Source organism: Canis aureus, chromosome 31 (genome assembly GCF_053574225.1).
Source record: "Canis aureus isolate CA01 chromosome 31, VMU_Caureus_v.1.0, whole genome shotgun sequence".
In the NCBI taxonomy this organism is placed as follows: Eukaryota; Metazoa; Chordata; class Mammalia; order Carnivora; family Canidae; genus Canis; species Canis aureus.
In genome coordinates, this window is record NC_135641.1 from 36083356 (window position 1) to 36193417 (window position 110062).

Genomic DNA, 110062 nt, shown 5'->3' on the forward strand with positions numbered 1-110062 from the left:
CTATATTATAATTTTTAAGTTGAGTATATTTCCTGGCATATAGAAACATTAGTAAGTGCCTGCTGAGTTAATAGCTGTCAAAATGACAGGCGGAATAACAGCAGCAGAAAGAGGAGGAGGAAGAAGAGAGGGAAATGGACAAAGAGGAAGCAGAGGAGTGGAGGAAAAACAAGGAGAGGAAGAAGGAGAAAAAGAAGAATTTTCATTTTTTTCAACATCATCACCTTCTCATTCTCACTCTACACCATGTAGCTCTGAGATATTTTACAGTTTTTAACCATAGTTTGATCGATATTCCTGTGAGAATTGATCTCTCAGGAATTTGCCATTCCCTTAGCTTCTTCAGATGGTCAAAGTGGAATAATATTTGTACATGCTCATCTTTGTTACAAATATTTAAGTCATAGAAGAATTGCAGACAGGCTTTATAAACCAGAACAATAAAAATGCCTTTGTAATGGGACTCTGTAATTAGCCTAAAAAAATGATCATTTGAGAAATGAGTCATCAGTCAGGATATTAAAAGATGAATGTTCATTAATGTCAACAGAAATAAAATATATCCTAAGAAAATGCCCCTGACTCAACTCTCTAATAATCTGTTAAATATATTCTGCTCACAACTGTTTTCCTTAGGTAGGTCCAGGAAGAAGTGCTTATTTTTGCTTTAGGGACTTAGCACTATTACTCCCTCTCTGGAGTGCTTTGTCTCCTTAACTTCTCATTCTCTTACATAAGGCTGGCCTCTTCTTGCCCTTTGGTTAAGAGCTCCAATATGGCTTCCCCACTTTCCGTCACATAATCATTCTCAGCACTCACCTATCATCTTGATCACTGATTGTTTTCCTGCTCATTGACGATTTTTTTTTTCTGTTTGCTCCCTGAGGACAAAAAATTATCTGTTTGGTTCACTAAACTACTGGAATTATAAAGGATGAGGAAGCAGGGGATATGGATGTACTTAAGGCATTTTTATGCCTTTGAAGAGTACAAGTTGATGAACGTTTGCAATCTAAACATAATGTTCTCCAACCTGGACTAAATAGTTTAGATTATATGTGTGTACTTGTTTGTATATACTTTCAAAAAAAAAAAAAGCACAGAGTATTACCATTAGTGTGGGTCCCTGTGTTGTAATACAATAAGTAGAGTTTATTTTTAAAGGTTTAATTTTTTCCTGTCTCATTTAATGTTTCATCATATGACATTCTATGTCACTATTTCAGTTACCAAATGTGTGTGTGTAGGTGCTTTATTTCTCTCCTACAGCAAAACAAGGATAGCACTTGTTACAGAATTTTTTTTTTAATTTTTATTTATTTATGATAGTCACAGAGAGAGAGAGAGGCAGAGACACAGGCAGAGGGAGAAGCAGGCTCCATGCACCGGGAGCCCGACGTGGGATTCGATCCCGGGTCTCCAGGATCGCGCCCTGGGCCAAAGGCAGGCGCCAAACCGCTGCGCCACCCAGGGATCCCTTGTTACAGAATTTTTGACATTGATTTATACTTGGCTCAGAGTGAGGGATGGAGAATGAGGAAAAAAGTTTGTGTTAATTACTTAATTAAACAAATACTTATTAAGCATCTGGGCCAGATCCTAATGTAGACATTTATGTTATAATAGTGAATAAAATAGACAAAAATTTTAGAACTGATGGAGCTTAATTATATTCTCATATGGGGAGACAATTAATGGCAATAAATATGAAAATAAGTAAATTGTATAACATGTTAGAGTTAAATAAATAATGTAGTAAAATAAATAGAAAATCACTCTAGATAATAGTAATACCAGTGGATTTGGAAATACTGATGGCAGAGTGTTATAATTTCAATGAGTGATCAGGGGAAGTCTCATTGAAAAGGAGATATTTGAGCAATGATTTCAAGATAGAGAGGCAGTGAGTTTTGTAGATATTGAGACTAAGGCATTAAAGACAGCATAGCACAAACCACTCTTAGATACCTGCTATGATTGAGCAAAAGTAAGAAATCTAGTAAGACCATAAAAGAATGAGCTAAAACCAGAGATATCAAAGAAATAAGTAAGAGCCAAGTTGTGTAAAGCCTTGTCAGGTAAAAATAAACCAATGATGAGTAAGCCAACACATGACATTAAGTATTCTTCCAACAAATGGGCTTGTTACAGTATGTGATAAGCAAGAGAACTGGAGAGAAAAGGCTGGAATGGTCCCTTACAACAGAAGTTGTCAATGGTGAGAGACTGTCTTTGCACCCTGGCGATATTTGGTAGTATCTAGAGACCTTTTTAATTGTCGTAAGTTGGGGAAGGGAAACAATAATACATCTGAAATCTAGTGAGGAGAGACCAGGGATACAGTTAGGGATTGTCGTAACTAGTGCAGAAATGGCAAAAAGAAAATTTTTAAAAAGCAGAATTAAGCACAGAAGAGCATTATCCCAGTAATAGTAACATTTGAAGGAATATGAAGAGTAAAAAGTAATTCCATGAGGACTTATCATTTCATATTATTGCTGCTCCAGGCCATATCTTATGTAATGAATGAAACTAGGCCAAAGAAAAACAGTTGTCTTGAGAAAGGAAGCTAAAATTCAAAAGCAGAAAGCATATACTCAGACAAAAAATAATTTCAAGGTCTATCTCCTATGGCAGACATAAGAAGACAATCATAAGTTGAAAGAGACATTTGCTCAGGTCAATATAAAAATGTGCCATTATGTGGTCATGCTTCTTCCATAACTGAATGAAGCTAATGGGCATTCTTAGGTTTATGTATGGCATGAAAGAAACCAGAATTTATCTTTATGTCATGTCAATCTTTCAGAATCACAGAGTCAAAAAGTCATATTAGACTATGTTAAACCCTAGGAAAATAGGTCATTCCAATATTTAAGATTGATTATTTTCTATCAGTCCTTCTCCAATATTGCCTGTTTTCTCACTTGCACAGTTTCTGTCTCAAAGACGTGTTTATTCTGCTTCCTCCTAACAAAGCAAATATGCTAAGCTACCTTAAAAATAATACATAAATATATACAATATATAAGTGACGTTAAATATATATATATATATATATATATATATATATATATATATATGCTGTTATATATGTGATTAGAAAAGCAACCATGAACTTAAGAATAGGTTTAGACTCAAAAATGATACTGTGACAGCATGTCTTTGTTTGCCTTTTGAAAATAGTTATCTGTAAATTACCAACCTTACATATAAATGCTATATTTCTGATTCTACCTAAAAATGCTTCCTCTGAGGAAAAAGGGTAGTGTGGCTCATGGAAGAAAAATAACATGAAGGAAATGTCAGGTCTCAGAGTGGTAATTTGGGCTTTCTCTGCTGCCTGGCTTCCACATGACCTTGAGCAATGCCTGGCTTCTCTGGCCCTTAATTTATCCATTTCTAAGTGAGCATAACACCACTAGCTCATAAGATTGTTGTGAGGAGACTTTAATAAAAATGCACTTTTCAAAAATGCTGCATAAATGCTAAATACGAGTAAAATATGTCTCGTTTCCATTACATTTATGGGAACTTTACGCGTGGGTTCTTCTTTAATGAAGAGCACCTCACCAAGCTTCAGCAACCTTTTCAAATGCCATAGAGGCAATCTTTTTATTTATATGAATGCAAGAGGTGTCTCTTATTCACACAGAGAAGCAAGTTGATCATTCAATATATATTCCTTTATAAGGGGAGCATTGTGGATTCACTATATTCTAATTTATTTGATTTTCAGGGAGATTTTAGAGCATAATTAACTCTATCTTAGGGGACTTGAGGAGAAGTAGGTATATATTTGGAGACTATGCTCTAGGTTAGATTAATTACATGCTTTCTAATTTTGTTTTTATATATGTAGTTACATATAAATGGATTAAAAAAAGTAAATAATCTCATAATTAGAATTTGTTAATTAGGCTAGGCTTGTTGAAGTGTTATATCCACTCATTCAAATGTGAAATATTTTTAATAATTATTTAATATTATCCACTTTGAAATGAAATCAAACTAATGCGGAGTGCCGGGGTGGCTCAGTCAGTTAAGCGTCTGCCTTCCACTAAGGGCATGATCCTGGGATCTTGGCAGGGAGCCCCACATCTGGCTCCATGCTCAGTGGAAAGTCTACTTTTCTCTATGCCCCTCCCCTGCTCATACTCTCTCTCAACTAAATAAAATCTTTTTAAAAAATCAAATCAAATTAATGAAGTAAAGTTATGAAAGTATAATAATTGGAACTTTTCAAAATCCTATTGCCTGATGTATATAAGCAGTGTATATACATATAACTCATATTTTGCACACCCTACATATCCTAGAAGAATTGGTTCTAAATCAGGCTGTAAATATGAAAATTCAGCCTATCTTAATTTTTCATTAAAAAACTAAAAAGAAAAGATTGTGACTCCAATGATACCAACATGTAATTTTAACATTATAGTGACACATATATTTCTATTTCTAGCAGACCTACAGATTCCTAAAGTGTTGAGACCAGAAGAGATAGTAATTTAGTCTAGTGATTCTCAAAATGGACTGCTTATTTCAATTACCTCTGAAATTCAAAATATTAATAATACAACTTACTGGGCACTACTTTATTCTGTAGATCTGAGTTAGGCATTTAAAATATCATTTCCTCAACGGCTGTCATGTAACCCATGACAGAAATAATTAATCCAATCAACATATTTAATAAGGAAGAAAAGTGAGTCCTAGAAAGGTTAAGTAATTTAACAAGAATGCATAGCTAATTGGCAGAGCCAAGTCTAAAGTCTTAGTATCTAGGGCCAAGGCGGTATTATAACATTGTTCCCTGAGAAACAAAATATACTCCTAGGCTGAAAATTCTGTAAGTTTCAATTCTATAAATAAATTACTTAAAAAAATTACCATTCAGCCTTTTTCAATTGAATACATGTGTACATGTGTGCATGTTCATGTGGGTGGTTCCTGTGCTTTGGATTTTATTTTTTCCCTGAAGCATGTTCCTGCATCCATGAGATTGCTTCTTTCAATAAATTGATTGCATCTAAGTTTAACCTTATTTTGTGTAGAGTTAACACTCTTATTCTGAAAATGTTTAAAATAATCCTTGAATAAAAAAGAAGTCTCCTTATTATTTCCTAAGGCACTTATAGGAGCTGAACACCAGAATGGTAGACCAAGAGGCATGATCCATGTGTTGTGAGTGAGGACAGAATGGTGAGATCTGAAAAATATTCAGGTTCCTGAAAGCTACACATCTATGGAAAGGTATTCAGAGGGATACATTAGTATCAGAAATGGCTTAGGGTAGTAGCTGCGGACACTGTGTTGAAATTTTGTTAATAATATATCAATTATGTTATTTATTCTTACCTAGAGCAGGAAGATGGTTGTTAATATCATATAAACATGTTTATATTCCTTATTGTAAATCAGAATCATTTATATGACAAGAAATATATATATATGTAGTTTATCACATGTATGTTCAACCTATATGTATTGTTCACCAACAATATATAACATCGGCATCAACAAAAATGTCTATATTCAACCTAAGCTCTTTTTTTGACCACTGCATTTGTACAATATATTTGTCTATTTTTCATATTCACTCAATGTCTAAAAAGCATTTCAAACTATTTAGAAGAATAAGTTTTTGATATGTTAATCTATGCTTTTTTCCCCCTTTCACCAGGTATTGACCTATTTCCCATCCCTCCTTTCAAGCAAAGATGCACATAACCTGAAGTGAGGGATCAGCAAAGCGAAAAAGACCAAAGATGTTGAGTTCTCTCTGGATTTGTCTTCAGTTTGTAAAACTTGGATATATAGTTAAAATGTGTGAGGAAAGAATAGGCAAAACGCTGAAACTTCCCAGGAAATACTATCCCCCCCAAAAAAAATTGCCCTGGGTTATATATAATTCATATTTGGGTACAAAGAGAAGCACTGTGTATTCAATATCTATATTTTAATTCATCTGAATGAAAGTTGGATCATAGAGAGGCATCTGGCACTCCACTACCACATGCAGAGAAGGTATGAGGACACCATAGAGGAAATGGACATGTGCAGAATCAGGAGGCAGAGCCATCTGAAGTCTAGTAGAGAGTCCTGACTTACCTCTACAAAGACCACTTCTCATCCCTCTTGGATAATTACTCTTACTCATTTTCAGAACTTCGTTACACTGTGACTTCCTCACAAATGCCCTCTGTTATATGCTCTCAAACACTTTACTATTTAGCACTTATATAACATTTAAAATTGGAAATTTAATTGAATGATTTTATGATAATGTGTATTTTTAGGATAATTTCTTCTTCCATACTGTGAAAACACTATATGAGGGCCTTGTTGATTGTTTGTTCAGTGCCTAGTGCATAGTAGGTGCTCAGTCAATAATTTTTCAAAGAATAAATGAATGAAATATGACTATCATCATCATTAACTTTGTGTAGTGTTTCACAGTTGTGTTGTGGTTGAGCCAAAAGATCTAAGAACATACTCATATATCTAGAAAAATATTTGTGTGTGTGTTCATCAATTTTTAAGGCTACTTGAGGATTTTGCAGCTATTGGAGGGCCTTCCTCCTGCTTCATTCTGAGATATGTTGATCTCACAAAGCCAATTTCTTATGTACACCTGAGAAAGAATTAAGAAAACCAAAGACAATAAAGGCCATCCCCAAACTAAATCATGGATAAAGTATATTTCATATGATATTAAAAACTCTTTTAGGAGACACCTGGGTAGCACAGTGGTTGAGCATCTGCCTTTGGCTCGGATGTGGTCTCAAAGTCCTGGGATCGAGTCCCACATCAGGCTTCCCTTGAGGAGCCTATTTCTCTTCTGCCTATGTCTTTGCCTCTCTCTCTGAGTCTCTAATGAATAAATAAATAAAATCTTAAAAAAAAATAAAACTCTTTTTAGAATTAGCAGATTAAATGTCAAAAAATTGACGTTTGCTTGGACTCATGTATCTGTGATTATGCTATTAGCTGTCTCCTTTTTCCTTCTTATATGGGTAGAATTCTTACAATGCTTGGAATTCCCTTCTTGATAAGTAGGTTAAATGCACAATGTGGTACTGCTTTATAGTTTCTAGATGGTTGTATAAAGCAAAAAGTTAATGTGGTTATGTGTTTTTAAGAAAATAAGTGATTGGTTACAAACTCTGTCCTTTTTTCATTTATTACAAGCTCTGTTTTCCAACAGTTTGCTGACTCCTTTGTCATTGGCAAACGGTTTGTGTGATTGAGTGTTTTTCTCTCTGGGTTTCTTGGTTTCCTGGACATGATTCGTCTTAGGACTAATTTGTATGAGTTTAGGGCAAATATACTTCAAGGGTGGAAAATTTGTTAACTTTTTCACTAAATTAAAAAGTAATCTTAAAAAAAAGAGAGAGAAAAGCTTTGGGCTTTTAAAGAAAAGCCATTTCCAAATAACCATTTCCAAATGACCTTCCTACCAATTTAAACATTCCTTGTTTCTTTAGAGTATCACATTCTACCAACCATCTTTTAAGAACTCTCAATTCTTAAAAACAATTCGCCTCTAATAAATTTATTTTAAAAATTTAAAATACAATATCATTCTCACTCTCATAACAGCTCTCTGAATAATGACATCTATTATTACACCCACTGCCATTTCAAAGATAAGGATATTAAAGTTTAATGGAATCAAATCACATGCATAAGGCTATACAAGATGTACATAGTAGAGCTAAAATTTAAATCAGTTTTACAACGTTGGATATAATTTTTCTATTTCATCATACTTCTCTCCCATACAAAGTGATATTAGTAACTTTTAGAGCTAGGCATTGTCAGTAAATAAACCATATCAACAATTGTTCTTTCAGTTATAAGTTATCTGCAATTTTGTCAATAGGGTCCTTTTGACTCTACAAATGTTTAGATATATAAGAGATTTTGGAGCTATAATTTTACATGATCTACATTAAATATTATTTAGTGTGAACTATTTTCTGCATTAGGAAGCTGAGGCCCATAGTGAATATATCTAACCAACCTCCAACCTAGTCCATTGCCACACACCTATTTGGCAACTTAGCAGATACTAGTATTGATTCTTCTAACATGTTTCTATTTTATGTAAACATTCAAGTAATTGTATATCTAGCAAAATTACCTAAGAGAGTGGTTGTCAACGCTGCCTCATCTAGGAGGTTTCTGATAAAAATCAAGGCCCAGGAACAATGAATTAAACCTCTGGAGTGGGGTCTTGGCAACGGTATTTTTATAAAGTTCCTCAAGTTCATCCTAAAGTGTAGCATGGGTGGAGAACCCATAGTTCAAAAACGATCTAGTTGCCAAATATTGTCTTGAGCATTCAAATTGCAGTTTTCTCTATTAACTAAACATTCCATGTTTCATTCTGATTTCCTTCATAAATGTCATTTCCTATTGTTCCTCCAATGAGTTGAGTATTAATATGTGTGTGTGTGTGTGTGTGTGTGTGTGTGTTTAATCTCAACTACCTCTGTGTAAAGGAAAGCAGAGTTTGCCTTTCTAACAGGCTTTGTGGAAGGCATAGAGGTAAAATTCTGCTTTAAGCATTTATATGAATGACTGAATGTGTATGTCTGGGACCTTCTGAAAATGAAACTGAAAACAACTTGAATTAAAATATCTTGTAATTTTTGCTTAAAATTTTTATCTCTAAACTATCAGATATATGTTCATTATAAATTTATAGGTGAAGCAAGTGAATGCTATTTAATTCTGATATGTTTACCCTGCTTACCATTCTCAACCATGTTCTTTAGGGTAAGGCATTATAATTCAGTCACTTGTTTAAAATGTGTATTAACAGTTATAACTATGTATGTTTTTAACTTCTCTTTTTATGCATCATCTCATTTCCATCAGTGAAATTTAGTTTTCTCCTTAATTTAGGAAATGTCTGAAGGGGAAATGATTAACTGAGTGAGTCTTTATGCAAATTGCCCCATAATAAATACATTAATTAGGTGAATAATAATAATAATAACAACTAAGAAAAAGGACACACCAAGGTAAATCATAGTGTGAATATACATGAGCCCATAAGTAATGTGGTTTGATATAATGCATGCATTGGCATTAAAGAAGCACTTATCTTTATATGGCATGTGATTGGTATTTCGATATATTAAGTACATATAACCAGGTATTTTTATTTTCTCCAGGTTTTACTAATGGTCTCATGGTGAACCATTGTATGACTCTGTGATTAAAACTCTAGGTGTACATAAATGCTTACAAAATAAAATCCAGACAATAGATCATAATTATTTTGAGGAGAGGTATCAAAATTAGAAGCTATGTATTTGGTAGCTATACTATTCTTGAATGGGAAATAAAGCTTCCCTTCTTATAGTAAATATTCTAAGGTAGTCTACGCTTCACTAATTTACAAATGAAAAATAAACTGAAGAGTAGTAAATGTGTTCAAGTTCATGGTTATAACTATACATGCCTTCATAAAATAAAGACACATTCATATTTTGGTTCTGATTTCCATATTTAAGTTTCTGTAAAACGTATTCTGAGAAAACATATATACAACCTAGTTTAAAAGATAAGTTTATAATGCTTATAATAAATTCAGAATAAATTTAAATTATGAGTTCCTTTTATCATGAGTTTATAAAAATCTTGAAACATCAACCCAGTGGGTTGGAAATATCGACAAAATATCAAAACTGTCTTCATTTACTACAGAATTCTGTTTTCCAACCTTTCTTGACAATATATGTCATCTTGACAAGCCAGTTAGCATAAATGACTTACAACTCCCTGAACCCTTGTATTTAATATAGTCAGGACCCTGCACTTCAAATTGTCATACACCATTATCATGTTTCAGGATGTCAGTCTCTTATCTGAAGGATATTACCTCCCCAAAGTGTAAATTCTTCTGATATTTTGTCTTTCGATGTCAGCATCAAAATATGTGATCTTTGATCACTAATCTAATCCTTTATGGAGCTGTAAACAGAGAAAAACAAAGCAAGAATTTTGTTTTGATTGATAGATTGTTATTTTGTGATCTTCGGATTCAGGGAATTATTTTTAGTGACTGTTTATATCTTCTATCATTCAGGATCATATCGAAACCTTTATTATTGCAAAATTTAAATGAAAATACTTTAATTTTTTAGCTATTTATGGCCTTCAGCAGCTTTCAATTTTAATTTTCAAAGCAGTTATTCTCCGAAGGCAAACTAAATTACTAAAATTTGATTCTTATATACCTCTTGTGAATAACAATCAGTAGAATTTCACATGCTACATGCAAATAAAGAACGCTTAAAAAAAAAAAAAAAAGAACGCTTAAATAACAGTTTAGACAAATCATAAAAATTTTAGACATTTAAGACCTAGCTGCATCCATCAACTAATGTGAACTTAATAAAATTGGACACCCTGGGTACTGACCTTTTTCTAAATATTGCCCAATAATACCCATGACTGGAAAGGTCTAACACAGCAAATCAACGTAGCTGAACACTTACGTATATAATTAATTAGAATTACTTGTAAGAGCAAACTAATAGGGGGAAAAAAAAAAAACAATGTACTAAACAGTAGGAATTAAGGTCAAATCACAATGCATTACAGTAGATTATGCCATGCCAATATTTTACTTTTGATGAAAGGAGATTAATGCTTTCAGGTTTTTATTGTGCTGTTGAAGGGCTAGAGGTTTATACCTCACCAGCCTACAGTATTCAAAGAATGGAAAGCCTTCTTTGAGCTGAAGATATTTAAACATTTAACTTAACATATGATTTTAAATATTCATGATTAAGAGAAAATACATGAAATCCAGTGGACCTGTATAATAAACAACTCAAAAGCTTTTATAATATTTAAGAGGTATATAAATCACGCAGCTATCTGCAAGAAATGACTAGTGACTGAACACTCATTTCACATTCTGTAAATGTTTGAGGCATCCACACCTGCAAACACTGCTAGAACCCGAAGATCCGAAAGTTAGGTTTACACCCAGATAAAACTCATCATTTATGGAAAACACAGGATATGAATATATACATTAGAAAAGATTACATAAAATATCTGAAGGTTTAATAGGAATCAACAATTCCCCATTTTCACATAGCTAACAAGTAGTTATGACTTGAAGACACCACTAAAGAAACTCTAAAATTTTTCGTATGTCAGAAATTTGAATGGACAAATACCCAAATCATATTTTGTATAAAAGGACCACAGCATTATGCACTAAGAATCTGAATCTAAAATCATTCCAGTGGAAACAAATTAAATTTGCAGCTGAGTAAAACAAGACATGAAAGCAAAAGTCTTACCAGCAAATGAAACTCAAGAATGCAGTCTGACATTAAAATTCTTTTATGATTTTTTTTGAAAACCTAGTAATCATTCTTACAGTACCTTCTTCATAGTGGCTAAGCAGATTTAAAAATCTGAATTGTAGGGATCCCTGGGTGGCGCAGCGGTTTGGTGCCTGCCTTTGGCCCAGGGCGCGATCCTGGAGACCCGGGATCGAATCCCACATCAGGCTCTCGGTGCATGGAGCCTGCTTCCCCCTCTGCCTATGTCTCTGCCTCTCTCTCTCTCTCTGTGACTATCATAAAAAAAAAAAAAAAAAAAAAAAAAAAAAAAATCTGAATTGTATAAGCAAGTATGTCAATGTATACAATGTTTTCTTGGTGATAAAAAAAAAAAAGCCACTGGTAAGAACAGCAAAGAGATTAAGAAAAGATTCCAAATTATCATTTAAACTAATACATATTTCTTTGATAGCCTCTAAAATAACACTTAATACATTTTACTGAAATACATTGTATTATATTTGCCTTCAGCCATGCTAATACATTTGGCTGAATCTCTCATTAAAAAAAAAAGGGACAGTGAGAGTAGGTGATGACAAGTTGAACTTTTCTAATAAGTCTTATTGCAATGCAAATTTACATTCGATTGCTGTATATATAAGGGATAATTTGGACAGATGTTTAACTGACTTCCCCGATTAAAATTCACCATAAATGAACTGTCAAATTTAAATTGCTCTAAGCACAAAAGCCAACAAAGTCAAATTAAAGTAACTAAACAGTAAAAAAAAGATTACTGCATCTTGGTAAAGGAAAAAAATTTAAAATAATTAAATGAAGGGTAGCCTTGTGTGTGACAAAATAAGATGAAATAATTACTTGAATTTGACCTACCCAAGTACTTCTTTTAAGAATGTCTTTCTATGTGAAAGAAAAGACAGAAAAAGTGGATAATGTTTGGTTTGGCTTGGCTTGGGTGGGTTTTTTGTTTTGTTTTGTTTTTTCACCTGAGCTAAGTTAGTATTTTCTCTTTACATATGAAAGAGGATACATGATTTCCCGCTGTGTTTACTATTGAGAAGGGACTTTTCCTACCACTTCAGGAAGAAACAGCAGGAGAAAAACATTCCAGAGATTCTATAAACCACTTTGCTTTTTTCCAGGGGGGAGGAATGATTTACCTGACTACTACAACTGGGAGTGGGAAATAAATATAAAGACTGCCCTTCAGAGCTCCCTCCCTGGGAACTGGCTGCCTGAAAAGAGGATACTTGAGATCTGCTGATGTCCATGTCAGTCAGCTGTCCAACACCGCCTGTGACATCATAGTGCTCTCACCTGTAATATACATTAAGAGGTCCATTTGGCCCAAGTCCATTTCACCTTCCCTACGTTAGATTAATGTGGGGCAGGGAGGGGGTTGATTTTGATTTTGAGTCTAGCTCCAAAATGATTCCAAACTTGGGTTTTAAAGGAGGGTGCTGGCCATGTCTATGTCTTCCTCTGTGAGATTTCAGTTCATGTCTTTTGCCCATTTCATGATTGGATTGTTTGTTTCTTTGCTGTTGAGTTTAATAAGTTCTTTATAGACCTTGGAAACTAGCCCTTTACCTGATACGTCATTTGCAAATATCTTCTCCCATTCTGTAGGTTGTCTTGTAGTTTTGTTGACTGTTTATTTTGCTGTGCAAAAGCTTCTTATCGTGATGAAGTCCCAATAGTTCATTTTTGCTTTTGTTTCTTTTGCCTTCGTGGATGTATCTTGCAAGAAGTTACTGTGGCTGAGTTAAAAAGGGTGTTGCCTGTGTTCTCCTCTAGGATTTTGATGGAATCTTGTCTCACATTTAGATCTTTCATCCATTTTGAGTTTATCTTTGTGTATGGTGCAAGAGAGTGGTCTAGTTTCATTCTTCTGCATGTGGATGTCCAATTTTCCCAGCACCATTTATTGAAGAGACTGTCTTTCTTCCAATGGATAGTCTTTCCTCCTTTATTGAATATTAGTTGACCATAAAGTTCAGGGTCCACTTCTGGGTTCTCTATTCTGTTCCATTGATCTATTTGTCTGTTTTTGTGCCAGTACCACACTGTCTTGATGACCACAGCTTTGTAGTACAACCTGAAATCTGGCATTGTGATGCCCCAGATATGGTTTTCTTTTTTAAAATTCCCCTGGCTATTCGGGGACTTTTCTGATTCCACACAAATCTTAAAATAATTTGTTCTAACTCTCTGAAGAAAGTCCATGGTATTTTGATAGGGATTGCATTAAACGTGTACATTGCCCTGGGTAACATTGACATTTTCACAATATTAATTCTGCCAATCCATGAGCATGGAATATTTTTCCATCTCTTTGTGTCTTCCTCAATTTCTTTCAGAAGTGTTCTATAGTTTTTAGGGTATAGATCCTTTACCTCTTTGGTTAGGTTTATTCCTAAGTATCTTATGCTTTTTGGGTGCAATTGTAAATGGGATTGACTCCTTAATTTCTTTCTTCAGTCTCATTGTTAGTGTATAGAAATGCCACTGATTTCTGGGCATTGATTTTGTATCCTGCCACGCTACCAAATTGCTGTATGAGTTCTGGCAATCTTGGGGTGGAGGCTTTTGGGTTTTCTATGTAGAGTATCATGTCATCGGCGAAGAGGGAGAGTTTGACTTCTTCTTTGCCAATTTGAATGCCTTTAATGTCTTTTTGTTGTCTGATTGCTGTGGCTAGGACTTCCAGTACTATGTTGAATAGCAGTGGTGAGAGTGCACATCCCTGTCTTGTTCCTGATCTTAGGGAAAAGGCTCCCAGTGCTTCCCCACTGAGAATGATATTTGCTGTGGGCTGTTCGTAGATGGCTTTTAAGATGTTGAGGAATGTTCCCTCTATCCCTACACTCTGAAGAGTTTTGATCAGGAATGGATGCATAACTTGCCATCAGGGAAATACAAATCAAAACCACAATGAGATACCACCTCACACCAGTGAGAATGGGGAAAATTAACAAGGCAGGAAACAACAAATGTTGGAGAGGATGCGGAGAAAAGGGAACCCTCTTGCACTGTTGGTGGGAATGTGAACTGGTGCAGCCACTCTGGAAAACTGTGTGGAGGTTCCTCAAACAGTTAAAAATAGACCTGCCCTACGACCCAGCAATTGCACTGTTAGGGATTTACCCCAAAGATACAGATGCAATGAAATGCCGGGACACTTGCACCCCTATGTTTATAGCAGCAATGTCCACAATAGCTAAACTGTGGAAGGAGCCTCGGTGTCCATCGAAAGATGAATGGATAAAGAAGATGTGGTTTATGTATACAATGGAATATTACTCAGCCATTAGAAACGACAAATACCCACCATTTGCTTCAACGTGGATGGAACTGGAGGGTATTATGCTGAGTGAAGGAAGTCAATCGGAGAAGGACAAACATATGTTCTCATTCATTTGGGGAATATAAATAATAGTGAAAGGGAATATAAGGGAAGGGAGAAGAAATGTGTGGGAATTATCAGAAAGGGAGACAGAACATAAAGACTCCTAACTCTGGGAAACAAACTAGGGGTGGTGGAAGGGGAGGAGAGTGGGGGGTGGGGGTGATTGGGTGACGGGCACTGAGGGGGGCACTTGACAGGATGAGCACTGGGTGTTATTCCGTATGTTGGTAAATTGAACACCAATAAATAATAAATTTATTAAAAATAAAAAATAAAAAATAAAAAAAATAAAAAATAAATAGAGGGTGCTATTTGTCATCTATCTACAATCTACATATACACGATACCAACACATGATAGCAATTGTACCAATTAAATCATTTTCTTTGATCAGTTAAGTTCTCCTTTAGAATTTTTTTTTATTTTTTAAAAAATGTTTTAAGATTTATTTATTCATGATAGACATAGAGAGAGAGAGAGAGGGAGAGGGAGAGGCAGAGACACAGGAGGAGGGAGAAGCAGGCTCCATGCCGGGAGCCCAATGTGGGACTCGATTCCGGGACTCCAGGATCGCGCTCTCGGCCAAAGGCAGGCACTAAACCGCTGAGCCACCTGGGGATCCCCTCTCCTTTAGAATTTAATTAAAATATGAAGCATATCTGCTTCTTCATGGGATTCTTTATTTTTTCACCTCAGATTATACTGTTTCTGTGACCACATTACATTGTTTCATGTATTTTGCCTGTTTTTTTGTTTGGTACTTTTAGTTGTTTCACATGGGAGGGTAAATCTGACTAATGTTAATCCATCTTGATCAGAAGTGGAAGAACTTGGCTTTCCATTTGTACTGTCTCTTTATATCCATCTATAGTTATTCTCAAAGAAGGTATCAAAATATTCAATTATACTTCCCAGTCTAGCATATTAGATCATCTATCCATTCAATTTTATTTCATAGAGAGCTACTGCTAAGAGCCCTTCATCCTTTGATTCAAGATGTCTTTATCATTTTCTTTTCGTTGGCTTTATTTTTTAGAGGAGTTTTAGGTTCACAGAAAAATTGAGAAAAAAGTACAGGGAGCTCATATATACAATCTACCCCCAAAACACAAAAATTATCAACATCCCGACCAAAGATGTAGATTTGTTACAATTGATGAACCTATACTGACACATCATAATCATCCAAAATCCATAGTTTACATTCAGGTTCATTCTTCATACCAAATATTAAGTTTGGATGAATGTATAATAATATGTATCCAACAATATGGTACCATACAGAGTATTTTCACTGTCTTAAAAATCCTCTGTGCTCCATCTACTGATTAATCCTTTACCCCACTCCTGAAAACCACTGATCTTTTTTAGTGTCTCCAAAGTTTTACCTTTTTCATAATGTTATGTCATATAGTTGGAATCATATAGTAGATAGCCTTTTCAGATTGGTTTCTTTCACTTAATTACAGACATTTAAAATTCTACGTATTTTCATGGCTTGATGGTTTATTTCTATTTAGCATTAAATAATACTCCGTTGTCTGGATGTGCTATAGTTTATTGATCCATTCATTTAATGAAGACCATTTAGATTGCTTGCAAGTTTTAGCAATAATGAATGAATTTGCTATAAACAGCTGTGTCTAGGATTTTGTGTGGACAGAAGTTTTCAACTCTATGGCAAAAATATCAAGTGATATAACTGCTGGATTGTATGCTGAGTATGTTTAGTTTCACAAGAAACCACCAAACTGTCTTCCAAATTAACAATGAACAAGAGTTCTTATTTTTCTACATGACCACCAACATTTGATATTGTAAGTGTTCTGGAAGTTGGCTCTTCTCTTATGTGTGTAGTAATTTTAATTTGCATTTCTCTGATACCGTATTATGCAAGCAGCCTTTAATATTCTTACTTGTCAACTGTGTATCTTCTCTGGTAAGGCCTTTTGTTAAGGTCTTTGGATAATTTTATAGGTGGTTTGTTTTCTTATTGTTGAATTATACAATTTTTTGTATATTTTTGCTAATAGTCTTTAATTAGATGCCATCTTTTGCAAATAATTTCTCCCAGTCTGTGGCTTGTTTTCTCATTTTCTTGACATTGTCTTTTGCAGAACAGAAGGGTTTTTGTTTTTTGTTTTAATTTAATGAAGTCCAGCTTATCAGTTACTTCTTTCACAGACTGTGCCTTCAGTGTTCATCTAAAAAAGTCATCACCATACTCAAGAACCTAGAATTTCCCTAATGTTACCTTCAAGAAGTTATAGTTTCATGTTTTACATAAGCATCTACTTTGGCTTAATTTTTCTAAAGAACATAAGGTCTGTGACTAGATTCATTTTTTTGCATGTTTGTCCAGTATCATTTATTTAAAAGACTCTCTTTACTCCATTCTATGGCCTTTATTCTTTACTAAAGATCAACTGACTATTTTTACATAAGTCTATTTTTGGCTTCTCTATTCGGTTTCATTGATCTATTTGTCTATTCTTTCGCCAATACCACACTGTCTTACTGACTACTCTAACTTTATAGAAAGACTTTGGACAATACTCTCAGTCCTCTAATTTTGTCCTCCTTAAATACAAGTTTGGCTATTTTGGCTCTTTTGTCTCTCTATTTAAGTTTTAGAGTCTTTACTGAAAACCACAAAAATATCTTACTGGAACTTTAATTGGAATTGTATTCAACCGATTTGAGAACTGAAACTGACATCTTCACAATTGTGAGTTTTCCTATTCATGGAGATGGGAGTATCTCTCCATTTAGTCCTATATTGATTTTATTCATCATCAGTTTGTGTTCTTTGTATAGTGATATTCTATATATTTTGGTACATGTATATGTATGTATGTAGGTATCTATCTATATATCTATAGTTAGATTTATACCTAAGATTTTCATTTTTAGGGGGCGCTAATATAGATGGCATTGTTTTTTTTAATTTTTTTTAATTCAAATTTCACTTGTTCATTGCTAGTGTTATAGAAAGGCAACTGATTCTGCATATTAGCCTTTATCCTTGCCAAAATCACTTAATAGTTTCAGAGGTTTTTTTGTTGGTTCTTTTAGATTTTGTGTATAGACCATCTTGTCATCTTATGTCAACAAAAAGTTTTATTTCTTCCTTCCCAGTCTGTATATTTTTAATTTCCTTCTCTTGTCTTATTGGCTTAGCTTAAAGTTATAGTTCTATGTATGCAATGTTGCAAGAGTGGTAAGAGGGGACATCTTGCCTCCTCTCTGATCTTGGTGGGAAAGCTTTAAGTTCCAGAACCATTAAGTATGATGTTAGTTATAGAAATTGTGTATATTTTCTTTATCAAGTAGAAAAATACCCCCTCCTGTCTTATTTTACTGAAAATTATTATCATTAGTGGGTGTTGGATTTGAACAAATGCTTTTTCTGCATCTATTGATATGATCATGTGATTTTTCTTTTTTAGCCTGTTGATATGATGGACTACATTGTTTTTTAAATGTTGAGAAAATATTGCCTATCTCGGATAAATACCACCAAGTCATGTTGTATAATTCTTTTTATAACTGTTGGATCTAATATATTTTGTTGAGGATGTTCCATCTATGTTCATGTAGTTCTTATAATATCTTAGTCTAATTTTGGTATTAGGGTAATGTTGCCCTCATCTAATGAATTGGGAAGTATTACCTGTGCTTATAATCCTCTGAAGAGATTGGTATAACTTCTTCCTTAAATGTTTGGAAGAATCCACCAGTGAACCCATCTGGACCTGGTACCTTTATGTTTGGAAGATTCATTCAATTTCTTTAATATAGATAAATCAAATCACCAATTTCTTAATAGTTTTTGGTAGATTATGTCTTTCAAGGAATTTGCCCTTTTCATATAGCTTATCAATGTATGGGCATAGACTTATTATTTCAATGAACATGGTATCTCTCTTTTATTGCTTTTTAAAAAAAAGATTTCATTTATTCATGAGAGACACAGAAAGACAGGGAGAGACACAGGCAGAGGGAGAAGCAGGCTCTTTTTGGGGAGCCTAATGCGGGGTTAGATCCCGGGATCCCAGGACCAGGCCCTGAGCCAAAGGCAGATGCTCAACCACTGAGCCTCTCTCTTTTATTTCTGATAATAACTTGTGCCTTATATCTTTTTTTGTCCTTACCTCTGCCAGTGGCTTATCCATTCTACAATTCCATTTTCTCTCCTTTCTTAACATATACATTATACTTTTTGTAATAACTTTTTTAGATGGTACTAATTCAAGTCCAGTTTCAAATACACTTACACCACTTGATGAGTAGTCTGAGTTCTTAATAATAAAATAATCTTAATTTTCCCCCTGTGTCTTGTTTCACTGCTGTCATTCATTTTACTTACAATAAACATACATAAGTGCATATATACTAAATATACATATTATATATTTATTATATTATTTGTTATATTTATAATAAACATATTTACATATTAAACATATATTTCTGATGTCCATAACATATATAATCACACGCACTGTTGGCATCATTAATTTGAATTATTAAACCAACTAAGTGGAAGAAAAATAACAGTTTTCATTTTACCTTCACTTATTTCTTTGATGGTCTTCCTTTTCTTTATGAAGATTCAAGTTTCGACTCATAACATTTTCTTTATCTCCAAATAATTTTTAACATTTCTTGCCAGACAGGTCTACTGGCAACTAATTTCCTAAGTTTTTGTTTGTTTGAGTAAGTCATTATTTGACCTCCAGTTTTAAAGAATAATTAATCAGGGTACTGAATTCAATGTTGTTGTTGCTTTTTCTTTTTTTTTTTTTAACACATTTAGTTGATCTTTATTTTTTTGTTTTTTTATTTTTTTATTTTTTTAATTTATTTTTTATTGGTGTTCAATTTACTAACATACAGAATAACCCCCAGTGCCCGTCACCCATTCACTCCCACCCCCCACCCTCCTCCCCTTCTACCACCCCTAGTTCGTTTCCCAGAGTTAGCAGTCTTTACGTTCTGTCTCCCTTTCTGATATTTCCCACACATTTCTTCTCCCTTCCCTTATATTCCCTTTCACTATTATTTATATTCCCCAAATGAATGAGAACATATAATGTTTGTCCTTCTCCGACTGACTTACTTCACTCAGCATAATACCCTCCAGTTCCATCCACGTTGAAGCAAATGGTGGGTATTTGTCATTTCTAATAGCTGAGTAATATTCCATTGTATACATAGACCACAGCTTCTTTATCCATTCATCTTTTGTTGGACACCGAGGCTCCTTCCACAGTTTGGCTATCGTGGCCATTGCTGCTATAAACATCAGGGTGCAGGTGTCCTGGCGTTTCATTGCATTTGTATCTTTGGGGTAAATCCCCAACAGTGCAATTGCTGGGTCGTAGGGCAGGTCTATTTTTAACTGTTTGAGGAACCTCCACACAGTTTTCCAGAGTGGCTGCACCAGTTCACATTCCCACCAACAGTGTAAGAGGGTTCCCTTTTCTCCGCAATCCTCTCCAACATTTGTTGTTTCCTGCCTTGTTAATTTTCCCCATTCTCACTGGTGTGAGGTGGTATCTCATTGTGGTTTTGATTTGTATTTCCCTGATGGCAAGTGATGCAGAGCATTTTCTCATATGCATGTTGGCCATGTCTATGTCTTCCTCTGTGAGATTTCTGTTCTTAACAATATGTATTCCACTCTCTTCTTGTTTGCATGGTATGAAAAGAAGTCAAATATAATTTCTATATTTGTTCCTCTACAGACAAGGTATTTTTTCCTCTGGTTTCTTTCAGAATTTATTTTCATTTTTTATTTTTTTAAAGATTTATTTATTTATTCATGAGAGACACAGAGAGAGAGGCAGAGACATAGGCAGAGCGAGAAGCAGGCTCCCTGCAGTAAACGAGATATGGGACTCAATCCTGGACTCCAGGATCACGCCCTGAGTTGAAGGCAGATGCTCAACAGCAGAGCCACCTAGGTATTCTTCAGAATTTTTTTTCTCTTTGTTTTTCTATAGTTTGAAAATAATATACGTAGGTTAGTTTTCTTTTCTTTTTTTCTTTTCTCTTTCTCTCCTTCTTTATTCTTTTTGTCATTTATCTTACCTTACCAGTGCTATATGGATCTGTGCTGTGGTATCTGGAATTAATTTAGGAAAATTTTCCGTTATTGTTTCAGATGTTTCTTCTGTTCCTTTCTCTCTTCTTGTATTCTCATTATGTGGATGTTATAACTTTTGTAATTGTCACTCAGGCCTTGGATATTCAGTGTTTTATTTTGTTGTTTTTTGTTTGTCTTTGTTGTTGTTTTGTTTTTTAGTCTTTTTTCTTTGCTTTTGGGGTTTAAGAATTCTATTGATGTATCCTATAGTTTTTTGGTATCATTGGAGTCACAATCTTTTCTTTTTAGTTTTTTAATGAAAAATTAAGATAAGCTGAATTTTCATATTTACAGCCTGATTTAGAACCAATTCTTCTAGGATATGTAGGGTGTGCAAAATCTAAGAGTTATATGTATATACACTGCTTATATACATCAGCCAATAGGATTTTGAAAAGTTCCAATTATTATACTTTCATAACTTTACTTCATTAATTTGATTTGATTTTTTTAAAAGATTTTATTTAATTGAGAGAGAGTATGAGCAGGGGAGGGGCATAGAGAAAAGTAGACTTTTTTTTTTTTTCCAGCTGTGTCCAGTCTACTAATAAACCTGTTAAAGGCATTCTTCATTTCTGTTACATGAGAGACAATCAATGGAGGGATAAGATAATCTCCTTGCTGAATTCCCCATAACCTTGATATAGAAAAATTTCACTTAGTCACCTGTATTTGGTTGGGTTACCCCAACAAAATGCCGTAAATTGGTGGCTTAAAAAACAGAATTTATTTTCTCACAGTTCTCCAAGCTGAAAGTCCAAGACCAAGGTGCTAGCATGGTTGGTTTCTCCCGAGGCCTTTCTACTTCACTTGCAGACAGTTGCTCTCTTGTTGCCTCTTTTCATGGCTATCGTTCTGTGTGTGTGTGTGTGTGTCTATATATATCCCTAATGTTGCTATGGCCTAACCATCTCTTTTAAGTATACCAGACAGATTAAATAAGAGCTAACCCTTACATCCTCATTTTAACTTAGATTACCTCAATAAATTACCTCAATTTGAAGCCCTGTCTTCAAATATAGTTTCTGAGGTTCTGGAAGTTAGGCTTCCATATATGACTTTTAAAGGGACATAATCCAATCCATAACATCATCTAAATTTTAAACACTTTTTTTCTATTATTGCTATCCATATTAACCAATGCCTCAAAGTCCTTAAAATTTAGTGTTCTACAATTTAAACAAATGTTAACATCTCCTTATAGGTATGTTTCTCCATTGTTGTTCTCATTTGCCATTTACTCTTCCATCTTTTATCTTCCCAAAATTTATGAAAATTTGTCTTCCTCTATTGTTTCCTCTACTTTTATATTAATCCTAGTATATTTCTACCACTTTATTATGATTTATCTAGCTTAGAATTGAGATGTGTTAAAGAGATACTCAAGCTCCATTTTTTTTTAATTTTATTTATTCATGAGAGGCACAGACAGAGAGAGAGGCAGAGACACAGGAAAGGGAGAAGCGGGATTCATGCCAGAAGCCTGATGCGGGACTTGATCCTGAGACTCCAGGATCACACCCTGAGCCAAAGGCAGGCGCTAAACCAGTGAGCCACCTAGGGATCCCTTCAAGCTCCATATTTTATCAGAAATTAAACAAATATTTTTTTTACTGAACTAGTTGCAAGTAAAAACTCTAAAATATACATACATATTTGAATGTTTTCCTCTAAATGGTCTCTTCCACATATATAAAAAGGTCTTCACCCAGAGAGTATAATTAAAATTTGTCATCCTGAGTTGTCATATTGTACCTGGGGTGAGATTTTTGGCTTCCTAATTAGTATAAGTAAGTTTGAGATGAGAGCTGCCAATGAGCTGAATATGATCAACACTAATTCTTTCAGTGTCTATGACCATGTGTATATGATGATTAAAGAAATCCATTTAATTCTCTTATGGACAGAAGCCTGGTTCCACTAATTACTATAGCAACTGAGGCACTTGAAAATGTTAATTTAAAAGATAGTGTGGGAGTTCCACTTGTACCACAACAGTGTAAATGGTTCCATGAATGAATCTGCTCCCCAGTGAAACTGGGGAGAATAATATAATAGAATAGCAAGATTTAAATTTTCTGGCAATTGCCTAGAGGGGAGAAAGAAAATTTTTAAAAAGCTCCACTTATTCAAGAAAATATACTAAGACTTAGGAAGTATTTTAGTTCTATTGTATCCTAACCAAAACCCAGGCCATCCCTCTTCCTCCTAGCTCAGTGAGGTAGAAACTCTACTTTATACTGGTATAGTCAGTAAGACAGGGCTCCCTCCTCTCAAGCTCCCAGAAAGAGGATTATCTACTCAGGAGGGGCTGGACATCACCCTTTTGCATTTTGCCTTCATCTACCTATTGGTGAGGCAAGGTTCCGGGGAATAAAACCAAAAGATGGGGACTCCCTAATTCTTACCAATCCCTATTTGTACAACAGAAATTCCACATAATGTAGGATGCCACTGAGAATATTGGTGTCCTGATTATCCTTGGCGTGGTTCATCATGTGGGAATCTCATGCCAAGACTGACAGACTAAGGAGACCTAAGGCCTGCATTTTCTTATCCACTGAGAACTCAATACCTAAAGCAGGGGTGTCAGAGAGAAGGATATCATTTTTCCTACCCCCAGCAACAATGGTATTGCTCAGAGATTTTGCCTGGGAGAGAAGCATCCATAGAATAAAGAGCTACAATGCCTCTCCAAAAGAACTGACTTCATTTGGCAGAGTATGCAGAAGCTCATGCCTAACGGCACTCTCTAAAACAACAGAAGTTATAACAAAAAGTAATTGATAGGAATTGATGGATTCATTAGAGATATAGGCTAAACTCTAGGCCTCATAGTTTTTCAGAGAGTAATTGGGAAAAGATACAGCTGAGAAGAGCCCTTTTGAGATCAGAACAAATCTCAAACACTGACCTCTGGAGCTTTCCTTTGTAAAGAGACTGAATTTGGTTGGATTAGTTTGTGATCAAAGCATACACAGGATATTGTTGAAAACAATAAAGCAAATAGCCAGAAATAAGTGTGTTCAAAGAAAGTTAGAGTTCTGCCCAAACCACTGGTTTGGTTATAAGCATACTCAAGAGACATCTCTTATGAGCAACATCAGAGGCTTTATCCCCTGGGAGTGGGGATAATTGGAATAAATCTCGCTAGAATAATCAACTCAGTCACTAAACAAATAAATAAGCAAATTACACTAGCAAAGACCATATCAGGCAAAAGAACAGTACCTAGAGTTGCTCTATTATATAAATTGTCCAGTTTCCAACAAAAACTACAAAGTGACATACGTAAAGAAGCAAAAAAGTATGATACATATACCAAAGAAAATAGCAGGCAACAGAAATTGTAAGAGTCACTTAATTTTTAACAGAAACATTTTAAAGTAGCAAGTATAAGTATGCTCATAGAACTAAAGCAAAACACGCCTAAAGAGTTAATGAAAGGTATAATAACAATGTTGCATCAAACAGAGAATATCAACAAAGAGACACAAATTATACTTCAGGAGAATAAAAAGGAAATTATGAAGTTGAAAATATAGGAACAAAAAATTTACCCTGAGTAGCTTAACAATAGATTTGAACTGATAGGAGAATTAATATACTTGATAATAAGTGGATGCAGACTGCAATTTGAAGAACAGATAGATAGAAGAATGAAGAAAAATAAACAGAAATTTTAAAAATTCATGACACCGTTAAGCACATCAACATACCCATAGCAAGAGTATTAGAAAGAGAGAGGAGTGAAAAGCAGCAGAAAAATATTTAAAGAAATAATGGCTAAAAATTTCATAAATTTATTTAAAAACATTAACTTACATATCCAGGAACTTCAATAAACTCTAAGCAGGATGAATACAGATATTCAGTAAGTAGAAACATCATAGTAAAAATGCTAAAAGACAAAGAGAAAATCTTGAAAGTAGCAACAACATAATTGTTCACTTACAAGTGAATCCTCCTAAGATGAACAACCAATTTTTTAACATAAATAATGGAAGATACAAAGCAGTGGAACAAGATATTCAAAGGGCTCAAAGAAAAAACTAAAAACTTGTCAGATATAATTATACACTGAGAAAAGCTATCTTTCAAAAATGAAGGTAAAATGAAGACATCCTTATGTAGACAAAAACTGATAGAATTTTTGCTAGCAGATCTGCCTCATTAAGAACTACTAAAGGATGTTCTTCAGGCAAAAAGCAAGGGACCCCAGACAGAAATATAAACTTACATGAAAAACCAAGAGTAATAGTAAAAGCAATTATATGTTTATTAAAAATTGGTATTACAAAAGATCTTTTATTTTTCTTGTAACTGGATTAATAATTGCATAAAGCTATATGTATATAATATATTGTTGGGGCTATCACATGAAGAAACATAATGTATTTGCTAAGAACAGAATAAAGGAGGGAAGTGGCAAAAAGCCACATTGCATTGTACTTGGAAAAGAGACAAGGTTTATGCATAAATATCAGTTTAAATATCCTGGGTTGCCTGGGGAATTATACACAGGTTTTTAGGGAATAGGCTACAGAGTAGGAAAATTTAGGATGTTATATTAGCAAGAAAGTAACTGTACAGTTTGTACCATTACACATGTTGGAGCATTTATTTCAGGCTTTAGAAGTTTCTCAAACCAACAGAAACATTATTTGATTTGGGGTGATTTTATAAGTGATATATATAAAATTAGCTAAGCCATCTATCTGGGATCTATAAAGAAACTGATGTCAGCAGTTAGAAGAGTAAAGATCTTTTTTATGCAGAGACAGTACAGTTGGCAAAACTGTTATGGCTGATAACTTGGAAAGCAGTCCCTGGTCCTAACAAAACCACAGCTATGTGGGAAGTTTTTGGAAAGAAATGGAATGATAGTGTTGCCATTTATTTTCTGCTTTTACTACAGTACTAAACAAGAGAGATGAGCTTGGGCACAGAGAAGAATTGACAGTTTTCAGGCAGAAATGTAAGAGAAAAAAAATAAAGTCCAGAAATGTGAGGCTTAGCCAGGTTGGAAAGCCCAGCTGCTTTTAGGTCTCAAAATCTAGTAAATGAGAAAAAGTTGTTCAAGCAATAAATGTCCATTAAGTTTCCCATTAAATAAGGTCACTTAGCCTTGTGACAAACTACAAACTAAGGGTCTTTCCCTAACACCCAAGTCTATAATCTCAAATAACTTCATGTTGAAAGAGAATGAATAGATTTGAAGAAGTTGAGAAATAAAGACTACTGAAGACCTATGTCTAGGAAAAAAAAATTGAGTATATTACTGGAACTCAGACATTTCTGGAAGCAAATAGATCAGAAGCCTGCTTATGGTTTTAGGGGTATGGGCAGGGTTCGTTTTACCAAGGACAGAAACAGTCTAATGAATTAGTGGCTTTGTCTATTTCTTTTGCCCACAAACTTTCAATAGCAGAATATAAACTATGAAAGTTGTGCAGACCCCAGTGAGAACCTAATTGCTCAATAATCACTTTAGATGATGACACAGTACATGATAAGCAAGATAGGACTTCACAGAAATGAGGAAGCATACACACATTGGAGAGACTTGACAAGGCTCTTCCTCCCAAAGAGTGGAATATAAGTCTAATTAAGGAACTTTACAAACCTACAGGAAAGGAAGTTTTTACAAAGGTTATCTAGCAGGATTTCACGACCGTAACAAACCAGAGATTGCTGTGAGTGATTTCCTATCTCCATTCTTGTGAAAGGGAGTGTTTGTAGTGGTCATTTTCTCCTTGTTCATGATTTTTTAGTGGATGATTAGGGAAAATAACTTTTCTTTTAGTTGATAGCTTGACAATACAAAATGAACTATACAAATATTGACTTGATACAGAGAACTGCCTAGTTGCTGGATATTTTGAGTCTTTGAGATGAACATAATCAGATTTATAAATTAGCCATTAAAACCTAATATATACATTACATTTCTCCTTTTGGACACATATGTCTCTACAATTTTGGAAGTTAGCACTAAAAGTAGCTTAGTTTAGGGGTGCCTGGATGGCTCAGTTAAGCATCTGACTTAATTTCAGCTGGGGATGTGATCTCAGAATTGTGAGATTGAGCCCTACATCAGGCTCTGCACCTGTTTAAAATTCTCTCTCCCCCTCTGTCTCTGCTGCTCCTGCTAGGCACTCATGCTCAATCTCTCTCTCTCTCTCTCCCTCTCTCTCTCTCAAAAAAAAAAAAAAAAAAAAAAAAAGTTTACTTTAGCCAAGGAAATGTTGGCAGAAATTATTTGAGTTCCATGTTCTCCTACCCTTGCCATGGTGATCATGGAACTATATGACACTATGGTGATTCCATTCTTCTGGCTCTCTAAATGACCACTATATTTAGAGTCCCTCTGCTGGACTGTTCTAGCATTATTGTGACTGAGAAATTTAACTGCTTTAAGTCACTGAGACATTGCCTTTTTAAAGTGAGCATAATCTGGATTATCCTGATTGATTCTAATGGAATCCTTTGAGGATAAAATGACTGTAATCTGTATTGGAAACAGAGTGGCCAGAAAAAGCCAAACAAGCAAACAAGCAGACAAACTGAATAGCTGTACATTCGATTCTTTTCCTCTTCATGTATAGTTGGACTGAAATTTCCAGTTTCCTTTGTATATAGATGTGGTCATAAAACTTAATTCTAGCCATTGAAATATGAGCACATATGATGTGTCTCACTTAGAGCATGACCTACTATTCTACTTTTTAGTATTTAAAAACAGCAAACACTCATTATATCATAGTTTCTCTGGGTCAGACACTCCAGTACAGCTTAGTTGGGACCTTGGGCTCATAGTCTCTTACCAGGGCAGTCATGTCAAAACTTGACTTACAGCAGACATACTTCCCTGGCAATTACTGATTTAGTTTCTGTTTCTATGTTTCTTATTCCAGAATCTCATAAATGAAGTCATAAAGTACATAACACTCTAAGATTCACTCCTTTCACTTAGTTATAGTCATTTAAGATTCATCCATGTCTTCACATGGCTTGAGAGTGAATTCTTTTTATTGGTGAATAGTATTCCACTGTATGGATGTACCACAGTTTGTTTTTCCATTCACCTTTCAAAAGACATAATGATTACTTCCAGTTTTGGGTGATTATGAATAGAATTCCTATGAACATTCAATAAATGGTGCTGGGAAAATTGGAGAGCTATATGTAAAAGAATGAAATTAGGTTGCTTTCTCTTTTTTTTTTTAAAGATTTTATTCATTAATTCATGAAAGACACAGGGAGAGAGAGGCAGAGACACAGGCAGACAGAGAAGCAGGCTCCACACAGGGAGCCCCACATAGGACTCCATCCCGGGTCCAGGATCACGCCCCAGGCCGAAGGTGGCACTAAACAGCCGAGCCACCCAGGCTGCCCCCGCTTTCTAACACCATAAACAAAAATAAAAATAAACTCACAACTGATTAAAGACATAAATATGAGGCCTGAAACTAGAAAAATACTAGAAGAGAGCACAGAAAGTAATTTCTTTGACATCAGCCATAGCAACATTTTTCAAGATACTTCTCCTAAGGCAAGGCAAACAAAACCAAAAATAAACTATTGGGACTACATCAAAATAAAAAGATTTTTCATAGCAGGAGAAACCATCAACAAAACAAAAAGACAACTTACTGAATGAGAGAAGATATTTGCAAATGACATACCTGAAAGGGATTTATATCCAAGATTAACATAAAGAACTTATATAACTCATTACCCCAAAACCAAATAATCCAGTTAAAAAATGGGGAGAAGAAACAAATAGACATTTTTCCAAAGAAGACATACAGATGGCTAGCAGAGCATATAAAAAGATGCTCAAAATCACTCATAATCAGTGAAATGCAAATCAAAACAACAATGAGACATTTATCACCTTATGTTGGTTAACATGAGAGACTCCTAATTCAGGAAAATAAACAAAGGGTTGTGAAAGGGGGAGGAGAGTGAGGGGATGGAGTGACTGGATGACCGGCATTAAGGAGGGCACTTGACAGGATGAGCACTGGTGTTATACTATATGTTGGCAATTGAATTTAAATTAAAAAAAAAAAGGGAAAAAACTTACATGGGTTAAAATGGCTAAAATCAAAATGGCAAGAAGTAACAAGCATTGGCAAGGATGTGAAGAAAAATAATCTTTGTGCACTGTTCATGGAAAAGTAAATTGGTATGGCCACTATGGAAAATAGAATGAAGGTTCTTCAGAAAAGCTAAAAATAGAAATGCCATATAATCCAACAATTCCACTACTGAGTATTTGCCCAAAGAAAACAAAAACACTAATCTGAAAAGATATATGTACCTTGATGTTTACTGTAATATTTTCAATAGTCAAGGTATGGAAACAACCTAAGTGCCCATCAATAATAGATTAATGGATAAGGAAAAAGTAATCTATCATCTATCTATCTATCTATCTATCTATCTATCTATCTATCTATCTATCTAATAGAATGCTACAGAGCCATCAAAAGGATGAGATCATGCATTTGAGACAACATGGATGGACCTAGAGGGTATTATGTTAGTGAAATAAGTCAGACTGAGAAAGAAAAATACCATGTAATTTCACTCATAAAGGGAATATAACACACGCATGCACAAGCACACACACACGCACACACGCATCCCAAATGAATTAACAAAGAGCAGAATCAGACCTATAAATACAAATAACAAACTGATGGATGCCAGAGGAGAGGAGGCTGAGGGGCTGGGTAAAGTGGGTGAAGGGAAGTGGGAGATCCTGCACACCTGCACATTAATGCAGGAGTTCTATTCATACCTTCCAGGTTTGATCACCATAATACTTCCTTTTCTGTCAGCCAGCTGTATGAACAGCAGTATAGAGCTGTGAAGTCATGTATTGGGTGGAGGAGCCAAAGATGCATTAATCCTGAGTATTTTGGATATTGCCTCCCACCAAGTAGGAAGACTGGGATCTTGTTGGAATTTATTGTGCTTTTGTGTGTGTGTGTGTGTGTGTGTGTGTGCGTGTGGAGTTATTTTTCATAGCGGCTGGCATTATTTTTACTCCCTTTCTTCTCTCTTCATCATATGTACACACCATGAAGAATGAAGTCTTAATTGGTAGAATGAATTTTAAAATGATATAAAGAAAGAAAAAATGATATAAAGAACAATTTAAAGGGATAAAATATTGCCCCATTTAGGAAATAAATATTTTTGAAGAGAGGTAATCCCTCCTCCCCTTAAACAACAATGAAAAGTACAGGAGACACCTAATAATCCTTGCTTTCCCTTCCCAAAGTCAAATGATTAAGATACAATACAATGATTTATATGACTCAGAAGGACCAAAAAAGGAGAAATACAGATATTGCTTCCTTGCTTATCTTATGTACTTATATGTGACCTGCATATGATTCCTTAAATGAATGCTGTAATGAGCTTGCAGTAAAATCTGCTGGGGTTATCACTCATTACATAGAAGGCTTGGGATCCATTAATAATGGTCTTTTATTAAGACATTCCATTCTAATTCCTAGCTGCTCTCAGAATAAAATGGTTCTTTTGCAAGTGGCATGGTCACTTACCCTTTTTCTAGCATATGACTTACCTCTTGTACCATGCTGTGGTTTTCACAGGAAAACCAGAAGACCCCAATCTCATGGGACAACTTCTGTACTACTCACATTTCTGCAAATTGTATGTACATGTAGGCTACACATTCAATGCCTTTCATAAACTCTGAGCTTGAATGTGGGGTGTATTTTCTCCTCTATCTGCTTGGATATGTGGTCATATCATTTGTTTAAGTCCTTTCTCACTTCTGTACCACAAGGAATGGTTATAAGCATGGTGACTAAGCAGCCAGTCACTTGAGGATTTAGATGTTAATTTCCCCTTCCATCAAATATAATCTAACTTTTAAAAGATTCTCTCGAATGCTCTTTAGCTTGGTTTGGGGGCTGAAACTATTCAATGATCTGTCCCTCCTCCTAAAATAAAAGAAATAAATGACTACAAGGCACTCAGCTACCTCAGATGACATCCTACCTTTGCATTTTATCTTTCCAATTATTTATACGGGAAGTAGCTTGAAACACCAAATCTGTGGGAAATGAGAAAACTAAGGTAATGAGGGTCTAGGGCAGAGTGGTGACACTCAAGAGCTGGTAAATCCTGAATGCAGTATACATAGTGTCTTTTATTCTCAATTATCACTTTTAGTCTTTGGGATTAAATGTGAAATAACTGGCTTGGCCCCAAATCCAATCATATTATACTATCATTATTAACATAGTTTTGTATGGTTACTGATAGAATTGATTCCAAAATAAGTAGAATCAAGTGGGCATTTGTCAGAAGTAATTAATTTCATCGCTAAAGTCAAACCTCTGTAGTTGCCATATGATTATTAATTCTGATTTTTTTGGCTTTTTATCCCTAAACTTAGTAAATACACACTTTAGAATTTTTTTGCAGCTCATTTCCTCCTTTTTGGCTTCTACTTTCTATGTATCCCTTTCTTGACAAGGTTTTAATTGATTTCAGACTGACAATTAACACTCAAATTTTGCAGTTGTCTTTGCTGTGGTTTCAATATCTACCTTTTCTACCTCTGCAAACCTTCCAATTGAACACACAAACAAAACATAACAAAATAAAAACTTCAAGAATGAGCATCATTGAGAACATATGCTCTTGCATTTGATCTGATGCTGACTGCTGTCCTCATAATTAACTGCTTTGTGAATTTTTCAGGTCCCCACTGTATCACAGGATACATGAGAATCGTGTCTTCACTTTGCATTGCTATGGGAAAATTCATGAGTACATGGACACATCCAAAATTATAAGGTAGTATAGTCACTTATCAATATGAGTTGAGTTTAGGAAAACATGACTTCTTTCCAATCTTATGATGAAGAAAATAGAACAAAATTTTACATTCACTATTCTTTCAGGAAAAATGAGATTTAGTAGCCAGTAATATATAACACACTATAAAGAAAAATTTCAAGAAGAAATTTAAAGAACACTATGGTGAAACTGCTAAAAGTAAACAATTCTCACCGTAGATTAATCATTTCAACATAAATCCATTATTCACTTTCAAGACAGCTGTTATGTACTGAATGTTTATATCCTCCTCAAGTTCCTATGTTGAAGTCCTAAACCCCAGTGTGGCTATATTTAGAGATAGGGCATTGAAGGAAGTAATTAAGGTTAAATGAATCCCAAGGGTAAGGCCGTGCTCTAATAAAACTACTGTCCTCATAAAAAGAGACATCAGAGATCTCACTCTGTGTATGTGTGTTCATGGATGCACATGCACCAAGGAAAGGTGATGTGAGGACACAGGGAGAGGGTGACTGTCTGCAAGCAGGAAGAAAGCTCTAACCACAAACCAAAAACCAAATCACTTAGGGCTTGGATCTTAGACCTCTAGCTCGCAGAACTGGGAGAAAATAAATGTCATTTAAGCCACCCACTCTATGCTATTTTGTTATAGCAGCCTGAGCAGACTAATACAACACATGATCACACATATAATCTTTAGCCCAACATTATTTTATCTGTTCAAATTTAAAAATTAAAGAAAAAAGAATTGTTTTCAACACTCATAATGTATATTCTTATATGTAATGTCTATGTTTTCACAATAACACCATTTGTTTTAATCCTCTTTTCTGCATTAAAATTAAATCAGTTCTGTATTTTAAAAATAGATATGGAAAATGTAAAATAATAGAGTCATTTAGGCTTAAAATATGTACCATAGATAAAAGTTACAATGTTACATCTTAACAATGTAGGCTATTTCTTTATTCTATAAAACTGATGGTACCTGGCTCTGTATTCCCACTTGCAAACTTTAGAAGAGAGTTTATAACAGCTATTTCTGTAGCTTTTTTTCTGAGGCTTATGTAGCATGGAAACATAGGAATGGGGCAAGAAGTGAAGACTCTGATCACTAAGTGGCACTGGTTACTTAATGCTGGATCTCTGACATCCATTAAATATGGCTACTAAATCCAGTCTTGGTCTATTATAGGCAATGAGAACATGGTGGAAGACAGAGTCCTGCCTATGTCTATTACCAAAGCCTGATAAGAGGTCAGGCACTGATGAGGAATTTCATAAATACTGTGTGATGAATGAGTGAATATTTTGAACTGTTTTATTGTCCTCTCTTGAACTGAACTTGTCTTCTCCCCACCCCAACTTTTCTCTTTTACTTCCTGTATCATTTAAAATGTTCTCACTGCAGGGCAACTGGGTGGCTCAGTCAGTTAAATGCCTGCCTTTGGCTAAGGTCATGATTCTAGGGTCTTGGGATTGAGTCCCACATCAGGCTCCCTGCTCAGCAGGGAGTCTGCTTCCCCCTCTTACCCTGCCTGCCACTCCCCTTCCTTGTGCTTTCTGTCAAATAAATAAATAAATAAATAGTCCTAAAAAAATGAAAATAAAAAAAATGTTCTCCCTATTAAAGCAACATCATAGCTAGCTTCAAATATGGGTTCTTTTTCCACCCTACCTCAGTTCAGTCAGACATTCATTCCACATTGTATATTGTTCAAGTATATAATCCTGTTAAATCCTAATTTAGAGCTCAGGATTTTACAACTTAATTGCAGTGATAATTTTCTCTTATTTATTAATTTTATTTACCCCCAAATTCCACTTACCAATGTTTTATAGATTCCAATTTGATAGTTACTTAGGAAAAAAAATTATTTTCTTTTTAAATTCTCAATAACTCTTCATTCTTTATACAAAAAATGTTCATAACCCTTAATAATTCATGTCCTATAAGGACATGCACAGCCATCTCCTAAACAGACACAAACCATACCTCTGAAGCTGTATTGTAGTCCCTCTGTTTTTAGAAAAAAAAAATAATAATAATAACATACTCCGCTATCTTCATTTCTCAGAAAAGGAAACAAAAACTAAGAATTACTCAAGGTCACAGAATTAATAAAACCTGCAATGTAAACTCAATTCTGTGACCTAATAGCCTGCTTAGTTTTTCTTTTATAATACAAGGACCAACATGGGAATATAAAATAAATATGAACAGTGAATTTCAACCAGAAAAGTTGAGCTTCACTTAAAAAATTATGGGTCTTGAAGTTAAAACATTTAAAATCTAAAATTTTGAATATTTAGTATATCCACTTTGAGTATGTTAGTATTAGTATCCATTTGACATGGCAGTTATTTCCTTGTGTGATTAAAATATTTCCTTTACAAGGTTTGGCATGACTCCCCTTAGATATATTTTTTAGGTCATTTTACATAATAAACTTTTTGAAGTTTATTATAAGTGGTTTTGACCTTCAAAAATTATGAAACACAATTATATGAAATAAATATATGTATTATACTATTGAATGTGCCATTGTTTATTCTTAGGGATGACAGCACCTATTTATTCACTGGAATTTAACTAAAAAGAAAATTTATGACTGATTATTCCTATTAAATGTCATGGAGTCTGGCTATTGATGCCATGTTCTACAAAATGTGACAGGGAGTCAATATGTAAGGGATAATTCCACCTTGTTTGAGGACTAGGAAAGAAGCTCCATATATATCTATTTAAACAAATCAAAGTGATACATGGCAACATGCAATGCCAATTTCTGTGTAGATACGGAGAAATACAAACATACAGAAAACATACTGAAAACTCATTAATGCTTACAATTATATACTTAAATAAAAAGGGGAGTTCCTGTTCCCAACTTGTCACAGGTATCCAAAGAAGTTTCTATTGCACTATCAATGACTGCTATCAACATTAGAAAAAACAAAGCACTACTGTTAGGCAAATTATCCACAATCATTTTCAACAATTATAATATTTTTGTAAAAAGTATAAATTAAAATATATGGTGCTCCAGGACAAGAACATAATTACTCTCCTTTAATTCAGCTCACAAATATACAATATACCTTCAGTTTCTTTTATTTTTTTTCCAAGTAGATTTTATATAATAAGGTATGCGCATGGAAGGGCAGACTATGGGAATTGAGGCAGTTGGAGGAAATTGAAGCAACAGTACACACACAACACTTAAAAGAAACCTTAAGAGATACTAAATTCTATAAGATGCAAAGTGCTGAACTTATGACAGCTACCTCATCCCAAGAATGATAGCCCAATGATTCAAATTGAATTAAGCTTTATAGAAAGAACTTACTGATACAAGAATGCAACCAAATTGTACACTCAGATGCAGTTATTACCATTCTTAGATTTTGCTGGGCATGAATGTGAGAAAAACAGGTAACTAAATCTTGAAGCAGCAAATATAAAGACAATAATCTCTATTTTATTTATATTAGGGCCTTAAAAAAGGCAATATGGATAATGTTTTAAATCTGAGATGTGAAAGTGAAGAAAGTTATTAATATATAGAGAGAATTTGTGTGTTTGTATATATATTATATAGAGAGATTTATTTATTCACTTATTTATTTTATAGGTTAAAATTATCACCTGATTTTTTGTATGATTTATTTATTTATTTATTTGTTTAAAGATTTTATTTATTTGTGAGAGACACAGGGAGAGAGGCAGAGACACAGGCAGAGAGAGAAGCCCGATGTGGGACTCGATCCCAGGACTCCAGGATCATGCCCTGGGCCAAAGGCAAATGCTCAACCACTGAGCCAACTAGGAGTCCCTATATGAAATTTTTAATATGGGTTTCTGGGGTTTCTTTTTGGAAACATTACATTGTATTTAGAAGGAATTATGCTTTTTTAAATTAATAATTCACTTATATTAGAATTAAAATATCTTCTATATAAACATTATTGAGGGTTGACATAAGAATATTAGACATTAATCAGATCTATGTTTTATCCACTTCATTACTGACAATGGCACCAACACTCACAGTGTAATCTAAAAATGTTTAATGTTAGAATTAACTTTTAAGTTGCCTTGCTGAAAAAAGGAATGCTTTGATAGAAATGGCAGATTAGATCATTCTGACCAGCTCTCTAACTAATGATAGTTAAAAGAGCTGAATAATATATTTTGAAAATTCATTTGGAGGTACTGGGAAGCTGATAAGTCAGGTTAAGGTTTAAGGACCAAGACCAGAAAGAGAAGGCTGAAACCCAGTCAACTCTCCCTAGCTAATTCCATAAGAGATAGGAATCTTGAGATGATGACTTACTATTACAATAATTCAGGCTGTGTTCTTGGAAAAAAATGAAATTAGCATGTAGAATATTATGGATCAATACATTTGGAAAGAAGAGCAAGTATCATTGAGCACAAAGAAAAATTAGCTATGTTGTAGCCCCTCCTAATGTCTCAGTCAACCTCATGAGAAGCATTAAGCTGAGTGGCCCAACATAATTGTCATGAGTTTGGGAGAAGTCTAGGACTTTATATGTCAGGTTAATCAGTGAATGATGTAAGATGTTAGTTCCTTCCAAATTGATCTATAGACTAATTGAAATTTCAATAAAGATTCTAGCAAGTTATTTTATAGCTATCATAACATAATTCTAAAGTTAATATGGAAAGGCAAAAGACTCTGAATAGCCAACACAATATTGGAGGAGAATGAGACTGGAAGACTGACGCCACTTGATGTTGAAGCACAACATAAAGCTACAGTAATCAAGGCTAATATTATCCTCAATGGGGAAAAACAGAGTTTTTCCTCTAAGGTCAGGAACAAGACAGAGATGTCCACCCTCACCACTGTTATTTAACCTAATACTAGAAGTCCTACCCTCAGCAATCAGACACCAAAAAGAAGTAAAAGACATTCAAATTGTCAAGAAGTTAAACTTCCACTATTTGCAGATTCCGTAATCAAGCTCCTTGGTCTTAACCCAAATGAACTGGAAACTTACATCCACATGAAAATCTGCACACAGATATTTGCACAGCTTTATCATAACTGCCAAAACTTGGAAGCAACCAAGATGTCCTTCAGTAGATGAATAAATAAACAGTGGTACACCCAGACAGAATATTACTCAGCACCAAAAAAAAAAAAAAAAAAAAGTTATAAGGCCGTGAAAATACATGGAGGAAACTTAAATGCACACTATCACTTGAAGAAAGTTAATCGAAAAAGGCTATTTATTGTATGGTATGATTCCAACTATCTGACATCCTAGAAAGGCAAAACTATGGACACAGCAAAACAATCAATAGTTGCTAGAGGTGAGGTGGAAGGAGGGATGAACTGGAAGGACCTAGAGGATTTTTAAGGCAGTAAAAATACTCTGTATGTTATCATAAAAATAGGCACTTGCCATAATTCGTCCAAACCCATAGATTGCATAACACCAAAAATGAACCCCATTGTAAAATATTAACTTTGGGTGATTATGCTATGTCAAAGTATGTATCATCAATAGTAATAAATACACTACTCTGGTGAATGATACTGATAATGAGAGGAGCTATGTATGCGTTGGGGAAAAGCAAATACAGTACTCTGTACCTTCCTATGAATTTTTCTGTGAAACTAAAATTGCTCTAAAAGTTGAAGTCTAAAAGAAAGAAAGAGAAAGGAAGAGAAAGAAGAATAGAAAAGAAAAGAAAAGAAAAGAAAAGAGAAAAGAAAAGAAAGAAGAAAAGAAAAGAGAAAAGAAAAAAGAAAAGAAAAAAGAAAAGAAAAGAAAAGAAAAGGAAAGGAAAGGAAAGGAAAGGAAAGGAAAGGAAAGGAAAGGAAAGGAAAGGAAAGGAAAGGAAAAGAAAGGAAAAGAAAGGAAAAGAAAGGAAAAGAAAGGAAAAGAAAGGAAAAGAAAGGAAAAAAAAGAAAGGAAAAGAAAGGAAAGGAAAAGTAAGGAAAGGAAAAGTAAGGAAAGGAAAGGAAAGGATAAGATCCTAGGGATAGTCATGTAAATATTTAGAGTCAGCATCAATTTCATTTCTCTAAGATAAATACCAAGTGTGTAGTTGCTGGTTATATGGTGGGTGTATATTTAATTTTATTTAAAAAACCTACCAAGCTGTTTTCAGTGTTCTCTTTTTCATTCTCTAGAATGTTATTGCACAACCAGTCGCACAATATGCATACCACCACTTTGTAAAATTTGGTTCCTAGAATTCACATGATTTTTTATTAAAATTTTATTAGGATGATAAAAATATTTTATTTATTTATTTTCTAAAAGATTTTATTTATTTACTCATGAAAGACACAGAGATAGAGGCAGGGACATAGGCAGAGGGAGAAGCTGGCTCCTGGCAGGGAGCCTGATGCAGAACTCAGACTCCATCCCAGGTCCCCAGGATCTCAACCTGTGCCAAAGGTAGATGCTCAATCACTGAATCACCCAGGTACCCCAATATATTTTATTTTTAGACTAACTTATGTTTATTATTTCACCAGTAAGCAAATTAAATAAAATCATAATATCATTATATTATTAACTTCTATTTATCGTCTGAAAATATACTTGAGTCTTTTTTTTTAATTTTGTTTGATAACCTAGAATATGGTCTAGATTGGATTGTGTTACATGTGCAGTTGAGAAGAATGTGCTTTCTGTCCTTATTGCATTGAGTATTTTATAAACATCAGTCAGTGTCTCTGATAGTGTTATTCAGGCCATCTATTTCCCTACTGAATTTCTGCCTAGTAGGTCCTGCCTACTACTAAGACAGAAATGTTTACATCTTCAACTATAATTGTGGAGTTATCTATTTCTCCCTTCAGATCTACCACCTTTTACCTCATGCATTTTTAAAGTCTGTTACTGAATCTATATGTAATGAGGATAGTTCTGTCCTCTTAGAAAATTAATGCTTTTATGATTTTGTAATTCCCTCTTTATCTCTGATAATTCTATATTTGAACCCTACAATGACTGAAAATATTATTTTTTTGGATAGTATTAAGGATGACACTTACTTCTTCATCCTTTTATTTTTAACCTGCCTCTTTTTAGATTTTGTAAACACTCAATTCCCTCACTGTAGCATGAAAGCAGCCATACGCAATATTTAAGTTATTAACTTTTACTGTTTCCTTAACATAGAGTCTGATAGACAGTTGGCTTTAATTCCTACTTCTGTTCCACTGTAGGTAACATAGATATCTTTTGTTAGTAGTCTTCAAATTTTTCCCTTTCTCTTTGGTTTTATGAGGTAAAAATATGGTATGACTAAGTGTTGATTTTTATTTTCATTTTATTTTTCCTTGATGTTTTCTGATCTTCTTATCTGTCACTAATTTTGGAATATTTTGTCCTTAATTTCTTCAGACATTTCTTTTGCTCCATTTTCTTTCTTCTTTAGGGATTCTAAATATGCATACATTAGACTGCTTGATATTGAATTATAGCTCTTAGGTTTTTCTGTTTATTATTGTTGATTCTTTTACTTCCACTTTTTTCTCTCATATCATTTCAGTTTAGGTAATTTCTATTTGCCTCTCTTCAAGCTTTCTAATTTTTTCTCAGTTGCTCTGAGTCAACTGATGATCCCTCAATAATATTCTTTAGTTCTATTACTATGTTATTTCTAACATATAAATTTGGTTCTTTCTTTGAGCATTAATCTGTGTTGAAAATACATGTGGTCTTGAATTTTGTCTACTTTTTTCCATTAGGGTTTTTAACAAATTATTCCTCCCTATCCTATAGTTCCAACAGATGTGTTATGTCTGATTTTTTGTACTACTGATTAAATTGGCTCTTCAGACTTTTTTCTTCCTTTTGCATGCCTCATACTTTTTTGTTCAAGGGGGGACCTGCTGTATAGAACAGGGATTAGCAAACTATGGCCCTCGGGCCAAATCAGGTCTGGGAAATCAGAGCTGTTTTTGTATAGCCCATGACAAAATGATTTTTCATTTTAAATGTTCAAAAAAATTAAAAGGATAATATCACATGACATGTAAAAATTATGAAATAAATTGTAAGTAAACCAAGCCATGATATTAAAGTTATTTCCATTATATATAATGTATGGCTTTAAAAAAACCTCAAATACATTAGTAAATATTTGTCTTGACATTAATCTTCATGTTTATAATGCTCATCACCAGGTACCAGATAATATTTTTCTTCCATCAAATTAACTTTCTCCTTCAGTATACTCATTAGCTATTCTAAAGGTTAAGTCTTAAATAATTACAGAAATCATCTGGAAATTTAATCTCCAGTAATTATTGTCATCTTCTAATATCTACATAATTGCCCTTTATTTATAACCACAGATTATTTTAAGAAATTAAGATATTCAACTAATTCCTAAATTTCAAAAGCTCTCTGTATCTGAAGAGATATTTGAACTCTAACCTCTAAATATTTAGTCAAGATTTTGAATAATTTAAAACCTTTCATTCATTTGCATTCAACCAAACTCATTCAAGAAACTTATTGTATTAATTTACATGGATATTCTTGTATTTTATCCTATAAACCCTTTTAATCACTCAGTGCATATTTAAAAAGTACAGGATGAAACAAAACTAGCATTTTCAAGCTTTCTAATCTCCCTATAGGTCTCAAAATTCTTTAACAAAATGAGAAGATTCAATGTTTTTGACATTGAAATTGAAATGCCTCATTCTACTTCCTTCAACAACCCTTATGTCAATTTCATTTACTAGCAAGAGCAAAGTCATCTCCGTGAGGATAAGCATTTGAACTGTCAGAGTCTGAATGATTATGCTGGACATAAGTAATTTATGTGTCAAAAAACTCTTCTACTCAGTACCATCAACACCTATTACATGCACTATTGAAAAATATGGTTAAACCTTTCTAATGCATAGATTGATATTCAATACCAGTCACATATGAGATAAATGATACCTCTTTAAATCTTGATGGCTGGAAGATTATAATTTCTTAGTCTATCTCCCTCTACTTTAGTGAGAAATGTTTAAATAGTTATAAAATATTATTAGACATGCACACATCCACACACACACATAAACAAAAGTGTGTGTATATATATATTTTTCCTCCCTTATATGCATCCCAGAATCTAGCTGGCTTATACTGCATTATATTACAGAGAGAGAAAAAAAAAAAGAAAAAAAGGAAAGAAACAAAATATCCACATATTCTTTTTTGTAGGAAAAAAATCACCAAAAAATATAATATGCAATTATTACACAGTTATAATTATCTTATAAACATATAATTATAATATACAGTTACATAAATATAATAATATATATAGTTATATATACATATATAGCACCATGAGTTACTTTTGTTTTAAATTTAAATTTGAGATAGGAAGGTCTGTGTCAGGGGTGCCAGGGTGGCTCAGTGGTTTAGCGCTGCCTTCAGCCTGGAATAGCAGGATCCAGTCCCACCTCAGGCTCCCTGCATGGAGCCTGCTTCTCCCTCTGTCTGTGTCTCTGCCTCTGTGTGTGTCTCCAATGAATAAATAATAAAATATTTTTTTTTAAGGAAGGTCTGTATCATATGATACTATGATACTACCTTAGTGGCAAGCCAAAAAAGCTAGTGAAACAATTCGTATGCAAATCACTCAATTTACAAATGAAAGAAGTTCGTTTCTAGAGCAATAATCTGATCATGTAGAAATGCAGAAAATTTTCCCCTTCCCTAATTAACAGCAACTATTAGAAGATAAATATATAAGACTTGTCAACAAAATAATATACATAATGTGAATCAAAGTTTCACTGAAGCAGAAGGGGAAAACATGTTCTCCATCTGAAGAAGGTAAATATAATAAAGATTATGTGCTCTATGTAAAAATATAGGCTTCATTAAAGAATATAAAATTCACTGGACATTTTAATTTAATTAGACAAGATATGATTTTTCCTTCATATCTTACAGTCTTTCTCCTACTTAAAACTTTTTTATTTTAGTTCTTTTCTTTCTTCTCATTTTGGCCTTCCTCTTTTCTATTCTACAGTTTTTCTGCTAATGTGAAAACATATTCTCTTCCGAGAGCTTCATTAAAAGGTACTGAGATATATATAAATATATTATGCTTTTGCTTTTTTTCCAAGTGAATGAAGGTCACATACTATCTGAAAAATAAAATAAGACAATAAGGTGATTAAAGATATCGTAAAGTAAATAATATTCAAATATCCCATTTTAATCTAGGAATACCTAATATTTGCTTACCTATTTTTATCCAGAGTTTTATCCAGAGGGTTTAACCCAGAAGCTGATCCATTCTGATTTTGAGTGGGTTCATTTACTAAATTGTAAGACTTGTCTCGATTTTCTTTTTTATCTCCTTTGAAGAGTAAATATCATCCATTACTAGAAAGTATGATATACGTACTCTCAATAGGCTTTATGTTCCCAAGCTATGCCTAAAAATATTCAGTAACTTACTCTTTGGGATACTCAGTATATGTGGAAAATGAAATGTAATTCTTATTATATAGAGAGCTTTAAATACTTTAGAACATTTTAAATATAGCCTAATTTAAAGATTATTTAGTAGCTACATTTAGTGTTTTATTTTTTCTTTTTAAATTTTATTTAAATTCAATTAAGTAACATACAATGTATTATTAGTTTCAGAGTTAGAAGTTAGTGATTCATCAGTCTTGTATAATATCCAGTGCTCATACATCACATGCCCTCCTTAATGTTCATCACTCAGTTACCCCATCCCCTTACCCATCTCCCCCTCTACAGAGACCCTTTGTTTAATATTGGCTAAGTTTCTCTTATGGCTTGTCTCCCTCTCTGATTTCATCTTGTTTTGTTTTTTTCCTCTCTTCTCCTATGATCCTCTGTTTCATTTCTTAAATTCCACATATGAGTGAGATCATAAGATAACTGTCTTTCTCTGATTGACTTATTTCACCTAGCATAATATCCTCTAGTTCCATCCATGTTGTTACAAATGGTAAGATTCTTTTTTCTTTTCTTTTTATGGCTGAGTAGTAGTCCACTGTATATATATATATATATACCACATCCTCTTTATCCATTCATGTGTTAATGGACATCTGGGCTCTTTCCACAGTTTGGCTATTGTGGACATTGCTGCTATAAACATTGGGATGCAGGTGCCCTTTGGATCACTACATTTGTATCTTTAGAGTAAATACCCAGTAGTGCAATTGCTGGCTCGTAGTCTTATTTTCAACTTTTTTTTTTTTTTTTTAAGATTTTATTTATTTACTCATGAGAGACATAGAGAGAGAGAGGCAGAGACACAGGCAGAGGGAGAAGCGTGCTCCATGAAGGGAACCCGATGTGGGACTCAATCCTGGGACTCCAGGATCATGTCCTGGGCCAAAGGGTGGCACTCAACCACTGAGCCACCCAGGTGCCCCTCTATTTTAATTTTTTTTTTAGAATTTTATTTATTTACTCATGAGAGACACAGAGAGAGAGAGAGAGGCAGAGACACAGGGAAAGGGAGAAGCAGGCTCCGTGCAGAGAGCACAATCTGGGACTCAATCCTGGGACTCCAGGATCATGCCCTGGGCCAAAGGCAGGCGCTAAACCTCTGAGCCACTCAGGGGACCCCCTATTTTAAACTTTTGAGGAACTTCCATATTGCTTTCCAAAATGGTTGCACTAGCTTACATTTCCACCACCAGTGTGAGGGTTCTCCTTTCTCAGCACCTCACCAACATCTGTCATTTCCTGACTTGTTAATTTTAGCCATTTTGCCTGAAGTGAGATGGTATCTTTGTTTTTTTTTTTTCTAAATTTTTTATTTATTTATGATAGTCACAGAGAGAGAGAGAGAGGCAGAGACACAGGCAGAGGGAGCAGCAGGCTCCATGCACCGGGAGCCTGATGTGGGACTCGATCCTGGGTCTCCAGGATCACGCCCTGGGCCAAAGGCAGGCGCCAAACCGCTGCGCCACCCAGGGATCCCAGTGAGATGGTATCTTATTGTGGTTTTAATTAATATTTCCCTGATGCTGAGAGATGTTGAGCATTTAGTGTTCTCAAAAAAAAAAAAAACAAAACAAAACAAAACAAAACAAAAAAAAAAACATAATAAACATAATAAAATGTGCTTTGTTTTTGTTTCTGAGTATTTAAATAGTGATTTTAGACATGAGACCAAAAGGTGTATTTCACATAAACCAAAGAGCCATATGTTGTCTATTACCTATGTGAAGGTAGGGTAAAGGTTGGTTTATATATAGTCTAGGCTGGCCTTTTCATTTTTAAAGAGGTAATACAGGTCCATTACTTTTTCTTTCTCATAACATCAATATGAAAAAGATTCTATGTCTTCAAATAGGTTTTTCTGACTAAAGACCAAATTTAAGCATTAATATATGAAACAAAAGAAGATAGATCAATTGTGTTTTGTTGAATGTATATTCTGAAAGCTGTCTAGGTAAAACTTTTATGCTTTCATTAATATGAATGCATTTTAATCCTTTTCCATGACCCTTCTGGTAGTTAGCTTCAGTAAATACTTTACAATGTTATCAGCTCTAGTAAGATCAGAATTGGTTATCAAAAAAAGATAATCAAATCAAATAGCAATCAAATATGGAAATTAAACAAAATACTACACATATAGTACTAGATATAAAATCAGACACTGAATAGAATTGCAGATAGTTGCTTCATAAATGGAAACTAGATTTCTTGCTGCTTATTATCACACAGTAGAAAGCCCATTTTATTTCACATTAATATAATTATGTGGAGTTAGGGATATTGTCAAAAATTTGCACTGGATCAAATTAGAGAACAAGACTCTACTCAAAACTATTGCAATATGGAGAGAGATTGAATTCAATTCCATTGAAGCAAAAGACAGTATAGTTTTTAAAGCCTGGGGTGAGCTAGTGAGAAAGTATTGAAGAACATTAGAAAGATTAGTCAATGTGATTACACCATATGTGTTTGCTGATTGGTGCTTATAGAACTTAGAATCCTACCATCACACAGATTGGGAGATAAGGAATCTATGTTTGCTGATTACATTTCAACAGGAGGGCTTCCAAGTCCTTGAGAAAGACATTCTTGCATTGTAAAACTGGCAATAGACTGGGAAAAGATTTATCTACATTTCAAAGGAGCAGAGGAAGAATTTGCAATTATAAGTTAGTTTTCTAAAGTAAATGCTCTAAGAAAGGGGTGGCCAGAAGTCTGTAGTCAAGAAGAAACTTGCTTAAAGTTTGTCAAGCTGAGGAGGAAGTTGAGGTCATGTTGATCAATATCACATGAATTATTTTAGTTTATTACAAATAGTATATGCTTGTATATGCTATCTCAATATAAGGGCATAAGATACAATGCTAAATGTTTAATGATAGGCAACATTTGAAAGAAGAAAATATTACATATAAAAAGTTATGGAAAAATGATGTATGACTCAAAATGTGAAACAGACATTCCATATTCTGCTGGCTTTTTAGAGAATCACTAGATACCGAACAGATACAACTTTTATTATGTTGGTGGTTTTGTCTGGTATTGCAAGAAGTAGAGAAAGTATGGATGAGGGGAATAGAATGTATTTGCCAGAAGACTACAGTCAATTGTTACATACAATTCTGAATTGGTAAGTAAACTGCATCTGTCTTGTTCTTTCTTGAATGTGTGGCAGCATGAGTGCTCATCAAAGCACTATTGAAATTCTATTAATCATCAGGTAATGAATAATGGAAATGTAAAAGGATACATCCATGTATACATATACATACACCAGATTTTGCACAGTATTTTGAAAACTGTCTTGTCATTATTGGAGAGTAAATAGCTGGGAAATGTAGGCATGACAAAAAGAATGACATCATCACAGTGACAGTGTGAAATTTTGTGGATGAAATTTCTCCTAAATTGAAGACAGCACAGATCTCCACTCTTTTGTGACCCCAAGTAGCATAATTTTTCCCAGGCTATCATTTTTGAAGTGAATATACAGTTGTAGTTGCTTTTGTAAAATTAGCTTGAAAAAAGGTAAATTTCACTGTAGGGCTGAAAGTGTGCATGCAGGGCAGAGCGTGATTGGCAGAGAAATGATTAGGATTAGAAATGGAATACTAGTCATGTTTGGGGAAAAAAGTAAGAGCATTCTCTTGGGAAATTTAGCTCTTAATGATATAAAAGTAGATAGATGAGGATAAACTAATATCACTATTCAATAAATCCTAGGAAATGGTCAGTTCCTTAGGTGCCAAAAGTTTCCATGAAAAAAGAATACTGGCTCTGAAAGTTTAGGATCAGGAGGGTAAAGCCAAACTGGAATTGATAAGACCCAAAGGCTACATGCTGTTAGCAGTATTTGGAATGGAAGAATAGAGTGAGAGTTTTTTAGAAGTTGGATTAGAGGTTTCTATAGATAAAATATTTCAAGTCAAAATGCAGACATTGCCAATTCATACAGTGGTATATATACCAGATGTTTGTCATCAGGTAGCTACTAACTGTGTGTTTTCTCTTTTGTGCCTGTAGATAGGGCTCTATTTTAAAACCAGTATATTCTGTCTATTTAACCAGTGTTAAACAATTGGAAATCCTGGTCATTTTAGTCATTGGTGGACACATGGACAATGAGTAACTAAATAGGTGACATTTGAAGAAACCCATTGGCTTCAAATCCCTTAAAAGCAGTAGGCATTTTGTCTGCTTGTATCACTCTGTTATAAAAAAAAAAAAAAAAAAAAAAAAAAAAAAAATCATTGTATAGCTTATGCCCACTTCTTTCCAAACCCTTCTGATTATATCCAGGAAAAAAAGAGAGCCACAGAAGTTCATTTAGGTCAGTGGTGCTTAAAAATACAGCACCAACTACTCTGCTTTCACATCTGTCTTTTGTAGTGTAAATATAAGCATCTATTCATGGTGCTCTTTTGCCCATGACAAATTATTTTCAATGGAGATGGACTGGAGAATGGCTGACTCTTAGAAAATGAGAAGATTTAGAATCATAAATCGCCATGAAATAACTATCTGATTCCCCATATGGCAAGCTGTGTCATTTAGAAATAGGGCCTGGAGTCAGGAGGTTTCTTCAGTGAGATTATGTAAATATCTAAAATCAAGGTGATATGACATCAAAGAAGTTAAAACAAAAATCTCGGCATATCATCAAATCAAATGGGCCACCGAAGAAAACATTAAGATTCAGATTAGAATCAAGAATGAAGGCTAAAAATATATTTTAAAAAATGCAGGTTAAAATCAATATTAAGGTCATTGAGGTACAGGTTCAGGGCTCTTTGGATTTAATTGACATGAAGTTCTGGGTGGGTGGATCAGTTGGACTTAAAAAGGAAAAAAGCAGAAGAGACGCTAGTGCCTATATTATATCTCTGGAAATTAATGACTACCTAAGGCCTGGAGCCACATAATTTATGCCTTCTGTATAACTAAAATCCTTCAACAAATCTTCTTGAAGCATTTACTCTGTATCAGACTCTACTACAGGGTGAACAGAATGGCTAAGGCACAATCTGCTCTTGAGGAAGCCAATATCCAGCACTGAAGAATACATTAGCTTTCTATTGCTGTATAACAAATCACCAAACTTTTAACAGCACAGAATCACATATTTATTATCTCACAGTTTCAGCAGTTTAAGATCTGAACATAGTTTAGAAGAGTCCTCTTCTCAGGATCTAAAAAGGAGGAGATGAAGGCATCAACCAGCATGTTTTAATCTTCAGGTCTGACTAGTGAAGAATCTGTTTCCAAGTTTACTCAAGTGGTGGAAAGATTTATTTCCTTGAGATTATGAGACTGAGAGCTCTGACTTACTGTTTGTTCTAATGTACTTGCTAGAAGCTGCTCTCAGTATCTTGAAGCCATCCTCAGCTTCTGGAGGCTGTCTGCTGTTCCTAGTGGACTTCCACATTTTGTTGCCTCATGATGCTTTCTCAATATGGCCACATATTTCATTAATCCAGCAATGAAAATCTCTAAAGCAATCTTACTATCACAAGATGGAGTCTTATATAATACAATCATGAGAGTGATATCCCACCACCTTTGCCAGAGACTATTTTTTAAAGATTTTATTTATTTATTCATGAGAGAGAGAGAGAGAGAGAGAGAGATTAGCAGAGACAGAGGCAGAGGAAGAAGCAGGCTTCCCACAAGGAGCCTGATGCGGGACTTGATCCTGGACCCTAGGACCATGCCCTGAGCTAACGGCAGACACTTAACTGCTGAGCCACCAAGCATCCCTGCCATAGACTATTGATTAGAAGCAAGTCACAAGTTCTGTACATATCCAGGGAAAGAGGATTACACAAAATCATGAACACCAGGGAGTAGTAATAATTGGAGGATACCTTAGAGTTAGTATACCACAAAGACTTATATAAATAGAAATGCAAATCAAAGTTGTAAGAGCTAGACAAATACACAACTTAAATGAAAATTGTAGACAGGAGGGAACTAATTTGCTCTATGGAGAACAAGTGGAAAAAGAAATCATGAATATCAACTTAGAAAAGTTGGTATGTGAAGTAACTACCCCGAACTGAATAGTAATCTGACAAAATAAGAAGAGGGTCAAGAAATTCTAAGAAAGTAAACATTGTGAGTAGTAATACTAAATTTATATATAATGAGATAAGTGGGGTAAGTACCTTTAAAGGGTGAAATATCAGATGCTGAGGAATAGAAAATCAAGCTAGGGAAAAGGATTAGATAATGGAGGCTCCATTACAGATCTGTAAAATTCGAATTTCATTATTTTTAAATGAAAAATAAGAACGACTAAGCGGTCATTCTCAAACAGATTATCAATCCAAGCTTGGGGCAGAATATAAGAATGAAAGGAGGAGGTGAAGAGGTGGAAGCATTTGGAAAAATATCCCAAGTCTACTCTAATATGCCACTTGCTCCACTACCACTAAAAATTATTGCATTATATGACTTATGGTAGAAGTGTGCCATGCTCATTTTTTTTATCTTGATATTTATTCTGGCAGTAATGTAAAGATATGTTGGAATAATAAAAGATGATTGATCGATAAATTACAAGGTATAAAATGAATGACATAGCAATAACAATGAGGATAGATTTAAGAAATACCTAGTAAGTGTGTAGAATGTGCTGAATGATGGTTCAAAACCAGAAGACAGTGAGGAAATAGGGCTTATTCCTCCAATTCTGCCTTTGGTAGCTATGATGATAGCATTACCAACTTAACCGAGAAAAGAAAGGAACAGGATTGAAGGTGAAGATTAACACCACTTTTCAAGATATTGGTTGTAAATTGTGTATGGTAGACCAAATTCTAAGAATGATCCCCAACACCTGCTCTTGGATAACTTCATGCCCTTTGAGTATGGTTGGAATTCCTGAGTATGATGAAATATTCCCATGATTAAGTTATAATCATATGGGAAAAGGAAGATGTATACCCTTTAAAAGAAGACTACTCTGGATGGTGGTAGAAGGGGAAGTCAAAAGACAATGTTAAATATAATGAAGATTTAATGCTAGCTTAAGGATGAAGACAGTGAATAGCAACCTATGCAGAAAATATGAGAAGGTATGATAATGTGAGAGGGAAGAAAAAGGGTGCAGTGTTTTGAGTAAAAACTGGGCAGATGCGATGGCTTTCAATATAATTTTCAAGTTTGACTATATTCGACTATAACATTACAAATGGTTGTGGAAGGATTTCAAGGTCAAGGTATATGCACATAGTCAATAAATTGTAATTGTCAAAAATTCATTAAGTTACAAAATTGAGAGGAAAAAGTCTGAGTTATCAAATCAGAATCAACTCATGACCCTCCATTAGAAAAACAATATTGTCAAGTACACAGTTGAAACAAATAAATGGAAGGATTTGGCCTTTTTAAAGGTCAAAAAATAACAAGCAGCTCTACACTAATTGATATTGGTGTGTTCATTGTAAATGGCAGGGAGTAGGGGAAAGAATCAATGATGAGCAGTCTGGGAGAAACTTCCAAAACAGATATGTCAAAAGAGATGACAAGACTTGATGAGCACTGAAAGATGTATAAAGAGGGAATAAGAATAGGAGAACTTTGGCTGTTTGCTTAATGGGTGTTTTCAGATTAAATGCAAAAGCAGAAGGTGGGAGAAAGAAGTAGAATTTTGTCTAAAAATGAGGAAAGGTCTTGTTTTTTTTATGTTATATTGTCTATCAGCTACCTTTGTAAGAATTAAGTCAAATTACAGTACCAAACCTCAATGAGGACTGGTAAAGAATATCGACAAGGAAGATGAGATAAAAAGATATAGAAAAATTGAGGGCGTTAGAGTCAGTTAACCTAAGCAGGATCTCAGTCATTTCTAAGATTTGTGAAATTTGGCAGTCATATAAAAATGTCTATACTCTAATTTCTTCTATAATGCATGAGTCTCACTTTGTAATTTAAAGGAAGTGTAAAGTAGTTTATTTGGTGATAATAAGCGTCCTCAGTAAATATTTTTATTTTTTTAGAATGATGGAAGGATAACAGAAGGACATTCATATTGAACACTATCGAAGAGTTTGTGGCTGTGTTGCACTGATCATGATTCTTTAATACAATTTTACGGTCAGGAGCTGGTGGTTAACAACTTAAGGGCTTACACTAAGTCCAAATTCCAGTTTTAAAAGAGGACTGCGTACATACATATCCAATAATTCAGTCCATTATTTAGAGATTTCTGTCTTCAACTAAAATTATTCTTACTCTATTTATTGAATAATTACTGATTTATAATTATAGCATATAATTTATAATTATTAACTTACAGGTTTTAGGAACAACATCTTAAGCACTTTACATTAATACAAACACTGCCAAATACCGAATTGTCAGTTTAAGACAAAAATGTATAATGCATATAGCAATTTGCTATCTATTTAGAGATGCCAGATGAAGAATGTTTTTAAGAAGAAAAGTAAGAGAAATCATTTTCATCAAGCTATTCTTGGCTGTACGTCCTAGAGATTTTATGAGAAAAAATACTGTTCTATAAAATAGTGAAATGAAACATAATTTAACTTGTCATATGAGAATGAAAATAATGAGTAATTTTTGCATTGAACATTAAAAATGCAAACCCTGAGAGAAATTTTCAATATAGCATTTTAGCAAATTCTGGAATTCATGTTCCATTTCATTTCTAGTCATTTTCAGGGGTAGATAAAAATACAAACCAAGAAAAACCACACTGTAGTTTTAAAGTCTCAGTCTGTAAATGAAATTTCCAGAATGACCAACAGCCTTCTGCTAAATGCAAAACAAATGCATCATACTGCAGAGAGTATCCATTTTTGGTTTGGGATCATCTATCAATGATATGGAGTAGTTTAGAAAACCTCAATATATATATAATATGTGTATTAAAAGTATTGCTGGTTCTAGAGTATTATTTTCCTTGTTATTTTATTATTAGGGCATAATAGAAAATAGGTAAATACACGATTTTCAAATTTTGGAGTATGCCAGAATTAATAACAGCAACTAGTGAATAATAATGAATAATAACAGTTATAATAACCACAATGAAAGAAATGTAAAGAAAATAATAATAATGAAAGAAAATCCCAGTTTTATTTATTTATTTAAATTTGTATTTATTTATGATAGTCACACACACAGAGAGAGAGAGAGAGGCAGAGACACAGGCAGAGGGAGGAGCAGGCCCCATGTACCAGGAGCCCGACGTGGGATTCAATCCCGGGTCTCCAGGATCGCGCCCTGGGCCAAAGACAGGCGCCAAACCGCTGCACCACCCAGGGATCCCAGAAAATCCCAGTTTTAAAAGAGAACTACACACATACATATCCAACAATACAGCCCATTGTTATTTAGAGATTTCTAAATAGCAGGTGAATTAGTTGCATAATTTGTACAATATTCTTACTAGATAACACTATTATTATCTTCATTTTTATAGACAGAAAGTTTGTGATTCACTTACTTAGGACAGGGGCCCATTCATCTGTATTATCCATTAGATTCCTGATAGCATTGATGCAAAACACATTGTCAGAAGTGGTCTAAATTATATTTTGTACTAAAACATATGTTGTCATTAAAGCCTTATTACTTCACAACCTCCACGTGAATTTTTTTCTTTTTTTAAAAAAAATTTATTTATTTATTTATTTATTTATTTATTTATTTATTTATTCATGAGAGACACAGCGAGAGGCAGAGACATAGAAAGAAAGAGAAGCAGGCTCCTCATAGGGAGCCTGATGTGGGACTTGATCCCCTGACCTGGGATCACAACCTGAGCTGAAGGCAGACGCTCAACCGATGAGCCACTCAGGCATCCCGTGAATTTTCTATACACAAGAAACTTCTCTGATTACCATATAAATTTGGTCAACTCATGATCTAAAAACTTTTTGATTAATTGGGCATTTCAAGGTTCTGGATATATATTCCAGAAATAAGCTGAATTATTTCTAAAGGGTAAAATATTCTAATTAGGAAATTCCAAGAATCTTCTTGCCCCTAATAGATTGATGTTTTTTGGTGATTTGACTGGTCTTACATACCGTACATGTTTGGATATGAAATAAGTTACATAATGCTCCTTTTCTTTACAATGGCACGTAAAATGCTTAACTTTCACTCTGTAATCATATCAGTATGTCAACAAAACACATAAATGTTCACCTACACAAAATATTAAGTAATCAATTAAAATTTAATCAATAAAAAGAAGTAAGTGTGACATAATAAAATAGCCAACTAAAATTCTGTCCCACCAGATTCAGATAATTCAAAAAGATGTCAGTCTTACCCTGTGACTTTAAGTTTAGCAGGTCTACTGGCTTGAATCCTCAGTCCTTGAGGGCATGCACTATTTAAAACCCTTCAATATGCAATACTTTAGTCTGCCTTGCACCTTACATTCTTACTGAGAAACACTCTTCCTGGGATCTTGACCTAGCAATTAAAACAAGAAAAATATGGGGAAAAAAAACATTTTCCTTTTTAGTTTCCAAATCTAGTCTCTCTCTCTGCACATACCTCCTCCACATCGCCATTTCCGACACACACAAAACTACAAGGTAAACGTCATGGATGCTTCAACAACTAGGCATTTAAAACCAAATGGAAAATATAAACAAGTATACTCTAACAATGAACTGTTTACAAAATTCAAGTTGAAGTTGACACATACCTTTATTTTCTATCGTCATGTCTTATTTTACATATGCATGTCATAATTACATACATATGTGTCATTTGAAGGAAATGCAAATAATTTTCAAGTATCTTTTTTTCTACAAACATCACAGCATGCCAAATACAGTACTGAATGGGACATATTCCAGAGAGAATTTTGTAACTGAAATTTTAAAATAAACACACAGTCTCAAGAGATTTTCATCTCGTATTACCATTTTAAAAAGTGCTATAGGAATAAATCATAATATTATAGAAAGTTAAAACTTCATGGAAGCTTCAAGAACATCTGATTGGAAACCGTCAGGAGGGATTAAAAAACTTGAAGTCATTACAAAATTAGTGAGCTGCAGTGGACTCTAACCCTCTAACATTTGGATTTACCCTATTCCATGTGCCATTTTCCCCCCTTTCTCTAAGTTAAAAATAGCAATAAAATACACTCAAATCTATTGCTTGGACAACTGCAGCTGTCTTCTAAGAGTTCTCTCTGATTTGGTTCTTGGTATATAGAAAATGGTTTTGTGGGGACACCCTACATTTCAAATTTCAGAGAGAATATGTGGGTAATCTAGGTTAGATTATGCATCTGTCCCTGATTTTAGACAGTAGCTACTAGACTACATCTATGTAGTATGAGACAATTAGTTAATGTTTAAAACTCTTTGCATTGTATAATATACTCCTTTAATGATTTGTGTCAGGTGGCTTAATTTATTACATAAAACCTATGAAGTTGATAGCATTTTTTATTTCTTTAAAGATAATTGTGATATAGATTTAAATATTAAATTCCTGCTCTCTCTTTTTGAAGAAAATATCTCTGTCAAACGAAGGAAAAGATTTTGAACTTAAGAGGTTGATTTGTATTAAAACCATGTCAATAAGACTACATAATGACACCATAGGACACTTATTCTGAAGGCCTATTCAGCCATCTAGGGGGAAGATATCAATAATGTAGAAATGGTCATTATTTCAGTCCTCAAATACTTAAATAATTTGAATTTGAATAGACTCAGACTTGACCTTTGCTTTAGGTGAGGGATTGACATGAGATCATTTTGAAGTTATATTCTTGCTCAAAGTTATATAGCTAGCTGCAACAGAACGGTTGCAAATGGTTTTTCTTTGTTTTCATGTTACAGAATTTGAGTTTTAAGGAAAGCAAATTATGCGAGTATAACAAAAATAATTTATATCTAAATAGAGAAAAAGTGTGTAATGCAGACACTAGTAATAGTTCAAAGGAGGAGTCAATGTTTCAAAAAATAACTGTGAAGTTTCCAGCGCCTCTTCTGAAAGTGTAATGGTTAGGAGAAAGTAATAATATATATAAATCTACTATGTAACCCCATCTCTAGAGCATGGGGCTGAGGGTAAATGAGTGACAAGCAACTATTCTTCTCTTTTTAAAAATATTTTATTTATATATTTGAGAGAGAGAGGGGAGGAGGAGGAGGAGCAGCAAAGGGGGAGGAAATGAGACTTTCAAGCAGACTTGGTGCTGAATGCTGAGCTTGATGTGGGGCTCAATCCACGAGATTATGACCCAAGCTGAAAACCAAGAGTCCAATGCTCAACTGACTGAACCATCCACGTGCCCCTATTCTTATCATGCTATATGTTTTTTGCTTTGCTAGAGACTGTCATTTTTCACATGAGATTTTGATGGAGACTGCTAGCATCTGACATACCATGGTGGTTTTACCTTTTAATATAAATTAGCAGGTGATGAATATCCAATTTAATTAGTATATTTCCCTTGTCTATGAATACCACAATAAGCAGGTCATATTCCCCTGAACAGATATAAAAGAAATGAGGTTGAGAGGAGGGTATCCTAGTTGATTTTATCACTTATATAGATGAAAAACTTTTATGATAATGAAACTGAATTCAAGAATTCCATCCTAAGTAAGTAAATTATGCCTATGCAACAAACTAAGAAGAGTGAAAAAAACTGTGATTCATTTAGAAGCTGAGAAATTTTCCAACAGCCTGAATTTCATGAACTGGCTCTGTATTATAGATACAACTTCTAACTTTTTTGCTTGCTTTAGTCATACTTTTAATAAAGGAAAATAAGATTTTCAATAATCTCTTTACTATCCAGTGATTAATAAAATATGTTAAGATGTAATATGTGCATTTTTAAAAATTTTTATTTGATTCTATTTAATTTTCACTTATTTGTATATTTAACTGAAGTACAGTTGACTTTTAAATTTTTTATTTATCTTTAATTGAAGTATATTGACTGCATTTTTTGACTTTGCATTTTAAAGTTATCTCTGTTCAGACAGATTTTTGTCATGTTTAAAATGATTCCAAAATTTTTCCTTCTGCTATCAGAAATACCTATTTATTTAAGATTATGTACTTTACGGATGTTATATCTTAATAAAAAATACATAAGGACTTACAAAACCACTTACGAAGAGAAACAGACATATCCACAATTATGACAAGATATGACAAGATATTTTACATACCTCTCTCAGTAAATGATAGGATAAGTAGATTTTAGAGGGATTCTGGGTGGCTCAGCGGTTGAGCATCTGCCTTTGGCTCAGATTGTGATCTTGGGGTCCTGGGATTGAGTCCTGCATCGGGCTCCCTGCAGGGAGCCTGCTTCTCCCTCTGTGTGTGAGAGCCTGTGTCTCTGCCTCTCTCTCATGAATAAATAAATAAAATCCTTAATAAAAAGTAGATTTTAGAAATCAGTGAAGATGTAGAATATCTGAATGACATGATCAGCAAACTTTTTTAAAAAAGATTTTATTATTTGAGAGAGAGAGAGAGAGAATGAGGGAGGGAGGAGGGGCAGAAGGAGAGGGAGAAGCAGACTCCTTGCTGAGCAGGGAGCCCCATATGGAGCTTGATCCCACAACCTTGAGATTGCGAACTGAGCCAAAGGCAGACGCTTAACCAACTGAACCATCCTGTACCCCGAGGATCAGCAAACTTGACCTAATGGGTGGAACACTGCATTCAACAACTGAAGAACACATATTCTCTTCAAACTCACATTGACATTTACAAATCTGGCCACATGCTAGTCCATAAAGCAAGTCTCAACAAATTTCAAAGAACTAAAATCATTTAGAATATGTTTGCTATAAGATTATTAAGGTAGAGAGCAACCTATAATAATAATTAGAACATTTCATATGTTTGGAAATTAAGAAATACACTTTTAAATAACCCACAGGTCAAAGGAGAAATCACATAGATGGGAATTAGAAAGAGTTTTAAAATTAGTTATAACAAAAGTACATGTTGAAACTTGTGAAATAGAGTTAACACCATGCTTGGAGGGAAATTTATACTCTTAAATGCATACATTAGAAAAGAAGAAACACTGAATATCAGTTAACTAAGTACCATCTCAAGAAGCTGTAAGGTGAATTTAATCACTTTGGTCTTTACCACCTCTATACCTTTTCAATGAAGATGTTGTAAAGTATTATAATTACCAGTTGATCTCACTGGAAACAGTGATCTATGAGTTCCTTGGGTTCAGGGATCATGCCTTCTTCTTTGTATCACCAGTAACTATGAAAGTACCTTGCTCACAGCTGATATTTTTTGGAACTGAATTAAGCTCATCATCAGTGCCTCAGTTGTTAGACCTCCAGGGTCTCAGACTCAAGGGCTTACAAAAGCCAGGCAGGTGATATGATGCATGAGGCCAACAGGATAGAGCACATAATGAACTGGAGTGCACATGCCCAATCCGAGGGAGGACTGCTGCCATTTGGACCCAGCTGGCTGATGCTGTCAGAGAATGCTGGCCTGGAATGTCTAGATCTCACTCATTTGTTTGTAAGAAGGCAAAATTAAGATTTTGATATGAAGTATCTATTTTTAAATTTTAAATTTTTAAAATTTCACTGTTAGAAGCAGATGTTCCTATTTACATACAATGATTTACTCTTGTGTTTTCTATTCAAATAAGGATTTTCTAAATTCCATGTGTATTTCTAAAGTTTCATTTGACTATAGTCATTGTAGAACTAATCCAGGAATTCTGCTTTGTCATTGGTTTTATTTTACACCTAACCTGATACTTGTAATCTTTGCTATTGATTTAATCAGAATGTTTTACTCCTTTAAAAATAATATAATTGGGTCATATAATCAGTATTCAGTATTAAAGGAAATTACTAATGGCAATTTATTGACATATTTTCCCCCACTTTTAATTTTGATTCATTTACCAGACCCACAATTAACTTAATGTGAATAAAATAACAAAGTTTACAAAATCAACCTATTCCCGACCTCAAGTGAAGAATAAGGAGGGCAGCAGAAAGGGAGAAAAGCCTAAAACTGCCCATGTTAAAGCCTCCTTAAGTATGCTCTTAAGTAGCATTGCCTTAAGTTCCCCTGACTCACTTCATTGTTGCAATGAAAGTGTTGGACAAGATAATGACTTGGATTTCTCCCAGCTCTATTATTTTCTCTTACAGAAAAATTAACATTATGGTCAGAAATACAGTTGAAATTTGTTATTTTTTTTGTTATATTGGGTTTCTGTTGGCATTTTTCAGAAAGAATTATGTAGCTGACACAATGCCAAATTGCCACCTTTTAAATGATTCTTTGAGAAATAATATCTGCAGAAATCCTACAGTAGTAATTAATGTGAACTAGTCCATTAACTATATTTCCAGTGTTGCTATTTTTCCAATTTTGTCCCTTTCATAATTAGCTAACAAAACAGAACATTAGGGAAAAGGAAAGAGGGAGAAAATATTATGAACTAGTACAAAAACACTGTCACTGACAAAATAATATACCATGTTCTCTAGGTTCTATTTTCATGTATTATCTTCTAATTGTGATTTGCAGAGGATAACTCTTATAGAATTAAGTCCTAAATTTGGGTCTCTGCCCTGCCCTTCCTTTCCATTCCCTTCCCATCTCTTTCTCTCTTTGCTCTCTCTCTTTCTCTATCATTCTGTCTCACACACAAACACACAGACACACAATATGCATGTGCACAAAACCATGCATATAAGGTCAATTTGAAGAAAATTTCAGAAGCTATTTTAGCACCAACAAATGAAAAATGTAAGCAAGTAAATATAAAATAGTAACAAAAATTTTTTATCCCTGCACACTCTATTTGAAGTATTAAAAATTAGGAGCATGTAAACGAGTATAGTAAGGCCACATGGTGAGTCCGTGGCCATCTACATATCTAAGATAAAATATTCCTGTTTTAAGAAGCTGTTACTGCAAGTTGGAATTACATAAGAAAAATGGGTTGCTGGGCATTACCATGAAGTCTATATAATTTGAGGGTTTACTTATTTGTACATTTAGCTTCATAAGAGAAGGAAACACAGGGAACATTCTTGATTGATGCAACGTCAGATGTAAAATGGAAATAAATGACTCTGGTGTGATTCTTAAAGGAAAAACAAAATGATGAAATTATTCCTTTAGCTAGCAGGCTTTGTTAAGTTTTGACAGTTTCCTAAATTTGGAACATCTGATGAAGAATAGATCTCTTGATTTCATGAAATGGAAGCATCTAATGCAGGTTGGTTGCCTTTGCCTCTGCTTTCTGAAGAGACAAAAGAAAGCAAATACAGCAAGAGTAGTTTAAACTGGGAAATTTCCCAGGTAGTCTTTCTTCAGGGTCAGCATATTAAATTTAAGACTACACTACACAAGATATATGGAGTGTCCGAAAATAAAGAATGAAATATAGTTTAATTGCATTGGAGTAAAATAAATTTTAATAACCTAAATAAAACCACTTCTTTTGCTGCTTATATATTGTAAAACATTGTTTTCATTTTATTCTGACCTTTTGATTGTCCTAGTAACTTTTCAACATCACAATCCATCTTTTCCATTTATCTGCTTTGAATCAAAATTATTTAAAATATTATTTCAATTTAAAAAAAGTAATTGAATACATATATTCAGAAACACAAGCATTTTTGATGAAGTGACTGGAAAAGTATTATAAACTAGTTGACAGAAATTGTTTTCTTGTTCATTATGAAGGCTCTGAAAATAATTTTCTATCATATTCCAAAGAAGGATGTAGATGTAATGCCAGTGTGAATAGAAAAGGTGGAGAAGTACACCAAACCTAAAGAGCAGTTAATACAAGGGTAAATTATTAGGGGGCAGCAATATTTTTTAAATTTTCTATGTGAGAAGTTTCAGAGATATTATGACATATGTCTTCACTTGAGACCCACATATTCTGGAGAGAGAATTTGTTGGTGCATCTCTCTAAAGTAAAAAAAAAAAAATGCAGTTTTAATTTTGCATATTCTTTTGCAAACTGGGAGCAAATATATAGGAAATTGCCATGAGCAATGTAAACACAAAGAACTTTGGCATATTCATAATTAAAAATAGAAGATTCTATTTGCTCAGAATCTACACAAATATATATATATGTGTGTGTGTATATATATATATATATATATATATATTTCACTTTTTACTACCCTGATTATGGCTATGTTGAAAAATGCATTATATACCTTGAACTCTAAAGTCATAACCATTTTTAAAACATTAACAATTAAAGCATTTCAAAAATTGCTCTTAACATTCCTATTTTGTTAATTTTAACTTCGGTAGCCAATAATGTTGACATATTAACCACAGTTGCCAAGAAAGAAAAAAAAGGTGACTCACTGAGTGCTGAGGTATACTATACCTAAGTGCTTAATTATTTTACATGAATACATTTTATTTGAGGCCATTTTTTCCAGTATCTGGGAAGCTGATTTTCTTGTTATTTAATTCTCTGTATGTCAAGTGGCCCTTTTACATAACTATAAGGCTAATTAATATAAAGAAATTAGGATTTCCCATTTCTATGCTATGTGAGCATTTAAGACCCCATCAGCTAGGTAGCTAGAACTAGCTATGTTGTATTATTTGGAAGTTAATTAAAGGCCACTTGCTAAAACCTATTTTAGATGGGAGACAAGCATATTTTCTGACATTTCAAATGTTCTACTCTCTTTAATCACTGAAAAGCATTCTTAAAAATGGAGCCAGGTAACTTGGGACATTAACCTCCAATTAATCATGAAACCCTAAGCATTTATATTAGAAAACAGACTCTCAGAGGATCTGAGGTGACAGGGAATAATCTCTCCGCTTATGAACTGGTAACACTGGGGTATCAATGAATCTCTTTAGATTCTTCATTTTGACTATCACTGCCCTTATCTGGAAATAACAAAATGTGCCTCAGAGAATATTATTAAGATTAAGAAAAAAAGTATATGAGACTGCTCAATTAATGATCTAGCATATAGTGGACACTCAATTTTTAGTTAAATGCATATAAGAAAGATACTATTTTTTGTGGAAGAAAAGGTCTCAAATTTTCTCAAGCATGGAGAGCTGAGGAGTTGCTTTTACACAAAGTAAGAAAGACTCAGAGAGTAGCACTGGAAGGGAAGAAATAACTAATACTTTAAAGAAGTGTTTCCCTAAAGTGAGGAAAAGCAGGACAAAAGGCAGATTTTTACCAATCGTTTTTGTTGGGAATACATATGCATCTCTACTTATGTACACATATTCCATTGTTATGCTACCCTAATGTTGTAGATATGTAATAAGCAAAGAACTTGTGGAACTTAATACTTTTAAAAATAACCTATAATGAAACATAATTCATATAAAATAAAATTTTCCAATTTTAATTTTACAGTTAGATGAGTTCTGAGAAATGTATATGGTCATGTAAATGCCCCCACAATCATGACATGGCACATTTCTACATTACGTTCTGTTTGATTTTTATATTTTTAAGATTTATTTATTTATTTTGAGAAAGCGTGTGCATGTATGCAATGGGGGGGGGGTGCAGAGGGAGACAGAAAGAGAATCTCGAGCAGACTCCCCAGTGAGCATGGAGCCCGAGCCAGGCTTGATCTCACAACCCTGAGATCATGACTTGAGCTGAAATCAATAGTTCGTCGCTTAACCAACTGAGCCACCCAGGCATCTCAGAACATTTCTATCACTTAAAAGTTCCTTGGTATTCATGTGCAATCATGCTTCTACCCTATCTCCCACCTGGGGCCCCTTAGCAACAACTGTTATAACCACTGCCTCTTCTAGAATATTCATATAAGTGGAAACATATAGTAGGTAGGTTTTTGTGTTTGGCTTTTGTCACTTAGTGTAAAGATTTAGTGTCCCTCCATGTTGTTGTATTTATCAACAGTTTGTTTCTTTACATTGTTGAGTAGTATTCTATTTTGTGGATACAATTGCTCTAACTATTTGGATTATTTTCAGAGGTTTTTTTCCTGTTAAGAATAGGGTTACTATAAACATTAAAGTATAATTCTTTGTGTGGATACTGTTTTTGTTTTTTCATTAATATTCAGAAATGTAATTGCTAGGCTGTGTGGTAATTGCAAGAAAAACAAATTTGCCAAAATCCTTTCCAAAGTATCCAAAGCAATTTTATTTCAACCACCAATGTAAGAGAGTTCTTTTTGTTCCACATCCTCGCCAATACTTGTTTGTGACTATCTCTTTACTTCTAGCCCATCTAGAGGATGGATAGGGGTATTTATTTCCTATTCCAATTCAATGCCTGTGGATATGGAATATGTTTGCAATTACGAACTTTCCATTCCTATATTTTCTTGGATTAAATACCCATCAAAACATTTGTTCAAGTTTTTGAGGACTATTTTTCTTCCAGTATTTAGTTGTAGGGATTCGTCATATATTCTGGACTCATCTCTTCCTCAGAATCATGCTTTGTAATTCCTGCCAGTTATGGCTTGCCAATCAATTTTCTTAAGCTCATCCTTTGGAAGCATAAGTGTTCAATGTTTTAGAAGTCTAATTTCTTCTTTTTTAAAATAGTTTGTACATTTTTTCATTTAGTCTTAGAAATCTTTGCTAGGTCACACAGAGTTTTCTCTGAGCTTTCTAGTTTTAGTTCTTTTTTTTTTTTCTCATTAAACTTTTATTTTAATGGGTCTCAAAATTCTGTGACAGATTTTTGGTCAAGTTGTTTCCATTAAAAAGTACTGATTTTAAAAACTAATAACTTAAAACTGCCACACACGCACACACACACACAAAAAAAATGGTCCACAAAACATTCTCCTTTCCTTCTGAAGGTTTTACGACGCATTGTTATCATTAACCAGTCTTTTACTATTAAACTTAAATGGCCAATTGACACAAACAGTTCTGAGACCATTCTTCTACCACTGATTAAGACTGGGGTGGCAGGTATTGGGGATAATATTCATTTAGCCTTCTGAGCTTTCTGGGCAAACTTGGTGAGTTTGCCAGCTCCAGCTGCCTTCTTGTCCACTGCTTTGATGACACCCACAGCAACCGTCTGTCTCATGTCATGAACAGCAAAACGGCCCAGAGGAGGATAGTCAGAGAAGCTCTCAACACACATAGGTTTGCCAGGAACCATATCAACAATGGCAGCATCCCCAGATTTCAAGAACTTGGGACCATCTTCCAGCTTCTTTCCAGAACGACGATCTATCTTTTCCTTCAGCTCAGCAAACTTGCAAGCAATGTGAGCTGTGTGACAATCCAGCACAGGTGCATATCCAGCACTGATTTGGCCTGGATGGTTCAGGATAATCACCTGAGCTGTGAAGCCAGCTGCTTCCATTGGTGGGTCATTTTTGCTGTCACCAGCCACACTGCCATGACGAACATCTTTGACAGATACGTTCTTGACATCGAAGCCCAAATTGTCCCCAGGAAGAGCCTCACTCAAAGCTTCATGGTGCATTTCAACAGACTTTACTTCAGTTGTAACATTGACTGGAGCAACGGTGACCACCATACCAGGCTTAAGAACACCAGTCTCCACTCGACCCACTGGGACAGTACCAATACCACCAATTTTGTAGACGTCTTGGAGAGGCAGACGCAAGGGCTTATCAGTTGGATGAGTTGGTGGCAGAATGCAATCCAGGGCTTCAAGCAGTGTGGTTCCGCTGGCATTCCCATCTTTACGGGTGACTTTCCATCCCTTGAACCAAGGCATGTTAGCACTTGGCTCCAGCATGTTGTCACCATTCCAACCAGAAATTGGCACAAATGCTAGTGTGTCAGGGTTGTAGCCAATTTTCTTAATGTAGGTGCTGACTTCCTTAATGATTTCCTCGTATCTCTTCTGGCTGTAGGGTGGTTCAGTGGAATCCATTTTGTTAACACCAACAATTAGTTGTTTTACACCCAGTGTGTAAGCCAGAAGGGCATGCTCACAGGTCTGCCCGTTCTTGGAGATACCTGCTTCAAATTCACCAACACCAGCAGCAACAATCAGGACAGCACAGTCATCCTGAGGTGTGCCTGTAATCATGTTTTTGATAAAGTCTCTGTGTCCTGGGGCATCAATGATGGTCACATAATACTTGCTGGTCTCGAATTTCCACAGGGAGATATCAATGGTGATACCACGTTCACGTTCAGCTTTCAGTTTATCCAAGACCCAGGCATACTTGAAGGAGCCTTTTCCCATCTCAGCAGCCTCCTCCTCAAATTTTTCGATAGTTCTTTTGTCGATCCCACCACATTTGTAGATCAGATGGCCAGTAGTGGTAGACTTGCCCGAATCTACGTGTCCAATGACGACGGTGTTGATGTGAGTCTTCTCCTTTCCCATCTTGGTTTAGGTTTAGCGGTGGTTTTCACGACACCTGCGTTCTGGTGGCAAACCCACTGCGAAAAAGCTCTAGTTTTAGTTCTTATTTTAGGTTAGGAGTTATTTTTCTTTGTTGCATCTATGGGAGGTAAAGGTAGAAGTTTCTTTACCCTTTACATGTGGGCATCAGTTATCTAACACCATATGTTTAAAAATTATCTTTTAACTATTGACTCTCCTTGTCATATATATGTCCAAAATCAGTTTAACATATGTGTGTGGATCTCTTTATTTTGTTTCCCTGATCTATATGCATACCTTTATTACAAATTTAAGTCTTCATTACTACAGCTTTACAGTAACTTTACTAAGTTTATATAGTCATTGTACTATATATAGTATATAGTGCATAGTAAGTATATATATAATGTATACATATAGTATATAGTATATACTGCATAGTAAGTGTATATAATAAGTGTACTACAGCTTTATAGTGTGTTCTTATTTTTTGTGACTGTTTTGTTTGTTATCAATTTCATGCATTTTAATATACATTTTAGATGAATCAGTTTCATTCTTATAGAATCATAGAATTGTCTTGATTGAATAGATAATATATTTATAACAAAATGGTGTCCTTCTGTGCTTATATCTCTATTTATTACTATCTTCATTAATTTTTGTCATTAGTATCTTATTGTGTTCAGGGTATAGGTCTTGTAATGTTTTGTTAAATTATACTTAAATGTTTCATATTTTGGTGATCGTTAACATGAATTTTCAAGTTTTTAAAAGATTTATTCATGAGACACAGAGAGAGGCAGAAACATAGGCAGAGGGAGAAGCAGGCTCCTCGCAGGGAGTGAGGTATTGAGTCCTGGACCCGGGATCATACCTTGAGCCGAAGACAGATGCTGATCAATTACTGAGCCACTTGGGCATCCCTATGACTTTTCAATTTCAATATCTAGTTGTTTGTTGCCAGTATAGTGTAGTGTGTGTGTGTGCGCGTGCGCGCACTTGTCTTAAATATTGCCATGCTAAACTCAACTATTACTTCTACAAAATTCCTGTAGATTCCCTAAGATTTTCAACATTATTTTTCTTTTCCTTGCTTTATTATTATACTGACTAGAACATTCAATATGATCTTGAATAGGAGTGGTAAGAAAGAAGATCTTACTCCAGATCTAAGGGGGAAGACAGAACTTTACCAATGAATATGATGTGAGCTCTAGGTTAAATGTTGACACTATTTACCAGGTTGAAAAAGTTGCCTTATATTCTAAGTCTTTTGAGAGTTTTTGAAATATACGGGTATTAAATTTTTTCAAATGTTGTTTTCCACACCTATTAAAGATGATTATATGGTTTTTCATTTTCTGCAAGGTCAGGAAGAAGGAATTTCAGAGTCTGAGCAGGCAACTATAACTTCAGCAACTCCTGGAACAAAGGAGGTAGAAAGATCAGGTTGACCTCAGGAAATGGCAGGGCAAGGGAAGCCAGGTCAGGCCTCAACAGGGTGGTGGGTGTGGCCACAAAACTTGCTACCTGCTAGGAGCTCTGGAAGGACCCTGTGGGAGACTGGGAGATGGGGGTGGGTAGGGGTTGCCCAAGGGATGCTTTCACATCCAGCATTCACACTTTGACAGCAGCCTGGAGGTTACATGCCTATTTTCAAGATGAGAAAACAAAGGCTCTCAAAAGTGATATGGAAAAACCAGCACACAGCAAAGGCAAAGAGAACAAAGCAGGCTCACAGATTTTCACATGAGTTACAGAACTCCAGAACTGTCAGCCCAGAGGACCCCAAAATGACATTCTTACACAAGCTGACATTGTACAAGGGATGGCTTATGATGGCCAGTAGTCATTCTCACTGATGAGAATCATCTTCACCTTGGCATAAACCACAGGGTTGCATACACTCTCATTGTCAAAGAGGTCAAAGGTATAGTGGTCCATGGCTTCATAGCCCAGGGGCATGGCCACTTGGATGTGAATGCTGCTTTTCCTTGGACAGAGGTAAGGAATGATGGGATGATGGGGGATGATGAAGTGCTGGGAATTGACCCTACCAGGTATACCTCGAACATGATGTTTAAGTCCAAGTTCCATTACTCTGTGTGATTTTGTTCCCATGGGCCATAGGGAAGAGGTGAAGAAACACCAGAGTTTCGAAACCCCTCCAGAGGAGATGGAGTTCAGACAGGTTGAATGAACCACTGGAGGCAGAGTGAGAATAAAAGCCCAGGTCCAGCTCCCAGGCCATGGTGAATTCCAGGCAGAGACAAGTGGGGTCACAGTGTACCCAACTGTAGCTTCAGTGCAATATGAGCTATCAGAGAAAATAGATGGTAACTCTGAGCACTCCAGGGCTGAATCTAAAAGAGTATTAGCAGGTAAGGCAAAGCAGGGAACGCTGCTGCCTCAAGAAGGGGAGTTTTGAACTGGTTTTAGTAATGAAGGGAAAATGGACTAGAGGAGCTGATTTTTCATTTTTAAAAATGTATTAGTATTTAAAATTCACTTTCTAATGTTGAGCCAACATTTCATTCCTGGGATAAATCATACTTGATTATGTTATACTGTCTCTTTATAAAATGTTATTGAAAACTTTATGTTTGTGTTCCAGAGGGATACCTGTCTCCAGTATTTGTTTTCTGGAATGTGTTTGTTTTTGTTGTCAGGGCAATGCTGACTTTTGTCATGTTCTACTATCTGGAGGACTACAAAGAAACATGGTATTATTTCTTCTTAAAATTTGAAAAAGTCTCTTACTATTGTCTAAAATTTTCATTTAAGATTTTTTTTCAAAAAAGTTAACTTTTTATGTTAGATGTAGAGCTATTCAGGTCATAGATCCCTTATGGAGTGAGTTTTGGTGGTTCGTAACTTTCAAAAAACAATCATGTATTTCACCTAAGATGTTAAACTCATTGTTTAAAGTTTTTCACAATATTTCCCTTTCAGCCTTTTCTGTGCATATAAACATAATGATGTCCCAACTTTTATTCCTAATAATAATAATCTATGTCTTCACTCTATTTCATCTGATTTATATGGCTAAAATTTTATTAATTTTACTGATAGTTTCTAAAGATTTTGGCTTCCTTGTGTATAGTTTTCTATTTTCTATTTTACTGATTTCTACTCTTACCTGGATTATTTATTTCCTTCTGGCTACTTCGGATTTAATTTTTTTTTTCTTTTTTAAAAAATCTTGTTTTCAGTCATATTTTATGGAGTAAAAATGGAGTTTGGAAAGTGTGTTTAAGGTAAGGTTTCACTGTAAGATGGTACGTTAGGAAAAAAATGATTCCTGTTTTTATATCTTCCAGATGGTTAAAGAATTTTCTTGCACTAATTAAACTGCTGAAATCAAATTTCTGTCTTGTAACAGTCTCCCCATCCTCTGTTTTCAGCCAATCCATGCTCATAAGCCCCCTTACTCTCTAAAAATGAGATAAATTTCGGCTTGGTGGCTGAAAACCCTTAATTCTCTAGCATAATATTCTTTTAGAAATACTCAAGAAGAAATATGCACCCTCACCATTTTTTATATAATTGAAAGATTACCTATTAAATGTCTTATTGGCTTACAGTTTTCTAGATTGAGTAAAAACAGAAAGTGGTAAATAACATTAATTCTGTTTCCTGAATATATATGTGTATATCCTGAATATATATGCATACATATACAAAATTATAAAATTTTATGAATAAATTATATGTTAATTATAAATGCTTATATCCTTAAAACAACAAAATAATAAAACAAAAATTGCTTTAAGCATCTTGTTGCAGATTATTCACACATATATAGCACATATACATATATACCCTCTAATTAAAATTTATAAATAACCCTTAATATTTAAAAATGATATTTAAACCTGTTGTAGCAAATATAGACATACATAAACAATGAAAGGGTGAAATATAATGTAAACCTAGTTGTAGTACATGTGAGCTTTGAAACATATGTAGGTAAAAACTGTTCCTACTTGGTCATGGTGAATAATTTTCTTAATGTACTGTTGGATCCTATTGGCTAGTATCTTGCTGAGAATTTTTGCATCCATGTTCATCAGGGATATTGGTCTGTAATTCTCCTTTTTGGTGGGGTCCTTGGTTTTGAAATTAAGGTGATGCTGGCCTCATAGAACGAGTTTGGAAGTACTCCATCTTTTTCTATCTTTCCAAACAGCGTTAGTAGAATAGGTATGGTTTCTTCCTTAAACGTTTGATAGAATTCTCCTGGGAAGCCATCTGGCCCTGGACTTTTGTGTCTTGAGAGGTTTTTGATGACTACTTCAATTTCCTCCCTGGTTATTGGCCTCTTCAGGTTTTCTATTTCTTCCTGTTCCAGTTTTGGTAGTTTGTGGCTTTCCAGAAATGTGTCCATTTCTTCTAGATTGCCTAATTTATTGGCGTATAACTGTTCATAATATGTTTTTAAAATCGTTTGTATTTCCTTGGTGTTGGTAGTGATCTCTCCTTTCTCATTCATGATTTTTTTTTCATGATTTTATTAATTTGAATCTTCTCACTTCTTTTTAATAAGGCTGGATAATGGTTTACCTATCTTATTAATTCTTTCAAAGAACCAACTCCTGGTTTTGTTGATCTGTTCTACCATGACCAAGTAGGATTTATTCCCGGGACACAAGGCTGGTTCAAAACTCGTAAAACAATCAATGTGATTCATCATATCAGCAAGAGAAAAACCAAAAACCATATGATCCTCTCATTAGATTCAGAGAAAGGATTTGACAAAATACAGCATCCATTCCTGATCAAAACTCTTCAGAGTGTAGGGATAGAGGGAACATTCCTCAACATCTTAAAACCCATATACGAAAAGCCCACAGCAAATATCATTCTCAATGGGGAAGCACTGGGAGCCTTTCCCCTAAGATCAGGAACAAGACAGGGATGTCCACTCTCACCACTGCTACTCAACATAGTACTGGAAGTCCTAGCCTCAGCAATCAGACAACAAAAAGACATTAAAGGCATTCAAATTGGCAAAGAAGAAGTCAAACTCTCCTTCTTCACCGAATGACATGATACTCTACATAGAAAACCCAAAAGCCTCCACCCCAAGATTGCTAGAACTCATACAGCAATTGGGCAGTGTGGCAGGATACAGTATCAATGCCCAGAAATCAGTGGCATTTCTATACACTAAAAATGAGACTGAAGAAAGAGAAATTAAGGAGTCAATCCCATTACAATTGCACCCAAAAGCATAAGATACCTAGGAATAAACCTAACCAAAGAGGTCAAGGATCTATACCCTCAAAACTATAGAACACTTCTGAAAGAAACTGAGGAAGACACAAAGAGATGGAAAAATATTCCAAGCTCATGGATTGGCAGAATTAATATTGTGAAAATGTCAATGTTACCCAGGGCAATTTACACGTTTAATGCAGTCCCTATCAAAATACCATGGACTTTCTTCAGAGGGAACAAATTATTTTAAGATTTGTGTGGCATCAGAAAAGACCCCGAATAGCCAGGGGAATTTTAAAAAAGAAAACCATATCTGGGGGCATCACAATGCCAGATTTCAGGTTGTACTACAAAGCTGTGGTCATCAAGACAGTGTGGTACTGGCACAAAAACAGACACATAGATCAATTGAACAGAATAGAGAACCCAGAAGTGGACCCTGAACTTTATGGTCAACTAATATTCAATAAAGGAGGAAAGACTATCCATTGGAAGAAAGACAGTCTCTTCAATAAATGGTGCTGGGAAAATTGGACATCCACATGCAGAAGAATGAAACTAGACCACTCTCTTGCACCATACACAAAAATAAACTCAAAATGGATGAAAGATCTAAATATGAGACAAGATTCCATCAAAATCCTAGAGGAGAACACAGGCAACAACCTTTACGAACTCAGCCACAGTAACTTCTTGCAAGATACATCCACGAAGGCAAAAGAAACAAAAGCAAAAATGAACTATTGGGACTTCATCAAGATAAGAAGCTTTTGCACAGCAAAGGATACAGTCAACAAAACTCAAAGACAACCTACAGAATGGGAGAAGATATTTGCAAATGACGTATCAGATAAAGGGCTAGTTTCCAAGATCTATAAAGAACTTATTAAACTCAACAGCAAAGAAACAAACAATCCAATCATGAAATGGGCAAAAGACATGAACAGAAATCTCACAGAAGAAGACATAGACATGGCCAACATGCACATGAGAAAATGCTCTGCATCACTTGCCATCAGGGAAATACAAATCAAAACCACAATGAGATACCACCTCACACCAGTGAGAATGGGAAAAATTAACAAGGCAGGAAACCACAAATGTTGGAGAGGATGTGGAGAAAAGGGAACCCTCTTGCACTGTTGGTGGGAATGTGAACTGGTGCAGCCACTCTGGAAAACTGTGTGGAGGTTCCTCAAAGAGTTAAAAATAGATCTGCCCTATGACCCAGTAATTGCACTGTTGGGGATTTACCCCAAAGATACAGATGCAATGAAACGCCAGGACACCTGCACCCCGATGTTTCTAGCAGCAATGTCCACAACAGCCAAACTGTGGAAGGAGCCTCGGTGTCCATCGAAAGATGAATGGATAAAGAAGATGCGGTTTATGTATACAATGAAATATTACTCAGCCATTAGAAATGACAAATACCCACCATTTGCTTCAACGTGGATGGAACTGGAGGGTATTATGCTGAGTGAAATAAGTCAATCGGAGAAGGACAAACATTATATGTTCTCATTCATTTGGGGAATATAAGTAATAGTGAAAGGGAATATAAGGGAAGGGAGATGACGTGTGGGAAATATCAGAAAGGGAGACAGAACATAAAGACTCCTAACTCTGGAAAATGAACTAGGGGTGGTGGAAGGGGAGGAGGGTGGGGGGTGGGGGTGAATGGGTGGTGGGCACTGAGGGGGGCACTTGACGGGATGAGCACTGGGTGTTATTCTGTATGTTGGCAAATTGAACACCAATAAAAAATAAATTTATTATAAAAAAAGAAAAAAACACTGTTCCTTCTCCAAAAAAACATTTGAGGAGGATTAAAGGTATTGTGTTAAAATTGTTTCTATGAAATAATGTTGTATACAGTCTATGTAGCTCCCTGTGTTACCCTTCAGATTTCACTCATCTGACATCCTTGTAAGACTGTTGAAGTTATTTTCAGTTAGACATATTCTTCTTCAATTCATGACTCCTCTAACATCTTATCACTATTTAGCTGCTATGTGAGTGAACATGATGGTATAGTTTAAAGCCTGTATCTAATTGTCATTAGTAAGCAAAGTAACACTTATGATGTTAAATTGGTATCTTAGTTTTACATCCACTTATGGTAGTACTAAGCAGACACATACCACTTTCACATCTCCTTTACTGTTTATAATTATTGTAGCCCTGCTTCCCCTCTCACCAATGAGAAAATGAGCTCTACATGTAGTACTATGGCTATATTCCATTTAAATTCCATACAGTTGCTGAGGAAATAACCAGTCCATCTATTTTATTTGACTGTGTTACAACAAATGATATAACCTGTATGGTGGTTTCTTCCTGCTGTTGTTGGGTAAAACAGCCTTTAATTATAGATATGTCATGGGTGTTTTGCGATCCTAGATATTTAGAAACTTTTGAAAAATGGACAGAGTTTTCCTTAATCAAACAAGACTAAGAACATTCTTTTTGTTATTATTGGGTGTCAGTAGCACATAGGCTTTTGCCAGGAGATAACTAAAGAGAAGAAGCAACAGCCAGGATCTGAGTAAAACATTTTTCTGTTATTTGACTCAGTGTTTATAAAAATTACGCAACAAGGCACAATGGTCTTATATAGTCAAGGTAACTACAACAAAAATATAAAATAATATTCTTGAGGTTGTATGTTAATAAGTAAGCTAAAAATAATCTGAGGTATCCTTAGCTCCAAAACTGATGCTAATTTCACTGTAAGATCAGCTTTAAGGCAAAAGACTGAGAAAGTTGAGATGAGGTTAACTGAGTGTTTGAAACGTTCTAGGCACTCAACAAAAGTTTTCAGAGTATGTAAGGAGGAAACCATAAATCAGGAATACTCAGTTCCACCACTTCCCGAATGCAAAGAGAATGAGAGATTTTATGATAAAAAATAACTCTATTTGTAATTCTATATATTAGACCCTTTTCTAATTTAATAGATTAACTCAGTTAATAATGAAAATACTATTATGAAGTCAAAAGTTTTATTATTATTCACATTTTGATAGCAAAATTGAAGTAGAAAGAGAAAAACTGAGTTGCCTGAGTCACTCAGATATAAGTGGGTGATGAAATTTGAATGGGAAGTTTGGTTCTAGAGTTCAGTGCTTTTAACTATCATATGGTGTCCTTATACGTATGTATAAGAGAAAGGTCAAAAAATACATTTGTTTGTAAGAAAATAAATAAGCCACTTTAGGACACTTAGAAATAAGAAGTCTGAATGAGGATCTGGGCAAATTCAAGTCATATACCAATATGCACTGATAATCATGATCACCACTGCTATTGCCACCACTAGCACCAGCACCCATCATCATTATCTAATACTTATTAGCACTGTTTTATACAGTTTACACATGCCTTATCTAATCCTATCAACAGCTCTATATACTTCATTGGAGCTATCTTTGTATTGTGATTTTAAATAAAAGTATGATATTTCTCGACTAATATATGGCCCTTTGCTTGGAGGCAACATCCGGCCTCTGATTTCATCTTAATTATCTTCCTACAACAAGTAAAGTAGAATATTCCACATATTAGTTACTTAATATTTATTAAATAAATGATTAAAAGGATGGATGATTCTTGAAAAACAGTCTGAAATGAAACATTTTGTGCAAAGCCAATTTCAGATACATAAATATGGAAAAATAAACAGTGAATATCAAAATTGAACTATAATGAGTATAAAAGTACAATTCCTTAGCATAGTACTTTGTATGTAGACATGGATATAAAAATTAAAAGACAGAATATGAAGACCTAAAACCAAAAATCATTTTCTTCAATATATCATTTTGGGGAGATATGTATATTCCCATTCAAATAATATTTACAGGGCAGCCTGGGTGGCTCAGCGGTTTAGCACACGCCTTCAGCCCAGGGTGGGATCCTGGAGACCCGGGATCGAGTCCCACGTTGGGCTCCCTGCATGGAGCCTGCTTCTCCCTCTGCCTGTGTCTCTGCCCCTCTCTCTCTCTCTGTGTCTCTCATGAATAAATAAAATCTCTAAAAAAATAAAATAATATTTACATTAATAGTCATCTTCTTTTCATTATCATTAAGATTAAATTTTATAATCTGAGGCACCTGGGTGGCTCAGTCAGTTAAGTGTCTGCCTTTGGCCAAGTCATGATCCCAGAGTCTTGAGGCAGAGCCCTGTGTCAGGCTCCCTGATCATCAGGGAGTCTGCTTCTCCCTCTCCCTCTTCTCCTCCCCACCATTCATGCTCACTTTCTCTCTCTCTCACTTGTTCTTGCTCTCTCTCTCTCAAAATAAATAAAATCTTTAAAAAATATTTCATAATTGTTTTTAAAAATTTGATTTTACTATATCAAAAAATGGGAGAAATGGGAGTTTTAAAATTCTGAATTGTTTTTAATTACTTGATAAAAATCTATGAAATATGTATTTCATTAAGATTGAACTGGAACATAGAAATTTAAATGACAGCATTAGTAGCCATAGAGAAATGGAAAAAGAACTGTTTATAACTGTATGCTAGGGAAATTTTTAAGAACTCAGGACAAAATAAAAATATCAACAAAACCTAGTATTTTTCAAGTATAATCCATCTTTAAGAATTATATATGCATTTACAAAAATATACTTCAAAATTGAATATGAAAATATACTGCAATATGAAAAAGTTTTACCATCAGCATTATATATTTCTTAATATTCAATTAGCGTAAGTATAAAGATTAGTTGGAAAAATATTCAATAGAAAATTGATTGTGTATTATGTGTAAAAGATGGTTTAAGGACATCATAATCTCCCTGATTATAATATAAGTTGCTGACCATGTTTAATATTAACATATATAAATAATATGCACACACAGTAGCAAAAAATGAGGTGAGATATCAATGTCAAATATCTAAAGCTTATAGTTTATTAAACTCTGAATTTTTTACATCAGAAGAAATTGTTTAGATATTTCATAAAAAATTATATATGAAGTAAAATTTTATGCAATATATTAAATAAAAGAATATTACAACTATCTTTTATTCCCCTGAAAGTAGCAGTTTCCTTTTTACTTTTTCTGAAGCATGACTTCATTTCATACAAAAAACATCCACTTAAAAAAATAATGTGTAGCTAAATGGTAAAACTCCTAATTAACTGATGTCTTTTGTCTAAACATCTGAATGAATCATTCTGCAAAGATATAGTTTAATATTCTGAAACTAAAGTAGGTCTTAGGGGCATGTGGGTGGCTCAGTGGTTGAGCGTCTGTTTTTGGCTCAGGTCATCATCCCAGGATCCTGGGATTGAGTCCCACAGCTCCCTGCAAAGGAGCCTGCTTCTCCCTCTGCCTATGTCTCTGCCTCTCTGTGTGTTTCTCATGAACAAATAAAATCTTTAAAAAATAAATAAATAAAGTAGCTCTTAAAAAGAAGCATTTACTTTTTTAGAAGCATTTATATCATATCAATATATTCCAAGATTTTGAAAAGAACGAATTCATATTCAAAACCTATTTTAAAAAACGTTTAATGTGTAGATGAAAAAAGCACTAGATTTTTCACAGGGGGTATTTTGGAGTATGCAGAATGTACATGTCACATAATCAAACAACTTTAAAATATATTTATAAGCACTTATTCTATTATCAAGTTATTTCTTTACCGATATAAGATATTTAAAGAACCACTCAAATATACTCAAATATATGCAAATATATAAGTGTAAATGGATGTACATATATAAATAAAAGTATGCATGCAGATGTGTACTCGCATATGCATTTCTATATGTATATCTGCATATATAACATGGCACTATCAAATCTTCCCAGAAGCTAAGTGTAAATACATTGAACAGGTCCCTTAAACATAATTTGGAGCTCCTAACTAAAGTGTCTGCAGATACACCATCTCCCAGCTCACTCAGATCTGTAGATTTGGGCCTATTTGATACTTTTCATCAGTCCTTCATTTAAAGAAATTTCATCAAAATCTTGCTGTATTTTTCAATGAAAGAAAGAATACAGCGTGAGTGCAATGTGAGAAAATAAAAACTTAGTGTTTGACAGTATTTTCAATTCTAATCAAAGCCAGGGGTATTTGGCATATTGTCTTTATTTTTATCCACTCTAGGAGCAAAACGGTAACAAAGAAAAGATAATTGGGCCTCTACTACGTTTGTTCTAAGTGAAGAGATCATATATCATCTTATGTTTCCTAGATTCCAATTGTTTAGGTATTTTAGTGCAAGCTTTTCTCAAGGTTCCAGTACAGATGTCACACAAAAGTAACTTTGAATACAAGGGAAAAAAGTTAAATTTATTCAGCACTTACTTTGCATTGTCCATAAGGGCTAAAAAACCCAGTTCCTTATCAAACAGCTAGAGAGTAAGAGAAATGAGAAACTTTAAAATCAAATTGCTGGACTCCAAAGCTTTGGGCATTTACTTTGCACATTTTCTTTACATTAAAGCTCATTATGTTTTTCTTTCTTTCTTTCTTTTTTTTTTTTTTTTTTTTAATCATTATGTTTTTCACTTAAGCCTGGAGGAAAAAAGTATACCAGAAGCTAAGTAACTAGTGTTAACTTGATAAAGATTATGGAAATATTTTTGTTAGTTTTGGCTTTTACTGGTATTTGGATTAAGTGTGAAGGCAATACAAAATTAGTGTTCTTTTTTACTGTTTTCTTCTATAATATAAAAATTACAGATTACCTCATGTCCGAAGTAGTCATTGAAACACTAAAAATATTTTTAAATAACCACCTACCACTTCATTTTCTCATCTTTATATCACCATACTTTCAACCTCAAGCAGCAAAGATAGATCCTGGTGTATAATATGTATATATTGGTCTATCAAGTCATCTCAAAAATTAAAAACAGAATTATGTGATTGATTTTAACAATGAGGACTTATATCCATGTGGCAAAAACCTGACTATACACACACACATACAAATCTTGCTTTGTTTTTAAAAATGTATCTTTAATAGTATTGTAATATAATTTTTAAAAAACTTTATGTATTTTTTTCTCATTGAATCTATAGAAAATCCTGTAAGACCCAAAAAAAGGAGGTAACTTGTCCAAGACCATAAAGTAAGTGGCAGAACTGGAACAAGAACCCAAACCTTTGGTTTTATTTTTTTTTCCTTTGGTTTTATTTTGTCTCAATCTCTCTTTCTCTCTCTTCTGAGAAAAGCCAATTACTTAGGTGGAAGATATCTTGCTATTCCCTGGATATTCTTAAAAGCATTCCCTGGATATTCATATCTGCCTTATTTGCCAAGTATTTTTTTTCTAAATCCTTACTGCTAAGCTTTTTGGATAGTAAGGTACTAATTGGCATTATAGTATTAAATGTATGGCAACATGCTCTAATATTAATAGGGAAGTGTCCATTATTAGCATGCTCTGATTGAAACTGCAAAGTTCAGTATTAATCAAGAAAACATAATACTAGCACAAAGAAAAAGCAAACATTTTTGTTATAAATAATACTGAATTTTGAAATCTATTATATAAAACATGTTATTTGAGTTCCTAGAGGCCATCCTACAAAGAGATTTCAAATACATAATTTTTAACCTACTACACTGGGATGAGATCGTCATGAAGGAAGAATAAACACATGATGATTGTTAAATCGACTTCTAAGAGAAGTGTTGTACTCGAATGTGAAGGGCTCTGTGTGTTGTGCTCTGTGGGAAATTTGTTCAGACCAAGGGAATGGACACAGAGTATCACTGACAGTGGTACTTGTAGTGTCTAAATGGGATGCCTCTTGATTGGATGGGGGTCCCCAAATGTGGGGTGACTGGTTAGAAGCTGATGGCAGAACAAAGGAGAGAGAAGCTTAGTGAATGCACAACAAAGGAGCAGCAGGCAGGAGAGCAAAGGAGAGGCTGTCTGCAGTGAGGCAGTGGATGGGGTAGATGAGGAGGTAAGGTGACATATGTAATTCTTTTTTGGTAACTGCCTACTTGTAAGTAGCCCATTGGTCAGTTGGGGCCTATGCATATCTTAAGGTGGGCAGCCTGATGAGCTTGTCTGCATTCCATTGCTCAAGCCTATTTGCCTAAAAGCAGCCTCTACACTACTGTTGCTCTGGTTTTTATTCAACGTTAGTCATGATTAAAAAATATTTTTAAAATATGGATTTGAAGGGCAACACATCAGTCAAAAGTGGCATGCCCTTGCTCCAGAACCTAGAAGTCTGCACTGAGACACCTCTATCATGATTTGCCAGGAGCCTTGAAAGGCATCATTATACACTATAGATACTTGGACCATAGTCTGGACCTGCTTTAGAGACTTTTCAGAAATGGCAACCTTCTGAGCCACCTGGCAAATAGATCAAGAAGTATTCCAAAAGAGTATTATACATGTTCTTTCCAAAACTCAAAAGAAGCTGATCAAACATTATGCCTCTTTTAGTTGTTAGAGGTTCAAGAAGAAATATACTGCCTTTTTTTCTGGATAAAGTATGCCAGTATGCTCAAAAACACTCCATTCCTAAATATCTCACTGATCATGAAAGACTTGGAGAGTTCATCTTCTAACCACTGGTATGAAGGTATCTTACCAGTTTATCTGGCATATTGGTGATCAAATCATTATATAGCGTCACCAAGATGTTCCTTCTTTAAAATATATATTAATTCAGGAGAGACACACAGAGAGATTGGTGGGGGGGAGGGGCAGAGACAGAGGGAGAAGCAGACTCCATGCAGGGAGCCCGACATGGGACTCCATCCTAGGACTCTAGGATCATGCCCTGGGCTGAGGGCAGGCACTAAACTGCTGAGCCACCCAGGCTGCCCCCTCAGTAGATGTTCTGTTAAATGTCAGTATAAGAAAAATTTATTTGGACTATACAGGGACAGAGGGCAGGAGAGTTAACTCTGCTCCAGGACAAGACTAAAAATGACTACTAAAATTACTAGTGTCTGATGTGTTTTCCTAATGGGACGGAAAAGAAAGAATGTGCTAGATCAGTATCTGAATATCAAGTGCCAGAGGCTGTCATAACATTTTCTAGAAAAAAATACCACATCAAGTGAGGCAGTGCAAACTGGGGCTCTAGCCTCTTTTTAAGCTTAAGTTAAGTTCATAATTTCCTGCCAAAATTTACAGGTATAATTTGGGCAAAAGCAAATAATGAATGCCATAAGCACTGCATTCTTTAAGTCTGTATGAATGGTTCTAATTTCTGTCATTGCACTTGTGATACATTACTGCTTCCATTTTACTAAGTTGGTCAAAGGAGAAAAGTCATAAGGGCTTTTATTTTTTGGCTTTTTCCTCAATAACAGAGCCGACTGCACAGGTCAAGAGGCCCAATGTTAGTGTTCTGCTAACAATGTTTACTCCAATTACATACTCAGAGAAAGGTGAAATAGCCAAATATTGGATCTGTAAACTCATAGACTTCACGTGAAGTGACCTTGGACCAGGACCAAGTCCTTATCATAGAGTTTCTGAATAATCCCACTTTAAGAGGGGAATTATGATAGCATTTTGGGTCTCTTGACAATAGTTTCTCTATATCCAAAGCCCTTAAAAGATGTCTTTATTCAGTACACAATTATTTGATAAATGACCATCAATCTCTTTGGGGAATAGCTGCCGCTTATATTTACTGTAACATTACAAAATCCTTCCTCAAAAGGACACAATCTCTTCCTTTGAAATTATTTAAGACTTTTATTTTTCTCCTTCTCAGAAACTCTTAGTATATACAGAGGATGAACCACCATTTAAAGCATATACTTTGCTATATACTGTGGAGTCAGAGACCAATTACCTCGTCATCATCTGGAAGATTTTTTAGATCACTTAAAATTAATGAATGAGAAATCTGCATTATTAGGTATTCCCTAAGTATATTCAGGTTTGTGATGCACCAATTTTTTACAAATATATTGACCATTTGTACTAATATTTTAAGTTCCATCATTTTGCCTTTAAATCAAAAATGAAGTTGGTGGAGGATAAGAACTTTGAAAACTCTTGTGCCTTGAAAAAGAAAGTCAAAAGATCATAAGTTACTGAATTAAGAACTGAGACTACAATTTTTAGCTACATATTATCAATTCATAGAAATAATGATGGAGTTTTAATTCACATTTTATAGATTCACGTACTGGTCTCTGTTGTCGGAGTATTCTTTTCAAATATTTCAGAAATCAGCACTTCTTGGGATGTCTGGGTAGCTCAGTGGTTGAGTATCTGCCTTAGCATCAGGGTGTAATCCTGGGTTGAGGGACTGAGTCCCACATCCAGCTCGCTGAGGGGAGCCTTGCTTCTCCTCTGCCTATGACTGCCTGTCTCTCTCTGTGTGTCTCAAATAAATAAATAAATAAATAGATAAATAAATAAATCTCTTTAAAAAAAAAAAAGGAAAGAATGATACCTATATTCTTATGAGCTCTATGCTATGTCAGTTTTGCTCACAAGGTGCTATTAAAAGATATCATGACTGAAAACAGAGAAATATAATTATTGTTCTAACTCTAAAAGTACTTACAGTAAGACCTTTGACTCAGAAAGTAATGACTAAAAGCACATTTTCAATCACAAAAAACAAGTATCAGATAAGATAATCCAATCTTTTCTTTACTAAATGATATGGTAAATTAGATGGTTATTCTTATATCCCACTAATTCAATTAAATCAGATAGTTTGTTTTGTGTTTTTAAGTTATAAGGTAATTTTTAATTAACAACATTCAAGCACGTTTCCAAATAACCCACTGAGCATTTTCTTGAGACTGTAAGTGTTGTAAACTGATGTCTCTTTATTCACTACCATCCTAAAAATGGTTTAATTGGAGGGCAGCCCGGGTGGCTCAGCGGTTTAGCACCGCCTTCAGCCCAGGGCATGATCCTGAAGACCTGGGATCGAGTCCCACATCAGACTCCCTGCATGGAGCCTGCTTCTCCCTCTGCCTGTGTCTCTGCTTCTCTCTCTCTTTCTGTCTCATGGATAAATAAATAAAATATTTAAAAAAATGGTTTAATTGGAAAATAAATTGTACACTATGTTCCAAAAATGAGATTACAGATTAATGATACTCTACATGAAATACTCTTAAACTATTATCACATCCATGCAGACAACTGTAAATGTAAACATACCTATAAACTTGATATACATATACACAGATACATGTGATAGATAAGATAGATGGACAGACCTAGCTATACACAAAAATATAAATATAAAGCTACAGATACTAGATATATTTAATACCTCTCTATCACAAAATTTTTAATTTGGCAATCATCATTGAAGTTACAAGTCAATTCTCTTCATTTCACTCATAAGACACTGAGCCTCAAAGAGGTGAACTATCTCTTAAGAGACATTTAGCCAGCAGCAAAGTCTAACTGACTCCTACCACAAGCTGACTCCTACCACAGTAACCTCTCTGCAGTTTTCTCTTTAGTTAGTAACTTTCTATGATGGCTCTTCACATTGCCTGATTAACATATATTTTAAAAGTCTGAAAAGACAGGTAAGTGCTACCAATAAAACATGTGCTCATTTTTAGATCAAATAATCCAATACCTTTTTGCAGTGTTCTTTGCTTTTAACAGTCCAGTGGGATTCATTCTGCCACTTTATTCTTCAAAGTAATAAGTATCCCAATTGCATGTGAAATGTTACACTGCATTAGTATGAAGGTATAATCAATAAATCGCCAGTTCATTCAGTATTTTGAAGACTTTGCAGAATGGAAGGTCAAGCCTGATGAGAATACAGTAGCAAAAATGTCACTGAGTGATCACAGTGATTTGACAGTAATTAGAGTATTCCTTTTTCTTAGATGCAGTGTTTAACTTGGTTACTACCTAAAGTGAAATTTAATATTAAACTCTTCTTGCTTTAAATATTTTATCAGCAACCCAATTCCTAACTGAAATGTAAGGTCAGACTCTAACTATTAATGTCCTTGAAGTCCATCTTGATGAGTGTACTTGATTGGTGAGCATACACTTTTCAACAAGTGATATGTAAAACATAGCTAGAGAGGCATATAGTCAAATTTCTAATAATTTTTTCAACAAATATTTTTTATTTATCTGAAGAGAGTGCTGAATTCAGTACAGGAGTGGAAAAGAATGAATACTATGACCAGTTTAAGAAAAAGCAAAAATAATATTAATAATAACATAAACAATATAATTTAATTGTTCTAAAAAGCCATTTCCCTAGGCATTATAGTCTCAATTTTATAAATGTGCGAACTGAGACAAAGAAAGTTAAATTACCTGTTTAGCATCAAATAACTGTTTAAATGTTCATGGTTTTAACTCAAATTTATTTGCATGAAAAGTAGCCTGCATTTATGTCAAATTTGAAAACAATTAGTTCCTACTCTCAAAGGGTTCATTATGTAGTAATAGATAGAATAAATTAGCAATACAACTATGCACATTTTGATGATATGTAAAGGTTTAAACAAAATCATAGGATAGCTCCAAAGAGTTAGCATTTATGTCTGGCAAATTTAGAATGATTCCAAGATAAGGTAATATTTGACCCTGGACTTGAAAATTTAATTTTGATGGATAAATCAAAAAAGGTTAGGCTATTTCTGCAATAACAAAGGCTGTGATTAAAGGCAACAAGTCATGCATGCTCAGGTATTTACAAGCAGTTTGTATATCCTACAAGATATAAAGCACACAAAGAAAAACAGAAGAGGGTTCAGTAGCTAGAGATGAGATTACATAAGGTTCTAAGAAGAAAAGTTATGAAGTACTCAACATGTCATATCAAAATATTTTTATATTTTTATTTTTAAAATTTTTTCATACCAAAAAATTTTAATTTTTCTACTAGCAGTGAGAAGAACATACAAAATGATCAGATCGATTGATCTAACAATATTCTAAGGTGAAATGGCAAGCATATGGGACACCTGGGTGGCTCAACGGTTTAGCGCCTGTCTTCGGCCCAGGGCGTTGTCCTGGAGTCCTGGGAGCCAGTCCCAGAGCGGGCTCCCTGGATGGAACCTGCTTCTCCCTCTCCCTGTGTCTCTGCCTCTCTGTGTCTCTCATGGATAAATAAATAAAATCTTTAAAAAAAAAAAAAAGAAAAGAAAAGAAATGGCAAGCAGTGGTTAAAATCAAGGGTATCATATTTGGGGACATTGTATGGACTTAAGCATATAGTCAGATATACTTCTCCACTTATTCATTTATTTAATAAACATGTGTGTATCCAGAATCATTCTCTAAATTAGTTGGTAATATTAATTATGATTTGACTATCACTTAATAGCCATATTTGTTTCAGCTATTACTATATTCAGTCATGGGAGTGGGAGATATGCAAAATGCAATGCAGGTATTCTATCAGCATTTTGGAAATACAGAATTTGTACTAGAGAAATAAAGATACCCACTCAGAGTCATACAAGTAATAACTACTGAAGAAAGCAAAATGAGACCTTGGGCTTCCTGACCCTATTCATTATATCTTAGAGTAAATTCTAAACAGCAGGCAAAAGATATCACATTTAATCTACATTTATAAATTTTAATATTTAAATTGATATTTGCTTTTGAAACACTGAATAGAGTGATACTTCATGTGTTTCCTCATTCAAATTTAGAATACCATACTAATAATTAATTCAACAGATATTTACTGCTAGCACAAATGAATCACTAATAAGAAAAGGGACACTACTCATACTTAAAATAATTTAAAGCCTTGTAGTGAAGACAAATCAATCTAATAATAACTTAAATGGCAGTTTCTCTTTACTCACAAGTTTTAATTTTAAAATTACAGTAAGTTGTGGGGCACCTGAATGGCCCAGTTGTTTAAGCATCTGACCGGCTCAGGCCATGATCTCAGGGTGCTGGGGCTAAGCCCTGCATTGGTCTCTGCACTCAGGAGGAGTCTGCTTGCCCCTCTGTGTCTCCTCTTGCTTGTGCACACACACTCTCTCTCTCAACTAAATAAATAAAATCTTTTTAAAGAATCACAGTGAGTTTTATCTTCAATTTATGCCTTTTCATCTATAGATGAAACAGAATATACTGAGGCAAATGCCACCATTTTAATTTATATAAACTCTTGGAAATCTTGTCATAAGTAGAGTCCAGGTCTTAAAATTGTTTTTTTGGATGCAGTCTGGCATAAGACTTTTGGAAATATAAAAAAAAAGCTCCGAAAACAGAGATGGCTTATGAAAAAATAGAAGAGGATGAAGGATTTATAGCTCAGCTTCCTAACATTCTTTCTCACAAAAGAAAAAAAAAATCAAGATTTTCTTCTTCAAAGGGAATAGATGGGGTTTAATCATGGAAGCATAAAGAAATTATCTCTAGACACATTCAGATCAAAATGGCATATGGCTAAGCATCCACCAATGTAGGGTCTCAACACTTTATGCAGGAATATACATAGAAAATGAAAACTCTCAGTAAGTGAAAGATGGGCAAATCTCTTACTAATAAAGTATCTGAAGCTCAGTTATGAAAAACTTAGCTAGACTTGTTTCGGCATAAGCCAAAATTACTTCATGAGGACAAAAAAAAGGTAGAAAGAAATTTTATTTTTATAGTGATCACCCATCATGCGTGGACCCAGAAACTTGGAGCATGCTCAGAGAAGATGGCAGACATGAGTTTCCTCATTTAAGAAATTCACTAGTAAGTTAAGATTACCCTTCCTTCAGCCTCTGAAATTCCATGTTCTCCATGTACATAGTATTTTTTAAAAGTAGAGTAGGTAGCTGTAAACATTGCAAGTCACAAGCTGAAGTTAGGGACTGATGCTAGTGGCAATTGGCAATGTACATTTGGAGATGTCTAGTCATGAAGTGGAAGGGAAAACCTAACCTTTGGTGTACCATAAAAACTCTAAGAACTTGAAAGTGAGGCAAAGGAAATAAAAAGAAAGAACAGTAGAAAAGAAAAAAATAAGGTGCTAAAAATCAAGGAACTGTACTAGAAATTCAGCATTTCTATCTCTAACTAGAAAACTAAAAAACAGAATTAAAAAGCTTTGCTAGGAAACTGAAAGGTGAACATTCTGGGGTAATTTTTGTCATCTTCATTTTGTTTTGTTCTGTTTGCACAGAAAGCAAGAATACATGGCTTTAATGCAAGAGAAAAACTGCAAGAGAAAAACTGCCTAATATTAAAAAGCAAGAAAATATCAAATATTCAATAGAAGAAATAGGAAAAATGTCATGGAAGTGAACAATCCATTCAAATCTACACTAAAAAGAGAAATGAGCAGAATTAATCCAGTCAGCACAAAAAAATAAACAAACTAAAAACAAAAGAAACAAACAAACTAAAATGCAGTAAGCCAGTGGAACAACTAATCAGTTGTTAGATAAGTCTGAAGAAAATCTCTTAAAATGGATTAAAAAAAAAAAGGACACAGAAATAAACATTATGAGAGGTACAAAACTATCACTACAGATAACTTGGAACAAGATCCACCATGTGAATATTGAAAATATCAGATTATATATTATGCAGAAACTAAACTACTTGTGTAGAGGAGAGATTCATAGAGAGCCAGCAAAAACAATAACAACAGCCTTGCAGGCAAATGTTAAATATTAATACAGGAAAGTTTATTGCCTATAAAACTCAGCAACCAACTATATAAAATACCCAATTTTAAACCAGAATCACTATCTTTAAACATCTCCATTGCCACTGGTAGATAAGCTTGTCCTGCCATCTAATGCACAGCATAGCTATTATAATCAACAATACTATAATATGAACTTCAAAGTTGCTAAGAGAGTAGATCGTAATTGTTTTCACCACACATGCGTGCACAGACACACATACACAAATGATAACTATGATGTGATAGAGGTGTTTGCTCATTGCTATAGTGGCAATCATATCCCAGTATATAAATGTATCAAACCAACATGTACAACTTAAACTTACACAATGTGATATGTCAATTACATCTCAGTAAAAAGATAATAAAAAATAAGCCAAAATTACTCGATATGTAAAGAAACAGGTAAGTGAGCCCCATCATCAAGGGCGGAAAAAAGGCCAATAAAAATTTGATTCCAAAAAGACTCATATTTTGAATTTAACTGCTAAAGACTTCAAGGAAGCTAATATAAATGTGTTACAATGACACAGAATGAGGCAAAGAGGCAAAAAGAAACAAAAGGGTCATACCCACTGGAAAGGTAGAAGCTTAGAAAAAATATTTAAAAAAAAAATATTTTCAAAACAATTAGTGTGTATGAACAAAGTTCAAAAAATACTTCTAGAATTAAGTGGGTTTAGAAAGTTTGTAGAAAAAGAGATATCAAAAAAAAAGAAAAAAGGAAAAAGATATCAATTTACAAGAATTAATTTACCTTATATATACCTGAAGTGAGTAATCAATTTAAAAATCCATTTGTAATATTATTTAAAGAAAATGTTCAGGAATAACTCTAACATAGTTGTGCAAGTCCTATATGCCGAAAACTACAAAGCATCTCTGGAAATAATTAAAGAAGGCCCAAGCAAATGGAAAAACCACATGGTGTCCATGATTTGTAAAACTCAATTTTGTCCAAGTGATAATTCTCCCCAGAGCGATTTATAGATTGAATGTTATTCCAAACAAAATCTTGGCAAACTTCTTGTAGAATGTGACTTCTTATTCTGCAATTTATATTCATAACCAATTTATATATATATATATTCATAACCAATTGATAAAATATATATTTTATATATAAAATTTTCTAACAATTTTTTTTTAAAAGTTGGAGGGCTTGCAGTCCAATGCTATGACACTATAAAGCTAGAATAATCAGGATTGTATGGTATTGTCATAAGCACAGATGGGTAAGTTGTTGGAGCATAAACAAGGATCCACATGTTGACTTACACATACGTAGATCCCACTTATTTTTATTAAAGTGCCGAGGTAATTCATTGGCAAAAGTATAATCTTTCCAACAAAAGACACAGAAATAACAGTCACTTTTTTTGCAGAACAAAACAAAGAACCCCAAAGAGCAAAAAACTAAACCCTCACTCCTACATCATGTCATATATATATTAAAAAAAAAAAACCTGATTCCAAATGGATTATATAAATTTACATATAAGACTTAAAAATCAGAAGCTTCTAGGGGCACCCGTGGGGCTCAGCGGTTGAGCACCTGCCTTCGCCTCACACGTGACCCGGGTCCCGGCACCGAGTCTCACATCCGGGTCCCCGCAGGGAACCTGCTTCTCCCTCTGCCTGTGTCTCTGCCTCTCTCTCTCTCTCATGAATAAATATCTAAAATCTCAAATCTAAAAACAAAAACAAAACAAAACATAAAAAAAAAAACCTCAAATCTTTAAAAATATATACAGATCAGAAACTTCTAGAAGAAAGCTTGGGGAAAATACATACGACCTTCACTTCGCAGAGACTTCTTCCATACGGTACACAAAATACGTAAAATTCAAAGAAAAAAAAGATTAATTCCACTTTATCAAAAAACTTTTTTTAAAAGCTGCTCACCTGAAGGCCTCATTAAGACAACGAAGAGACGCCCCGACGAGGAAAGGGTCACGGCCTCGCCCCAGGGAAGCCAGGCCTCTTGGGGACCTCACAGGCGCTAGGCACGACGGTAGTCTCCCAGGGCATTCTGGGAGTTGGCGCAGGCGTGATGCGCATGCGCTCCGCCCACCTGGCGGCTGCGGCTCATCCTGTGTCCTCTAGGGGGGCTCGGAGTCACATCCGAGTGCGAACGTCTGCGAGATGCAGCCCCACGCCCGACCTCCCCCCGCCCCCTGCACTGCGCTCAGCGTCCGGCTTAGGGGGGTCATCCGTGGCCACCTCACTGGGGGGCGGTGATACGGGCAGGTGGCCCCCGGAGGACGGGAGCATCGCGCATCCAGGACGCGGCGGTCGGAGCTAGTCGGGCGCAGGGGGCGCCTGTTCCTGCTCAGCGGCCCCGCTGGGCTCGCTTCTCCGGCTGCGACTTGTTGCTCGTTTCCCTCCAGCTTCGCGGTGAAGTTTGGCAGGTTCCGGGGTGCCAGCGTCAGCCGCGTGCGGAGCTGCCCGCGCGGGGTCTCGGCCGGAGGTCGGTGCAGGAGGCTGCAGCTTCCGCGCCCCTGGCTGGGGCCTGTGTCCTGGGACCGCTCGGCTTGTCCAGTGAAGAGCGTGCCTGCCCAGCACCCCCAGACATGCACACACACCCCCACACACGAGGAGGGGGCAAAAGCACCGCTACGCTGCATATCTCGGCTTTAAATGGGAACCTTGGATTGCAAAACCCCGAGCCATGGTCAGTAGCGGTGCTGGGTGCCGTCTTGCACAAAGCATGCTCTGGAATCTTTCCTCTGATCTTGCAAAGTAAGTCCCTGGTCAATTAAGCTTGCAGGGGAACCGTGTGCAAATGAATACTTGGAACCCGCCAGGTCCTCTGAGAGCCTTTTGGAAGAGGATGTACCTAGCGTTAGAGCTATCCCGCTTCTAAGGGGGAAACCCTCAGACCAAGATCAGGGTTAGTTTGTTTTGGAAGTTTCTTGTATATAAACATGAAAATACATACTTTGCAATTTAAATTGAAGGGTAAAACAGACACTTACATGATCGTTATCCTAGATGAGTGCTAACACTGAAGGAACCGCAGTTTTGAATTCAGCAGCTGGGAGGAGTCATTGTGGGACATGCAAATAAAGTGAAGAATGAACTCTAACCAAAAAAAAAAAAAAAAGACACTTACCACCAGTCCACTCTTGTTCTGTGTCAGCCCCTTTTCCATTTGATGTGACATAGATGTACCCCAAGGGCAGCCGCTGCCGGCTGACCCCCGTGGGCCCCTGGGGTGGGAGAGGAGGCTGTGGGACCATCTGGGCCCCACCGCGAGTACAGCGCCCTCTCCCTCCTGTTGCTTGGCCCTGCCTGTGTCCAAATCCAACACCAACTTCCTCCTTGAAAAGGTCACTGTTGTCAGCTCCTTCCATAGTGACTGCAGGGCTGGATCCTTCTTCCAGAATGGTCTGGGGGCAGGGACAGCATGAGGACACCCTCTTCTCCAGTAGCTTGGTTTCATGTTCTGCAAGTGTTCTTAGCCAGTCCTCTCCCCCATGTCCTGGGAGTCATCTGCTCAGGACCCACACTGCTACACTGAATTCCTATGGGACCACAACTTGTTGGTTTCACAAAACCCACAGCCATCACTTCACATGTTTTGTCTAGAGCATGGTCAGCACCTTCCAGAAATGGCATATTCTTCCTATTGGTTGATGGTGTGAGAGACGCATGGTCCAGCAGGAAACCTAAGGGCTCTTCCTGGAGAGACCTGACGGCTCTTCTGGGAAGCCTGCCTGTGCCTTCTGGCCTCTGCATATTTGTATTGGCATTACTGTCCTTTCCTCTGTGACCAGAATGGCAAAAACAGGGACCTGACACTCTCCTCCACCCCATTCCTTAGAGTGGAGCAGCCACCGGGGACATTCTTCAACATGCACTTTCTCCCAACATACTCCATTGTAAATGTTCCCCTATTTCCAGAAACAAATTCCAAGGAAACAAGACCAAAGTAGGCACCAGGGACCCATCTGGGGTTGAAAGGGGAGCCTCAGTTTTTCTAGGGAGACACACTACAGTCAGGTTGGTGGAAACTCAGAGTCAGGCCCAAAGACTCTGGCCCAACTGGGAGGGAACTCAGCAAGTGGAAGGTGTTCGTGATGTCAGCACCTGGAACAGAAAAGACACAAAATAACTAAAATCGGAAAACATTGGAGACATCGCTTCTGATTATACAGAAATAAAAGATGAGTATACTATAAACAATCACATGCCAAAAAATTAGGTAATTTAAGTGGCATAAATAAATTTCCAAAAAACACACAAATTACCAAAACTGACTCAAGAAGAAATTTTTAAAAATGAGTAATACTAAAAGAAGTAAGAAAGTATTGAATCAGTAATGAAAAACTTTACAACAATGAAAATGTTAGAACCAGATGGCTTCACTGGTGAATTCCAGCCTTTAAAGAATTAACAAGAATTATAATCTCTTCAGGAAAATGGAAGATCTATATCTCTCCTAAATCTACCACTAGTTCTAATTTTAAAGAAACGTGATATTTCTCAGACCTGGTCTTGTGTGTGTTAGTTGGGGGAAGGGGTGGGGGGTTAGTAGTCCTGTATTACAAATCTGTATCCTGGTTAGCTTCTCATGATGAAAATGATTAGTTTTCTGCATTTTGCAGTTCATAAGTCAGTTAGAATTAATGTGTTTTCTTTCTATACTCCAAAATTTGTTCTCTGTCCTCTTCATAGTTGTGAATTTATATGCTACATATGTTTTATTATTGTGTTGCAGCAAGTTTTCAGGAAGGAACATGGATAATGAATGATTAAATCTTCAATTTTTGCCTTGTAGCATTCCATTAAGATTCCACATTTTTCTTTGAACATGTAAGCATTTAAGGATATACCTTTACATCTAAATATTGTATTGGTTGCATTCAAGTTTGAACATATGGTGCATTTCTTATTTTTCTTTCATAAATACCTATAATCTTATTATGATTGCTTTGTTCCACAAGGTTTTTAGAAGTATATAGATGCTGACTTTCACAAAATGTGGAGATTTGGGGTTATATTTTAGTTACCGATTTCTAATTTTTAATTTGACAGGTTATTTTGATCTATGTAGTTTCAATCTTTATTATTTAGGACTTTCATTTTGTAACTGTTGTGTGTACTTAAAAAAACCTGAGTGTTGCTTAATTATTGAATGTAGGAATCTATATATATCTACCTGGGCACATGTTTTTTGAATTACCTATATCCTTGAATTGTATCTTTAATTGGATATTTCCTGAAACAAGTCAACTAAAATTTTCCACTATGACCAATATTTTTATAACATCTCAATTTTTGCATTACGCAAGTAGAAAATATATTGTGAAGTGAATATAGGTACAATATTTTTGCACATTGTTTATAGTATTTATCTTACCAATATCTAAGTGATCTATTTATTCCTAATAATTATTCTGGTACAGAATCTGTTTTTACTTTTGTCCCTTTAAATTTATTTCTTTAGTTTCACATTCCTTTACTAGAGCCTTCCCTATACATTTAATTTAAACATTTTGTGTAGGCGTTTTTCTCATTGATACCATATATCTGGGTTTTTTCCCATTCATTTTGAAAAGCTAAGAATTGTAACCATAGATTTCACATGTGTACACATTTTAAGTGCCAATTTTTATTTTTTTGTTAATTCTATTCAATTGCTTTGCTTTTTTCCTCCTTTTCCTTCTCTTTTTTCTGCTATTGGCCATTCTTGATTTTTATATTATTTTTTAAAAATTTTAAGTAAATATATATATTTGTATATATATGTGTGTATATATGTGAATATATATACATATATATACATATACACATATATGTATATATATTTCTGGCAAAAGAAATATGTCATAAATTCAGGCCAAAAAAAGAAGATTGTTGAAAATAGAGTAAGTTAAGGTAAAATCCATTTTTTTCTTATTTTAAATTTCACTTTATAATCGTATAAAGCAAAAATATTAATAATGCATTATGTATTTGGAATATGTATAAAAGTATATATGATAACAAAAAAAGGAAGTTTCAATTGTGAATATTTTGATATATGCTCCTTATGCAGTTAGTATAAAATTATTTGAAGTTAACTTAAACAATAATTTAAAATGCATCTTGAAAAAGCTAGAGAAAGGCGCGGCAAGATAGCGGAGGAGTAAGGTCCCCAAGTCACCTGTCCCCACCAACTTACCTAGATAACTTTCAAATCATCCTGAAAACCTATGAATTCGGCCTGAGATTTAAAGAGAGAACAGCTGGAATGCTACAGTGAGAAGAGTTCGCGTTTCTTTCAAGGTAGGAATATGGGTAAAAAGAAATAAAGAAACAAAAGGCCTCCAAGGGGGAGGGGCCCGCGAGGAGCCAGGCTGAGGCCAGAGCGAGTGTCCCCAGGACAGGAGAGCCCCGTCCCGGAGAAGCAGGAGCTGCACCAACCTTCCAGGGTGGAAAGGGGCTCGCAGGGAGGTGGAGCAGGACCCCAGGAGGGCAGGGATGCCCTCAGGCTCCCTGGGACACTAACAGACACCTGCGCCCCGGGGAGAGCGCCCCACACCCCGTGGCCGAGCTCCCTAAAGGGCTGCAGCTGCGCCCTGGGGCCCGGGAGCAGCTGGGGGGGGAGGGGAGGGCTCCAGCAGAGGCTCCGCGCGGAGGGGGCTGCACGGCCTGGAGCACGATTCCAGCAGCGCAGGCCCGGGAGCACAGGGCACCGGGGACACAGCCCAGGATCCTGCACTTCCCCTGGGACAGGCAGAGGATGGGAGGGCCCAGGGCAGCGAGGACTCTCCTGCCACCTGGCGCCCCGAGCTGTGCAGATAGGTGGCCCCCGCCCCCGGAGCATTCAGGCCCCTGCGGACGGGGAGCTGCGGTAGTTACTGCAGGAGCTGACTCCAGGGCTGGAGAGCTGGCCGCTGCCAGTGGGATTGTTCCTCCTGGTGTCACCTTGTACCTGGGATTGAGCAGGGGCCTCACAGGATAAACAACTCCCACTGAGCCATGCACCTGGCAGGGGGCTGGGCAGCTCCCCAGGTGCACACACCTGAGAATCAGCACAGCAGGCCCCTCCCCCGGAAAACCAGCTGGAAGGACAGGGGAAGAGCAAGTTATTGACCAAGCAGCACTGGAAACTTCCAGGGGAAGTCTACAGTATATAGAATCAGAGGATACCCCTTCTTGATTTTTGTTTTCTGTTTGCTTTCCCCCCTCCTTTTTTCTCTCTCTTTTTCTCCTTTTTCCAGTACAATTTGTTTTTAGCCACTCTGCAATGAGCAAAATGAGTAGAAGGAAAAACTCATCACAAAACAAAGAATCAGAAACATCCTCTCTCCCACAGAGTTACAGACTTTGGATTACAATTCAATGTCAGAAATCCAATTCAGAAGCACAATTATAAAGCTACTGGTGACTCTAGAAAAAAGCATAAAGGATTCAAGAGACTTCATGACTGCATAATTTAGATCTAATCAGGCCAAAATTAAAAATCAACTAAATGAGATGCAATCTAAACTGGAGGATGTCATTCTCCATTAACAACAAGGGTTAATGAGGTAGAAGAGTTAGTGACATAGAAGACAAGTTGATGGCAAGGAAGGAAGCTGATGAAAAAAGAGAAAAACAATTAAAAAATCATGAGGATAGGTTAATGGAAATAAATGACAGCTTCAGAAGGAAGAAATCTATGTTTAATTGGGGTTCCAGAGGGCGTTGAAAGAGACAGAGGACCAGAAAGTGTATTTGAACAAATCATAGCTGAGAACTTCCCTAACTTGGGAAGGGATACAGGCATTCAGACCCAGGAGATAGAGGGATCCCCCCTAAAATCAATAAAAACCATTCAACACCCTGACATTTAATAGTCAAACTTGCAAATTCTAAAGAAAAAGAGAAAATCCTTAAAGTAGCAAGAGACAAAAGATCCCTAACCTTTATGGGGAGAAGTATTAGATTAACAGCAGACCTCTCCACAGAGACCTGGCAGGCCAGAAAGGGCTGGCAGGATATATTCAGGGTCCTACATGAGAAGAACATGCAGCCAATAATACTCTATCCAGCGAGGCTCTCATTCAGAATAGAAGGAGAGGTAAAGAGCTTCCAAGATAGAAACTGAAAGAATATGTGACCACCTAGCCAGTTCTGCAAGAAATATTAAGAGGGACTCTGTAAAAGAAAGAGCAAGTCCAAAGACATAATCCACAAAAGCAGGGACTGAATAGGTATCATGATGACATTAAATTCATATCTTTCAATAGTAACTCTGAACGTGAATGGGTTTAATGATCCCATTAAAGGCGCGGGTTAAAGACTGGATAAAAAAGCAAGACCCATCTATTTGCTGTCTACAAGAGACTCATTTTAGACCTAAGGACACCTACAGCCTGAAAATAAAAGGTTGGAGAACCATTTACCATTCAAATGGTCCTCAAAAGAAAGCAGGGGTAGCCATCCTCATATCAGAAAAATTAAAGTTTATCCCACAGACTGTAGTAAGAGATGAAGAGGGACACTATATCATACTTAAAGGGTCTATCCAACAAGAGGACCTAACAATCATCAATATTTATGCCCCTAATGTGAGAGCTACCAAGTATATCAATCAATTAATAACCAAAGTTAACATACTTAGATAGTAATACACTTATACTTGGAGACTTGAATACGGCACTTTCTAGAATTGATAGATCTTCTGAACACAACATCTCTGAAGAAACAAGAGCATTAAATGATACACTGGACCAGATGGATTTCACAGATATTTACAGAACTTTACATCCAACGCAACTGAATACACATTCTTCTCAAGTGCACATGGAAATTACTCCAGAATAGACCACATACTGGGTCACAAATCAGGTCTTAACCAATACGAAAAGATTGGGATCATCCCCTCAATATTTTCAGACCATAATGCTTTGAAACTAGAACTAAACTACAATAGGAAGTTTGGAAGGATTTCAAACACATGGAGGTTAAGGACCACACTGCTAAAAGATGAAAGGGTCAACCAGGAAATTACAGAAGAATTAAAAAGATTCATGGAAACTAAAGAGAATGAAGATACAGCCATTCAAACTCTTTGGGATACAGCAAAAGCAGTCCTGAGGGGGAAATACATCGCAATACAAGCATCCATCCAAAAACTGGAAAGAACTCAAATACAAACACTAACCTTGCACCTAAAGGAGCTGGAGAAGGAACACCAAATGAAACCCTCACCCAGCAGAAGAAGACAGTTAATAAAGATTCGAGCAGAACTCAATGAAATCGAGACCAGAACTGTGGAACAGATCAACAAACCAGGAGTTGGTTCTTTGAAATAATTAATAAGATAGATAAACCATTAGCAAGCCTTATTAAAAAGAAGAGAGAAAAAGACCAAATTAATAAAATCATGAATGAGAAAGGAGAGATCACCACCAACACCAAGGAAATACAAACGATTCTAAAAACTTATTATGAACAGCTATACGCCAATAAATTAGGCAATCTAGAAGAAATGGACACATTTCTGGAAAACCACAAGTACCAAAACTGGAACAGGAAGAAATAGAAAACCTGAACAGACCAATAAGCAGGGAGGAAATTGAAGCAGTCATCAAAAACCTCCCAAGACACAAAAGTCCAGGGCCAGATGGCTTCCCAGGGGAATGCTATCAAACGTTTAAAGAAGAAACCATACCTATTCTACTAAAGCTGTTCGGAAAGATAGAAAGGGATGGAGTACTTCCAAACTCGTTCTATGAGGCCAGCATCACCTTAATTCCAAAACCAGACAAAGACCCCACCAAAAAGGAGAATTACAGACCAATATCCCTGATGAACATGGATGCAAATATTCTCAACAAGATACTAGCTAATAGGATCCAACAATACATTAAGAAAATTATTCACCTTGACCAAGTAGTATTTATCCCTGGGACACAAGGCCGTTAAGGAGTCAATCCCATTTACAATTGCACCCAAAAGCATAAGATACCTAGGAATAAACCTAACCAAAGAGGTTAAGGATCTATACCCTAAAAACTACAGAACACTTCTGAAAGAAATTGAGGAAGACACAAAGAGATGGAAAAATATTCCATGCTCATGGATTGGAAGAATTAATATTGTGAAAAGGTCAATGTTACCCAGGGCAATTTACACGTTTAATGCAATCCCTATCAAAATAACATGGACTTTCTTCAGAGAGTTGGAACAAATCATCTTAAGATTTGTGTGGAAACAGAAAGGAGCCTGAATAGCCAGGGGAATTTTAAAAAAGAAAACCATAGCCGGGGGCATCATAATGCCAGATTTCAGGTTGTACTACAAAGCTGTGGTCATCAAGACAGTGTGGTAGTGGCACAAAAACAGACACATAGATCAATTGAACAGAATAGAGAACCCAGAAGTGGACCCTCAACTTTATGGTCAACTAATATTCGACAAAGCAGGAAAGACTTTCCACTGTAAAAAAGACAGTCTCTTCAATAAATGGTGCTGGGAAAATTGGATAGACACATGCAGAAAAATGAAACCGGATCACTCTCTTACACCATACACAAAGATAAACTCAAAATGGATGAAAGATCTAAATGTGAGTAAGATTCCATCAAAATTCTAGAGAACACAGGCAACACCCCTTTTTGAACTTGGCCACAGCAAGTTCAAGTTATATCCATGAAGGCAAGAGAAACAAAAGCAAAAATGAATTACTGGGACTTCATCAAGATAAAAAGATTCTGCACAGCAAAAGAAACAGTCAACAAAACTAAAAGACAACCTACAGAATGGGAGAAGATATTTATAAATGATGTATCAGATAAAGGGCTAGTATCCAAAATCTATAAAGAACTTATTAAACTCAACAGCAAAGAAACCATCCAATCATAAAATTGGCAAAAGACATGAACAGAAATCTCACAGAGGAAGACATAGTCATGGCCAACAAGCACATGAGAAAATGCTCTGCATCACTGGCCATCAGGGAAATACAAATCAAAACCACAATGAGATCCCACCTCACAGCAATGAGAATGGTGAAAATTAACAAGACAGGAAACAACAAATGTTGGAGAGGATGCGGAGAAAAGGGAACCCTCTTACACTGTTGGTGGGAATGTGAACTGGTGCAGCCACTCTGGAAAACTGTGTGGAGGTTCCTCAAAGAGTTAAAAAAAGACCTGTCCTACGACCCAGCAATTGCACTGCTGGGGATTTACCCAAAAGATACAGATGCAGTGAAACGCCGGGACACCTGCATCCCGATGTTTCTAGCAGCAATGTCCACAATAGCCAAACTGTGGAAGGAGCCTCGGTGTCCATCGAAAGATGAATGGATAAAGAGGATGTGGTCTGTGTATACAATGGAATATTCCTCAGCCATTAGAAACGACAAATACCCACCATTTGCTTCAACGTGGATGGAACTGGAGGGTATTATGCTGAGTGAAGTAAGTCAGTCAAAAAGGACAAACATTATATGGTTTCATTCATTTGGGGAATATAAAAATTAGTGAAAGGGAATAAACGGAGAGGAGAAAAAATGAGTGAAAATATCAGTGAGGATGACAAAACATGAGGGACACCTAACCCTGGGAAACGGACAAGGGATAGTGGAAAGGGAGGTGGGTAGGAGGTTGGGTGACTGGGTGATGGGCACTGAGGGGGGCACTTGGCGAGATGAACACTGGATGTTATGCTAAATGTTGGCAAATTGAACTCCAATAAAAATTTTTTAAAAAAGATAAAACTAGAGAAATCATTGATATTTTAAAAATATAATAATAGTAATAACAATAATGATAAGAATGGAGAGAAAAATGCAATAGTTTAACAATCTTCAAGCAACTTACAATAAGGAAGAAAGAGAAAATGAGCCAATAAAAATTAGGTAAGAGCTAGCAATTGTATATTTTAATCCAAGTCAATCAATAAATGTTTTAAGCACACTTATTAAAAACAGAGATAGGGCAGCCTGAGTGACTCAGCAGTTTAGTGCCACTTTCAGCCTAGTGCCTGATCCTGGAGACCCCGGATTGAGCCCCAGGTCAGGCTACCTGCATGGAGCCTGCTTCTCCCTCGGCCCGTGTCTCTGTCTCTCTCTCTCTGTGTCTCTCATGAATAAATCAAATCTTAAAAAAAAATAAAACAGAGATGATGAGAATGAATAAAAAAGACTATTTTCTACAAGAAATCCTCTTTAAATATAAAGACAGAAGTAGAGTAAAAGTAAAAAGACAGAAAAAATATGCAAGCTTTACAGGATGCAAGAGTAGCTATATTAATTACAGCAAAGTAGACTTCATAAAGTAGAATATTATTGATAATAAAGAGGAGTATGTTAGGGTAAAGGGGTTACTTTTCTAAGAATTCTTTGAATTAAGTGAAGCAATTACTGATATGAGATACAGATGAATTCACAATTAATTTTGCTAAGTACTAGTCTCTTAGCAACTGAGAGAATGAATAGGGTAGTAAGAATAGAGATGACCTAAACAAACAACTTCACTAATGAACACATATATAATTTTACCAAACAATAACAGTACATATTCTTCTGAAGCAGACATGAAACACTCATCAAGACAGACCATATTCTCAGCCATAAGACAATTCTTAACAAATTTAAAATAATAGAAATAATGGAATGTGCATTTTCATAACAGAATTAAACTATAAATTAGTAATAGCGAAATATATGGAATAATGGATGTTGCCATTGGGGCAATATGAATGCACTTGAAAACATTATACTGAGTGAAACAAGCCAGTCACAGAAGTACAGATACTACAGTATTTTACTTATGTGGGAAATCTAAAATAGCCAAACTCATAGAAACAGAGAGTAAAATGGTTGGTTATAGGGGCTGAGCGGGGAGGGATAGAAACCAACAAGTACAAGGTTTCAGTTATACAGGATGGATTAATTCTAGAGATCTATGATGCAGCGTTGTGCCTATAGTTAGCCATACTATATTGTGCACCTAAAATTTTAAGATGGTAGATCTCATATGGAGTGGTCTCACCGCAATAAAAAAAAATAATTGGTGTTCTGGCATCCATGGTCTCAAGGAGTGACCTCTTACCTCACTCTAGGCTTGGAGATATGACTTGCCATGACCAATGGAACACTAGCAATAGCAAGCAGGATGTAAACAGAGACTTAAAAAGTATGTGAGCTTCAGGTATTGACATCTTTTACTACTATTGAGAGCACTGCTGGTTGAAGAAAAACCAATGGCAAGTCTTTCCCATTACTCCAACTGAAATAAAACTAATCACCAGACATGAGTGAGGTCATCCTATACCAAAATAAGTCAACTCTAACCAAAAGAACCACCCAGCCACCAATAGATTCTCAAGAAATAACAAACATTTGTTGTTTTAAATGACTTTAAAAATTGGGTTTTAAAATACGGGGGTAGATTTCCAATTCTTAGGAGAAGATATACAATAATTTAAGTTAAAAGAAAAAATAGGAAGAAGATGAGAATTAGAATTAGAATGATGGCTGGTGTAAGGGGAAATGCTGGTCAGTTTTTGTTGGAATGGTAAGTGCATCTTGAAGTTGGTAGAAAGAATGTAGGGACATGTTATAGAGGTTCTGAAATACTGGAAAGGAAAGTTAGTTTAATATATAGAAGTTTAGGAGGATTGGGAAATGTGACTGATCCTGTAGAATTATTTTTAGTGGTCCTGTTTTAGTGGTAACTGTACGAGAATAATTAGAAGCAAAAACAATTCAGAGGCCACTTTAGGAGGTGGACAATGTGGGAATACAGATGATAGAAATGAAGGAAAAAGTATACACATACATTATTTTCAGGAAGAAAGTAACAGAGTGCTGTCAATGGTACATGTCATAATTGAAAGAACTGAGACAAGAGAGTAAATAGATGAATGAAGAATAACATTTGTAATAGAATTAGTGTTTTAGTTGGGAAGCTAGTTTAATAGTGCAATAAACTTAGGACCACAAATGTAATTTAACTTTTAATCTGGCAATGGATCTAAAATGAGATATATAAATATATCAGCAACTTTCATTATGATAGAAGGGTTTTTTTTTTCTTTTTTAAAAAGAGGAGAAGAGGGGGAGAGGGTAAGGGAGATAGAGCCCAACACGGGACCTCAATCCCATGAACCTGAAATTATGACCTGAGCCAAAATAAGTTGGATGATTCATGGACTAAGGCACCCAGGCATCCCAAAGATTATTATTTATCCAAACATGTTTAGTCTTCTTCCCTTCTCTTCCATTCTAGTTCATTTTTTCTTTTTACCTATTAATTCTCCTTTTTACATCTCATTTTTAGATACTTCTACTTAAATTTTGTAATCATAATTACAAAGTTCTTCCCTAACTTCTTTGAAATTTTGTGGTGTTTTTGAATCACTTTTCTGATGAAGAAAATCAAATTTCACACTTCCAGTTCCTTTCAATGGATTAGAGTTTTCCCAATAATTGGATGATCATTTTGCATCCTCTTAGAGTTAGTCTTTGAAAAGAAACTGTAGATTTTCTAGGAAAATATGTATCAGTCCAGAAAATATTCAAATGAGACTTAATTAACAGTAGCACATCTGTCCTGATTTGGTAGGATCTCTTTCTTCTCTTTGTACATGTGCCATCTCTGGCCTCTATAATCTTTGCTGTCAGCCAAATTGCTATGAAACAGTTTTTACTTTTCACTGCTGTGTCTACATAACTCTTCCAGATTTTCTGAAAAATTGTTACAACTTTTAATGCAATTAAATTTTAGGAAAAATATATTTGTAGTGTGTGTATATATATATTATACATACATATATGTACAATCTGTCTATGCATATGTGTGTAGCACCACAGTGGTATTTTCCTCCCCAATTAGCTATACAAAATAGATCCTAACTATAGGATAATCCTATTATTTTATTCATTCATGAATTAATTTATTCAATAGATATTTATGGAAGACATAGTATATAGGAGTTATTGGGGATATGGCAGGAAACAAAGCAAGCATATTTCTATCTTCACAGAGCTATGATATAGCTTAGCTGGTAGTTGGATTACATACAGTAAAATCAATCAATCAGTCGGTAAAATACATATTGTCTTAGAAGGTGATAAGATCTGCAAAGAACATTGAGCAGAGAGAGGAGACAGGCAATGTGCGGACTGATATGCGGGTGACGTGCAGTTTTAAATAGAATGTTCATGGAAAATAAACACTTAAGTAAACACATGAAAGTGGTGATAAATCAAACTCTACTGCTATCTGAGGGTAAGGCATCTCAGGCAGAGGAAGCAGCCTAAGAAGAAGCCCTAAAACAGGAATATACTCAAAATGTTTAAGGAACAACAAAAAGCCAGTGGGTATAGAGTAGAGTTCTAAAACTAATACCATCCTTCCCACTCCTTAATTTGTAGCAGACATCACTAATCTGGTACACTTACAACAGTTTGTCTTACAAAGCTAGACAAAGCTTCTGAATCTTTTCTATCTGAATTCTTTAGGTAGCCACTAACAATCAATAAAGTTAGAACCCAAAAGGGAACTGCTCAGCTTGCATTCCACATCCTGCTCTGTAATACTTGTCACCATTCCACTCTTCATCATGTTGTCTGTCCTATCTACACTAGAAATCCTAATTCCTTTTTATTTGTCTTGATTTTTTAGTTTCAAAAGTTGGTAAAACCATGCCATTGAGTAATCTTTATATTCTCAAGTTGGCAGATTGTATAGAAAACAGAAAACATATTGATTGGTTTCAGTTTTGAACATCTTATACCCCTACACACCTTTTAGGATGGCCAAAACCTGGAATACCGACAATAGCAAATGCCGACAAAGATATGGAGCAACACGGGTCTCATTCCCTGTTGGTGTAAATGCTAAATGGTACAGTCACTTTGGAAGACAGTTTGGCAGTTTCTTACAAAGTTAAACATACTCTTACTATATAATCCGGCAAACACACTCTTTGGTATTTGCCCAAAGCAGTTGAAAACATGTCCTGATAAAGTCTGCACATGGATGTTGATAGCAACTTTCTTCACAATTGCCTAAGCTTGTAAACGACCAAGATGTCTTTTTGGTACATCCAAACAATGAAATATTCACTATTAGAAAGAAATGAGCTATGATACCATTAAAATATATGGAGGAACCTTAAATCATATTACTAAGTGAAAGAAGCTAAACTGAAAAGGCTTCATATATAATTACAGCTATATGACATTCTGGGAAAGGCAAAATGATTGAGACGGTAAAAAGATCAGTGATTGTCAGGGGATGCTAGGGGAAAAAATAGAGAACAGAGGATTTTTAGTACAATGAAAATACTCTGCATGATACTATAATGATGGGTACATGTCATTATATATTGTCCAACCCACAGAATGTTCAACACCAACCCTAATGTGAATTATGGACTTTGGGTGTTAATGGCATATCAGTGTAGGTTCATCAACTATAACAATGAGCCACTCTGGTTGCAATAATAGGGGAGGCTATATATGTGTGGGAATGGGGAGTATATGGGAGATCTTTGTACCTTTCTGTCAATTATGCTGTGAATCTGTAACTGCTCTGGAAAACTAAAGTCTTTTAAAAATCTTTAAACTCGACTGCTTCTTTAAACATTTTTTATATTGCTATTCAATTTTACTTTTTTTTTTAAACTTGTTCTGCTGTCTCTTGAAATCCCTGGTTCCTCAATAGATTTTATCACTTCTTGTTTTATTGACAAAATGAAGATTATCTGATATGAATTCCCTCAACTTTCGCATCCTTAAACTCTGTATATAACTCCTCTTCTTCATTGCTGTTTCTTTCCTTCTGAACAAAATTTAAACTATCATTGCTAATCTGTGTCTTCAGAAATCTTATCACTAGTCACCTCCCCATCTGTAGCTTTTTTTTTTTTTTAAGATTTATTTATTTCAGAAAAAGAGTGTGTGATGGGGAGGGACAGAGGGAGAGAGAATACTAAGATGACTCTGCACTGAGCACAGAGTCCCATGTGGGGCTTGAGCCCATGACCCTGAGATCACAACCTGAGCTGAAACTAAGAGTTGGATGCTTAACTGACTGCTCCACCCAGGTGCCCCTGTAGCTCTTTTTCTATCCTTTAACAATTTAAAATGTGAAAAAAATATTCTCATATTTTCCTAATGTCAAAAACAAACTTAGAAAATCCTACATATGCCCCCCCCCAAAATAAACTAATACAAAATTTAGTGAAATTGCAGGATATCAGATCAATATACAAATTCTGTTGTATTTTTATATATGAGAAACTATCAGAAAGAAAAATTAAGAAAACAATCTCATCTCCAATTGCATCAAAAAGGATAAAATACCTAGCAATAAATAACCAAGGAGGTGAAAGAGCTATACACTGAAAAATTATAGGACATTAATGAAAGAAATTGAAAAAGTCACAAATAAATAGAAAGATATTCCATGCTCATAGATTGAGAGAATTAATTAATAGTGTTAAAATGTCTATGTTACTTCAAAGTACAGGTTCAGTGCAATCCCTATCAAAATTCAAATGGCATTTTTCACAGAAATAGGACAAATAATCCTAAAATTTGTGTTGGACTACAAGAGACCCTGAATAGCTAATGCTATCTTGTGAAAGAAAAACAAAACTAGAGACATCATCCTCCCTGATTTCAAACTATATTACAAAGCAATAGTAATCAAAACAGTATGGTATTGGCATAAAAACAGATACATAGATCAATGGGACTGAATTGAGAACCCAAAATAAATTTACTCATGTATGGACAATTAATTTATGACAAAGGATTCAAGAATATACAATAGGAAAAGGACAGTCTCTTCAATAGATGGTGCTGGGATAACTGGACAGCCACATGAAAAAGAATGAAGCCACACCAGAAATCTCAGCTAAATATCCAATTTTGTCATTCAGAAATTCTACTTTCCATATAAACTAGAACACAGTTCAGTTAAGTTCTTTACCTCATTTCCATCTGAGACATCACCAGGCATGAAAAATCACCACAGTAATTTTTTCTCAATATAGGGATTTTAAAAGGACCTAGTTTATTATCAACTTTTCAGTATGTCCCAGAAAGAATAAGAAGTAATAGTTGTAACAAATTATAAATATTTTCAAATAATTTTATTTCTTCAACATTAATATTTGTATGGTATATGTGTATGCAATACTTTAGGTTTATAAAGCACTATGAAGACTAGTCTTCATGCCGATCATCAAAATATTAGAAGTATGCTTCCTGTCTGATAATTTCTTGATAATTCCAATGTACTCTGAGCCTGGATGAGTTATTTTTCAATGAGACCCATTTTACAAATGACTTCATAGTCCTTGAACATTGGGCCATACAGAATTTACTGCTGGATAGACAATTATAAATCTTAAGACTTATTATAACTGAGTAGCTGTGGATAGTGCTAATAAAGAACTATTTTTTAAAAAGAATGTTTAACTAGATCTCAGTACATTTCATTTGGGAAACACATTTTAAAAATAAACTTTTTGAATTTAATATCCCAAACCTTTTAAGAGCTGATATCTATTATTCTGTTCCTTTACAAAAGTAGAAATAAATTTATCATGATAGTTTATAATAATATAGAATAAAAATACAAAAATAGTTCACATTCTGTTTCTTTTTAAAATTTCAAAGACTGCAGAAATCTTAATTATCATAATTTCAAATTGAGTCCTTACTGCATATTGATATTTCACATAATAGGTAGTTTAGACTAATTTTATTAACCCAAATACCAGTAGATTGTTAAACACTCAAATAATCTCAATCTTAAACTATGTCACCATAAATGAATTATAAAGGTAATAATATGTGATAATTTATATTGTTTTTAATCTTAGCTTTATCTGAATCAATTAAACTTCCAATTTTAATTATAGATTTATAAAAGAAAATGTTAATGAATTAAGGTAAAAACATTTTGGTTTTTACACTTCTGACCTTTTAATATTTAGTGAAATCACCATACAATTAATTATTTTGTAGCTGCATCTCAATTTGAGTAGCAGATATGTTCCAGAAAGCACTTATGACCATACAATTTCTGAAAATATGATCCTGTTTTCAATATACTTGATAAAATTCTTTTATTTATTTATTTATTTATTTTTTTTTTATTTTATTTTATTTTTTTTTACTTGATAAAATTCTTAAAGTATTTTTGGGATGACTCATGTCTTTAAAGAACAGAATAATTGAGAATCATGAATAATTTCTTATACTTTAACTCAACATTCGTGACCACAGAGAATGTACTCTGAATTAGCGGGTGAACTTCAAAGCATCCTGTTTTCTTGCTCCAACACCAACCTTCAATCCTCTAATATAAGATGGTAATGAAGGTGGTGTGTATGAAATCACTTCAAATTTACTAAAATTCTTTTTTGGCACAGGCATGGGAGAAAGATTTTTAGATGACATGTAACTGTTTTCAGATATTTCTAAATTATTCATTTCAACAAGTATATTGAATGCCTAATATATGAAATTCTAGATACGAGAATATGTAGGAAAGACTATAATGTTTTCTGCCCTTGTGAGACGAAAATACATTTTGTTTTGCTGAAGGTTGAACTAAAGAACTTCATTGGATCCTCTGACAAAACTGAGATTGTGAATCCCTTGATTAAGCAAATTTTATTATATTAAGATGTTTCTCAGAAAGACAGACAAGTTTAAAAGAAGATTTGCACAGATTTTAAGACAGATTATCCTTTCAGGGCATGAACTAGTGAAGACTTGGAGAACAGTGTCAGAGAAAAGCCAGATCAACAGCCATGTAGAAAAATCGAGGTAGTACATGGCTGCTGATGGGATAATATGGAATCTTATTTGTAAAAGTCTTTACTTTCCTGAAAGAGCAATTTGCTACTTTGTTGGGAAAGGACAGTCTTTTATCTGTGTTTCATATGCACTCAGGAGCCTGACTCCAAAGAGAAGATTCTTATTTGTATTTGAGAAAATTTCAGTTTGAAAAAGATATAAAGATTTTTTTTAAAAAAAGAAATATTATAGCCAGAGAAGAGGCACACAGCCCCATATATAAGCCTTTGTATAGCAGAATTATAGATACAGAAAGTAAGCCTAGAGCATAAAAACCTAGCATGAAATGTATGTGAGTTTGTAACATTGACCTTGCAATATCCTATAGAATATTTAAGAATCATGTAATAGAAGTTTATAATTTTATAATAGGAGTTTATAATGTTATAATAGGACTTTAAAATTGAGGGATACTTAATTTGAAAAATATATATGTTTAATTCCTTTGTTCACATATTCACATATCAACCTAAAGCAAAGGTCAGCTTTACTTTTCTGTTAAGTAAATGTTAAGTTTTGGAAGGTCATATGGTCTGTGTAACAGTGACTTAACTGCCGTAGTGCAAAAGCAGCCATTGAGTATATGAACAAATGGATGTGGTATCATTCCAATAATACTTTGTTTATAAAAACAGAATGGGAGCTGGATTTAGCCTACAGACCAAATTGCCTCCTCCAATCTATTATTTACAAAACACTTTAAATTCTAAACCTTATTTTTAGGTCATAAAAAAATAGCATTCTACAAACCATACCAAACATATATTGAATGTTGTATGATTTCTTTTTTTTTTCATGGCAAAATAAGTTTTCTTCTTTTGATAGTTAAATGTGGATGTGATAAATTAATTATAATATATAAACCTTGATTTACATTTAGATACCAGTATCTGTAAAGTCAATGAACTTATGCAATGAAATAATCCATATTTTCCATGCTTGATTTCATAGTATAATGATAACCATATACAGTTATCAGTAGATATATCTATTCTTGGATTCATGGACAAAAGACCAGAAACTAAGAGTAATAGAACCATTTGAATGATATTTTTTCCTCCTCTGCATATTGTAACATCACCATGTTGTACACCTTAAACTTACACACTGCATATATGTTGACTTTATCTCAATATAATGGAAGAAAAATTTTAAGAACCAATTACTACTTCTACAATTGTTTTCCATCTTCACAAAATGTGTTGATGTATTTCTTTTGCTGCTATGCTTTACTATGTCTTCCTTATTCTAGACGTTTCTTTTATTTTTTTTATTTATTTATTTTTTTTAAAGATTTTATTTATTTATTCATGATAGTCACAGAGAGAGAGAGAGAGAGAGGCAGAGACAGGCAGAGGGAGAAGCAGGCTCCATGCACCGGGAGCCCGACGTGGGATTCGATCCTGGGTCTCCAAGATCGCGCCCTGGGCCAAAGGCAGGCGCCAAACTGCTGCGCCACCCAGGAATCCCTAGACGTTTCTTTTATTATATGTTTTAATAAGCTTATTTATTGACACTTTAGTGAGGCTTTGGTGGAGAAAAGAGATGGATGTGTAGGAGTAACCTGTTTTTTCCTTTGTCTTCCTTTCTCCTTTGTTTATTTTTTCTTTCTTAATTTTTGTATTATTAAATTTATACTTTAAATACTTCTCTTTTATACTAGTGATGGAGAAAAACATATGCTATCATTTAAAAAAATCTACTATTGTTTTCTACATTTATATGATCGATTTTTATTTATTTTATTTTATTTATTTTTTATTTAAATTTTTTCAGTTAACATACAGTGTAATATTAGTCAAGTTTTAAAAGCAAAACATGCATCTTGCATCCTGTGTTCCCATTCCCTTTTCTGCAGAGGCAATCACTTTTATTTAACTTAACCTTCGATTAACTTTCGTATCACTATAAATGGTATATTCGTATTTGTACTTCATGATATCATGTGTGTAACATATAGATTTCTGTATCATTTGTGTACACATACATAAAGTTCATCTATGAATGTATTAAGTGTATATATGATATATGTACATATATATACACACTCGTATATATAATTTTGAACACTTTTAATGACTTTTCCATAGTAATAACAGGGATTTTTCTCTCAGCCACTCCCACCATACATTCTTCTCCTTCTCTTTTGTTTTTCTGTCTCCAAGAGTTATACAAGGTGTGTATTAGACCCATGTATTCAGTGTTCACACTATTTTGACTCTGTAAGTATTATTCAAAGCTGTGAAGTCCAAAGTATTTGACTTCTTTTTTTAAATTTCATACATAAATTTGTTTTATCCCTGGAGCTACTGATAGGCTGGGTTTTTTGTTTCTGAAAATTTTCTGTGTATCTGTAATTAATTGGAACATAATTCTTTTGCCAGTGTTTGACATCTGTAAATCTCATCTGGAGGGTCTCTCAATTTTATTCTTTTGGAGAATTCCCTTCTGGAGTCTTCTAAAATTACTGTTCTGTACTTGTGACTCTGTATCCCTACTTTGTAACCATCACATTTTACATATCCCTTCTTCATGGTCCTGGAGATTCCCTTTCCTATCTTCTATTTTAGTTCCTTTGTTTTATGTATTCTATGTCTTTCTCTTTCTTGAGTTATTGTGTATTTCAGCAGAATGTTTCATATGGAGAAAAGTGGAATGGAAGCTATTTTTTAAGACTTTCAATTTCTGAAAGTGCTTTTATTTTACCTTTATCCTTGATACATGGTTGGGATAGGTATAAATTCAACGAATCAGTAAGGAAATCTCAACTTAAACTTTTGGAGGCATTGCTCCATTTTCTTACTTTCAGTTGCTACTGTTGAATTATCTCAAGCCATTTTGATTACTGATCCTTTCTTTATGCTCCTTACTGTGAAAGCTCATCAGATCTTCTGTTTGTCTTCAGCATTCTCAGCATCAATGTGCATCCTTCATACAAGATTTTTCCCTTACCCTCACCCTCCAATGTGCCTGCTGTGACCCAGTCATTAGACACATTGATCATTGAGAAGAAATTCTGATGACTCTGCAGGGTGGAAGAAAAGTTGACTGGCTGATCTGAAAACAAGAACATGTTTGGAGTCTAACTTTAAAAAATAAATAAGGGAGAAAGGAATCTTTGCATTTAAGTCATCCTTACCCTTCTCCTTTCAAATTCTGTTGCAGACTTTCCTGAACATTTTCTGAACATTTTTAAATTATGTGATATAATATAAATGGGGTTAGCTTTGGTCTTCCTCATTGTCAGCTTAGGTTTTAAGCCTCCCGGTCCTTTCTCTCTCAATACAGATTTCTAAGTGTTTCATTAGGTCTACTTTTCAACTGTCAAAATGTTATTGTTATTCTTCTGTTTTTCTCGTCCACATGACTATATGTTTAATATAAATGTAAGCTAAGAAAACCAAATCAAACCAAAACAGATTTTGTTTTTAAATACAAAATAAAAACAATAACAATAAATAAGGACAGATGGGGGATAAACAGATATGTATTTAATATGCCACATTTTAGCATTTCATTTTTATTTTTGACAATTAACAGTTTTAACAGAAATATATTTCGGCAATTAATCACTATTTTGTTAACTTTGCATGGTACAAGTATATACCAAGATTCAGGCTGCTCTCAGCTTAAGTAAATTTTCATCTCCTATATCACTTGTGTTTCATAAATTCTGTCCTACTTTTCAGAGTGATTGAAATGTCACCTCAATATTGTGTCATTAGTATATTTAAAAAAATTTAAGAGAGAAAAAGAAAGAGCAGTGTTTAGTTTTTGTCATTATATCTTAGTAAATTATTCTTAGATTTCCCTATAATGTAATAAAATGTTTAGTAATGCTTGAGAGCGAAGTGACTATATCTAAAATATCTTTAATCATAATGTAAAACATTGGCCTCTGGCATTAAGCTTCATGAAGCATGAAACTTGCATACATTTAGGATAGAATCTTCGAAAACAGAATAGAAATTCAGCTTGGGAGAGTAATCATTAATAATTTAAGAAATAAATTTTTTTCTGAGCATTATTAGGAATAGAGGAATAAACACAATTATTTTGACCAAATAACAAGTTAGTCATTTATTATAATATATTATCTAGGGCTTTTATTTGTTTCTTTGTAAACTGGTTATTCATATATGTTACTCTTACCTTTCTCCAATGTCCCTTCAGTGTTTGACATGGTTTGACTTGATTTGCGCCACATTAGAGTAGCCCAAATCAAGTTCTCCTCTCTCAGGGTTTTCCAAAGAAGTCTATCTATTTATATCCATCTATCTGTCATCTATTGAGATTTATTTTAAGGAAAAGTAAGTCAGTTATGGAGAGGCAATTATGGATAATGTCAAGTTCAAAATCCACAGTGTAGGCCAGCAGGGTAGAAATTCTGGCAAGGGTATGTTGCAGTCTTTAAACTGTAGTCTAGAAACTTGGGCAGAATTTCTATATTGTAATCAGCAGAGCAGAGTTTTTCTCCTATTTGGGAACTTCTTAAGTTCTTAAACTAATTGGATGAGGCCCATCCACATTATGGGGAGTAACCGGCTCTACACAAAGTCTACTGATTTAAATGTTAATCACATCTAAAAATACTTTCACAACAATATCTAGACTGATTTTTTTTTTAATTTTTATTTATTTATGATAGTCACAGAGAGAGAGAGAGGCAGAGACACAGGCAGAGGGAGAAGCAGGCTCCATGCACCAGGAGCCCAATGTGGAATTCGATCCCAGGTCTCCAGGATTGCGCCCTGGGCCAAAGGCAGGCGCCAAACCGCTGCGCCACCCAGGGATCCCTAGACTGATGTTTGAGCAAATAACCTGGCACCACAAACCAGCCAAGTTGACACCTGAAATAACCATCAGACTTATCAGTCTTATCAATTTATATGTATGTCATGTTAAGTATGCACACATATATCACATCATGTATATAGTATATATATAATTATAAATATATATAAATATATAAATATATATTTATATAATATATAAAATCATATATTAAATATATATATTTAAATTGAAGCATTTCAAACAGGTAAGTAAAAATAGATCTTATCTCTTAAGCACATGATTTCATGTAGCAAATGTTTGGGGAGAATATTAACTAAGCATAGCAAAAACTGATCTCTTAAATTAATATTCAATTATGGAAAGCTGATCAAACAAATGTTTAGGACTGCCTCAGAAGTAATTAAAAAGAGCATTCACCTGAAAGCCGAACTGTTTTTAAACATTTTATCAGACAAGTTGAATTTATAGTATTTGGTTCATAAGTATGAATTATTTAGATAAGGACTAATCCTTATCCCTTAAACTTTTTGATTATCAGGATTCTAGGATGATGTATTGAGCTGTAATTGATTCACATTAAAGTCCTCTTATGATGTTAATATCAATCTGTGTCCTATCTTTTATCTTGTTAACTACCCAGTGAGCAGCTTTTTAAAAAAGTCATTAAAAAGATCCAGTTTTTTTTAAATGATTTTGTTCCTTATATATCTTCTTTTTGTTTAGTTGTTATATTTTACCACTTATGAACTCCATTTTATCTGATATTTAATTTTCTTTCATCACCATCTACTTATAACGCAAAAATCCAATTACCAGTGCTGCCAGTGGTGGCTGATTTACCTGGGGGTAAAATAATAATAATAAAATAAAGAGGCACATACAAAATGTACAATTTAGAAAATATTTGGGGAATACTCTGAAAACAACTTTACAATTATTATTTGCTTTTATTTCCCTAGGTTAATATTATATCTGAGACTCCTTTTCCCCTAAATTT

At 34.8% G+C, this 110062-nt stretch overlaps 2 long non-coding RNA genes across 5 annotated transcripts; one reads left to right on the plus strand and one right to left on the minus strand.

Annotated features, from left to right (window-relative positions):
- The first annotated feature begins 26424 nt into the window (after positions 1-26424).
- On the plus strand, positions 26425-76389 carry LOC144302660 (uncharacterized). Of its 2 annotated transcripts, none has more exons than XR_013369640.1 (3): positions 26425-26598; positions 41796-41845; positions 75894-76389. It is a non-coding gene; the product is annotated as an uncharacterized LOC144302660 (long non-coding RNA). The 2 variants fall into 2 exon arrangements; XR_013369641.1 differs by lacking the exon at positions 75894-76389 and adding an exon at positions 45247-45367.
- On the minus strand, positions 41002-86482 carry LOC144302657 (uncharacterized). 3 transcript variants are annotated; one of them, XR_013369632.1, is made up of 6 exons: positions 86364-86482; positions 80418-80597; positions 75174-75220; positions 52569-52714; positions 42014-42128; positions 41002-41913 (listed from the first exon to the last, which is right to left on the minus strand). It is a non-coding gene; the product is annotated as an uncharacterized LOC144302657 (long non-coding RNA). The 3 variants fall into 3 exon arrangements; XR_013369631.1 differs by lacking the exon at positions 75174-75220; XR_013369633.1 differs by lacking the exon at positions 75174-75220 and having other exon boundaries at positions 42014-42154.
- Positions 86483-110062: the final 23580 nt, after the last annotated feature.